Genomic DNA, 144,179 nt, shown 5'->3' with positions numbered 1-144,179 from the left:
GCTTTAGGTTCGTTGATCTCATCATACAAGGACATGTCTAGCAGAGTCTTGCGGATCGGTAACGAGACGTCTGTACTTATCTTCGAGGGGCTGCCGGACACTAGGAAAACTCCATTTTCTTTCTTTCTTTCTTTCGTGCTACTTGATTCCAATTGGTATCTGCTGATTCAAATTGGTATCTGACTATCCTTCATTCTCTCGCAGATGGCGAGAACACTCGCGACAGTAGCTAGAGGTAGAGGTGGAGGCAGAGGAGCTGGAAGAGGGGCGGCCCCAGCGGGGGTGGCGTCCCAGTGGTTGACCCCGTGCCTCCAGTGGTTCCTAACGAGGCAGCGGGAGATGCAGCCGCACCAGCCCAGCCAGCAGCAGTACCAGTTCCACCAGGAGCTGCAGCTGCTCAGGGTATACCAGACGCGATGGCACAGGTGCTGAATTGGTTGCATGGGTTAGCACAGGCCGGGGCTATACCAGCTGGTCCAGCAGGTAGGGGCGCAGGAGTAGCAGCCCCAGGTCCGGACAGAGCACAAGCTCCGGGGGTTCAGCATGCAGCAGCAGTGGCCTCTCGTTTGGAGGAACTTTCGAGTTTTAAGGCCTTTCCGAGACAGTTGCAGGGCCGGTGATGACTGGTGAAGAGCATGATCTATTTTGGAGGTTCACTAAAATGAAGCCTCCTGTATTCTATGGTACTGAGTCAGAGGACGCATATGAGTTCATCATCGACTGTCATGAGAGGCTCCATAAGATGGGGGCAATGGACAAGTACGGGGTAGAGTTTATGATCTTCTAGTTCTTAGGTGATGCCAAGCTATGATGGAGGCATATGTAGAGTGTAGGTCAGCCGGGTCTCCTCTATTGAATTGAGTTCAGTTTTACTCTGTGTTTCTGCATAAGTACGTTCCGCGTACTCTGAGGGACCGAAGGAAGGATGAGTTCGTTACTATTGATCAGGGGAACTCGGTTACTGTGTATGAACCCCGTTTCCACTTTCTGTCCCGATATGCTCTTCAGTTGCTACCCACTGAGGGGGAGAGGATACGGCGGTTCGTGAAGGGGTTGAACACTGAGCTTCAATTATCGACTCTTTAGCTTGTAGCCACTGGGGCTTCAATGCAGGAGATAGTGGAGCATGTCTGTATTGTTGAGGGTATTAAGGTGAAAGTCATTCGAAGCATGTAGAGAAGAAGGCTCGTAGGGGTGGAATTTTCAGCAACTCCTTCTTGAGGGGTCAGAGTTCGCAGGTATATTTAGGGCGTCCGGTTCGCCTCCGCGATGCGGTGTGTAGGGCCCCATCGGGGAAAATTATCGAGCTTCCGGTCGCATGGAGGCTACACGGTTTCATCGACCTTCGTTTCGGCCGGCCTACGCTGGACCGTACTTGCTTCAAATGTGGTGAGATAGGGCATATTAAGAGGTATTGCCCCAGACTTAGACAGAGTGGGCAAGGTACTCAATATCAGGCTCCCCGAGTTAGGTTTGCACCAGATCGTAGAGGTAAGGATCGCGCACCAGCGGGGTGGGGCAGCCACACGGTGAGAAGGGGTGGTGCCCAGCCTAACCGAGGCGGTCTTCGGCAGGTAGGACGGCACCGATGGCAAGTGGCGGGGCTCAGACTGGTAATGGTAATTGCGGTGGTTCACAGGCGACGGGAAGGCGCGGTCATTTGTACGCCTTTCCAGGTGAACTCGAGGCTGAGGCCTCTGATGCGGTTATTACAGGTACTATCTCAGTCTATGATCGTATGGCTTCTGTTTTGTTTGATCCGGGCTCTACTTTTTCCTATGTATCTACCTATTTTGCTGTGGGTCTGGATATGATGTGTGATACCCTTGACACCCTTATTTATGTATCTACTCCTGTTGGGGACTCTGTGGTGGTGGATAGCATTTACCCCACGTGTGCAATTAATTTTATGGGGTATAGTACTTGGGCGGATTTGATGATCTTAGACATAGTAGACTTCGATGTTATTTGGGTATGAATTAGTTGTCCCCGCATTATGCTATACTTGATTGTCATTCTAAGACCGTTACACTAGCCATGCCTGGGACACCTATACTCGAGTGGAAGGGTAACCTTAGTCCCCTCCATGAGGAGGTAATACACTTTGTTCGTGCTAGGAAGCTAGTAGAGAAGGGTTGCCTGGCTTATCTGGCATATATCCGTGACACCAGTGCATATACTCCGTCCCTTGATTCGGTTCCAGTGGTACGCGAGTTTGCGGATGTGTTCTCCGCGGACTTGCCTGGTATGCCACCAGATCGTGTCATTGACTTCAGGATCGATTTAGACCCAGGGACTCGTCCTATGGAGTTGAAAGAGCAGTTGCAAGATCTTCTAAGTAAGAGGTTTATTCGCCCGAGTGCCTCTCCGTGGGGTGCTCCCGTGTTGTTCGTTAAAAAGAAGGATGGGTCTATGTGTATGTGTATTAATTACCGTCAACTAAATAAGGTAACTGTCCGAAACAAGTATCCCATTCCCCATATTGATGACTTGTTTGATTAGTTACAGGGAGCCTCAGTGTTCTCTAAAATCGATTTAAGGTCAGGGTACCATCAGTTAAAGATTCGGGCAGAGGATGTTCCTAAAACCGCTTTTCGGACCAGGTATGGGCACTATGAGTTCTTGGTTATGCCTTTTGGGCTTATAAACGCCCTAGCTGCGTTCATGGATTTGATGAGCAGTGTGTTTAAGCCCTATTTAGACTCATTCATAATAGTGTTCATTGATGATATCCTGGTGTACTCTAGGAGTAAGGAAGAGCATGAGAAACATTTGAGAATTGCTCTTGGGGTATTGCGAGAGAAGGAGTTGTATGCTAAATTCTCCAAGTGTGAATTCTGGTTGTCTTCTGTGTTTTTCTTGGGGCATGTTATTTCGAATGAGGGTATTATGGTGGATCCTCAGAAAATTCAGGCAGTCAGGGAATGGGCTAGGCCCACATCAGTGACCGAGATCCGTAGTTTTGTGGGTCTGGCTAGCTACTATCGTCGGTTTGTGAAAGGGTTTGCCTCTATTGCTTCTCATTTGACCCGTTTGACTCAGAAAGAGGTATCGTTTCAGTGGTCCGACGAGTGTGAGGACAGCTTTCAAAAGCTCAAAACATTGTTGACTACAACACCGATTCTGGCATTGTCCGTGGAGGGCAAGGATTTTGTTATTTATTGTGATGCTTCACGTTCTGGTATAAGTGTTGTTTTGATGCAGGAAAGGAAGGTGATTGCTTATGCTTCTCGGCAAATGAAGGTGCATGAGAAGAACTATCCTACGCATGATCTAGAGTTGGCAGCGGTGGTGTTGGCGTTGAAAATCTGGAGGCACTACTTATATGGTGTCCATTGTGAGGTGTACACGTAACATCGCAGTTTGAAAGATATGTGTTCACTCAGAAGGATCTGAACTCTAGACAGCGGAGATGGATGGAGCTGCTGAAAGACTATGACATCACCATCTTGTATCACCCTGGTAAGGCAAATGTGGTAGCTGACGCATTGAGCAGGAAGTCTGGCTCGTTTGATCTCTTCTGAGCATCCATTGGCTAGAGAAGTTCAGACTCTAGCTAATAGTTTTATGAGACTGGATATTTTTAACACAGGCAAGGTGTTGGGTTGTGTTGAGGCTCGGTCGTCATTTTTAGAGTAGATTAAGGCTAAGCAGTTTGAGGATGCTAAGTTGTGTAAAATACATGATAAAGTATTGCTTGGTGAGGCCAAAGAGGCCGTGATTGATGAGGAAGGCGTGCTGCGAATCAAAGGGTGAGTGTATGTACCACGGGTGGGCGACTTGATCAAGACCATTCTGACAGAGGCTCATAGTTCGAGGTATTCTATCCATCCTGGTGCCACTAAAATGTATCGTGATTTGAGGCAACATTACTGGTGGACTGGGATGAAGCGTAATATAGTAGGGTTTGTTGCTCAGTGTCTGAATTGCTAACAGATGAAGTATGAACATCAGAAACCTGGGGGTACATTGCAGAGGTTGCCCATTTCTGAGTGGAAGTGGGAAAGAATAGCCATGGATTTCACGGTGGGTCTTCCGAAGACATTAGGGAAGTTTGACACTATCTGGGTTATTGTTGACAGGTTGACTAAGTCTGTCCACTTTATTCCGGTGAAGATAACTTATGATGCGGAGAAATTGGCTAAAGTCTATATTCGTAAGGTGCTTAGACTCCACGGGGTTCTTATCTCCATCGTGTCCGACAGGGGAACTACGTTCACATCCAGGTTTTGGGAGTGTTTGTACGAGGAGTTGGGTACAAAGTTAGATCTTAGCACAGCCTTCCACCCTTAGACTGACGGGCAGTCTGAGCGGACTATTCAGGTTCTTGAGGATATGCTTCGTGCGTGTGTGATAGACTTCGGTAGACATTGGGATCAATTCTTGCTTTGGCTGAATTTGCCTATAATAATAGCTATCACTCGAGTATTGATATGGCCCTATTTGAGGCTTTGTATGGAAGGAGGTGTAGGTCTCCGATTGGATGGTTTGATGCGTTCGAGGTGAGGCCTTAGGGTATCGATCTTCTGAGAGAGTCCCTAGAGAAGGTGAAGGTGATTCAAGCCAAACTTCTAGCAGCGCATAGTAGGCAGAAGGAGTATGCAGACTGCAAGGTCTGAGATCTTGAGTTTGAGGAAAGAGATCAAGTGTTATTGAAGGTCTCACCCATGAAGGGTGTGATGAGGTTTCGGAAGAAGGTCAAGCTTAGCCCGAGGTACATTTGTCCGTTTGAGATTGTCAAACGTGTGGGAGAAGTGGCTTATAAGTTGGCTTTACCTCAGGGTCTATCAGGTGTTCATCTAGTGTTCCATGTGTCAATATTGAAGAGGTACCATGACGATAGTTCCTATATAATCCGTTGGGATTCGGTTTTGTCAAATGAGAATTTGTCGTATGAGGAAGATCCTGTTGCTATCTTAGACAGGGATGTTCGCAAGTTGAGGTCCAAGAAAATAGCTTCTGTGAAAGTTCAGTGGAAGAATCGCCTAGTGGAAGAAGCTAATTGGGAAACAGAATCTGATATGCTTAGAAAATACCCTCGCACTTGCCGAGTCAGGTAACCCCTCCTTAGATTTCTCACCCTTGTCCGTTCGGGGATGAACCTTATTTTTATTGGTATCTATTGTAACGACTCTTCCAATCGTTATGGAAAATTAGAACTCCATTGGAAATTCTGAGGCCACGGGTGGATTCGTAGGGCGTTTTTTGTATATGTGTATGTTTGTTTTGTGTTTTTGAGGTCTTGGATAAAATGTGGGGTGATAGGGGGAAAAACTGGATAAAAATCGAGCTCACTGCCCAAAATGTACCGCTGTGGCGGTGGGAGTACCGCTGCGGCGGTGGGAGTACTGCTGTAGAGGTACTTGGATCGCTTCCAGCGGCCATCAATTTTCCTCTGTGGCCGCTGTGGCGGACAGGGTACCGCTATGGCGGCACCGCTATAGCGGTGGATAGACCGCCACAACGGTGACAGTGATTTTGTAGTGGGCCGCTATAGCGGTCTTAACATTCTACGGTACCGGCTATGAAGACAACGTGATGCCATTTGTGGCAAGATCGACGTAAAACAGTAGCCCGAATTTTATATACTCAGTTTTATTTTCTCTTTTCACAAAACACCAATACACTTCCCAACAAACACCTAGGGTGAATTTTCAAGCTAGGGCAAGATACTTTGAGAGGTAAGTTCCTTTGATTTCCATTTTATCATTCCATTCTCCTTTATTATTGTAATCCTCTTCATGGGTGTTTAATGTTGAAATTGAAATAGAAACCCTAGAATGTTAATAAACCTTCTAAACTTGATGGGTTATGGTTATTATTGCTTAGTTATCATCTAAATGCATTGGTTAGTTACTCTTGATCATAAATTGAACATTTAGAGACATAAACTAAGTGATTGGAGACCTAGGGTTCTATAAAAATGGTATCTTTACCATAAAAACTATTTGTAATGGGAATCTTTGATAGAATATAGTTATGAATTAATGATTAATGATTACTAAGGGCCTTGATAGGTTGTTTATCACCTAGAAAATCATCCACCCCTTGGAATGGGGTAAGGGAAGGGTATTCTTGCTTTGGTACTTGTGAATTGAATATTGTGACACATGGAGCCTTCTATTTCTAGACCGTGAGCGTACTGAGGCTTTGAGGAAAGGAAAGGTTGTGCGAGTGACTGCGTTGTTCCGGCTACTACAAGGGTAGGTTACGATTCTACTTGAGTTAGACTTTGGTTAGTTATTTGTATGTTTTGTGATTTCCTTAGGAGAAAGCATGTCTAGTTTTCATGCATGATATTGTGTGGTTAAACTCCTATGTGAATGCGAATTGAGTGTTTGTGTAGGCTTCGTGCCAGTATTCCTGTGTGATTGGATCTATAGTGGATGTATTGTGATGAGAAGCTAATATAACCTTCTCGATGGTATTGTGACATGAAATGATAAGTTGAGTATTGATACTGATAGGTAAGAAACACTGTTCTGTAGGAGGTATAGAAAGGCACATAGGTGACCTAGATTATGGGCTCGTGGCTCGAGGATAGTTCCAAAAACGAGAGGTACATTTATATGTCCCACGTTTGAGGTTCGTTTCGGAGCAGAGGTTTGTGCTCGGGTCCGAGGAGTATTCTGGAACTAGTGGTACATGGACACCATAGGTCCCCAGCAGGTCATGACTACTGAGCAATGACATTAGTTAGTATATGCGTATAATGAGTGTGGGTGTTGTGATAAACTTATTTCCTTTGTGGTTTCCGTTGATTGTGATTCTTAATATCTTGGTGATTTGATTGTGATTATCTTTGGTTGACTTGCTGTGGTTATTTGATATTCAGTCTGTTGACTGGCGTGTTTTATTCTATTGATTTTATGAAATATGCATGATACTAATCTTAGTCGGCCTATGATATCTACCGATACATAGTGTTTGTACTGATACTACCTTGCTGCATTCTTTTGAGTGTAGATTGTGATACAGAGACTACTACCCGCCCTCACATTTAGCTTGGAGGACACTGACAGATTTTAGGTGAGCTTCTTCCTATGCCAGGCCGCCCGAAGATCTTCCTTCTATGATGTCTTTTCGTATTCTGGACATTATGGCTATTTATTATTTAGATTGCATTTCTTAGACATATTTTAGATTAGAGTCTTGTACGATGACTTTCAGATTTTGGGGATTTTGTAATAGTTAGAACTTCCGCACGTATTTCAGTATTTTATGGCATGACTTATTTAGTTTATTTGATGCGTGAATGAGTATAATTGCTTAACTTGGTTAATATAAAATCAGACTTGAATGAATAGATATCTTGTGTGTTGGTTTGCCCACTAGGGTTTAGTTGGGTGCCAGTCATGGCGGGTTGGGTCGTGACAGAGAAGATGGCCAAAGCTTACAATGTTTGGGAAATAGCTTGGGAAGGCCTAGAAGACCAAGAGATGACCTTCTCTCAAAGTGGCTAGATGTTAAAGAGGGGCAGTTTTGCAAACTGTGGGCGTTGGATGCAAATCTTAGCCAAGAATGCAATTCTAGGCCAAGGGTTCAAATTGGAGGCCACATTTGCAAGTTTATGACCATTGGATGAATGAAGACCCATGTTTGGGCCTTTGGTGTAAAACCCTAGACTATAAATAGAAGACTTGTCTTGTTTTCATCCCTAGCTTGAATATTGAAGAACTTGAGTGTAATAGTTTGTTAGGTTATTAATCATAATATAGTTTGTTTGGTTGCGTAATTCTAAGTGTGATTCTTAGTTGCAAAGTGAATTGTTTATTTCCATTGGAATCATATTGAGTTGCTCATTTGTGATCTTCCAAAATTGGGTAACTTCTTGAATTCCAAATTGCTAAATTTCATTGATTGAAATCCCATTAGGAGGGCTTAGGTTTCAAATACCTAAGTTTGCCTATAGATTTCTTATCAATCAGGTCTAGTATTTACCCATCTACCTTTCTTCTATTCCTAATCTTCCTCATCCCTATGTTCCATTTTCTTATTCTTTAAGTTTTTAGAGTTTCATAGGTTGAATCTTATCAACTTCGTTGAACCATTGGCGCTGATACCACTTGTTGGGGTCGAAATAATCAAGGCGTCATGTGGAAGTTAACAATTGGAAACCTTGACGACGCTAAATCAGACAACAAAGAAAACTATTAAAAAAGACTTTATAATATGATATGGTTTGGCCAATTGACACACATATGATAAAACTAATATAAAAACTATTCTAAAGCTATTCGGAGAATAAGTCCCCCTTTGTAAAACTCTCTAAAGGACTACATTGTGGATATTTTTCTGTGTTTTTGTTGTATGAGAGGGAGTCTTCAATATATAGAAGTCCAAAACCTTTTGCTCCAAGAAAAGGAATTGCCAAATATGGAAGAGAATTATATTTTCCTTTTAGGAAAAGTAAAGAAATTATGGTTATACTTTGACTTTTCTTTAAGAGAAAAGTAAAACTAAAATATGGTAAGAAAATTAGGGCAAAACCCTAACAAATCTCCCCTTTTTGGCCTGAATTTTCTTGACAAAAGTTGATCCGTCCTCTTCACATAATCTTCACCACTGTTGCTTGCTATGGTTAAAAGTAGGCATGGGTTAAAAATTTGAGCCTTGTGCATTCAAAGTAGAGCCCATGCTTTAAAAGTAAACATGGGTTGAAATTGGGCGAAGCGTTAAAAGTAAGCAAGGGTTGAAAATTTGAGCTCTTGCGTTAAAAAAGTAAACATGGGTTAATTTTTTTTTGTTTTTGTTTTTAAAGACGTGCAGCAGCATGATTATTGAAAATATGATTGAAAATTGTCTCCACATGTAGTACCCTAGATATCTTTTTTATTTTGGACAAAAAACTTCATTATCGTCGAGTTGATTGCAACTTCAATTGATCCACCTTGAACCTGTCTTCAACTTTGTTGAACCATTGACTCTAATACCACTTGTTGGGGTCGAAATAACCAGGGCGTCATGCGAAAGTTAACAATTGCAAACCTTGAATGACGCTAAATCAGACAACAAATAAAAACTATTAAAAAAGACTTTATAATATGATATGGTTTGGCCAATTGACATACATATGATAAAACTAATATAAAAACTATTCTAAAGCTATTGGGAGAATAAGTCTCCCCTTATTCTCCGAAGGACTACATTGTGGATATTTTTCTGTGTTTTTTTTTTTTTTGTATGAGAGGAAGTCTTCAATATATAGAGGTCAAAAATCTTTTGCTCCAAGAAAAGGAATAGCCAAATATGAAAGAGAATTATATTTTCCTTTCAGGAAAAGTAAAGCAATTATGATTATATTTTGACTTTTCTTCAAGAGAAAAGTAAAACTCAAAATGGTAAGAAAATCAGGGCAAAACCCTAACAAAGAGGACATTGATAGGTGTTGGTTTTTTTTTTTTTTTTTTTAAAACGATTAAATAATATACGCGGATAATGCAGTTCTTTTTTTGTACATTTCAATGGATTTTAGCCACGGTAAAGCAAACAAAGTGACTTAGCTTCAGCCATATTGCTGGATCCTGGAACGAGTAAGCCAAGATAATCCTTCCTACGCAGTCCCTCACAACACCTTCTACCTCCACACATTGCACCTCATACCATAACAGATACAATCCCTCGCAACACATGCCATGTTGCTGGATCCTATCTATCCTCTAGATTTAGAGTGTATAAATACAATTCGAATGAGTGGTCATAGAGACTTGAATCTATAAATAATAAATCTGTAATATAATGAGAACTTCATTCCCAAATTCAACTCAAACCACCGATTTGCCATCCCAATCTATTAGTACTTTCATGAAAATATTAATTGTCATACATTCACTATGTAACCATTTTTGCTGTCAAGTACAAACAATTTTGTACAACAAGCTAGAAAGTATTAATTAGATGAGTAGCTAATGTTCTTTGGAACGCAAATGTTAATACGTTCATAAACAACAAAGGTATGGAAAGAGCATGAAAGGGGTAGATTTAGTACTATTCGACAACGTTAGGAAACTATCTAGTGGTATATAGGGAAAAAAAGGCAATGGGAATCTTAAAAAGTGAAGGAATGGACAACTCAAGATTCAAGTTAGTGAGAACGACGCAACAGTGACATACATTAAGATTCCAACTTTTCACTTTGCCGACTTCTCCAATGAAACTCACTTGGCTTTTTCCCAATCCATTTTACCTAACACTTTGAGTTAAGAGTGCCAAGATAATACCATTTCAAGGAAAAAGATATATTACCCTTTTTTAACATTAAAAGTGTATGTTTTTGGAGAAAAGTAGAGTAACTTTTACTTTGTCAAAACAAAGTGGATTTATCTTATATTCACTGACGTCTGAATATATAAATAAAGTTTTATATAGTTAGTGCAACTTAAAATCTTCTCGAAGATTGTTTTCTTTATTTTTGAGTTGACTAATTTCATCGATCTTTTTTATTAACTGAGGTATCCAGGCTAACCAAGGTATTTGGGCTATTCAACAACTCTGTCCACAGCATCACCTAGCATTTTTTGCCTCCGTTGAAAATTGAACCTGAGATCTCTTATTTTAAATCCACCTTATTGATTACTAGGCCACATTCTTAGCTACACTATTTTCACCAATAATAAATGACATTATAGTGTAATTTTCTTAATACTGTGATTATATAGAAGTTAGACCCTATATGATTTAAATCCTAACCAAATGCTCCATATACTTGTGCATAATTCTAACAAGATTGTACTACCCCTTCCCTAGCTAAGCCTTCAAAGCCAACTGTCAGAACCCCTCATCTCTATATATAGTAGTTACAAGACGGTATACTAAAAGGTCCATTTTAACAAACACTCTTCCAATGATTTCTTCATCATATGCAACAGCAACAATGCATGAGGAAACACAAGTTGATCAAGAATCATCTCTTGTCTTTGATTTCCTTAAAAACAATTCAAACATTCCTCAACAATTCTTATGGCCTGATGATGAAAAGCCATGCCATCAGCCACCACCACCATTACATGTTCCTCCAATAGACTTAAATGACTATCTCTCCGGTGACCCCCTCGCCGTCTCCAACGCCACTCGCCTTGTCAATGAGGCATGTCGAAAGCATGGATTCTTCCTCGTCGTTAACCATGGCATCGATTCGAAGCTCATCAATGAAGCTCATAAGAATATGGATTTCTTCTTTGAAAAGCCTCTTGTTGAAAAGGAAAGAGCTAAGAGAAAAGTTGGTGACTCTTGTGGTTATGCTAGCAGCTTTACTAGTAGGTTCTCTTGCAATCTTCCTTGGAAAGAAACACTTTCTTTTAGATACTCTGCTGAGTTTCCCTATTCAGAACATGTAGTCCAAAGCTACATCTTGAACGTCATGGGCCAAGAGTACACTCATTTTGGGTAAGATAATTTGGTGCATTAATATTAGCCAAAATGGTCTTATATATTTGATGATATGCATATTATTCTATAGTTCTAATTTATAAATGAGCACAATTGTTAGAACATACAAATATCTCAAGAATTACCTTTTAATAGATCACTTTAAACTATGCATGTCATGTGTATGGTGCGATATGAAAACTTGCGTTAATGGTGTGCGACAAAGAGTTTTTCTAAATACAAACTTTTGAGTGTCGGGGAATAGGACAAATGGTCAAAATTATTGTTGTGTCACATTTTCATGTTGGTTTAAAGTTATACGTGACATAGTAAATATGTCACTTCCTTCAACTTTTAGTGAAATCTATTTTTGGTATAACTAGTCTTTGCTTAATACTACATGTTTGTTACTTGTAGGGATGTGTACCAAAAATACTGTGAAGAAATGAGCAAGCTTTCCCTTAGTGTCATGGAGCTTCTAGGGGAGAGCCTTGGAGTGGGAAGAGCATATTTCAGAGAATTTTTTGAAGGGAATGATTCAATAATGAGATTGAACTATTACCCTCTTTGCCAAAAGCCTGATTTGACTCTAGGGACAGGACCTCACTGTGATCCTACTTCCTTAACCATCCTTCATCAAGACGATGTTGGTGGCCTTGAAGTCTTTGTGGATGACAAATGGCACTGTGTTCCTCCAAATACTAATGCTTTTGTGGTCAACATTGGTGATACATTCATGGTAAGTCCAACTCTTTTATAACTATCAACAAATATCTCTGTCATGGAAAATAAATAAATAAGTTCTTGCTCCTTCCCAATTTATGTGATAACACTTTAACTGGGGATAAAGTTTAAGAAATAAAGTAAGACTCTTAAAATTTGTGGTCGAAAATCATCTCATTAAAGATAAATGAGAAGTTTAAAGTTAAACTATTTCTCACTATAGAATAGAATCATTCATTTTAAGAGAGACTAAAACGGAAAGTACATTACATAAATTGAGATAGAGAAAGTAAATGATTTAGCTTGAATACACTGTCAACATAAAGAACTTTTACCTATATTGGTGGTAGGTAATTCAAAAACCTTGACACAACAAGCATGAAAGTACATAAAACTTATGGTCCCAAAAGAACAACATGAGAGACAAAGGCATGGGAATGTGACTCTCCCCTTCCCCCCCCCCCCCCCAAACCAATCCCATGTCACTACAATAAAATATGCTTTTAGCGGCAATTAATTTGCGGCGATAACTTAGTATTCTTAATTATATTAGAATCAATAATTACTTGCAATATCAAACTTTAGCCCTAATAATAAATGCGCTTTAAAGGCTTTAGCGACCTTGGATCTAATGACATTAACCAATCGCTAGTAATTATTTTTGTGACAATAACTATTGCCGCTAAAAGGAAAATATATTGCCACTAAAAGCCTCTTTTGGTGTAGTGTGTGTCGACTATAGATTGGTCCTAACTCTGGGTAATATGACATCACTGTGATGTCAATTGTGTCATAATTATTTTCAAGAAGCTAATTGGAAGGTAAATTATATCTCTCAGGCAATGTCAAATGGGACATACAAGAGTTGCTTGCACAGAGCAGTTGTAAACTGTAGAAGATCAAGGAAGTCATTGGCATTTTTCCTATGTCCAAAGAAGGACAAGATAGTAAGCCCACCAGTAGAGTTGATTACTGGGAATCCACCAAGGAGGTACCCTGATTTCACATGGCCGGTTTTTCTTGAATTCACTCAGAAACATTACAGAGCTGACGAAAGAACTCTTGATGCCTTTGTGCATTGGCTTCTACACAAAACCTGCTAAAGAGATAATTACAACTACATATCAATTTAATATATGTCCTTTCATTTTTATTTCTATTTGTACTGCTAAGGTTTTGAACTTTAGCTAGAAGAGAAGAGCAATTATAGCTGTCCAAAGAGAGTCTTGTTGTAGTATACGACGTACCTATATGAGTTGAGCAGCTAGCTTATAGAGATTATGTAAGATTATCAGCTTATAATATGTGGCTTGTCATCTTTTCCTTTGTCTCTTTGGTTGAGAATGCCATATTTGGTGTCAAGACATTCAACTTTTTATGATATGAAAAGCCAGGACAATTGATCATGTGGAGTTACACACTACAACAAAATATGCTTTTAGCGGCAATTAATTTAATTATATTCTAGAATCAATTATTACCGGCAATACCAAACTTCAGCCCTAACAATAAATGCCGCTAAAGGCTTTACCGACCTTGGATCTAATGGCATTAACCAACCTATTTGGTAAATGTTTTTGTGGCAATAACTATTGCCGCTAAAAGGAAAATATATTGCCACTAAAAGCCTCTTTGGTGTAGTGATACACAGCATAGACCTACAAGTATGTGTGCTAATTGCAGTCACTTTTTTTGGTACACTAAAAAAACTAAAATTCTTAATATCTTTCGTAACTTATATGATTTAAATTCGTCGGGAGTAAAAAATTTATTTCCTTAATTGTATTATCTGTGACACCTATGACGGAGGGCGGGACGACGAAGGGTGTCAAAGAGGACAAATAGGCTGATAAGCTTATGAAGAAGATGTGCACATGATACCTCAGGTAAATTCACATCAGAATGAGAGATAAAAGTGAAGAGGTTTATACGGTAGCCCAAAGAACAATTTTTTGAGGCCTGTTGGGCCAAAACGGACAATACGTGTCATGGACTTGGATCGTGATAGTATCTTCCTAGATTAACAAGCCTTTTTCACGTTTATGTTTTTCATTAGCCGAAGGATCAGCACGTTTATTTGCCTCCCTACTATGTGTATAATACTCCCTCCGTCCCAATTTATGTGATATAGTTTGACTAGGCACGCAGTTTAAGAGATAAAGGAAGACTTTTGAATCTTGCGGTCTAAAATAAGCAAAAGATATTTGTGTGGTTATAGATCATCTCGTTAAGCGTAAAATGTAAAGTTCAAAGTTAAATTGTTGCCAAATAAGAAAATGTATCATTCATTTTTGGGACAAACTAAAAAAGAAAGTGTATTACATAAATTGGGACAGAGGGAGCAACAATATTTCCAGCTTAGTCTTGACACTGCCAAGATGCCATCAGTATTCAGTACTGCATAGTCACTATAGTCATAGTATTAGTGCCGATGTATTACCGTGAAAAATGTACAAGGCTGCTAATTGTTAAAAAAACATGGCCAAACCGTTTCCAATCAGTTTCTTTTTTCTTATCAAATTGGTTATTTTGGCGTACCCAGTGGGGTTGACGGGGAGGAATGTAAACACTCATCCTGTCCTCCAATAATTTAATTCCTTTACTATATGTTCCGAAAGATACATACTCACAAAGTCACACCTGATATTAATTCCAAAATATATTATTTTATCATGGTAAAGTGGTTATTAGAGGTGAGTACTTTACATATTAAATAACTATAATTAAGTGATAAAAATATATGTGAAGATAAATGTCAAGCCTTCATTAATTTGGAGTAAACATAATAAATTTTTCCTATCCTACAAATATTGGAAAAACAAATGCCTTTAGGGGACCATTCTTCAGTTTCTATTTGTTCATGGACATTTTATGCCTAAAGTGAAACATTTTCCATCTCTCATGATCCACTTCTTGTGTCATTGTACCACATCCAACTGCTTTGCTCCTATTCTCACTCCTTACGTCCCCTTCCAAATAAGTTTTTAAATAAAGGAAAAGATCAAAAGACAGTCAGTTTTCACATCAATATCACTGTATTCTTATTTTGGCCAAACTTGGACTACTTACAAGGACAAGTTAGTGGAAATATTATTATTGCCTGGGACAAGTGATGTCATTATATGCCTATGATGTCCATCACAGAGATGTAATTATATCTATTAGAAATAAATCAGTAATAAAGCAGATTTTGAAGCATTTGTTCTAATTACATTTCTATTTTATTTCAAGATGGCAAAGAGAAATTGTAATTAAGTGCGAGACCAGCTAGATAGTTGTGTTTTTAAATCGGCCAATATAATCAAGTAGTGGGAGGAACTTCAATATTCCAAATGTCCAACCCAATAAAATAACTTGAAGTGAAATGACTAACTAAAGCTAAGGTTTGTGGTGAAAGCATCTTCAAGGGTGCAGCATATATCCTCAAAAATGAAGTCGTTGACAAGAAAAATCGAGGAAAAAAATTGGAGATCGAGTAGGAAGATGAACAAGTTCCACTTCAATTCCATCATTTGAATTTAACTACATTCACACAACTTAAAATTTGCAAAAGGGTCAAAACTCTCAAAATTTCACATATACATTTTGAGAAATTATGCGCCAAAAACACAAAAGAAAAAAAGGAGAAAGCTTATGGTCACATACCTTAAAGCTTAAATCAACCACAAAGCTCTTACTTGCCATAGATCCTAATTAAACTCAATTGGTTCTTCCCTTCAATATCAAGCATTGTTTTAACAAAGTGCTCGAATCGCTTCATGTGACACAATATTCTCCAATTGACCAATACCATAACACATAAATATATGCTGCTTTCAAGTGTTTGATTCCTAAATGTGTATATAATATAAATCTAGGCATAGACGAGGTGATGTGGCATCTCTCTATGGCCTAAAATCATATTTATCTTTTTTCTCCGTTTTTTGCCCTTTTCTCTCATTTTTGTTATTTATTTTATTTTAAAAAACCATCTCCATAACTCACATCCATTAATCTTCATAACTTCTATTTTTAATTAATATAATATAATTAGTGGTTTTCATAACTCCCAAGCCTTTCATGTTATAACCCCAAATGACTTAATGTGCAAATTTATGAGCACTTTCTTTGTCATCTAACGTTGGAAAATGTTACTTCATGTCTTCTAACATTCTTTGTTTATTAGAAAACTCATCTCAATTGGTATCTCTTTCCATTCCCTATAATTAATTGTTATTGATAGGTATTAATATTGAGGTATTAATGTTGCACTACTTAAATTCTTGCGCTCAATAAAATCCTAGAGGCTTAGACAAAAAAAGATGTTCACAAACTATTCTATAAAGTTCCATTCTTACAAGGAGAGAAGCTTACTCTAAGAACACTGGTGGATCATTCAATCGTAGAAAACATTGCACAAGGTGGAAGGGCAGCTATCACATCAACAATATATCCAACAAAAGCAATATATGAAGACCTTAAGCTCTATTTATTCGACAATGCTACAGATGTTAGCATTACTAGCACAGTCAATATTTGGCAAATGAATTCTGCAAATATACAATCTACTTAAATTTAATTAGTTCCTCCCATATTTACAATGTATCCATTTCTTAATATTTCTTAATTTTTTATTTTCGACCATGTATTGTTATGTGGCATTCTTTTATTTTTTACTTTCCTTTTTATTTTAATTTCATCCTTTTCATTTTTCCTTTTCTTCTCCCCAACTATATATGTATTTCATGTATCTTGATTAGTGGTGATACAGAAATAATGAAGAAGAAAAAAGGATCTGAAAGGTTGCGCAACTAAGCAACTGGTGATAATCTCATGACATTACATTCCATTGGGTAATTTTAAATTATCTTAACTGGATAATTTCATTGACAAATTTTCTTGCACGAATCGAAGTCGTCATATTGTTCAGCACGGAACCCGCAAATACTATCATTCCAAGCAAAACTCACAAACCGCAATTATATATATAATTTACTGTAAATCAATTAATTTTTTAAATCTATTTATATTACTTAGTATCAAGCTAATTATTTAGACTTATTATGACATCTTCTGTGGCAGCCTAAATCTATTCTAGATGTATTCTGGTTTAATTAATCAGCTACTCATAATTTTCTGGTTAGTTAGAATGAACCTTACTTAATAATCTGGTTAAAGATGGTATCACGGATATCCACATAAATTGGTCGATTGGATTGATTATGTGATTTCTTATTGTGTACATTGAATCATGTTGGTACAAGGAAAAAAGAAAATAAAATTGTAGATTAGATGGTAGGTAATTAGTTTTTATTTAATTTTTAAAATTTAGACAAATTAATTCTTTCATTTGAGTTTCAGAGAAAATCAGTAGCAATGTTTAGAATTTTTTTACGTTTTTATTTCACAGTGAAGTTGATTCTTTTATCCCATAAATCTCTAGTGATACTAATTTGTTTCTCATAATTTATTAGTGTTTTTGTGAAGTGTGAATCTTGATATAAAAAACTACTCTGCATCTTTTTTTAGCCAAAAAACATTACTTATTTTTTAATCTTTTTTTGGCTTTTTTTTTAAAAAAAAATCTTTTAACTCGCTTTATTCTAAAAATTCCATAGATATTTATTATGTTGATACTTTTCTCTTTCCATCCTTTACATATTCCATGTTAATCAAAGGGAGGTGGAAACTCTTCACCTCCCCCATGTTAGGTTATTCTTCCCGGTTAAATGCTCATAATGATTATGCAACGTTTAGCTTCTTCTTTTTTCATCAATCATTTAAATGTTTTTAGAACTTATTAACTTTCATTGTTCATAATAATTTCCTCCCATTGATCTTCATTTTCTTTAATTTGCAGGTGGTTATAAACGTAAAGTAACATAAATAACGTGGATAAATTCAGGTAAAACTATCAGAGAGATACAGTACAAGGGAATTAATAATTCGTCGGAACTAAACAACATAGATTTTTATGGAGGATAGGTATATAAAGGGTATTATCAGTTTTCCTACTTTGTTCTCTAGAGTTATTTTCTTATTATTTTATTACGATGATAATTCAATTTTTTGCGATTACAATTAAATAAATATTGATTTATGTCATGTTGTTGAAACCGATAGATTTTTTTAACCTTAATTGGAGAGAAGCTGGTATTACAAATATAAGAGAAAGTTTTGACGTGTATATATATACTCTTAAAGCCATCTTTTCCTCGAGAAGAAGTTTAGTGGAGCATTGCATAGAAATTCAAGGGGATTTCATATTTAGTTTAATGCTCAGAAATTCAAGGGGATTGCCTATTTAGTTGAATTTAATTTAAAAAATATTGCATAAAAAATGCAAAGTAATAGGGTAATTGATTCGTGAGTGATGTATATACATATATATTATAGGGTCCTATTGTTATTGTGACGACTCACATTTTTAAGCTCTATTATGATAACTCTCTTTTGTGATTTAATCTACGTATAGAATTAAATTTTGCATGCATATACATGAAAAAGATCATCTCTTATATCTCAATTAGATTTTTTTTTATAATTTTTATGATATTCTTAAGACCGCGCGAAGCGCTGACAAATTCACTAGTTAAGAATATATAAATATAAAAGTCATTGGTTGCTCTACAACAAGACAAATTGTCATTATCCAAGTTGATCATGACACGTATTGTTCATTTTGGTCCAATAAATCTCACAAATTTTTCCCTTGGGCTATGCCATTATCGAGCCCAAAAACGCACGTACCATATGAATGTTGTGTTTGTCACACCCCAAATCTGGAGAGGCGTGGCCAGCACCCGGTGCCACACTCGGCCTGAACGAACCCCTTTGAATCTGTAACTCTGGAGGGGTAACCCTCAACTTAGGCCGACAGGGCTACCTGCAAACAGACAATACCAACAAAGTCGACAAGGCCGCACTCTGAATATATGTAATGTCACGACCCAACCGAAGGGCCATGATGGGCACCCGGCCCTAACCCACCGAGCACCACATACATACATACATCTCATATCCATACCTGAGTGGGCCATCATGCTAACTCATAAATATCATAACTGTATGGGACATAAGCCCAAAGATAGTATACATACATCATTAAGCTGATCCAAGTATACATGCCGGCAAGGCTATCAAACTATGAAACAACAAAATAAGGACCGAGAAGGTCATAGAATATCTAACTGTGCATATCTGTCTACGAGCCTCTACTGGAGTACATAACATAATAAGGACGGGACAGGACCCCGCCGTACCTATCCGTACACAAAAGGATCATACCAACTGGACTGCAACTCTGAAACAAGTGGAGTGCCTCAGTACGTTCACTGAGAAGGCAGGCTATGAGTCTAAACCGTCTCCCTATCTACCTGCGGGCATGAACGCAGCGTCCCCAAACAAAAGGATATTAGTACGAATAATGTACTGAGTATATAAGGCATGAATAGCAACATAATGAAAATATAAGGATAACATAAGATTAGAAAGATCAACATGTACCTCTGAATGCCTCTTAAGGCGGATGTCATGCATGCTTAGCTTTAAAAAAAAACATTTTCGTACATATATAATATAAATGTTAGTGCTACGGAAAGTGCAGCCCGATCCATATATCATATCATCCCGAGTTCGGGGTATCATGATAACCTGCCCACTGCAGTGGTATGCACAATAGGTGTCGTACCCGGCTGACTATAGTGCGGCTCGGTGTGAGAAAATACATACATACATACATACATATATATATATATATATATAAGCATGCATGAGAGCCCAAATAAAAGCTATGACTCTATCGGAGTGACGTGAGGTTGGTAAACCTCCGATTATTATTATGGAACTATTATCATGGACATATCTCACCTTGAAGGAACAATAATCATAAGATGAGATCAACATCAAAAATAAGATCAATAACCATAATATGAGATTAATAACCAATAATCATGAGATAAGGATCAACAGTATCATAAGAACATCAAGAACATATTGTCACGACCCAAGTTACCGATCGTGCGGGCACCTACCTTATTATCACTAGCAGGCGAACCCTTGCCCATTAATCCATTAATCATTAGCCAATTTCAACTTTTTTAATCATTTATTAACAGTCAATAGATAAGTAAATGAATGAATAAATAAAACAAGTCATAATTAATAGATAATATAAATGCGGAAGTCTTAACTATTACACCCCCAGAATTTGAAAGTCATCGTATAAGGACTCTAACCAACAATGTCTAAAGAATGAAGTGTATCTCAAATATAATAGCAAATAATGTCTAGAATAAAATTAGACATCTGGAAAGAGAGATCTTCAGGTGGCATGGGTAGAAGCTCACCCTCGGATCTGATCGAGCAAACTAGCTTCAAGCTAGAGATGTAGCCTGGATGAAACCTCTGGAACACAATCTGCACTCAAAAAGGGTGCAAAGAAAGTAGTAGTCAAGACAAACACTATGTACCGGTAAGCATCATAGGCCGACTAAGATTAGTTCACGCATATAAGTATAAAATCAACAAGAAAAATAGATAGACACTCAATACTCAAATCCAAGTCACAGAACCTCTCATAACAGAGTCACAGCCTAAGATAAAGCCTCTAAACCACAAGTCTGTCAAGTTTCAATAATCTCACCTGATAATCATAAGTCCAAGTTTCGTCCCTAGGTAGAGTCACTAATCCACAATTAAACTCAGTCAATGGTCATATTGATATCACAATAGGCATTCAACATCCATATCAAAATCAGAACCAAGCGAGCATATAATAATGCAGAATAAAATGTAAGGATGTGTAATGAAAAATATGATAATGTGCAATGCAATGCAATGCACAGGCCAATCACTCGAACTGTACACACATGCTAACTGATATCATTGCTCAGTAGTCATGACCTGCAGGGGACCCATGGTGTCCATGTACCACTCGTTTTAGATTCACTCCTCGGACTCAAGCACAAACCTCCGCTCCGGAAAGAACCTCGGACGCGGGCCATATCAATATATCCCTCATTTTCCAAACGAACCTCGGACCACGAGCTATAATCTAGGTCACATATGTGCCTTTCCATATATCTGTACGTGACGGTATTTCCTGCCCTCTTAGTATCCATGCTCAAATCATCAAGTACCATGTATCAAATAGTATCACAAGTTCAACAAGAAGATTATATTAACTTCTTCACTAATTTCACATCACAATGTATGTCTCAACGTATTCCAGTTCATTAGTATGTATGGACTATGAACAATTAGCAATATCAATGTCAAATACAAGGCATCATGCCACAAGTCTTCCAAATCATTTCCATCATGCATGAGTATATGAATGCATAAATGATTGTAAACATGGTAAATCAATGCAAACCGGTAAAGCAACAGTGAAGGTACAAGTCACAAGCCACAAGTTATATCAAGACTTGGATCAACTCAACCATGAAATGAATCATACAAACTGTCTCAACCAACATAAGAGTCTATGCCCCTCTTTACTTCCTCATATAGCAAGTACGCCTCATAACTAAGTCTTGTATCACCAAGAAAACTGCACTATTCTATATATTATCATCAACAGTAAATCATACATCAAGTGTTCATCTACGTACTATCATAAATATATAAACTACAATTCAGGTCTAAACTTAGTATCCTTTCTTTCTCTGATAATATATGTCACAATAAGAGAGAACTGAGTGCAACACGACAATTTAGGCAATAAGTCTAATCACAATAACAGGGCAACAAGCCACCATCAACAATAATCAACCTAGTAGAAATCCATCCCAAATCACCACAGTATGAATACAACTACACCTCATATTTCAATACATAACGTAATGGCGACGAGCCCACAAAATCAGAAGTCATACCAACTTAGCTAATATCCAACTAAAACACCATGCTCGAAGACCTAATCATGCTTTGTCCCGTCAATTCTACACAATACATACGTTTCGCTAATTAAAGTCTAACTAAAATAAGTTATAACCTACCTGGAATGTAGAACAGGAGCCACGAACTACTCCACACGAGTCTTCTATTTCTGAAGCACCTCATAACGGTCAAAATCTAACAATATGACGCTAAGTAAGCAACAAACCATGTATTTAAACAAGAACAACAATTTGGAGAAGAAGACGCACTTACTTCTACCCTCTTCAATGGATGAAACCATCATTTAATGGTGAATTTATCATAACTTCTATCTCTACAATCATTAAACTTCAATCCATGGGTGTCTAATCAATTTACCCTTCCAAACAAATTTTAGGACAAAATTTCAATTTTTATTAGAACTCTAAGTCTCAACATGCAATTTCAACCATAAGAAATGAAATTCACTTCCTAGAAGGTGATAATCTATACTCCTAGATGATTAATCAATAACAAAATCAACAACCCACCAATTATTTAAGGGTTTACTAATTCTAGGATTCTAGGATTTTTACCCACCATTGATGGACCTTAAAATAATCATGGAACTTGAAGAAGAAAGGAAAAGGAACAAATAAATATGGAGACTTACCCTCCAAGGTGCTTTCACCAATAAATGGAGTGAATTTTGCCTCTTTCTCTCTTGAAAACTGTCTTTAGGGTATTGGGACCAATGGTTAGGAGTTGGAGTGTAAACAAAAGAGCATTTTGCCCCCGTTGATCACTGGCAGCGGCCTCCAGACCGCTGCATTGGTACCGCTATAGTGGCCTTTTGGTCGCTGCCAGCGGCCAGCTAGAACAGTCTGTACTATAAAATGGTCATATCTCTCTCATACAGAGGCGAAACACGGAGATTCTTTTTTCTATAGCTTTGTAATTTCGATACGGATCTAATGGTTCAAACTTCACCTAAAAAAAAGGTTGGATGATCACTCTAGAACCATTTCTATCCACAGACCTCCGGCGAAAACACTGAATATGAACGCGACAAAACCTAAACCCATCTGAAACTCTTTGGAAACTAACCAAAACTTGTGGACAAGTTCAACATCATCATAATAACATGTTGGAACTTCCAAAACATTGACACGGGGTCATTCTTGTTACACCTAAAAAAATTTCATGTCGTTGCATAGTAAATAGACTAATGCAAGGTAAGAAGTATATGATGTTCTTCCGAGCAAGAAGTAGTACTTAACGGTTTCTATTAAGATTCCAAAGACGTTTGAAGCATGATAAGAAAGCTCATTAAAGAATGTTAAGCATAAGCCGTGCTTTGAAAAGGAGTTTGCAAAGCACTGAGTTAATGTGAACTTAATGATGTCTTAAAGAAGAGTTATAACGCCCCTTAGATTGTTAATGAAGTGTTAAACAAGTGTCAAGAAGGTTCCATAAGGATTGGAGATCAAACGAACGACGGAAATAATTTCAGAGAGGTGGGGTTATACGACCGCTTATACGGTCCGTATAACATTATACGGTGCGTATAACACCCAACAGGAAGATGTTTTTCATGATGGTGAACCACGGTCACTTATACGGACCGTACAATGTTATACGGACCGTATAAGTGTCCGTATAACACCCGATGGGCTGAGTTATATTCAAGTATATACATGTGATCCCACTTCATTATTTTCATTTTTCACACTTCTCCACTTCTCTCCAAGGCCCTAGAACATTCCACACATTTCATCTTCAAGAATCCAAGGGAAAACAAAGATTAATATCATCATTCCAAGGGAATGAAGTATAAAGAAGCTCTTAGGGGTTGCTAGAGTCAAGGAAACTTTATGGATTGAAGCTAGGGTTTTTCTTCAAGTGAAGTATTTCCATCCAGAGGCTATTACTACTCAATCAAAGGTAAGTTTTATGATCATTTCATGTTATTTGGACTATGGAGAGGTTGAAAGACTTGGATTATGGAAGAAAATAGAAAATGGGTTACAAACATGAGAATAGTGACATTGTTGAGTAATAGCTTAATATGAGTCATGATTCTTGACATGTTGTGATTATAATTAGGTTATAAATGATATTAAGAACATGGAAGAAACATTATATGAGGATAAATGAAATGTTGTATTATGACCATGGTTATGGATGCCCTTGAAATGGAAGTAGGAGGATCAAATAATGTATGGTTGTTGAATATTGTTGGATATGATATTAGGAATGTTATTATTGACGATTGGGAATTGTTATATGATATGGAGAAAGTAGTAGGAACAAAGGAGATGCTGCCCAATTTTCTTTAGCTTTAGTTCAAGTGTGCTTATATTATCGATTATCTACTATTAGTATGAACTCTCTTGAAGGTAGGAACGTGAATATTGGAGAGGAACGTTCAAGTGATAGAGTAGCTAAACGAAAGGTATGTAAAGCTAGTCCCTTCTTTCTAAGGCATGATTCATATGACATGATTTTCCCCTATCTCTTCATGACTTCCTTACATCCCGAAAACTACGAGTCTATATTGATAAGGAGCTTCATATGAGATAAGATAAGAGATACGTTACAAGTATGATGATGATGATGATGATGATGATGAGTCTAAGTCTAAAGATTCTAAGGCCTATGATATGATGTTTCTACAAAGCTAATGGTCCTAATTATGATTCCTTGATGTTGTTCAATGTGCTACACTCACCTTATATGCTAATTCCTTCAAGGTGAGGTAGAATGTTTATGAAACTCCATAATGGAATCGGGAGGGGCGGGTGTTCACAACCTTACGTCACCCCGATAGATTTACAGTTTGTCTTGAGTTTTATGCATGATTCATGATAAGTATATGATGATGATATTACACCGTGCCTATATGGCCGAGCAGACACCGCTAAGACGGGCAGTGTATTACACCATGTCTAGATGGCATGGGCAGACACCACTAGTGGACGACATGAGATGTTTACCCCGGACGCGGGCTAATGATTATCACACCGGACCTATATGGTCGGGCAACTTATATATGCTTACATGATATGATGATGTTTATGAAATAAGTTAGCATGCATTATTTCAGTCTTAAGTGACAGTTAGTTACAGGTTGTTCCTCACTTGATGTCTCCTTGTTTCATTGATACGTTATTATTGTTTATGCCTTACATACTCAGTACAATGTTCGTATTGACGTCCTTTTCTTTGGACGCTGTGTTCATGCCCACAGGTAGACAGGGAGACGGTGCAGATCCATAGGAGCTACCAGCAGATTTACAGAAGCACTCCATTATTTCGGAGGTGCTATTTTTAAGGTATTCTTTTGTGTACATATTTGGGCACGACGGGTTCTTGTCCCGTCCCAATGTCTAGTACTCTAGTAGAGGCTCGTAGATACATTTATGTGGGTAGTATGGTCTCATGAACCCCTTATTGTATATTTGTATATCATTTTTGTAGCCATACGGGCTATGTATAACTTTGGGGTTTATATATATAAGTATGTTCAGGTTGAGTACGATAAGTAGTAGGATGAGCGGTGCACGGTAGTCAGCTCTGGGTACCCGTTATGGCCCCCTAGTCGGGTCGTGAAAATTCTAACCCGACGTTGACCGTGGTCAACTCTAACTCGCTAACTTAACTAGCTTCTCCCTCAATGACTCAATTTATACTCAAGCATTGCGGAAACCAACCCAATGACTTCATTAAGTCATAGATCATACTAACGGGACTTGGGGAAGGGTCAACGGGTCAAAACACTATAACGACTAAACGGGTCATTATACATATGCTTCTAATACTTCTAAGATAAGAGTCATTAAGGACATACTTTGTGTAAGCTTGAAGCAATGGAATCATGCCTTAAGAAAGAAAGGGACAGCCTTAACATACCTTGTCGTCTCCTTAACTACTTAGCGCTTATCCTTTTGAACTTGCAAATCTACATTCCAGATAATTATTACCGAGGTCAAGCCATTGAAACTCTCATAAAATCAAACTACACTAATAAATGAGCCAACGAAAATCGGACAGCATTTCCCCTATATTATCTACTTCCTCCAAATTCCAAAACAACTCTCAAACATCAATAACAATATCAACAATAACATAATCAAGATACTACATGACAAGTATGTACAAATTGGTCCAAAACTTCCTTCGAAAATCAATCCATAAGCCAACAACATCAACATATCCAACTACGACCTTTATCATTTTAAACCATTAAAATCCTCCAAAAGCAACTTAATTCAACATATACAACAATCACATATAATCAACATTCTTATTACTTCAATATGGTATTTTTTTGGGTAAATAAACAAATTTTATTAACCAAAATTGAGAATTACAAAGCCAAATAGGTATAGACCACCTATTTCAAGAGTTTGAAAGACTACAGTGACCTATGACCACATAGTGTCATGGCTGCTACTACATCTACACACTAGGTGTCCATCTATCACTAATACAATCTACACAATTCAAGCAAAAAGCAAAGAAACTATGAGGGAGCAGCTGGCCGTTACATCAGGGCATGGTGTTGAGTGTCAACAGTGGCTAATGCCACTTCTTGAGTGTCCTTCCTGGGATATGAATATGAACTGCAAACTCTATCCAATTGAAACAGTCCCTTCTGGAATCGAATGCCATTCCTCTCTCTCCATATGATAGCAACACACATAGCAAACATAGAGCTTATAATTGCCCCACTGCCAGATTTCTTCTTGGCGTAGTTGCATACCCATTGCACTTCATCTTGCCATTCCCCGATAGCTCTGTGGAAACCCAACCAACTTAGCAGCCTTTGCCAAAAATTACTTGTAATAGGACACCTAAAGAACAGGTGATCAGCTGTTTCCATTGCAGAATCGCAGAAGGCACAAGTTGGTGGGACATGGATGCCAAACTTGAGGAGTCGCTCCACTGTTGCTAGCCTTCTCAAGATTGCCAACCAAAGAGTAAACTTATGTCTGGGGTGTATGTTCGAGTGTAAAGCAATGCTCTTCCATGGCACTTTCTGTAGTTGAGGAATCAGTGATAGATACATACTTTTGATGGAGAACTTTCCCCCCTTTATTACAGATGCTAGCTTAATACCAAAGTCCCCTTGTAGACTAGTAGATTGTAATACATACTCTCTTGCGTCAATAATTTTCCTGACTACCCATGTAGCTGATTTTGGAATGGTGCAAGCATCCACTGATTCATACTTCAAATAATAGCAGTGAATCCATTTAATCCAAAGACAATCCTTCTTCTCAAATATGGCCCAAAGTTGCTTCACTACCGCTGCTTTATTCCATAGACATAAGTTGATTACATTTTGACCCCCTGCTGCTTTGGGGTGACAGGTGTTGTCCCATGAAACTAGAGCTTTCTTAGATAAAGCAGCAGTTCCCGTCCATAAAAAGGTTCTGCACACGGCGTCAATCATTTTCATAACTTTCTTTGGCAGGACAAAAATCTGAGCCCAATAGGTTTGCATACCAAAGATCACTGCTTTTATCAACTGCAGCCTGCCAGCATAAAAGAGCAATTTAGATAACCAGCACTTAATTCTATCCGTAATCTTCTCCCCCAGTAGAAGGCATTGACTTATAGTAAGTTTCTTAGATGATAAGGGAACGCCCAAGTATTTAAAGAGGAGTGTTCCTTCAGTGAAGCCCAAGGTGCTAAGTATCTCCTGCTTCAGGTCAACTTGTACTCCAGACATATAGATGGAGCTTTTATCAGCATTGGCCTAGAGTCCAGAGGCAGCTGAGAATCTGGAAAATGCTTCTTGGAGTAACTTGATAGCAGGAAGATCAGCGTTGGAGAACATCAATAAATCATTTGCAAAGCAAATGTGGACCACCCCTAGTCGTTTGCACCGAGGATGGTATTTGAATAGTGGATTTGAAGCAAGTAAACTGAACTCCCTTTATAAGTATTCCATGGCAATCACAAAGAGGCAAGGTGACATGGGGTCACCTTGTCGAAGTCCTCTTTTCCCCTTGAAAGGCTTTGTTAGTCCACCATTTATAACCAGTGCATAAGAGACTGAAGAAATACATTACATAATCCACTTAATAAACTTATGTGGAAATCCAAGTTCAGCCAGCATATGATGTAAAAAGCTCCATTCAATGGAGTCATAAGCCTTCCTCAAATCAACTTTCATAACACATCTAGGAGATAGTCCCTTCCTAGTGTACCATTTGAATAGTTCATGACTAAACAAAATATTATCAACAATGCTCCTACCTTCAATGAATGCAGATTGAGAGGGGCTAATGATGGTACCAATGACAGACTTGATCCTATTAGTAAGGACTTTAGTAACAATTTTATAAAATATAGTGCAACAGGCTATAGGCCTGTAGTCCTTTACTTGGGTGGGATTTGGAATTTTAGGCACTAGGGTGATGGCAGTGCCGCTGAAGGCTTTTAACATTTTTTCAGAGTGAAAGAATTCCTTGGTAGCTTTCAGAATGTCCTCTTTAACCACCTCCCAATTCCTGGAAAAGAACTCTATAGGATAGCCATCTACACCAGGAGCTTTATCATGAGGCATCTCTTTTATGGCTCTTAAGATCTCCTGGTCGCCATTCGGTATGATCAAGGCACACTTCTGTGCATAAGATAGACATGGTCCATTCCTGATGGTAACTGAATTAGGACAAGGAAGTTCTGTAGCAGCAGTACCCATTAAGTTTGTGAAGAATGAGAGGAATTCAGCTTCTATTTGAACTGGATCAGTAAGATTGTTGCAATTTGCATCACAGATAGAAGTAATGGCATTTCGACTTGCTCTAACCTTACACTGAGCATGAAAGCACCCTGTATTTGCATCCCCACACGTAATCCAATTGGCTCTGGACTTTTGCCTCAGTGCTTGTTCCTCTACATTGCTCCATTTTGAAATTTCTGCAAGCAAACTTTTCTCTTGCTCTACCAACAGCTGATCAAGTGGGCAGTTAATGAGAGTCCCTTGGGTTATATCAAGGTTCTGTCTAGCGGTCTGCAGTCTCTTCTCATACGAGGCCAAATAAGCATTCAGCCCTTTTAAGCTCCCCTTCAAGCATTGTAACTTCCTCCACAATTTAAACATATTTGTACCATCATGGTCTTGGGCCCACACATTAGATAAGATAGCTGCAAAATCAGGGTGGTTCATGACAGTGGTAAACAGTTTGAAAGGTTTAGGATGAATATTAATTTGGGGTCTAAACTGGATAAGAATGGGAAAGTGGTCGACACAAATGTTCGAGAATTCGGCCCTCCACATGCCCATATGATTGGAGCCATTGAAGATTTCCAAAAACCCAGTCAATTTTTGAATATACTCTACTATTGTCCTGCTGCTTATTACAAAAGGTGAAATGCCATCCGGTTGATTTCAGTGGGGTTAGTTGCAATGCATCAATGCAATCCCGAAATTCCTGTGTCTCAGAGAGAGTAACTGGGGACCCAAGTCTGTCCTCAGACGAAAGAACATTATTGAAATCACCACTAATAAACCAGGGCCCTTGAATTGAGGAACCAATTTGAACTAAATCCCTCCATAGTATTTGTCTCTCCGGAGCATCATTTTTTGCATAAACTACAGTGAAATAGGTACTAACGCCAGCAGTAGTGTTCTCAACCTTGCAATGTATACACTGCTCGGTGATCACAAGAATATGCACTTGCACATGAGGTCTCCATAATAGCCATATTCTCCCGTTATAGGCCATTGGATAGTTGCAGCAGTGGTTCCACCCTTGTGCAAGTTTCCTCAGAATATTTTGTGACTTATGTTGTTTTATTCTTGTTTCAAGACAACCAATAACATCCACTTTATACTTCTGCAGGAAGAGTCTTACCTCTTTCTGCTTCCAGGGCTGATTCAGCCCTCTAATGTTCCAAGTTGTAGCAATCATGGGGGATGAAGGGCAATCCTCGGATTACCAGCTGTGGAGCAGCTGGGAAGAGGCAACTGCAGCACGTCAAATGTATTAGTAGTCACAACATTGGCCATGGGCATTTCATTCAACGCTTCCATCTGGGCAATTTTAACATGTTCACCAGGTCCTTCTACGGTGGCACCAGTTGAATTATTAGCAGCTAATTCAGTAGACTCTACAGCTTTCACTTGGACCGGCACCGGTCACTAGGTTCTCCTCGCGGTGGCACCGATTGGATCGGCCAGCAGAGCAGGTCGTGTGAACTAGGGCCACCTGTATCATCTTTAGTTTCAGGTAGCACATTAGGGTGTTCTTTAGCTAGCCAGTGCCATCTTGGATTCTTCCGTTTCCTATTTCTATTTCTTTTCCTCCTTTTTGGAACATCTTGAAAATCAGCCTTTGAATCATTCCAGCAATCATTCACCATATGTCCAAACCTCATACAATTCGAGCAGAACTTAGGCCTCCAATCATAGTCCACTGGTTGGTGTAGATTGCTTGAGGGAGTAGTAATCTCTATAGAATCCACTAAGGGTTGGGATACATCAGTTTCGACCAAGATTTGAGCATAAGAGAATTTTTCCATAGTTGCAGTGAACGTATCAGAATACATTGGCCTTCCTATGGCACTAGCAATTTTCCCATGGGCCTCACAAGACCAGAAATCAACCGGGAGTCCTGGGAAGATTACCTAAAGGGGGATTGTGGTGATGCAATCTGGGTCGAACAAAAAGCCTCTCTCCCATTGCTGTAGTACGAATGGCTTATTATGCAAGGTATATGGTCCCGCATCCCTTACTCTATCACACTCTTCAACAGTAGCAAAGCGGAATATGAAATAACCCTTGTCATGGACTAGTATTTTGGGCTTCTCAACGAAATCCCAAGCAATCGCGATCTAACTTTCAATTGCTTTGAGATACGGAGTGTCCCCTATTACGTAACCTATGAGAGCAGTTTTCAAAAGGTCATCCTGGGGTTTAAGTACATCCTTAACTATGCTCACCGATTTCTTACCATTCTTAGTGGTAGGAGGGACGCATGCCAGAGCTTTACCCTTTTGCGCTAATAGATTTGCCCTAAAATCTAGCTTTTCTATTGGTGTTGGCTGGGCAGAAGTCGCCGCCTCTGAGAATTGAAGTCGACGGGTAGCCGGAGATTTCCTGGTTGAAGGGCCACCATATTGCTCCAAATGAAATGAATCATGTGAATCTGAATCTGAGAACCTTTCCTCCTCTTCCTCGGCGATGGATTGGAATTTCGCCGGTAAGAAGCTTCCAAAGGTTAGCGAAGGAAGCTTATAGGATTTACCGTTCTCCGGTGTGACCAATTTTGCCGCTGTCGCAGTAGATTTACCTGTGGGATTCCGAGATTTAGCCATGTTTTCTGGGTCGGGTGCACGTTAGCAGGCCTTTGCTAAGCGTGTGCCGAGAGAAAAGTCATTACCGGGTCCAACTCTTTTAACAACTTGTTTTCAATATGGTATTTTATACAAGACTTGTTTCACCTTTTGTCCAATTTGACATATTACACGATAATCTAGCGAATATACTTTGGATTAACTCAATTCCATAGTTATAGAGGAAGGATCTTACCTTATTAACTTCCAATTGATCCTTGATAGCTTCAAACCTAAGATCCCGCCATCTTTCACCTTGCTTCGCAATAATCACATTATTACGATGTTGTCACGAGCTTCTCGAGCCTAGATTACATAATCTCCTTATGATTTCTTGATTTTAATAATATGGAATGTTGGGAGAGTTATCCCTGAAGTTTCTAGACCTTTTTGGGTGTAATATTGAGGTAAAAATGAGTAGGGATTGGTACTTATAGGGTAGAAGGTCGGTTTCCCCCGACTTAACTGGACGTGCACATCGACAAACCGTCAATATGTCGACGGTTAATCAATGCGCAACCATCAAATTGCCAGAAAAATTGTACAATTTTGTTCAGGCCATATTTTCCACTGTACGCCTCAGATATGCGATCTGTCAGTTGCATTGAAAAGAAGACTGTCTGAAATTCAATTGAAATAGGTTATGCATTCCATAACTCCTCGTATTCTAGGAGATATACCTCTCTAAAGTTGACCGAAAATTTCTTTCCAAAATTCTGCCAAAATTTTCTAAATTTTTGACAAACTTATTTTCTTCGATTTTCTTGATCCCGGAATCTTTAGAGACTTGCTTAGCACTTGTTAAGAGTATTCCTTAACCTTATAAGAGTTCTATGACCTCTCCGAGCTTACGTTAGTTTACTCACAACGCAAACGACGCGAAAGTTTTTGAGGTGTAACATATAAAGACTGGCTATCTCATCTGAACGGGACACATACACACACAATATATATATATATATATATATATATATATATATATATATATATATACACACACACACACACTAAGCAAGCCGATGAGGCTACTATGCACATACACAACCAACAGTAGCAAAATAGACATATACAAGGCCAGTAAGGCTACAACACTGACATATTATATACATGACTTGTCTACTAGCCTCTATGGAAAGCATAATTATATCATGGTCAGGATAGGGCCCCGGCCTACCTATCAAGGCTATAAACACAAAAGAAGGACTCCACATAGACCTGGCAACTCCGAACAAAGGGAACTCACCAATTAGCTGATATCAGGTCCTGTCTACTGGGGAGGTCTGTCAGTCTGTCTATCAGTACCTGTAGGTATGAATGTAGTGCCCTCGACAAAAGAGACGTCAGTACGAAATAATGTACAGAGTATGTAAGGCAATAGAATAACTAAAACTGAAACTGAAGTGAAAACATAATGATCTGGAGGCCAAGGAATGCCCTGAAATACCTTACTTGATCCGACTTATATCAAATACAATACAATAATATCATAGATCTCACTGACCAAGTGGCCAGGCAACTGTCAAATCTCACTGACCAAAAGGCCAGGCAATAATATCTCACTGACCTGTCGGCCTGGCAATAGTGTCTCACTGACTTGTAGGCGTGCAATAATGTCTCACTGATCAAGTGGCCATGCTAAAGAAAATATATGTATATTATGCTAGATATCAATTATATACTGAACGTCATAAAGGTGTCAACATGTAGCTTTCTAACTCTTCTAATACCAAGACAATAAAGAGCGGATAGGAATCCCTCGGAAGGTATAACATGACACTCTGAAAGGTGTACGCTTCTAGAACAAGATCTATTCGATATTTCTCTTTATGAAGTTCGTCACACTTCTAATATACATAGGATCATGCCGAGTCATTACATACCTCAAGTCGTCAATATAATCCAAAAAAAAACTCGTCATAACACTTATGCTAATCCGACAACAAAGGAATATATATGAACTTAGATGACGCTAGTATATCGGGTATATCAAGCGATAAATAAAATGGGCAGCATTTCCCCAATTCCTTAATCATTACAACATATCCAGCAGCCAACAACAACAATGTTACACCCCGTACTTTTGTACGTTAAGCATCTTCATGAGTTGGTGGTTATAGATTTGGAGAGCAGAATTATCTTTGAGGTTTTATCAGGTTAGACATGTTCATCTTGAGTATATGAAGGTTTAAGTTCATGTTTGGTATGTGTTGGAAGGATTAGAGGATAATCGAATCGAAGAGAATACGTTTCGTCGAAGTTTGAGTTTGGGAAAAGAAATATGGACCATATATCAAAATACAGATCGTACCTTGAAATACGGTTCGTAGTTCTCTTGGCAGAGAGGGTGAAAATCTTTTTGGGAAATACTATCCATAAATACGGACTGTATATATATATATATATATATATATATATATATATATATATATATATATATATATATATATATATATATATATATATATATATATATATATATATCGTATTTTGGACCTTATGTATATACGACCAGTATTTTCTGGTAGTATTTTTAAGTCGGTTTCAGTTCTTTTTTTCATATTTCGTATACTCCTCATTTTTTACCTCATTTCTTCACTTACTCTGACCTCTAATCTTCTAGAAAACTCTCTCCAACATACCTAATCAACCCCTAAGTAAAATCAAGGATCAAAATAGAAGATCTAGTGCTAAAGGTTTCCAAAGTATTGATTAAAGCTTGTTTCTCCTTCCTGTAAAAGCTTTGGAGGATACTCCAAGGTGATGTAATCCTGGAATTGAAATGTTCTTGAGCTCTTAAGGTAAGATTTCATCTTATTTCCATGTTTATGAGTTTATAGGATGGTTACGCTAGGTTTGAAGGGAAATAAGTTGGAGGGAAGGTTCAAATATGAACTTGAGATTATGTTGAGATGTAATCTAACTTGAGTCATGTTGTTAATGTGTTTTCGAACTAGAATCTTGTTTTAAAGATAGTAGTTGGTGTATTCGAGATACTGTTTATTACCTCTATCTTAGATCCTCGTAACAAACTTGAGTATGCTGGCAACACACTTGAGGATATGTTTGGAGACAAAAAGGTGAGTAAAATAAAAGATAAAGTGGTGACTTACATGAAATCTATATTTGAAGAGTATGTAGCAATATTTTCTAATGTATCTCGACGTACATCTTCTCTCTCTGATTCATCGAGTCAGATATCGGATACATCTAGCTCTAACACTAGCACAAAATCAACAAAAGTGAGAAATAGGATCCAAATGAAGAGGAACAAACAAGATGGTACAGGTTTGGGTGGTAAGTCAGAGTTGAAAAAGTATCTTAGTGAAGAACTAGAGCCGAATGATAATGATGATGAGGATAATTTTGATATCTTGCCATGGTGGAAAGCTCATTCTCCTAGATATAAAATTCTTTCTGAGATGGCTCGTGATGTGTTGCAATTCCAATTTCTAGTGTGACATCGGAATGTGCATTTAGCACCGGGGACCGTATTCTTGATTCATTTAGGAGTTCTTTGACTCTAAAATTGGTGCAAGCTATTATTTGTCTTCAAGATTGGCGTCGAAATGAGCCTTATCCCATAAATGTTGAAGAAGATTTTAATGGTCTTATGAAACTTGAACTTGGTATGTTTTTCAGTTTTTATATGTTGTTTTTATATTTTTTTACGTAGCTTAATTGTTGACACATCTTAAATTCTTTTTAGATATGGCTGATAGCTCAAAAGATTCCCTCGTTCTTGATTTCTAATCGCAAGTTGCCTTAGCCTCAGGTATCTATTCTGTTATATGTAAACCTCTAGTTTGGTGCTATTTTGAAATGACTTGTTTCAATCCTGTTATGTAAACCTCTGGTTTGGTACTATTCTAAAATCTGATGAATGAAATATGTAGTTCATTTTGTTTCAATTAAAGGTCTTTGCTCATATTATGATTGGAGTATATATGTTTTGTTTTGTTGTATATTTCTATGGGTGAGGGATTTCATGAATGTTTCTTTTTTTTTTTTTTGCATAAACTTTCATTTGTTCACATCTTGATTAGTATTTGTTGCCTTGCATGCTGTTATTAAGAGAATTATTTAGATCTACATTTACGAGTACCAAAAAGAACTAGTTAGCCTTACTCTTCGTTGTGGTAAAATGATATTATATGAAGAAGTTATACCAGAAAGGGTGTTTCTCTCATGAAATGGAACCCCATTATTCTACAGTGCCTAATATTAGATGTAATTTTAATTTAACAATGACTAAAAGTTCTCATTTCTTAGTAGTAACATTGTAGAAACTCTACAGATCCTCTATGCCTTTCCGAAATTGAACTGAGAATTTTTTTTTTGTAAATCAAAATTTGGTTGTGCTCATAGATACTACTATTAGTTCATGCTAGGTACTGGTATGGTTTGTTTGGCTTTCCCCTGCTCTTCTTTCATTTGGTTTCTTACAAATGTATTCTGCATTTGCAGAATGGAATATGCAACCAAGCATGCCGTTATGGTGAAAGTCATGGGCAGTCAGAGAAGGTGATGTTCTTACACTGTTGGAGTCTGAGAGAGAGGCCAGGAGATTGCGTTGAGCGCATAATTATGAATACCATATTTTAATGCCTCGAATACTTGATACTGGCTGGGATTTATTCCCTATTTAATAGTCTTCAGTTTTGCTTGCTTAGACTCGAAAGTTTGGACATGTCAATTTTGAGGCGTTAACCATGATTCGTGTAATTTTGGTGCACTTCTAATTTCGTGTCGGCTATAATGCAGTTTTTTTCATTACATGTTAGTTGTCTGGATCAATCTTTGATTTGTTTGTGGGGTGGACTTCATTGCATCTCTTCTAACAAACAAAGATGTTTCGAATTTCATTCACTTATAAAATATCAAGCTTCAATGAACTTATTGCGGGAATTTCATGATGTTTATGATTTTTGGAGGTCTAATTTGATTTTCTTACCTTCATACCTGATATTTTTTTGTCTAGAAGTATGTTGAGAGAGAACATACTGATTCTAATCTATATCACGGGGGCTTGATGCCAAAGAATACTTGACACAGTGGACTTCAATTTCAATATGGTATTACCGAATACCATACCGAACCGAAGTTTGGTTTACAGATTACCAAATTACTGAACCAAAATTTGAAAGTTCGGTATTTGGTACATATTTCAATTACTAATTATCGAATTACTGAACCCGAACTTTGAAAATACTGAACCAAATACCAAACGCCCACCCCTACGCATTACCACCTGGTCAGCTGGTCATATGATAATGATTATGCCCACAGAGGCTGATATAATGATGATTATGCCCACAAAGGTCGATATGATACGATGTGATGCCCACAGAGGCTTGACAGACATTATATGCGCATATATATGTATGATTAGGCATTATATACGCATAGATATAGTACTTATGCATATCATTAGCCTTCAGAGGTAGTTCAGATGTACAGGTTGCATTCCTTTTATCCTACATACTTTCATGTCTTCTTTATGTTACTTTCATGCCTTACATACTCAGTATTTTGTTCGTACTGACGCCCCTTTTGCCTGGGGGACGCTGCGTTTGAAGCTCGCAGGTTCAGGTAGACAGGTTGACAATCCGCCTCCATAGGCTGTTATTTAGCTGATATTAGAGCACTCCCCTTATCTTAGTTGTTGTTGTGTTTTGGTATGCTATATTTGTTGTACATACAGGTATGGCGGGGCCCTGTCCCGACCTTGTTACGTCATGTACTCTATTAGAGGCTTGTAGACAGTTATGGTATTGTTAGACGTTGTATGACCCCCTCGGCCTATATTTTTGTTGTATAGTTATTTATGATGGCCTTGTCGGCTTGTACAACTTTGCCAAGCATAGTTACATACGTATTTCCTTTGGGCTCACTCCTTTCTAGTATATTTCTCTTATGATCTAGCGGGTTTCCATCTGACGACCCAAGTGGTCCACCCTTGTTTATGATTATGATATGATAGCATGATTAGTGGTGCTCGCCAGGTAGGGCCCGGGTGCCCATCATGGCCCTCCGGTTTAGGTCGTGACAAACAACAATAACCTCATATAAGTCTCTTTAAACTCACCTCAACAACATTTAAGGATATACATCAAAACAACCCAATATACGCTTCATATATGATACTTTATACACTTCTTTCTTCCAAATATCCCAAATATATCAACATCAACACAACCATAACATCAACTACTATCCATACATGAAGTAATTAGCTCAATAACACAACAAAACATGGCCAAAACAGATTACAACTTAATATGAACTCAAATTCATATTCGAACCTTTTCCCACAACTTTCATCCTTCAACACTTAGTATAAACATCTAACAAACTCATAGACATGGAAATAAGGTGAAATATTACCTCAAGAACACTTCAATTGCAATATTACTTCACTATGAAGTATCCCACAAGCTAGAACAAGAAGGAGAAATAAGCTTCAACAACAATTCAGAAACTTTTGGCACTTAATTCTCTCTTAAATCCTTTATTTCACTAGGGGGTTGATTAATTATGTTGAAAAGGGTTTATAGAGGTATTAAGGATATGTGGGAATGGTGGAAATGAAATAAAATAAGAAGGATACGAAATATAAACAAAAAGGGGTTGCCATCGCCAATGATATACTGTCCAATATACGGACCGTAAATCAATATACGGTCCGTATATTCGGATCATAAATCACTAACGAAACCACTCCCACTGTTAATACGACGGGGGTTCTATCACGCCCCAAACCATGGTCTAGGCGTAAAACGACACTCGATACCTGACTGCATATGACCGAGCAAACCACATGACTTGCTGACTCAACATGGGCATGGACTGATGCGAAATAAACTATGAGCATGCATAATTTAAGTAAATAATGGGACTATAAATCATAAGTGTGAAAATATGATAATATCATAGTGCGGAATAGTCTGAATAAACTTAATAATAATGAGCCAAAATGGCTAGACGACTCTGAATATCTGACATAACATAACTGACTAGTTTATGAAACCTCTGACATGAATCTGACTACTAAACTGTTTACCGGGACAAGGCCGCCATCATACCTTAACTACATGACAAAAATAAACATAAGTAAAGCTAAAACCCCAAAAAGAATGGGGCTCACTAAAAGCTGATACATGTTGAGTCCTAACCTATTGATCCGTTGTCCATAAATGCGTCGTGAAAACGCAGCCCCCAGAAAATAAAGGGACGTCGCACACGCAATTGTACTAGTATATAAAGCAACTGAATGAAATAAACATGGCACATGAAATAATAGAACTGAAACTGAAACTGTATACTAAACATGAACACGAGCATCATCTGAAATGAGTAAATATATAATGTGAGTGAAACATTTCGTATGCATATATATATATATATATATATATATATATATATATATATATATATATATATATATATATATATATTGTGGGAGAGCCGTAGTATTACCGACAATATGGAATCACCACGTCGGTACGTGGAGTCTGGTACCTGGCCCGACCAGCAGAGCAGCCCCACACCTTGCCAAGGTATGAGACATAAGCATGACATGAAAATGGATCCAATTCAACTGTCTGAAGGTGTCATCCTAATCTGGGCGGAGCGACCTTTCCCTACATTGGCATACGTAGTTTCAGGCTATCTGAGCCTTCTCAGTAAACCTATGCTACTCCTAAAAAATGAACATGAATATAGTTGGCATCTGGGCCAATGGTCTGCATAACATGGCCTGTAATCATGACTTGTAAACTTGATTCATAAACATGGCTTGTAAACATGACTCGTGAGTATAGTATAGCATGGATATAAGTGCATAGTATAACTTGTATGAAAACATGGATGCATGTAGTATTTCATGAAAATATACATAAAAGTTCATATCTTGCATTTAAGAACCCATGGAATGCAAAGTATGAGTTTTTCATGGATTATGGACAGATTCTCAATAACCATAATGGAATATCAAGAACACAATAACGAATTATTAATACAAATATGGCATATCATGGTACATATACTTAGGGTTATCATAAACATGTATAGAACCCTAGTTTTGGGTGAACTTCGTATAATCATGGAAGAAACGTGGCGTGGGGAAGAACAATGATGTTCCCTACGTAGATAGAAACCCTACATACCTGTAAACGCTCCAAAACTTGTAATAGCATTCCAAAAGCTTAAACTTTGAACCTTGCGATGGGTTTTCTTGAAAACCCTGGGTTAGGAATGATGAATCCTTGTTAGATTACATGAATACATGTTAGAATCGACTTGGAATGGCTTACTTTGATGTTTTGGATTGGTGGGAGAAGAAAACCTTCGTGCTAAGGCTTGGGAATTGTGAAAACTAATTTTCTAGAATGAAGTGTCGTATATATACTGTTTGCTATCAGGAAGGATTGACGGTGTCGACAGTCCGTGGAGTGCTTTGACGATCCGAGTCTGATTTTTGACGATGTATCATTGACGGTCCGTTGATTCCACCGTACTGTCAGTAGTCTGAGAAAGTCCAGAGAGTTTGCAAAATGAGGTTCCTAGGAATGGTACATTTTGACGGGTCATCGATCAGTCGACGGTCCGTCCCTCTGGCCGTCGAATGCAACTTGTAGAACTGAGCCTGGTTTTTCGCCTTAAACTCCCCCTCTTTGCTTCCGGAATCCCTGAGTCATAGACGCGGCTTAGTTTAAAGGTACGAGGTGTTACAGTTTCATCCAATATACGGTCCGTATATCCCACCATAAATCCTAACTTTCGTCGAGACGTATTCTCGTCGATTCATTTAACCTTTAATCCTTCCAACACATACTAAACATGAACTTAAACCCTCGTATACTTAAGATAGACATGTCTAAACTCATAAAACCTCAAAGATAATCTCGCTATCCAAATCTAAGACGACCAACTCACAAAGAAACTCAACGTACGAAAGTGCGAGGTGTAAGGGTGTTATGCCTTATAGAACTCATCACTTTCCTCTGCCTTTTTGATGTGGGATTCACTTAAGGTATTATGTGCACTTTTTCTTCAAAAGCTTGTTTGCCTAAGCCTATCAGTCCTTCTCTACTTCCTGTCCTTCATCTTGACCATCATGTATACCCCCGACAAGCTCAATGTTCTCGCTGAGGTTGCCCCACCATGGTACTAGTGAGCGTCCGACTCTGATGTCATATTTGTCAGGCCAAACCCATCGACAGACACCTGTGGTCGTCCACTTCTTTCACTTGAGCACCTAAAGTCACCCTTGTTCCATTTAGACAACGAGCGGGTCATTCCTATTCCACTTAGACACTTTTTGCATCGTTATCGGAACAAAACCAACACCAAAAGGGCGCCACCTCATTGCACATCCAACCAACCCCAAAAGCCCCAATTTTTAATGGTCAAAACTCCACGAATTTACAAATTAGTAAATTTACAATTAAAATGAGTTGGCACAATTTAATTGAGTTGGCACAATTTAAATGAGGCACAATTTAATTGGCCACTTAATCCACATGAGACGACTAGTGTTGATTTTGCTCCGATAACGGTGCAAAAAAAGTGTCTAAGTGGAATAGGAATGACCCACCTGAAGTGTCTAAATGGAACAAGGGTGACTTTAGATGCTCAAGTGAAAGAAGTGGACGACCACAGGTGTTTGTCGATGGGTTTGGCCTAATTGTCAATGATTCTAAGCACATAACACATATGCTTTTGGGCTTGTGTTTGGTTCAGATTAGTTAGAAACTCAGACAAGTTCGAAAATATCAAACTATTTTTTTAATTAAAAAGAAACATTATATTGAATGGGAAGGTATCCTGAAGACAAAATGCATCTTCCTTTATTTAGATTTTTGTACCTTGATAATATAATGATTCAGCATATACCTCTTTTTGATGTAGACCAATATGTCCTCTTTTGATGCCTGACTAAATACTTTTTTTATCCAACTTTTATCTTAATGGACTTGGGAAAATACATTAACCCCCCCCCCCCAGTTTGACATATATCCGCATTAATTATGACGATTTTTACCTTTGCGGGCGACCTATTACCCCTAGTCTTAATTTTTCGGTATTTTAGTGATCTTTTAGCGCTGATTTTTAGTGACCCCCAATTTTTTAACTTACGTGTTGTACACACGCAATTTAAATTTTACAAATCAACATTATTTTTTAACTCCCTTTTCATTTCACCCCATTAAACATAAACAAAATTCATTTCCACTCCCCTCTCTCTCTCTCATGATTTTCATTCGCATTTGCTTTATTTGTTTACCTTGATAATTTTCAGCCTATCTTCCACCACATTACATTAATTCGCGTAATACTTAGTGATTTCTAGGGTCATTTTTGCATTCTCAAGTTTGGTGAAGTTTGTTTTGCTGAAGAAGGCTATCATTCATGATTTTGCAGGTTTAGATTTTTTCATTTTGTGTATTTTGTAGTGTATTTATCTACTGATATAGTTTGCTTGTTAGGGTTTTGACACATTTAATTATTTGCTTGCATTCTAAGGTTTTGAATCGGGTGTTTGTTAATGTAGGGTTTTTTTAGTAGAATGAGGTAAATGAACGTCAGTAACTTTTAAATCTTTTCTGATTTTGTTAAAAATCATATGTTTCCCTTTGATGTTGCTTGTTGGTGAGAAGTTTTGTTGCTTTGTAATTTAAGGGTTTTGTTAGGTATTGTTGCTTTTGCTTTTAGGACATGGCTGATTTTATGTTACGTTGAGATGGTTTTATGGTGGGGTATTTGATTTAAGTAGTGGTGTGCCAACATATAGATATACGGTGGTAATTGTACTAATATTCTTAGATGTTGATGTTGATAGGTTGTATATTTTGAGCTTAGGGACTACATAAAGGAATTAGGATATAGTCCAAGTTGTGGTTTTAAGGTGAAGCCCCCTAATAGTGACATTCTTGTAGATGTATTATATATAACAAGGATATTTTTGACCTTTCCCTAAGTTTGAAAGATGGGACATTGTGGAGATTTATGCATACACATGGTAGATGAACCAGATGTGCCCCCATTGCCTTTGGAATATATTGTTCCCAACAACCAAACAAAAAGTGATGCTTTTAATGAAGTTGGTGAGGGTATCTAATGTGAACCAAATGTTTATAAAAGCAACCCTAATGAGAACCAGGAATAAATGAAAATACACCCTGAAAATTGATTTTACTACTTCAATTTGCCTCAATTTCCCTTTAATTCTTCAACCCTATTGTAAACAAGTCGCTGAAAATTCCCAAACAAAGCGAACTTGAAGATGGTCAAAATACAAAGCCTAAGTAGTGACCATGTTGACTCTCGATGTGATGTCGATGTTGAATCAAATGTTGAATCGATGTAGAATCGGACACGTGGCATTTGATGGTCCGGATAGTAAGATGATAGGACGATGTACTTGAGGAAGTTAGAACATTCGGGGATAAAGGAAATCATTTATAAGAGAAGGACTAGAAGAGAGAAAAAGGGGCAACCTAACATTGATGATGTTCCTTTAGGTGAAGTTGAACAAGACATAGGATTTGATGAAACAGAACCTAATGAAAGAGGTTTGGAAGGGAGGGTAGGTGGTGATGAACCTTTTTACTTTACGATGCGTATGGTTGTATAAGTCAATGAGGATGATGCGAGGAGGGGTAACATTGAAACCTAGAAGGGAAAGTATAATACATAAGGTTTGACCCTACATGTAAGAAGGTAGTAGAAAAAGCGAACGTTGGTATGATTTTTCAGAATGTTAATGAGTTTTCGATGGATCTTTGTGACTAGATATTCACCCAAGATATTCGATTAGATAAGTTTGTCAATGAGCCTTGAGGTGAGGGTCACATATAGGGATGGTTGTCCTTGGTTAATTTATGCTAAAGCGGACAATTCAACCAAGAATTTTCAAATCAAAACATACTATCCTAAACATAGATGTGTTCGTACAACAAAGAACTATGTGTGCAAACAAGAAGTACCTGCCACATCAATTACAAAGATAGTATTAAGTAGAACAACCAAACATCAAAATTTGCAAACTAATAAATATATATAGGAAGGAACTTTGTAATATTATCTAATATCTTTTGTTACGAGAGAGCTAGATCTAACATTTTACTAGGAGATCATGGGTGATCAAGAAAAAGAGTTTGGAAGAATACTTGATAAAACATCAGATGAAGTGTTGAAAACAAATCCTGTGAAGTACTTGTGTGGTCAAGAAAGTGTCTACTACGAATTTGTTGAAGATGGTAGGCCTTGCTTCTTAGGTTTCTACATACGTTTTTGATGCCTTAAAAAGGTCATTTTTGAGTGGTTGTAGACATAGATGCATTGGGTTAGATGGAAATCTGTTCTTAAAGGATTGTAGCAAAGTGGTCAACCTGCTAGTATGTTGTGGCTAAGGATAACGACTAGATGTTGCCAATTGATATGGTGTAGTTGGCTATTTAGTATGAGAACAAAACCACATGGACTTGGTTTTTGAAAATATTGATTGAAGACTTGAACTTAGGTGAGAATATCAAGAATATTTCATTTCGTATATGCAGAAGGTACTAATTCTTCGAGTTGATTTTATATTGTTTATGTTGTACACTTTCTTTGATTTTATATCCAGAAGGTTTAAATTATTTTTCGTGGGCTTCTCGCCATTATAAAAAGCTCCTACCATTAAGTGGAGCAAAGGCAATGTCTTTAGACACGTCCTGCAAATCGGTCAAAAGATTGGGGAGCCTTGAAAAGGAGGTGTATTTTGAAAATGTGCTAGAAGCACGTTTGAGGCTCATTTTTTGAGGAGAAATTGGACAAATTAAATTTGCTTGGTGGTAGAAGATGGTGTGAGGATTTACTACTAAAACACACTTTTTGTAAGGTATACTTTAATATCGAAACTCTTGTGACATCATTGACAATAATATGGTCGAGAGCTTTAATGCTTGGATCTTGCTGCGTTTTTTGAAACATAGAGACCATCATAACCATGCTAGAAGAGATTAGGATGAAGGTAATGAATAGGATAAGCGTGATGAGGTCTTTTGCAAACACTTGGGTCACAAAAATATCTCCAATGGCATTAAGGACATTAGAACAAAACATGGGGAAGTCAATGAGCGAATATTGTGTTTAATGGTGAGCATGGGTTCTCTCTCTTGATGGTCCATATCGAAAGACACCGTTGATATTGTCAATAAGAAATGTAGTTATAGGTCATGGCAGCTCAAAGGAATACCATGTCCACATGCCATTTTCAAATTTGTTTATTGCAGCATGGCATGCCTACTAGTAGAGTGCTGAATTTTGGTGGTAAACATCAAGCAAGTCAGCATGGATACAACGAAGTCACGAGGAGACCTTGGTCATAAGGCACGGCAAGGGATGAGGTACTAAAAGGCAAACCATGCTACTCGAAGCAAGCATGCTTGATGAGATTAGAAGGGACAAACTCAACAAGGCCACTGCAAGACCTTAGGAAAGAGGCCATGGAAGATGACCATTATTTAGATTACTAGAATTAAGTTATTTTTGGATATTAAACACTTTGTATGATTATATCGGCTAAGTTTGGAAGACTTGAATTGAAAAGATTTACAATGACTTAATGTTTCTCTTAACGAGAAGTGTTAGAATGACTTATTAATCATACTTGTTTGTGTCCATTGTTTGTGTCTAACCATTTGAGTCGTGATTTACATGTGTGTACATTGAGCACTAAAGTTAAATTGAAATCAACTGTAGATCATTGCCAGTGTGTGTGTACATATAAATGTGGGCGGTTTTGTGGCGGCTGATGAATTCAGGTACATTAACCGAAATGAATTGATACCGCATTGGACGATTCAATTCAATGTAATTGAATTCATGTACATTTGCATCGGTAGTTGGGAAGGCTAGATGAGAATTGTAACCATTCAATATCACCGACTATAAATAGCTCTTTATTAAGCGTCCATTTCAACTCATCCCTACACCATTCCTTCTCATTCAAACAACGAATTTCATAGCAAAATGCCTCTAGTGAAGATTAACTCGATTTACTTCGAGAAGAAACTATCCAAATCATACGTTGACAACGATGACTTTGTAAGTGTTATTTTGCAAAAACTTATTTCAATTGATGTGTTTACTTATTCATAATGCCTCATGTAAAGGGGATCCTACCTTCTAACATACAAGATTTTCTTCCAAACACAACTACACAATTAATTGTTTTCTACGAGCAACGTGAATACAATATGATGTATAAGGTTGTACGCATGCACACACCAAGGTGGAAGGATTAAATTGATGCAAACCTTCAGGGAGGGACACGTCTTATGCTTTAATGGTTGTGAACATAATGAGAAAGTAACCTTCTTTGTTAATATCAAGAGGGAAGTTATCAAAATAGATTAGATTTCTTATTATGTAAAGTTTATGAATTATCATCAATGAAATCTATATCTATGAACTTTATCTTTATCTATGGTTTTTCTTCTCAAGTTGAATGAAGACAACTTTTAATTGAACATCCATGACAAGAAACTTCTTCAACTTACATACATAAAGTGAATAACAATCACTTAAACATCCTTCAACATACAAACATGTAATCCTACTATGGCAATCGACATTGGTAATGCTTGTTCAAAAACACCCAATAAACGAATAACAACAAAGAACAACACCAAAGAAACACAAAACAAAAACTTGATAATAGTAATGCATCTATTTCTTCTCTTGTTCAAGCTTCATCACTTTCATCTCTTCTTCAAGCTTTGACACTTTCATCTCTTCTTCAATTTAACACTTTCATCTCTTCATTTGTAGTGATATTCTCATTACCGATGGCCATTTCACTATTGTCATTACCAATATCTCCATCAATGCAGAAGACTCTCCTTCTTCCATTTCATTTGTCAAACCAACTTCTTCCGCCATTTTCTTCAAAAACAATTCAATTTGCTCTTCCAGATTTCTTCTAAGGATTATTTTTGCTCTTCCATTTTCTTCATCAATTTGTGAATAACAAACTTAGAAGAATCAATAAGATCATCCCTCCATTCCAAAGAACTTACATGTCTTAGCCTATAAAATAAATTCAACTTTTTTTGTTTACCAAGCACATTGTAATGTTAAAAATGCATTATAACAGAAAAAAAATATTTATAATGTACCCCATAGAATGGGGCATGTCCAAAATCTTCTTCCGGATTACATAGACTAAATCAGCATTTTTGATAATACTGGTTATCTTGGAATCGTATTCTACGCTTCATCAATTTGGATCGTCATTTACAAAGTATAAAGATTGTTCAACTCCGATTTGAACTCTTTCATTAAGAACCCTAGAAAAAAAAATTAAGCGAAAGATATAACATATAAATAAAAGATGAGAATAATAATGAGTTTGGAGAAAATATTACTTACCACTAGAATGCATGGCACAGATTTCAAAAAAAAAAAATCTTCAAGCTTTGGCAAAAATGGAGTCAAGATTAGAAAATGAAGAAGAAGGAAGAGAAAATAAAGGGAGAGGGGGGTGGGGCGGGTTTTGTCAACTTATTTTATACGGATGGCAAAAATAAAGTTTAATGCCCCCTTTCTTTTGCTTGTCTTTGTAGTCACGTATAAACATGAACAGATCGCTAAAAGGTCACTAAAATATTTAAAAACAAGTATGTTGGGGGGTACTAGGTCGCTCGTAAAGGTTGGGTGCGTCATAATTAATCTTGCTATATGTTGGGGGGGCTTTAATGTATTTTCCCTAATGGACTTCTACTCGCGGAAAGGATGTATAGCTTGGGGCATTTAATTATTGGTGACTCTTTACTTTTTTATTTCAGGAGAGGTGACACAAGTCTTAATTATTAAGTGGAGGTGATAATTTTCTATTAGTGATTAAGGGGTTTTGAAGTTGCCCAAAAGTTTCTATTTTGACACTTTGACCCTCAACTTTATTTTTAACACTTTGCACTCAAGTTTTATTTTTAACACTTTGACTTAAAATGATCCCGCCCCGACCCCATGCCCCCCACTCCCCTCCCATTCACCCCCCACCCCACCCCCCGCTAATTTTTTTATTTTCTTTATTTTTTTCACCCCTCCTCCTCCCAACCCCTAACCCCCCACCCTCCACCCCTCCCAAAAAAATAATTAATTTTTTTTTTGATTTTTTTTCCCCCCCCCCCCCTCTCTTCCTCCTTTTCACAACCCTCTCCCCCCACCCTCCAAAAAAATTTAAAAATTTTGATTTTCTTTATTTATTTTTTCACCCCCTCCTCCTACCCCCACCCCCACCACCCACCACCCCCCAAAAAAAAATTTTAAAATAAGTTTTGATTTTCTCTACCAGCCCTCCACCTCCTCCCCCCCCCCCCTACCAAAAAAAAAAAATTTACAATGTTTTGATTTTTTATTTTTATTTTTTCACCAGCCCCCGCTCCTCCTCCCACCCCTAAAAAAAAATTTAAAAAAATTAATTTTTTTACACCCCTCGTAGTCCTCCTCCTCGCACCCCTCACCAACAACCCCCCGCCCCTAAAAAATTAAAAAGTTTTGATTTTTTTTCTTGCAACCTCTACTCCTCTTCCCCAATTTTTTTTTTTTTTTTTCACGAGCCCCCCCCCCCCCCCCCCCCCAATAAAAAAATTGCTTTTTTAAAAAAAGTTTTGAAAAAATTTTCTTTTTGTTTTTTTGCACCCCACCACCTACCCTTCCAAAAAAAAGTTTTGTTTTTGTTTTTGTTTTTTGCACCACCCCTTCCCCCACTCAAAAAGAATATTGAAAAGAAGTTTTGATTATTTTTTTTTGGAGTTTAGAAAAAGTTTGGATAAAATTCAGGTTGTTGTTATAGTGTGTTTGTAGTGAAATAGATGGTTTTTTTTGTTATTGTCCTAGTATGGTTCAGGGTTTAGGAAAAGATATCCAACAGATGTTTTTTTGTTCTTGTCCTGATATTTATCTGGTTCTGTTTATAGAAGATATCCAAGTGATTTATAGTTGTTGCAACAAATTCTACACTTGTGGCAACAAGTAGACAATTTGTTCCAACAACTACAAATCTGTTGGACAAAGCTTCAGTTATTTGGTTCTATTTGTAGAAAATATCCAACAAATTTGTAGTTTTTGTCCAAGCCGAAATGCTCCATAGTTGTTAATTGCACTGTGTTATAATGATAGTTATTTGTTGAAACTTTATGACATTTTAATGTTATTCTTTTTTAGAATGGTAATTTATGTTTTAGTCTTGGAACTTTGTTTATATGATATGTTGATCGTGTTCAAATCACAAATGTGTGTATTGTTGTTAATAAATTGTTGATGCAGGTTTCAACAAGTAATGAATTTGTTGCAATACTTTGTAACTTGTTGGGTTTATCCAACAAGTAATGTATATATGTTTTGCAACAACTAGTAACTTGTGTTTTATGGCGCCTAAAAGATTTTTAGCAAATAATAATCTGTTGCAACAATTGATAGCCTTGTGAAAGTTAATCTAAGTTACATGTTCAGGTTTTTCCAACAAGTGGAGTGACTTGTCAGAGAAAGTATGAAACTTATTGTGGCTTATCCAACAAGAGTAAGGACTTGTTCAATATATAACTATGTCATTTTTATGGATGATTATAGTTAATAGGATGCTACGGTTCAAACAGATACTACACTTGTACCGCGGACAAAGATATTACGATTGTTGCGTGGATGCTACTTGATTCACCCATATTTAGTGACCAACAAAGAGAATCAATGACATTTAATGATAAACAAAGGAAATCAATAATAAGTTGTGATCAATATATAATACTTAATCAATTTGATGGTAATTTGAGTCAGGAATATGCACTAAATCCAATGATTATTAGAGTGAATTAATGTGAACGACTTGATTTATCCATATTTAGTGATAAGCAAATGAAATCAATGATATGTAGTGATCAATATATAATACTTAATCAATTTGATAGTATTTTGAGTCAGGAAAGATGATCTACTAAGTCAGTATGCACTAAATCGAGTGATTATTATAGTGAATTGATGCGAACTTCTTGATTCACTCATATTTAGTAATAAACAAAGGAAATCAACTATATTTAGTGATCAATGTCTAATACTTAATCAATTTGATGTATTTAGAGTCAGGAAAGATGATCTACTAAGTCAGTATGCACTAAATCGAGTGATCATTAGAGTGAATTGATGTGAACTACTTGATTCGCCCATATTTAGTGATAAACAAATGAAATCAACGATATTTAGTGATCAATAGATAATACTTAATCAATTTGATAGTATTTTGAGTCAGAAAAGATAATCTACTAAGTCAGTATGCACTAAATCGAGTGATTATTAGAGTGAATTGATGTGAACTACTTGATTCACCCATATTTAGTGTTAAACAAATGAAATCAACGATATTTAATGATGAATATATATATATATATATATATATATATATATATATATATATATATATATACTAACATCCTTAATGGATTAGATGGGCAATTCTAAGTGTATTCTTAGAACAGATACTACGCTGTTTTTAACAGATACTGCAGCTTGCGCTGCAATAGATATCCTACGCTTGTTACGCAATACTATATATACTTGCTGCAACAGATACTACAATTGTTCCAACAAATACTACAGTTGTTCCAACAGATACTACACTTGCTGCAACAGATACTACTTGATTCACCCATATTTGGTGATCAATAAAGGGAATCAGCCATATTTAGTGATAAACAATAGAAATCAACCATATTTAGTGATAAACAATGGAAATCAACTATCTTTATTGATCAATATATATACTTAAGCAATCTGATGGTGTTTTGGGTCTGGATAGATGATCAACTAAGTCCAATACGCACTAAACGTAGTGATCATTGGAGTAAGTTAATGTGAACTACTTGATTCACCCATCTTTAGTGATAAACAATGGAAATCAATCATATTTATTGATCAATATATATACTTAAGCAATTTGATGGTGTTTTAGGTCAGGATAGATGATCAACTAAGTCCAATACACACTAAACGGAGTGATCATTAGAGTGAATTGATGTGAACTACTTGATTCACCCATATTTAGTGATAAGCAATGGAAATTAACCATATTTAGTGATCAATATATATACTTAAGCAATTTGATGGTGTTTTAGGTCATGATAGATGATATAAGTCCAAAACGCACTAAATATATATATATATATATATCACCCATATTTAGTGATAAAAGGAAATATATTTAGTGATATGGAAATCAATCATATTTAGTGATCAATATATATATCTACTAAAATCATTAGTAATTTGTTGCAACTTCTTCCACAACTGTATGATCTGTTGCAACAGATTAGTAACTTGTTTAAATAGATTAGTTATTTATTGGAACGGATTAGTAACTTGTTGAACATGATTAGTAATTTGTTGCAACTTCTTCCATTAACTGTACTATACATTCGGTTGCAACAGATTTGTAATTTGTTTAAATAGATTAGTTACTTATTGGAACGGATTAGTAACTTGTTGAAACAAATTAGTAATTTGTTGCAACTTCTTCAACAACTGTATGATCTGTTGCAATCATTCAGGCAACTTGTCTAAACAGATTAGTAACTTGTTTAAATAGATTAGTTACTTGTTGGAACGGATTAGTAACTTGTTGCAACTTCTTCAACAACTGTATGATCTGTTGCAATCATTTAGGCAACTTGTCTAAACAGATTAGTAACTTGTTTAAACAGATAGTTACTTGTTGGAACGGATTAGTAACTTGTTGTAACTTCTTCAACAACTGTATGATCTGTTGCAATCATTTAGGCAACTTGTCTAAACAGATTAGTGACTTGTTTAAACTGATCAATATGTTGAAAGAGATTAGTAACTTGTTGCAACTTCTTCAATAAGTGTATGATCTGTTGCAACAATTAACTCATCTATTGCGACATATTTTTTTAGTTTTTACAATAATTTAAGCAATTGTTTGATTTTTTCCAACAAGGTGAGTAATTTGTTGCAACAACTAAGCAACTAAGCAATTCTACTGTATGCATCTATTTCAACAATTAGTAAGCAAAATAAATAAGTTCATAAGTAGAAATTGTTCAACAGCCACCTTGGCTCCAAATACCACAACTAATCAAAATAAATAAGTTCATAAACATCATTCACAAATAACATAAAGGACAAAACAAACAAACAAACAAAAAAATTGTTCAATAGCCTCCAAATACCACAACTTAAGTAATAATTTGTTCAGCAACTACCTTATGAGGTGTAGCAAATTTCCTTGATCTACTTGATCTCCTTCATTTCCATCATCAGTTTCTTCATCTTCTAGTTCTTCTTCACTTTCTTCATTTGTATATACTGCTTCTTGGCTCTATTCTTCATCTTTTTCTGAGGATTGATTGTCAGTTTAGCTGCCAATTTGACTATATTTTTCCTCAACATTTGCTGAATCATAAATAAATTGTCTACTTGTTGCAACAAGTGTAGAACTTGTTGCAACAATTACAAATCTGTAGGATATCCTCTACAAACAGAACCAAATAATTGAAGCTATGTCCAACAGATTTGTGGTTGTTGCAACAGATTATCTACTTGTTACAACAAGTGTAGAACTTGTTGCAACAACTAAAAATCTATTGGATATCTTCTACAAACAAAACCAAATAACTGAAGCTATGTCCAACAGATTTGTAATTATTGCAACAGATTGTCTACTTGTAACAACAAGTGTAGAACTTGTTGCAACAACTAAAAATTTGTTGGATATCTTCTACAAACAGAAGCAAATAACTGAAGCTATGTCCAACAAATTTATAGTTGTTGCAACAGATTGTTTATTTGTTACAACAAGTGTAGAACTTGTTGCAACAACTAAAAATCTGTTGGATATCTTCTACAAATAGAAGCAAATAACTGAAGCTATGTCCAATAGATTAGTGGGTCGTTGCAACAGATTGTCTACTTGTTGCAAAAAGTGTAGAATTTATTGCAACAACTACAAATCTGTTGGTTATCTTCAACAAATAGAACCAGATAAATACCAGGACAAGAACAAAAAAAACTATTTGTTGGATATATTTTTCTAAACCCTGAACCATACCAGGACAACAACAGACAAACCATCTATTTCACTACAAACACATAACAACATCAACCTGGATTTTATCCAAACTTTTCCTAAACCCAAAAAAAAAAAAAAAATCAAAACTTCCTTTGAAGATTTTTTTTGGAGTGGGGGCGGGGGTTGCAAAAAACCAAAAATAAAAACTTTTCAAAGCTTTTTAAAAAAAAAAATTTGGGTGGGTGTGGGAAGTAAGAAACCAAAAAAAAATTCAAAACTTCTTTTCAAGAAAAATCATTTTGTTGGGGGGGGGGGGGGGGGGGGGTGGTGAAAAAAAATAAAAAATTTCAAAACTTTTTTTTTCAAAACAATTTTTTTTCTGGAATGGTGGGGGGTGCAAAAAAACAAAAAGAAACACTTTTCAAAATTAAAAAAAAAAATATATATATTGGGGCGGGGAAGAGGAGTGGGGCTAGTAAAAAAAATCAAAATTAAAAAAAAAAATTATTTAAAAAAATGGGGGGAGGGGGGGGGGGGGAGGAGGAGGGGATGAAAAAACAAATAAAGAAAATTAAAACTTTTTTTTAAAAAAAAAATTGGGGGGGGGGGGGGGGGGGGGGGGGGGGGCGGCTAGTGAAAAAGAAAATAAAATAAATTGAAAAAAATTGTTGGTGGGGGCGGGGGTGAGGAGGGGGGGGTGGTGAAAAAACAAATAAAAAATTTAAAACTTAAAAAAAAATGGGGGGAGAGGGTGGGAGGAGGAGAAGGGGCGGCGAGGTGAAAAAAAAATTAAAAAAAATTGGGGGGGGGAGGGGGGGAGGAGGAGGGGGTGGCTAGTGAAAAAGTAAATAAAAAATTCAAAACTCTTTTAAAAAAAAAAAAAAATCGGGGGGCGTGGGGGGGAGGGAGAGGGGAGGGCGGGAGGAAGAGAAGTGGGTTGGTGGGTTTTTTGGATTAAGTTGGGGTCTTTTTATATTTTGTAAAAGATTAAGAAGTTTGAAAAAATACATTTTGGACCCCAATTTTCTTAATCCCAAATTTAATTGGGTTTTGCTTTCAAGTGGTCCTCATGAGTCACCTATACTAATTTCACAACTAAAAGGTCTCCTATAGCTAATTCTTCCATATAACTTCTCTTTTTTGGTAACTATACTACTATAAAACGCCAAATTCCGACTAAGTTTTTGTTGGAAATTCGCTTCTCGGAAACGTCAATTTCCGACGAAAATATCTGTCGCATTCTTTTAGTAATATTAGTATTTCATATATGAGGAAATGAATTCTCTTGTCTTTTTACAAATTGAATAGAAGATATGGTCTTTTAAGATCTGTTGTGTAAAAATAAAAACTTCTTATGTGTAAAAATTGGGAATTGTTCTTTGGATGGTCACCCAAGTTTAGGGAATTTCCTACAAAAGTTACTTTTGTTTCATTTAGGACAATAAGGTCACTCAAGTATCGCTATTTTCCTCAAAAAGTACTTAAGCACCGCAAAAGCCTCCTTCTCTCCTAGTTGGCATGCCATGTCACTAAAGCCCCATCTTTTTATTTTAATAATAGACATATTTAACTCATCAAACTCATTAATCAATTTCATATTTTATACCCAATTAAATATCACATGGTTAAAAAGCGGCAAAAGAATCAAACCACACTTTTTATTGAACCACTTTTTCAAATCTAAATTCTTTTTAATCTCGATACAATTATATGATCTTTCAATTTAAATTAAAGTTCAAGTAATTTAATATTTCTATTCAAATTCAAGTTTTTTAAATAGCATATTTTTTTCCACATTAAACGACATATTCTTTCCACATTAAAATATAATTACATAGATAACACAAAAATTACATTCGTATTGGTTTAACTTTTAAAAAATCTAATTAAATCGTATATTTTAAAAACAAAGTTAGTGTAAATTTTTTCTCTTTATTTTAGCTATCTATTCTTATATATGTAGTGTGCAATTTTTGGCATTTTCATTTTCATTTTCATACCATCGAGGTCTTTTTATTTCTCATGCAAAAGGTATAGAATTTTCATTACTATAATACTTATTTTAAAATATTATATTATAACTCTTATTTTTTATTTTAAAATATTATATTATTAGTCTCATATGAAATATAATATATGCTTAATTTATTTTATTTTATGATATAGATATTCCAACTTGTCATATTAATCATGTTAATACCTAACAATATATTAAACTAAAGCTCTAAACCATTTTTTTATATTTAAATTTTAATACTTATCTATAGATTTAAAAAAAATCTCTCTTTTAATTCTAATTCATTTAGATTATATGCTAGTTTGTTCCTTTGCCGCTTTTTAACCGGGTCATATTTGATTATGAATTTGATTAAATAAGTTTAATGAGTTAAATAAGTCTATTATTAAAAAATATGGGGCTCTAATGACGTGGCATGCCAACTAGGAGAGAAGGAGGCTTTGAGTTGTTTAATATTTTTTGAGGAAAATACTAATATTTGAATGACTTTATTGTCCTAAATGAAACAAAAGTGACTTTTGTAGGAAATTCTCTAAACTTGGGTGACCATCCAAGGAATTAACTCGTAAAAATGGAGATCTCTTGCAAAAAGACATAAAACTAAAAACATGTTTGTAAAGGACTTTTTTTTTTTTTCAAATTACATAAGGGGTAGGGGAAGGGCAACTGGGGAAGGAGATTACAACGTGAGACTCGAACCCTCACCAACAAGGTGAGAGTTCAGGTAGCCAACCAATCAGAGGCGAAGCCAGGATTCCAAGTTTATGGGTTCGGGGTTCTAATTTTTTAAAGTTAATGGGTTTTTAATTAATAATTTGTACATATTTGACAAAAAATTTAATACAAATATATGGTTCAGACAAAAGCTACTGGATTCGGCTGAACCCACGACCGAAGGGCTAGCTCCGCCCCTGCAATCAACTGAGCTACTAGATCCCTTCATTTATTTGTAAAGGACTTCAAAACCAATTCTCTGTTTATTTTTGGTTTATCGCTTCAATAAACTTCGATTATGACCAATGCTCCATAGCTAAATAGGTGTAACAAATAAACATTAAAATTCTTTGTTAATACTTTCTTTGTCACATTTTATGTCTCACTTTTCTTTTTAATCTATCTCAATTTTTTTTTTTTTAAACTATTCCATTTTATCCTTAATGCCAAGACTTTTTTGGGAACCTACTTGATACAAAAATTTATTCTTTTGTAAGAGAGATAACGTGAAAAGACATGTGAAACATCACCACCACTAATTTAAAAGGATAATATTGATATTTGTAATGGATACACTTGTCATTATTAACATTTTTATTTTACAATGGAACAAAATGAGTAACCTAAAAGGCTAAAACTTACAAAGCCAATAAGACATGTTATGACTTATGTGCATGTGTTGAGAAAAAACGAGTGCCATTAAAAATGGTCGAACTGTTCGCAAATCGCAATACATTTTATTTTATCATATAAGTGGTGCCACAACAAGTACAACCCCAATAAGGTGTTGCCCTCAAAGCAGAATATGCAGAGTGCTTTCCAGTAGAAATTGTCATTAAACAAAATCACCTTTTAGATAAAAAAATAATAATGTTTGAAGTGAAAAATAATTCCAGAGAACAAAAAAACAAAAAAAAAAAACAAAACTACAAATGCTTGCTTTAATTCCACTGTTCTACACGTGACGGAAAAACACGTTGCATTTTGAAATTATTTTCGTTTATCTTTTTAACCGACCAAAATTATTCTTGCCAATTAGTTTGTACATTTTATTTGGGGGTTCAAAATTTAATCATCTTCCCACTTATTTATTATTGTCTCCCTTGAATGAAAATTGTCAATAGTTTGGAAGTAGAATGAGCAAACAAAATCACAAACAATTAAAAAGCTTTTCTAATTATTATTTTTAGAAAAACGCCTAGGGTGCTCTTTGATTGAATTGAGTTGTCATGTCTGATCGTACCATAGACTTATTGTCACGCTATAGGAATATATCTGTTACTTGTGAACTTTTTTTAGTAAGTGAAAACTAGACACATTTTGGAAAAATGTATACATATACATACTACAAGATGTATAAGCTAAATATAAATAGAATTTGAACATCATTTACCTTCTGAAATGTGTTTTGGCATAATACATAAATGAGCCTTCAAATTTGGCTCATTAAAAGACGCCTCCAACTTTGGATGTGTACAATTAGACACCTCAACTTGTATAAAGTTGAACATATAAACACAAATGCTGATGTGGCACTGACATAACACATAAATTTTGGAGGCGTCTAGATCATTATTTTATAAGTTGGAGTGTTCAACTGACAAAGTGGAGACAAGTTGAGGTGCCTACTTGTGCACACCCAAAAAGTTGGTGGACATACTTGATAGCTGAGGCCAAGCTTGAGGGTCTGTTTATGTATTATGTCATGTTTTTTTTAATGGACAATTGAATGACGCCCATTGACTTAAAGGCAAATCAACAACTAATTAAGCTTAAGAGATCAGAACAATTAAAATTAGTTATGCGGGCGCATAAGAAATTAGCCCACAAATATTAGTCTACTTCTGTAAATAGTGTCACCCCTAATCAGATGTACTATATGGAATTTTCAGCCATACTTAAATCGCTTTCACCAAGTAAGAACGGTGGGATGGATGAGATTCCTTCATTCTTAATCAAAGGTTCGAATTCGAGCCCTGCAAATGAGAAATTATTTATAAGTGCTTCTCTTTAATTGGGCCCCTATATATGCGGCAAGAATTTGGATTAGTCGTAGGTTCAGGATATCATATGGTTATCTGAAAAAAGACTAAAATTTATTGATTTTGGATACTGCATCTGATAACTACACATTCCAAATCACATGCAACTTCTTATGATATCCAAGAAGTTTGCTTTGAATTTTATGTTGCTGAAAAACTTACGTCACTATTTGGTACGACTTATCATGATTAAATCAATGGAACTTGATCAATTAATTGGTTAATTCTTCATAATCAATTATATGTGTATGACTATCTAGCATATAACTTTGTATAATTTTTATTTTGACTTTGTTCTAATTACTTTTTAGGCAAGTGTAGTTATTGACAACAAGAATGCGCGCATCAAATGCGCGTACCTGACAGTGAATATAGCGATAAAGCTCAATGACCTGGATTTAGAGAAAAAACATTACTAAGATATGCTCAATAACAAGTCATTAAAAAAAAATGAATGAGCTATGAAATTCATTGCTAACCTATCCTTAAATAGGCTATAACTAACTCTCTTTTTTTTTTTTTTTTTATAATTCATCGCTTATCAATCGTTAAATGGCGCCGATTCCTATTCTGTAGCAATAGAAGTTGTCCATTACTTTTAAAAAAAAACAAAACAAAACAAAAACAACAACAAACTGTAGTTAGCTTAGTATGTTGGTTTAGCTATTTTGCTTTGGTCTTTGAAAACGTACCGACAGCCTAGGGGAATTCGGTTAAAAAACAGTAAAAGTCTACAGTTTCATCAAATTTAAAGTTGCTAAAGGAGGGGCAACATTAGGTAAAAAGTCGGATCAAGTATTGGAGCAATTCACAAGAAAAGCTTGACATGCCAAAAAGTGAAACATTTGTCCCCACTTTTGTTTGTGTTTCTGTTGGCTAACCAAAGAAAACTGAAACAAATAAATCTTATGACAAGGACCATCGAGGACAAAATAAGGGCTGAAGATTTAGTGAATAAATTCACAATACCAACAACAGAGGAGCTAGGCTAAAGAAAGTTTCTAGATAATTATGGCAACCTCGTACGAAAATGACGTATTTTTTTTAATATTAATAAATAGTCGGACATATGCAATAATTCAGAAAAACAGACAAGTAAAACTGCACATAACCTTAAACTAATAACGGCACTTTTCATGAAGTATTTGAGTTTTGACATGGTATAAAACAAAGATGAAGATGCTTGTTTGTAACTTTCATCAAAAGACTAGACTAAAGTCAGACACAATGACACATACAGAATTACGGATTAGAAAATAGATAAGGCATCTGATAGTTTGATGCTTTAATTTGTTTGGTGCAGGGGCGGATCAATAGCACAACATATACGTTCGGCCGAACTCAATAGTTTTGACTCATATTCTATATATGTGTTAAAGAAACTCATTAAATATGTACAAACATATGTCATCTATCCAAGTTAGAATTCGAGGAAATAGAAATAACAGAAAATGGAGAGGAGTCAAATCCATAAAAATTAAGTATAAAAGAATTTTTTAAAGAAAATATAAATATGTGTACCTACTACTTATTACTCTTCGATTTGAGGATGTTTAATATGCGGTAAAACTTAATAGAGTAGAGAATAATACAGCAATGTCAAAATAACTACTAAGCGTTACTTATACTAACACTTGTCTATTTCTTTTAATCCCAAAAATATTTGGAGACAAAACTATGGTAGTGATTGATGTTTACTACCATCTAATTAGGTAATGATTAACAACAAGTCCCAAGAAAACGGTTTTCCTATGTTGAAAATGTGAAATTGACTTTTTTTTTATTTATCCTTTGAAATATATAACTATTTTAAGTCTTAACAAAGATATTAAACTTTCCGCCTTGCACAAATGAATTACAAATATAAAGATAATAAATGTAAATGCAAGTATATATTTCTTTTAATCATCATCTTAATCATGGTTAAGAACCTTGTTTTTAGTCAATTTAATCTACATCATTCATTTCAAAAGAAAAAAGAGATGTGTCACCCATATAAGTAAGACACTGGAAAAATGAAGACAATCGGAAATGAATATGAACCAAATCCGTGTAACACATAGTTTGATTCACCCTGGTAGAAGTGTTACTTTGTATTAATTCTACAAATAAAATATTACATTTTTACACAATCTTTCCTTTCTACTTTTTCGTAATTATAGCGTTCACTAGTCACTTTCCGACCTTAAGTTTGAAAAATAGCCATTATTATGGTGTTTTAAATTTTTAGGATTGAAAGTGGCTATTTGTGAATTTTATCCTACTTTCTGCTGAAGTTCCAATCTTTAGAAACTTTATTAAAATAAAAAGATATCGTGTTTTTTTTTTCCCAAAAAGAATAAAAAGGGGAAAAGCTAAAGGTAACAAATACTCCATATTAAAACAGGCATGACCTGAAACTTTTGCTTTTTGATTTCTTTTATTATAATGTGTCTACCATCTTCCAGCTCACCTTTTAGATTGTTCCTCTGTTTCTAGTTACTAGTTACAATAGTTTAAAGCTTTAGTTTTTCTGCCCAAAAATAATCTATTTATTGTCATTACGATTCAACCTCAGACCACAAACAAATATAGTAATTAGCAGACTTTCAAGAGTCATTATCAATCCACGTACCTAATGCTGTTTGTTCCCTTGTGTCAAGTGGAACAATTCATAATCTATTGCCAAACTTAGCTATAACACAGTTGACACTAGACTTCGTACTTATTTATAAATCTTAATAAACAGATTAGGGAGCATAATTAAGGATACTGGATATGCAACAGATCTTTAAGTTAATCTTACCTATATTAGATGTTATATAGTAAACTGAATTATATAGTATACATGGTTATACATATAATATACATGATATATATATATATATATATATATATATATATATTTTTTTTTTTTTTTTTTTTTTTTTTTTTTTTACATCCGCCAACTATTTATCAGGGTTGAGTGGACGGCTATTTAGGTTAATTCCTCTACAATACAACATGTTACCAAAAAAGACATCCCTAGGAAAAGAATAGAAAGAAAATAAAAAGGTCATAAGCAAAAAGAGAAAAAGGGGAGAGAAAAGAAGAATAACCCTTTCCTTGTTTTGGTAAAGGGAGGAATATGCCACTCACCCTTGTTAAAATATGTTTCCTTCCAAATTATTAATGTTGCATGAGGTACTACATGTTTTCCGTTTTTTATTTTTCCCTTTCTAATGTGTTCTGCCCTGGATTAGTACCATCCGTTTAAGCTTAACCAATGATACTTGGACCTTGTGGTGAGGTGATGAATTGCAACACAAAACCCCTCATATATGTCAGCCAACTTTTAAATGGCAGTAGGACTAAAAGAAATTGTGTAAAATCTGTCACTTCACCTGTGGCACTAGGAAGATGCACATGCAACGAAAATCAACTGAAAATTCTCTTTTCAAATTACAAGTAGAAACCACGCGCTGAAAATGGAACCCAAACGCTGAAATCAAACACTGAAAGTGAAATTCTAACACAAGTTAACGTCTGACACCGAATACCTGCAAATATATTACTAAGTATTATTTATTCACATGGAACGTCGATAAAGGATGTCAGTCATGAAAATTCTGAACATTAACTAGAATAATCATGCATCTGCTGACCCTAAAAGGCAGACTTGCCAGATGAATTTGGCATAATTAAACAGATAGCTAGATACGTTCTAGGAAATATCATTTGCCTAAATGACAGGAATGCGACAACTACCTCATGCAAATATGTGAGAGGGTTATGGCAAATATGGGAGCTGAACTTGTTAAATCATGCATGTTTTGAAATAAAGAAATTGGCAAACATGACAATCATTCATGGACTCTAACTTTGCTTATTCCAAGGCCCAGAAAAAAGCTCCTCATTTATCAATTTAAGATACGACACTCATTTGCACGTCTACAAGTACATGGCATAAAACAAATAGCTTCCTTTCTGCAGAGTTGTGGTGGAGAATCAGATAGCTTCTTCTCTGGTTATAGCACAGTGGTTTTGCATTTGTAATGGAAAATGCTTTCCAACTCTGACAATCCTGCACCACTAGCTTCCGGTAACATGTTGGTTAAGGAAATTGTTCTCAAACAGGACAAAAGGCAGACTTGCATTCCACTTTGGCAGAGAGTATCCAGGATGAGATGCTGATAAATATCAAGGCTAATCAGAATATGATATTGATTTCAAGGTTGAAAATAATATCTTTTAGTCATCCAAAACTGGAGATAACAAAGGTTTGTTCAAGAACAAAGCTTCCAGATTCCCACAAATGAGTTCATATAGATCTCTAAAAGAATCCTCGGTATAATAAGCAATATGCCGTGACAACACAACATTGTCCAATGAAAAGAGCTCTTCAGGAACATTAGGTTCATTTTCGAAAACATCCAAGCCAGCACCTGCAATCTCTCCCTGCTCTAAACATTGTACCAACTCCATCTCATTGACTATGGCTCCCCGAGCAATATTAATGATTACTCCTTCTTTTCCGAGTGTCAGTAGAACCTCCTTATTGATCAAGTGGCGGGTTTCGTCTGCCAATGCACAACAAATGATAAGGACATCACATTTGGTCGCTAGTTCATGAACGTCAGGATAGAAAGGGTAAGAAACAGGCTTTTTCTTCCTCGACATGTATGATATAAAACAGCCAAACGCTTCAAGCCTTTTTGCAACTTTTAGGCCTATGCTTCCCAGCCCAACAATTCCAACTTTCCTGCCTCCCACCTGCCATCATCAACCACCATCAGGACTACACTTTTTGTAATGCAAAATCCACACAAAAAAATTTGCTAGGCCTGAAATCTTAAGCATAATGAGAAGTGAATGAAACCAGATGATGAAGGATTAAATAATGGCCCACTGATACTAGCCTACTGAAACAAATGTGGTTCAAACTTAAAGTCCAGTCAAGGGGAATGAACTAACCCAAATTCCTCGATTACTGGCACTGCCCAGCCACCCAAGCCCAGCATAACATCTTTATTGACAGCCTCATTCACAAGCATATATTGACGCTACTCTTTTGCTACATTTGGATTTTATCCAGACAGTTAGAGCTTGAGTACTAGAGTCTACCCCAAGAACCCAGCATTGTTCCCGTTGCAGCTTAGGTCCACTCATGAAAGCAATCACATAACTGAGGCTTGAAAACAAACCAGGGAAAATTGATGCATGTCACCTTTCAATCCTGTTGGGTTTTTAAAAGATGGGGCAGCAAAAAAGGGTTAAAAGTATTGATTGAAATTGTCTTTCTATGATTTTTTTAAGCATAGGAGGGCTTTAAATAGCCAACTTGATAACAGAAAATCTGCATAAAATCTGCAAAACAATTTTAAAAAGCCTAATAAAACTCAACAACCTAATCTCTTTCTAAAATTTTAAATTCAAATAAAGTAGACTCATCCTATAACTAATCAGTAATTTTCTTGTTAGAATAATAGGTAGTAATTTTCTTGTTAGAATAATAGGTAGTAATTTTCTTGTTAGAATAATAGGTAGATTAGTTAGCATCAATGAACATTAAAAGAGGACAACTATAGTTTCAGAAATCATAATGGTATTTTCTTTTTCTTGGATTTCTTAGGAAGCATTCTGCTGACAGCTTTCTAATGAAAAACAATTAAAATCAGAAACCATCTTACACCTCACAGATGTATCTGTGCTGCTCCGCTTTCCAAAATGGGCACCCAAATTTTGGACTTCGAATAATTAAATAATCCAATTTGTTAATTTGATTATCTTCCTCAAAAAAAAAAATTATTAATTTGATTATTAATAACATTTTAAAGAAATGTTTCTGACTTCTGAGAAGGATACTGACTCATAAAAATCTCGAAAGTCAAAACTTTCGCCTGCACCTTTTGCCGTGCAATAGTCCCCTCGGTGTCTAAACTTTCCCCACTTCAAATGCCGAGTTCCTGCTGTGATGCTAAATAATTCATTTACGGATTGCAGAGGAAAGGAATATATGTGGTTATCATGAGGGACATCAGTTGCACTCGTTTAAATGTAGTAGTTAGCCCCACACAGTAACCACTTCTTATATTTGCAAGGAGTGCGTGTGAATATCCTTTTGAGCTAACTAAGCCATCATATGACAGAGTACACAGATTGAGGAGGTCACGTACTACCTAAAATGGGGAAACAGGTGCTTCTCTATGAACCTTAGGCCCCTTGCTACGTTGTTCGTTACTTTTTGCCTTTCATTTGACAAAGATTAGAAGAGGGGTTGCAAGGAAGTATAAGAGAGAAAAATCCTTGAGCAGCCTAAATGAGAAAAAAGCTTTTGATTGGACAGTAGGAGTAGGCAGATAAAAGAAGCTAAATACATTTTGCTATCTGATTTGAATCAAATATGAGCAGGTTTAGTTGCACAAAGAAAGCTGTAAAGCAATTTGCTCCTTCCATCTCCGGAGATAATATCATATGTAGTCTTTATACCTCTAACCGGAAAAAGTGTTTTTTAGGAAATAAGATCTTCTTTCCTACTTCGGGGAAGTAGATATGCAAAACCTAATACATTTTTAATGTACCTACTTGGTCTTTTCAGTCATTGAGAGAACTTGTTATGAAGGATGATTTTCCGAACCATGAATTTAAACAGGTTCTTTTTTATGGACATAAAAGCAAAACAACAATGTATGCATCAACATGCAATGAATTCACTTGCTTTCTTATTTTTCCCTAAGCTTCGAGGTAACAAAAATGGATAGCACGCAACAAATTCACTTGCTTTCTAGCTTTTCCCTAAGCTTAGAGGTAACCCTAATTTACTCGTGGGTCTTTAAAATTGGAATAGGAATGAAAACCCTACTTGCTAGTGCTACCTAATATAAAATATGCGGGTTGCTAAGGTAGCTACACTTCCTGAAATCACATCGCAATTCATTTGTCAAATACTCCCTCCGTTGCAAAAATAGTTGTCATATTTCGCTTCTCGAGAGTTGTTTTGGCTAATCTTTGGAGCAGAATTGGATTAGATACAAAAAATACTATAAATTGTACTTCTTCTCATATCTATATCATTAAAAAGTACACTTTAAAATGTTAGTCAAAGTTCATGCAGTTTGACTCTCCAGAAACAAAACATAGAAGTAATTTGGGATGGACGAAGTACTTGATCTCCACACAGAGGATTTCAGATTTAATATACATTAGACTTCTAGATTTAACCATGAGTTCAACATCTATCACAAAATATGAAGATAAAATGACATACCATACATTACAAAGTCAGCTAGATTAGTATATCAATCAATCAACTATGCCTTGCCTCAGTGACTATGCAAGCTCAGATGAGATCAATTACCATAGAGAGACGGAATAAGCTTAGGCCTCCTTTGTTTTCATTAAGATTAAGATGTCTGAATCTAAATGCACATCTGAATGATTAAGATGTTGTCTCCAGATCTGAACACTGAATGATTAAGACTGTTTGTTTTTCAACATCTGAATGTGCAGAACATATATATTTAAACATAATAAATATACAATTCAAATAAAAAGGTAACTAAATAAAAATTTAATAAAATAAAAATATTATTTGACAAAAAAATGAAACATTTATGTTCGCTAGTGATGGTGGAGATGCTTTGTAGTGGTAGTGGGTGGGGTAAGTGTGTGGTGGTGGGTTAGGTGGGGTAGGGCTGGTGGGTGATGGTGTGGTGGGTCTGGGGTAACGTGGTGGTGAGGGGGGTGGTTGGGGGTAAGGTAGGTGGGTGGTGGGGGGATTAGGGTGGTGTTGGTGGTGAGTGTGTTTGGAGGGGGGGGTGTGGTGGTGATGGTGGGGTGAGTCGTGGTGGTGTGTTGGTGAGGAGGGTGGTTGGGGGTAAGATAGGTGGGTGGTGATGGTGGGTGGGTTGTTGGGGTGGGAGTTTAGGTGGTAATGGTGGGTGGGTTGTTGGGGTGGGGGTAGGTAGGTGGCGTTGGGGGTTCGGGTGGTGTTGCTAGTGAGTGGAGGTGTTGGGGTGGAGTCGGTGGTAAAAATTATTCATAAAAAAGTACCTCTTAATGATATTCAGACTTTGTTCAAGATTTTAATGATTAAGACCTATTCAGACCAAATAAGTTGTTAGATCTTAATGTAAACAAATGCACTTAATGGTATAAGATCTGAACCATTCAGATTCAGACCTCCATTAAGTGCAAACAAATGAGGCCTTAATACATAGACAACCCCTTAAACCTGCCAGCAAATTCATTTAAACACTCGAACTTCATTCCAATTGAGCACCTGAACATATAATAAAGTGTTCCTATCTGACACTTTCAGTTCAAATTCTAAACACACTTTTGCGTGTGTTCTCAAGCATCCATTCCAAAGATAGTTAAACACATACAATATATCACCTCCTTTAATTATATGCAATTGTCTCAATAAGCCGTACAACCTCGGGCCTATTTTAATTGAGGCTGATGTGTATACTTAAAGGAGATCACAAATTTTATGTGGTTAACTTAACAACCTTACACTTGAGAACACACACAAAAGTTTTTTCAAATTTTGAACTGAAAGTGTTTAATAGGAACACTTTATTATGTGTCTAGGTGCTCAATTGGAACAAGAAGTAGGACCCGTTTGGCCATGATAATTATTCACTTTTTTCCCGATTTTTTTTTTCACTTTATTTGAAAATCAGTGTTTGGATAACACCTAAAATCCCGTTTTCACTTTTTTCACTTTCGGTACTTTCAAACAAACAAATATTCTTTGAAAAAACTATAACCCAATGGCATTTGCTACCAATTTTAAGGGGCTATCTAAGTATTAAGCGGACGGAATATCCTTATACGGAATATGCTTACTTCTTTCTATCTATACGGAAAATAAATTCATGTGTAAAAATCTACTAAAAATGTTGTTAACAAATAGTAGATATGAACTATACCTTTGAACCGAGGGGGAAGTCTCCCTGAAGAGGCCAAAGTCCATTCTTAACAAACCGATGAGCACTAGAAACTTTTCTAAGAACATCAATCAACAATCCAACAGCAAAATCAGCAACATCCTCTGAGAAAACAGTAGCAGCACTAGCAACAGAGATACCTAAACGGCGACACTCAACGAGGTCAATATGGTCAATGCCAGTGCTGGTTGTAAAAATAAGGCGGAGTGACGGGAATTGACGGAGCAAGGAGGACGAAATGCGGATATCTTTAGGAGAACAAATCATGGCTTGTACAGATTGAGCATGTGTTGAAATGAATTGGTTTAATGGGAGTGAAGATTCCCATGGCTTTAGGAGCTTGAATTTTTGTGATAACTGGGAGTTGTAGAATTGGAAAACTGCTGGTCGGCCCAGGACTATTACCACTGGTAACATAGCTTTTGGTTCTGCCATTGATTGAGTTTGAGTTGGTGATTTTGGAAGATTTTTGGCACCTATATGTCTGTTTATTATCTAAAATAAAAAAAGACAGATTAGATTAATTATGAAATGATTTCTTGATTTTGTGTTTTTGTTTGATTTTTTTTTTTTTTTCTGGTCACATGAATATTAGGTGTAGATGAATCTGTCATTTTAGGGTGTGTTAGGTATGGAGAAAATATTTTTCAGAAAGTATTTTCTTATTTTTGGTTGATTTAATTTTTGAACATTTTCTTTAGGAAAATAAGTTTCTTATAAACTAAAAAAATGACTTCTCTATTCAAAATAGGGAAAATAAATTCTACAAATATCAATCCATAATGATTGTTTTCTTGTTACCCTCTAACAGATTCCACCCTTACACTTCGAACGCCCTAGCCCCGCTTCTCACAGTGTTTTCGTAGATTATGGACAAATATTTTTTGAATTATATTTTCTGTTTACTATCAAACAGAAGAAAATAAGTAAACAAACCACTTATTTTTCATAAAAACTTAAAACATTTTCCTTAATACCAAACACACACCATTAATGGACACTCATCTTTTCTTTTCCTTTTTCTTTTTTTCCTTTGCTTAAAGAATTCATCAAAACTTAATGGTAAAAATTACTTGTACTCGGCATTTACATTAATGATGTGTTTTGGTGCGGAAGGAAATATTTTTCAGAAAATATAATCTAATTTTATTGTGTATGGTTAGTCAAAAAATTTTAAAAAATATTTTATCTAAAAAAACAAGTTTCTTAGAAATAAACATGACTCCCGAGTGAAAACAGGAAAAACAAGTTTCATGAGTGGTAACCCATCCCTCCCCGAATGATTCTTGTTTAGCTAAACATTAGCATCTTCTGTGGAAGCCATTCACCAATTGGACGGGATGAGACATCTTGCTCATGCAAAAGCAAATACCTGAAAGGGGTATGGCAAAGATGGGATTGAACTGATTAAGTACTCATGCATTCAGTGACAGAAAGAAATTTGCAAACATAACAGAAGTCTTTCATGGACTCTTAACTTAGCTTCCACAAGCGTCAAGGAAAAGCTCTTTGTTTTTCAATTTAAGATACAAAAAGAATTTGCATGCGCACATGTAATGGGGCATAAAACAAATGGCTACATTTCTGCAGAGTTAATTTTCTTTAAAAAAAATAGTAAACATTTAATAAAAGGGTATAAGATCTATAGAACAATTTTTGATGTAATTTAAAGTGTATTTATAGATATTTGAGATAATTTGCATGAAGAATCCAAATTATTATTCTTTTATCTATTCTCATAAAAAAATATTTGTATGTTTATGCTCTCTTTTCTTCCTACTTTTAAATTATTTATTCTCACGAAAACAAGTGTTGTAATACATCAAATTGCACTCTTTTTCATTATTTTTTTTCTCAGGTTGTTAGGCATAGCTACAAGCAAATCGAAATAGTAAATTTTTGTTGTATTATCCGGTTATCAAACTCTAGAATTAGGTTCTATTGTTCTAACTTGCTATTGATCTCTTTCAGTTTCTTTTCTTTTTAATTTGAATTTTTTTATTTTTTGCATTTTAATATATGTGACACACTTTCGTTATTAGTCCATCCCGAAAATAACAATTAACAATTTTGCATTTAAAAGGCTAGAAAAAATACACATCAAATAATATATATGCACAACTTTTATCAAAAAAAAAACTTTAGGGCCTCATATTGAAATTTGGCTTTACGCCACCAATCAAGTTGAGCCGCCCCTACAGTTATACAGAGGTTATCCAGAACAAGAAGTTGATAGATATGGAAGATCAGGATATAAGTTGAAAAGAGTATCTCAGTCATCCAAAACTGGAGTAAGCAAAGGTTTGTTCAAGAAAAAAGCTTCCAAATTCCCCGACATGAGTTCATATAAATCTTGAAAAGAATCCTCGGTTAAAAAAGCGACATGCGGTGACAATACAACATTATCCAATGAAAGGAGCTCTTCAGGAACATTAGGTTCATTCTTAAAAACATCCAAGCCAGCACCTGCAATCTCTCCTTGCACCAAACATTGCACCAACTCCATCTCATTGATTATGGCTCCTCGTGCAATATTAATGACTATTCCTTGTTTACCGAGTGCCAGTAGAACCTCCTTATTGATCAGATGACGAGTTTGGTCTGTCAATGCACAACAAATGACAAGGACATCACATTTGGTTGCTAGTTCATGAACATCGGGATAGAAAGGGAAGGGAACAGGCTTTTTCTTCCTCGACTGGTATGATATAACGCAGCCAAATGGTTCAAGCCTTTTTGCAACTTCTAGGCCTATGCTTCCCAGCCCAACAATTCCAACCTTCCTGCCTCCCACCTGCAATCATCAATCACCATCAGGGATATGCAATTAGTAATACAAAAGCTATCTACACAAGAAAATTTACTAGACGGAAATCTAAAGGATAATGAACAATCAAGGATAAAACGACGGGTCACTAGTACTAGCCTATCGCAACAAGTATTATTCCAAACTCAACCGATTGAAGACAGGTCCAAGGGGCATGAGATAAATCCCATAATTCCTCCATTAATGCCCAGCCACTCAATCCCAGCATAAAAATCTATGTAAACAGCTTACGCAATATCATGTAGAAATATCACTCTTTTCCTAACATTTGTATTTTGCCCTGACAGTTACCAGCTTGACTCAAGCTGCTTGAGTATCAGACCTCACGAACACGACCTTGTTTTCTTGCCGGTTAGTCCAGTACTGACAGCACCCCAAACCTAAAGCTTGGCTCTGAAACAGGGACAGTCCATGTATGTCACCTTAAATTCTCCATTCTATGGAACTCTATTCAGGATGAGGAAAATTCTAACTTCTAAGCACATTAGACCTGACAGCCTGAGATAACGTTAGAACCCAATTTTAGGAGCTTACACATACCCTAAATAGGCAACGAATGGACCTTAGGCAAATTTCGAGGTTGTTCTTTACTGTTGGCTTTCATGTGAGACAGCTTCATAGCTGAGGTGTTGCAAGGAAGGATGCCAGAAAACAGCTGAGAGGCCTAAATTAGAAAAAGCTGCTCTTCACAGAGTAGGAGCAGGAGAGGGATAGGAGAAACTAAGTATATTTTGCTAATCCATTTGACCAAATATTAGAGGTTCAGTTGCATACAGAGAGCCATAAATCTCCAAAAAAATCTCATATTTTGAGTCATTATACCTAAAACAAGTATTTCTTCTGCATTAGCATTGAACAAAGTCTCACACTAGGAAAGAATAAACTAACAACATTCTAAGGTCAGGGGAGGAGCTAGAGCTTCGCCCGCGGGTTCGGCAGAACCCTCTAGCTTTGATCAAGCCATGTATTTGTGTTTAAAAATCTACTTAATAGTTATAAATAATTTATCAAGAACCCATTAAGCTACATTTTCTAAAATTCAGAACTCATAAACACAAAATCTCCGCCTTTACCTAAGATACCTCTATACTTAACTACTTGCTTTTACTGAAAGAAGAACTAGTTTAACCAAACTGGATGATTTTCCAAACCACATATGTATCTGAGACTACCAAGGCAACTATGCGCTCAACAGCAAGTGACAGTACTCCCTCGATCCATCCATCCATGAGTTCAACAAAAATTACAGTCCGTACACAAAAATTTAAGATACCAATGGAGGAAAAAGAAAAAAAACTATAGCACCACAGAGAGAGATAAGTGACAGTACTCCCTCCATCCAGTTTTACTTGTCCAATGTACTAAAAATAGATGTCCACTTTTACTTGTCCAGAAAGATAATTTACCTATCATACCTATTTTACCTTTAATATTAATTATTGGGTTCGAAACTTCAAGAGTTATTAGTAGCTGCAAAGCTCTTAATGTATGTTTGATATGATTTATAATAATCAGGGATAATATAGTAAAATTATCATTTTATTTACGGAAGAGGATCCGATTTGCCCCTCAATGAAAATTTTACTTAACACGACGGAGAGAGCTACGATACAGTACTTTGGAAGCGAGTGGGTAGTCCCGATGAAGAGGCCAAAGTCCATTCCTAACAAACCGATCAGCAGCAGATACCTTTCTCAAAACATCAATCAACAATCCAACAGCAAAATCAGCAACATCCTCTGAGAAAATAGTACCAGCATTAGCAACTGAGATTCCTAAACGGCGACACTCATCGAGGTCCATATGGTTAAGGCCAGCGCTGGTAGTAACAATTACGCGAAGAGAAGGGAATTGGCTGAGCAACGACGGAGTAACACGTGTCCCGCCGGAACAGAGCATAGCCTGTACAGATTGAGCATGTGTAGTGATGAATTGGTTTAATGGAAGTGAAGATTCCCATGGTTTTAGGAGTTTGAATTTTGAGGAAAATTGTTCGCCGTAGAGTTTTAGAAATGATGGATTGCCCAGGACAATTACCGCCGGTAGATCGTTTTTGGATTCTGCCATTGATGACTTTGATAGAAACTCACTGAACAGCTAGTTTGGATGGTTACCCCACTTATTAGTATTACTTCAATTTTATTCTATAGTCTTATTAAATTCACGTTATGTAACAAAAAGAACTCATTTTATTGTGTGGCAATATAACGACAAAAACTATACAAATTATTTTAAAAATATATATATAAACTATCTATCCAAATATACTGAAACAATACATGACAACTGTCCAAACCAGGTGGGTGGAAGATGCTTTTTGTTTTTGGGCACATGTTATTGGGTTCCTCCACCAATATAAGTTTGATGGCACTAAATTATTTTAACTTACCATCATTATTTGATTAAAAAATGAGATGAAAATATAAATAATTGATTATAGTTAACTGACAAAATGTATAGAAGTGGGCTATGAATTTTGTTGTTGAAATCAGAAATGATTTTGGTATCTTCTCGTATCGAGAGATGGCCGGTTCATATTATAAGCAAATTAAAAACTAGTTAGGCAAAATGACTAAAATATTCATACTTAATACTGATTATAATAAAATACATACAATATTATAGAGGAAAATGAATACAAATAAAGTAGTAAAGGAATGAATCGTCTTTCTCAAAAGAAAGGGAAAAAAACCTTAAAAATGTAAAAAGGAAATACAAATAAAGGAACAATTTAGACTTCCGCCAAACAAAATACCAGTTGCTGAAGTAATTAAAAATTAGGAGATATATATTAACAAATAATCAACAACAACATTCCCGTATAGTCCCTGGAATCTAAAGAGGGTAGAATCTACGCAGACTTTACCCATTGAGAGATAGAGAGGTTGTTTACGAATATTAACAAATAATCATATATTAGTTATAAGTTTATAACAATGTTATTGTATACGGTAAAAACCAGATGTATGCAAGACCGGTAAGACCGGGGACCGGAGATAAGAAGAGACAAATATGAGTACCGAGTCTTCCTTCTGACCGGGTGGAATTGCACCAAATTGCGGCGATATGAGAAAAGTGAAACAAATGCTTAGTCCCGGTATCTCCCGACCAAACTCGCATCACAATCTAGTTTCTCCATGGCCGAGTTGATCGTGGTCGATAGTCCGGTTTCAGCATGATCGAGTTGATCGTGGCCGTTAGTCCGGTTAATCGCCGATTACAAAATCGTCACATGTCAACATCGTTCTGTCACATTGTACCGACAACCGTACGGGTGTCAGACCATACGGCCCAACCTTATCCTTTTAGGGTTTTCTTTATTCTAAAAGGGTTTTATGTTACATGTAAGGCTCATAAGGCAAAACTATAAATAGGGGGCATTTCCCTACTTTTAAGGATTGGCTTTTTGAGATCTATAACATTATAATAGAAAATATATACATTCAAGCTTTCTCTCTCTCTCTCTCTCTCTCATTTTCTGGTCCGAACTAGTGGAGTTGTGTTTATTCATCCAATATCATTTTAGCTTAGTCATCAATATTTACGTATTTATTCAAGTTATTAACGCATATATTCATATATACTTACCATCGCACACGGATCCATATAAATATATTCCACATAAACCAAAAATAGATTAAAGTTTGTCCACATATCCTATACCTCACTTACAAATTCAATTGGTTACCTAAATTCGGGGTAAACAGTTTGGCGCCTACCGTGGGGCTAGGATAATAGTGGTCTTTTAATCTCGGCTTCTATCTCTTACCCGTTAAGATTAAAAAATCTTTTGTTCATCTCTGTGAAAACGGACCAAATGGCAAGTAGTGGACAATCTGGTCACGTCAACAACAACGAGATTGTGGCCGAAAATGAGAATAGTGGGCTACGGGGCTTACCAGCAGATCCCATCGACCCAAATTCTGTTGATTCAAGGGAGGGCCTCAACCGGCAGAACGCCATGAACCAGGAGAATGCCGCCCAGCCGGCCACTGATCCCTTAAATACTCACAATTCAATTACTTTGTCGCTAGCGCAAGGCCGGAAAGTACCGGATACCCCGGATGGGATTAACTTACATTTAATTTTTGAAATGTTGCAGGAACAGAGAGCTGCTATTGCCGAACAAGGAGTCGCAATAGCCCAGTTGCAAAGCAAAAATGATGAAACGGCCCCGGAGAGGATGAAAGGTGTTGCCGAACCCAGAAGGGATGAAATACGGATGGTCGAGAGTAATGGGTCCGGAGCTGGTTCATCCACCGAAGGTCTGAGAATGCTCGAAACATTGGCGAAGCTTGTAGACTCAACTGAGAAGAGGGTGGAAACATATAACTCTCGGGTGGATCAGATCCCAGGGACTCCGCCTATTCTGAAAGGACCGGATTCGAAGAGGTACATTCAAAGGCCTTTTCCTCCGAGTGCGGCTCCGAAATTGATCCCGAAGAGGTTCAAAATGTCGGATATCCAGAAATATGACGGCACAACGGACCCGCAGGAACACGTGACTTCATACACCTGTGCCATAAAAGGCAATGACGTCGAAGAGGATGAAATTGAATCCGTGTTGTTGAAAAAGTTTGGGAAAACTTTGTCGAAGGGAGCATTGACTTAGTACGATCATCTGCCCGAGCATTTGATCACTTCTTTCGAAATGCTTGCGGATGCTTCTCCTGGAGTGTTAACACATCGTACACTTCTGGCCCCGGATGTACGCATACCCGTGGAAGCTCCATACCTTAGATAAAAAAAAAAAAAATTGAAGTCCAGATCAAGCTATTTGGAGTAACTTACTATTAAAAAAATATATATTATTCCAATTTTAGCAGAACAAATATGCACTGGCTAGATAAAGCCAACTTCTATTCGCCTTATTTAGAAACCACTGATAGTGGTCCACATTAATACCTATAAGGTATAGACAAAATAATTGTCCACCCACTTAGACTTAGGTCCCATATAATAAAGCATTATCATGACATTTTAAGTATCTTTTTTTTGGGCTACTGAGGCATCAATTAAGTTTCACTTTTCTGGCTATATAAATATCACATTAAAGGTACAATGAAAAATAATTAGTTATTCAGATCTTTTATATAACAATCCACAAAAATAATAGTAACATAACAATAAATTTCTTCAAAAGTGCTACTAAACAAATCAGACCTTTTATATAATAATGCTTCTAACAATCATATCTTAAGTCCAAATTAAAATAACACAAATAAGACAAATATATATCTTATACGTATTAAAATAACACAAATAAAAAATAACAATTAAGATATATAAGACAAACAGATATCCTACATTTACTATAAATATACAATATTAGATGAGTTAGAAAAAATACTTTAATTTAGATAGCAATAAAAGATAAAGATGAAGAAGTTGCTCCAAAAATTAGACTGTAACGCAAGGTTTAAAAAGAAAATAAATGGAGGAGAAGGAAAAGGAAAAGGAGAAGGAGACGGAGGCGAAGATGAAATTCTGTAACTTCAAAAGGATGGAGGAAGAGGCGGAGGAGAATGGAGAAAAATTAGGGCAACAATGCACAATGAGTCGTGGACAGTACCACGTTTTACAAATATATGTTGTAAAACATGGACTGATCCACGTTATACAAAATTATTTGTATAACGTGGATCAGTCCACGTTATACCTTTCATTAATTTTTTTTTTTTGGGTTGTGATGTCTGACAATGAAGAAAAATTTTGGGGTATAACGTTGTTATATCCCGCATTTTGTACGTCGGAATATCTTTAAGTTGGTTGCGAGGAGTTAAAGACAAGGTCATTTTTCCGACTTTGTTTTAAGACATAAGTTGCCTATGAATTTTGTTGGATGGAAATATTAAGGAATTTGGGGTTAAAAGTGAATTATGAAAAGTTAGACATTTTATGAAATATGGGACCAAAAGGAATTATGGGAAGTTGGACATTCCATGAAAACTTGGGGCCAAAAGTTAATTGTATAAAGTTGGCCAATTCATGAAAATATGAAGCCATGTGGCCGGCCATGTGGTTATGTGGGCCATGGCCACATGGTTGGCTATTATGTGGAATAAAAGATGACAAAGTCATCTTATTTCATCACTTCACCTCTAGAAATTTCAAGAAAAAAATTGGAGAGCCAACATAAGGGGGTGTTCGGCCATAGCAAGAGGAAAGGGAAGATAAAAAATCTTCATCCTAAAAATAAATTCTTCTAGTTTTCCTACCAATTGAAGGGTGCTCTTTAACGTGAGATAGTTGTTAGAACAAGCAAAGCTCTTATTCTTGCAAGAACAAGGCTAGCCGAGTGAAAGAAGTTGGGAGAAGAAGGTATGCTTTAATCTTCTCTTTTATATGTTATGCATGGTTTATGTATGTTGTGAAGTATGGAAATGAATGAAAATCATGAAAATAGAGATGTTGAAGTGTAGCCGTGTGGGTGTGTTTGGCCGTGTGCATGTAGAGGTGTTGGGGTGATGAATTAATTGCATTCAACATGTTTGGGGGTTGTTGTAATGTGTAGAAAACGAATGAAACTCATGAGGTTATATATGTTGATGTTGAGCCGTGTAGGGGCTGTTTGGTATGCAAGAAATGAATTTAATGTTATCTAGTATTTTGGTTGTCGTCGTTATGAATTCGATGATGTAAAATGAAGGCTAATAATCCAAGTTGAAGATCAAAACCGTGTGGGCTGAATTGAGAGTTAATGTGACCTTAATGTAATTTCTTGAAATTGTGAGGATAATGTTGTTAATGTGTGGATTGTCGATGTAGTTTATGAATTTGGAAGGAAGAAACGTGTCGATGTCGTCCCTATGGAAATTGGAAAGTTTCGGTGATGTAGTAAGTTGGTTTGGCCATTTGGAATGTTGTGCGAATTATTTAAAGTGTGTTTGAATGTTGTTAGAATGGTTGTTGGTATTGTTGTTGATGAATTAGCCGAGTTGAATTCTCGGGTGGATGTATTTACAGGGGAGGTGCTGCCCAATTTTCTGTAGAATTGAGAAATAATTTGGAATTGAATTCCTAAACGTTTATAGCTAATGGTTGATACTTATTGGCGTTGTGTAGACCTTGGGGAGCCGAGGCCTGAGTTTGGATTAGCTTAAGGAGCGGCCAAGGTATGTAAAGCTCAACCTTTCCTTCTTTGGCATGTCTTAGTTGAAAGTAAGTTATGACACGAATCTCGAGGTAATTCTATTCTGGTGATCCGAGCGTGTTTATGATCCTTATTTGTTTCTTGATATTCATATTCTTAATGTGGTCAAATTATGGTCTTTACGCTTTTCGCATGAATGGAATTCAAAGATTGCATAAAAGTTTGTTTTCAAAAAGAGTTTGTGTCCTAAACGATTCCGAAACTACGAACGTCCGTAACTTTCGCAGAAAGGCTCGGATCGCTTCGATTTGTTCGTAGAAAGTTCTAAGGTGAATAAAGTTTGTAACTTTCCGAGGCGGACTCAGATTGGTTTAGCATACGGCTATGATCCCTATGGTTTGTTAATACGTTTATGATATATGCTACGTTTCCGAATAACGTCCGAAAGATATTTGATTTAACTATGGTCCGCTTTTCAAATGACATTCCGGTTAGACCACTTCATTGAGTCTGTGATTATGATTTTATATGGTTTCTCACTACTCTGCTCGTGCAAGCTCAGTATGTCTTTCACCGAGTCCCGGGCCGCGTACGCATTCGTGCACATTCTACTGCATTGTCCACCGAGTCCCTCACTAGAGGGCCGGGTACGCTATATATGTATATATGATGATATGATGATGTGATGAGGTGGAGATGGCGGCCAGGATGGCATACCGAGTCCCTTGCTAGCGGGGCCGGGACACGCTATTCACCAAGTCCCTCACTAGAGGGCCGGGTACGGTATGTATATATATGTATATCTGCATGCATACATGATTATGATATGATTTTACTCACCGAGTCCCTCACTAGAGGGCCGGGTACGATATATATGTACGATGATATAATGATATGATTATGATATGATTTTATCTACCGAGTCCCTCACTAGAGGGCCGGGACACGCTATATGTATACATGGTGATTATATGATTTTGATATGCATGATAAACGTTTTCGAAGACAAGTTTTATGATTTTCTGTACTCAGTACTTCGGTATGATCCCGCTTATTGTATTTCATGGCTTACATACTCGGTACATATTCCGTACTGACCCCCTTTCTTCGGGGTTGCGTTTCATGCCGCGTTGTGTACACCCGCACGAGTTGAAGATATTAGCGAGATGATGTTCTAGCGGAGATTGGCGAGCTCCATTTTCTCCGGAGGCCGCCGAGTCCGAGCACTATGATATGGATTCATGTTCCATGTTAGAGACTTTGCGGCATTACGTGTATGTAGTATGTCGGTTTTTGTAAGCGGCTCCATAAGTTCGATGTATTGTGATGTATTATTTTACGGGTTTTATATGATCACAGGTTTTATTTGATTCGAAAAAGATGAAAAACAAGTTTGTTTTCTGAAAATCCTCCATTATGTATTTATGCTACGCTATGAGGGCCCAATATGATTATGAGTGTCACGAGAGTCAGCGGGTTCACTCGGCCCTAGGTAAGGGTCGGCTGCCCATCACACCCTATCGGATTAAGGGTGTGACAAACGTGGAGGAGTCCATGTTATACCCGTTTTGGTATATTTCTGAAAGACTACCCCCTTTTGGTTTATACCGTGTATTTTTATACCTTTTAGGCTCCGGACTCCTAGCGACTTGACGGCGTTGCAACCCACGTTATACCCGTTTTGGTATATTTCTGAAAGGCTACCCCCTTTTGATTTATACCGTGTATTTTTATACCCTTTAGGCTCCGGACTCCCAGCGACTTGACGGCGTTTCAACTCCTACTTAGCCCAATTTTGCAACCTGTCTATAAAGTGAAACAATAAGTCATCATTGGTAAGATTAGGAATTTGAAGCATAAGGGTGGTGAACTCCTTGACATAGTCTCGTATACTCCCTATTTGTTTCAGCTCCCTAAGTTTGCGCCTTGCCTCATACAAGACATTACTTGGGAAGAATCGTCATTTGAACTCGTTCTTGAACTGATCCCATGTGCTAATTGTGCATAGACCTCTCTCAGCATCGGCGACCTTTCTTCTCCACCATAGCATGACAGTCTCTGATAGGTACAACACAACGGTGTTGATCTTGGCCTCATCATCTCTTACTTTACCATGCTTGAAATAGTTCTGCAAGTGCCAAAGAAAGTTATCCCACTTCCTGTGCATCACGAACCCCTTTGAACACTGGTGGCTTGGGAGCCTCGATCTTAGCCTCCCTCATTACAACAACATTGCTGGGTGCCTCACGCCAGCGTCGACCTGCTCTTCGAGTGCCACTATCTTTTCTTTCATGGCATCGATAGTACTTAACGCCTCCATGAGTCTTTAACTTTATGGGATGTCCTCGAAGGAACAAAAGAACAATTGCATTTGACTCCCACAATTTTTACCCTTAAAACAATTTAATGACTCCACTAAATTTTATTCTTACGGGCATGTGTCTTATAATTACGTGCAAATGTTACAATACCTGTAATTTAGAAATCTTAAAGGTCTTAATATTATTGTATATCTAAGATTATATATTTTAAAAATCTTTACTTTTAAAAAAACTCATATACAGTCAAATAAAATGAAGAAGAGATTCAAAAATTCCCTTATGGTATTTCATAGGTGTAACTTGGACAACGGAAAAAATACCCGATATTTTAACTAGAGGAGCGACCGTTTAATTCACTAAAATCCCTTCAGCATCACACATTTTTCAGGTCCGAAGAAATCCAGTATCCAACTATTAACTCTTGCCAAAATTATATTATCGGAAACGTATACCCATCACTTTTCACCTGTTAGAAAAACCGTCTTTAATACATTAAGAAAAGATAGTTCGGCGTGAATCATTGTGTGTGATTTCGGTGATATGTCATCATTGGTTATCACAGTCATAGGATACTCATAAAATGCACTAACCAATAATAATCAAAACAGAAAACAGAACCAATAATTTCAATGGATCAATCTGAAGAACAAATTAACCTCCCAGAGCTCTTAGTAATTAACCCACCCCCAGTATTCATAGTCCACCAACACCAATTCTCAACAAAATTCAAACTCCTCAAAGCATACGAATCTCCACTCTCCACAGACCTCTTCCTACAAACACACGCACAGTCCACTAAAGCCATCATCTGTTACGGAAAAAGCCCAATCACTAGCAACATACTTCATCTTCTTCCTTCACTTCGACTCGTTGTTACAGCTAGTGCTGGATTCAACCACATAGATCTACTTGAGTGTAAACAACGAGGTATCGCTGTTGTTAATACAGGTGATGTATTATCTGAGGATACTGCTGATACTGCTGTTGGATTGTTGATTGATGTGCTGAGGAAAATTAGCGCTGGTGATCGGTTTGTTCGTTCTGGAAATTGGGTTAATAAAGTTCAGTACCCTTTGGGTTCTCGGGTATGTATGTATACCTTTGATCTTATCTTTGCCTTTCTCCCTAGATATATTCATTTCACCATAACTAAATTAACAACTTTGTTTGGTCCAATTTTACAACTATGTATCAGGTATTTGGCATCGTTTTAAAGTAACTTTTTAACAATTACTTCCTCTGTCCCAATTTATTTATTTGACTTAGTACGAAGTTTAAGAAAGAATTTAAAATTTATCGTCTAAAATAAGCCATCAATATTTGCGTGACTGTAATTTATTTTATTAGGGGTCAAATGACTGTTTTAAAGTTACATTATTACTAATCATAGAAATGTGCCATTTTTTTTAAAATGGACTTAAAAAAAAAAGTATCACATAAATTGGGACGGAAAAAGTAATAATAACCTTTTTAGTTACTGCCTTACTGGAACATGTTTTTTTTATAAATATTAAGAATTTTAGGCTTTTTAACCATTACTTTAATTTTCTTCTCGTACTATTAATAATAACTAAATCTAGATGTCCAATTAAGACTGTCAAATAAAATAGCACAAAGCGTAGCAAGTAGTTAACTCTTTCATTTATACTTGGTCGCACGTTACTTTAAAATAAACATGAAAACTAGCAAATTTAGACACTAAAAAGAGAAGGACTGTGAAAAGCTAAAATATTTTAAATGTGAGCTCAAAGAGAGAAGAATATTAGAACTCTTAATAGGGCACCACTTTTCGTCACTTAAGGTTCAAATATTTGGTTATTCTGTCTTCATATAATATTATTTGAGAAGTTGATCTACTAAATTAGTAAAATTACGGCACTGTTTTGTTTGGGAGAATATTGTTACCATACACCAATTGATTACCGATGTTAACTGGATTTTTTTTGGCATTTGCTCGTTCAACAGTTGGGAGGTAGGCATGTTGGAATAGTTGGTTTAGGCAACATTGGTTTAAAAGTTGCAACAAGGTTAGAGGCATTTGGCTGCAAAATTTCATACAACTCAAGGCAAAAGAAAACAGTTCCTTACAACTTCTACCAAAACGTTTGTGAACTTGCACTTGACTGTAACATCCTCGTCATATGTTGTACATTGACTGTCCAAACTCATCACGTGATTGACAAGGATGTCCTAAAAGCATTGGGAAAGGATGGCATTCTCATCAACATTGCTCGTGGACCTATCGTTGACGAGAAAGAACTGGTGAAATTCTTGGTTGAAGGTGAGATTGCAGGAGCTGGTTTGGATGTGTTTGAGAACGAACCAAAAGTTCCTCAAGAATTGATTTCATTGGATAATGTTGTTCTTACACCACATAAAGCTGCCTTTACAGAGGAAGCATTTAGCGATGCTTCCCAAATTGTTCTGGCTAACTTAGAAGCCTTTTTCTCAAATAAACCCTTAATTTCTCCAGTCATCGATGTATGACCCAATTGGGCAGCCACATTTACCTACTACTTTCCTGAAAATGCTATATAATTAATGCGACCACCCAATTCAAAATGTTATATACTATTTGAGCTGAATTTGGGGGGATCAAAATGAGCTGAATTAATAAATGAGGCATTGTCCAATCCTGCTCAATCAGACATCTAAGAATGTTGCCTTATGTAATAGTAATAGGTCTGACCAGGAAATTAGCTTTCACACGCATTGGAGATTGAGTATGCAATTCTTTTCTCCTTATTTGCAACTGATCCTGGTCAATTGTTTTTTGCACTCTATATATACTTGATTTCAAGGAAAGAAAACTAAGATGCGTGATTGTATCAATTATTTCAATTTCGATGCTTTTGTGATGGCCTTACTGATCTCTTCTGCTCATTGTCATTGCTGGAATCTTTTTTCTGCTGCAACAGTTTATGGTCTTCTTGATATCGTTTGGCTATGCATTCAAGCAACAATTTATAGTACTATTTTACTTTGTAACCTTAGAGCCTAGTTAGTCCTAGCCTTGTCAGGAATCAAAATGAATCAGAAACAAGAATATATTGAATAGAAAGAAAAAGACAGTAGTAGTATGAAAGAATAATAAAGTCTTGTTACCAAAAATCCCAAAAACATTAAAAAAACAGAGAGATGAAAAAGCTATACTAAAACTTAAAACTAGGTGGGCTAATCCTATAGTACTCTAGACCATCTCCTCTTCGGGCTCCCCTTGTGGCTTCGAATTTGCAGCTGCATCATCATCAACGTACCTTTTGCAGTACCTATGCTCTCTCCAGACTCAGGACATCTCTTCAATGTGTATATTTTTGGTCTCGGGCGCATAGATGTAGACAAACAGAGTCATTATAAACACAAAGGCATTGAAGAAGATGAACAGACCGAACTTCATCCAACAGAGCACCTTAAAGAAAATCTGAGCCACTCCAAACGTGAAAAACATGTTCATGGAGATGGTAACGCACTGAGCTGCAGATCGAACTTCGAGTGGAGAAATCTCACTTGGAACCAACCATCCTAATGGACCCCATGAAAATGCAAAGGCAGCCACGAAAACACAGATTCAGAGGACCACAAGTATTGCATACGACTGAGGCAAAACTGTTGTGACCCTTGTTGTTCCAAATTTCCACCCAACAAAAATTGCCACTGCTGCCTGGAATAAACACATTAGGATGCCACCACAGGGGAGCAGTACCCTCCTACCGTACCTGTCTGTACAATAGACTGAAATAAAAGTTGCACACACAATTGACAGCGCCAGTGATGACAGCGGACATAAGGGACGCATTGCTCTAAAAGCCTAGCGTTTGGAAAAGCACCGGAGCGTAGAACATGACCACGTTAATTCCCGTGAGCTGCTGGAAGGATGGAATCACAGTAGATAAAATTAACTGGGGTCTATACTTTCGGACCATCAGAAGGTTTTTCCATGGCTTTTCTACCTTAGAAATAATTTAACTTTACAAGACGATTTACAGCCACAAATATATCTAAGGCTTGTTTTAAACCACAAATTTAAAAAATCTTCCTTTCTTTCTTAATCTCCGCGCCAAGTCAAATGGTGTCACATAAATTGAGGTGAAGGGAGTATTAATTTGACACTATAAGAAATCTCTCTAAGATCTGATGAGTTAACTGCATTTCTACATTAGAAAAACTTCTCAATCAAACAATTGACAATATATGGCGATTATATCTTCTATTAATTGAAGATAGAAAAACCTTTTTGCTAGATCCTCTGTGTTTTATGTATATGGTTTTGGATATGCTGATTTTGTATAGGGGGATAACACCTTTCACTTCTACATGTGAAAAGTTGATTCCTCAAGATTGTTTGTACTCGAAGCTCACATTGAAGCATCAAAAAAGGACCAGTTGTGTTAGATGTTTCATGTATCATGTCGTGTATGAGGATAAATTATTAATATGTTTGTGTAGAATAAAAGATATTGGAAATCAGTGAGGTCAACCATTAGAAAGCTTCTTCAACTTTGCACATTAATATCCAAAATGAAATACATGAACAATGGGACCCCTGTTGCCTTACTCCTCATATATATAGTACAAACCTAACTCTATAAAAGAAGTTCAAGAAGAAAAAAAGATCTCAGTACGTACAAGAAGTTATAGATACGGAACGCTACACGTGTCGGGTGAATGATATTTGCTCTAATCTGTTCACACATCTTCGTCTGCGGGAAATATGTGGACATTGAACAAGAGATTGGATCTATTAATCTGTTCGAATACACAAACATCACCTGCTTTTATATTATTGTCCAGCACAAACTCCTTCCAACCTGAACTCAATTTAGCATATTCTTTTGCGCGGAAGCATTTCAAGGCCCATGATCTCTTGCTTGGAAACCGCACTGCCCTTTTTGATCTCTTGCTTGGAACTTGAAGCACCAGATCACTACGTTTGGTGGAAAAGAATTCCCAGCCAATCACCCGGGGTATGGTCTGTAAATAGATGTTCAGACCAAAAGATTTATCATTTAAATGGTGATTCTTGGTCGCTCTATTAGGAGTTAGAACACAAAAATTTGAGAGTCCAATAGATCTTCAATCTTACCAATGATTTGCCAGAAACATATGATGGTTGCATAACACGAATGAAGAATGGATGTTCAGATGTAAAAGCTTTTGCTCTTTGATAGGCTGCACTAATGTATTGAGAACATTGATCGGAAACCTCTGTCGCTTCTCCAGCTATCTCATGCAATGAAACTGCTGGAAATATGGTCACATTCATCGAGAAGGGCTCAATCACTTCAAAGACACAGGCATCTCCAGTTTTTAACTTATTGTCAAGCACGAATGCCTTCCAACTAATTTTAGCATTTTTCGCTCCCAAAGTGCACTTGACCGACCAAGATCCCTTGCCTGTAACACTAAGCACTAAATTGCGACGGTTCAGGAAATGCCTCTTAGCAAATTTCTTCGGTATGGACTGGAAAAGGGGGATACAATCAGTAACTTGAGTTTAAAGTTGTGCATATGCATATGGATTGAATTAAAACCAACAAAGATTTTAGAGTATCGGTTTAAAAAAGTTTGGTAGCTTACTAGGCTGAATGAGTGGGAGACATAAAGTGAACGCATAAAAGATATGATGAATGGATTGTTAGATTTAAAAGCTTTTGCTCTTTGATAGTTTACAGCTATCTCTTCACCCCCTTCTACCTCGCTCTTAATGGGAACAATCTCGGATTGCTGCTTTGGTGACCCTTCTTCCTCGATTACGTTAGTTTGAGTATCAACTGAAACATCATCTTCTTCAACACCATCTTGTCTTTTTCTTTTGCTGGCTTGTCCTAATGAACAATGGCCTATGTTTTCAACAGAATGTTCAACCACATCTAGGACTTTTGCTTTTCCTCTGTGGCTTTCTGGATCAACCTCTAGGATCTTTGCTCTTTGATTGTTTACAGATAACTTTTCATGCTCCTCTGCCTCGTTTGTACTGGGAACAATCTCGAACTGTTGCTTGTGCTTCCCTTGTGAGTCTTCTTCCTCAATTATGTTAGTTTGAGTGTCAACCGAAACATCATCCTCTTCAACTCCATCTTGTCTTTTTCTTTTGCTGGTCTGTCCTAATGAACATTGCCCCATGTTTTCAACAGAACGCTCAACCACATCTGGAACTTTCTCTTTTCCCCAGTGTCTTTCTGGATAAACCTCTAGGATCTTGGCTCTTTGATAGTTTACAGCTATCTCTTCACGTCCCTCTGCCTCGTTCTTATGAGGAACAATCTCGGCTTGTTTCTTATGAGACTCACCTTCCTCGATTACGTTAGTTTGAATGTCAACTAAAACGTCATCCTTCTCATCCCCATCTTGTGTTTTTCTTTTGCTGGCCTGTCCAAATGAACAATGGCCTATGTTTTCAGCAGAATGCTCAACCACATCTGGGACTTTCGCTATTCCTCTGTGGCTTTCTGGATCAACCTCTAGGATCTTTGCTCTTTGATAGCTTACAGCTAAATCTTCATGCCCATCTGCCTCGTTCTTACTCGGAACAATCTGGGACTGTTGCTTGTGCTCCCCTTGAGACACTTCTTCCTTGATTACGTTAGTTTGAATGTCTACTGAAACATCATCCTCTTCATCCCCATCTTGTGTTTTTCTTTTGCTGGTTTGTCCTAATGAACAATGGCCTATGTTTTCAACAGAATGCTCAACCACATCTGGAACATTTGTTTTTCCTTTGTGGCTTTCTGGATCAACCTCCAGGATCTCGATAGAATCATCCGAGTCAATCTCTGTTGTTGGATATTCAATTTCTGTTGCGCTCAAATCAAAGATGGTGACATTAAAATGGGAAAGGCCATTGTAACCAAACATCAAAAAGTGCCCACAGTCTATGGAGTAATAATCACTGAAATCTCGCCATCCCTTGGCTAGCCAAATTTGACCTTCAGAATGAACCACTTCCACTTCCCATACCTTGCCAGTGGGTACCTCAAGATATGCAAGGTTTTGCAGGTTCTTGCAGTATCTGCTGGCAAAGTCTTCCGGAATCCTCTGCATGCAAAGGAAACCTTAACCCAGTTTGATCCATCTAGGAATCAAGACAGTGGTAGATCTAATTAATTAACAGCAAATGCATCATGCATGTGCACATTGCTTTGAGAAAATACAGGACTATTGTGGGATCAAATCAGATAAGGTTACCTTCATAGTTACGTTCTTTCAGGTTTAGTTGTTATGGTAGAATATCTTGATGAGGCAGAAGAAAAATACCGCTGAGCTTGTTTCTGTAAACGCTAGTGTAAATCATGCATTACAGATTACGGAAAGTCTAGTTTGGGAGTGGCAGACTATAAACTCCCAGTCATTAGGATATGACAACTGCCACAAACACCAGCTTCCATTGAAGCTGCAGTGCTAGGCCTTTTTTATAAGTTGTTTCGTGACTGGTGCTGATCAAATCACAGTTGGTGGATGCTGCTATTAAGAAGTTGAGGGAAATTAGCACGTCAAACTTGCATATTTGCATATGTGAAGGGGAACGGTACACAATGTGTTGGCAACTTGCCACTGTTGACCGATGCTTGCAACAAGTGCCTTTTGACAATAGCTGTTGTCTATTGCAGCTTAAGTTCAAAGTGTCCTAGTTTTTGGAGACTCTTCACAATTTCCATTAGATCCCGGTGGGAATCCGTGGGATTAGTTCACAATTTCTGCATTATCACCGGGGTAGCTTGATGTGGAGGGATCTGATGCAAGAAGAAATTGCTACAAGCAGCTATAAGAATTCGGTTATCCACTTGCCAGCAACTCTCTTACAAGTATCACATCAAGTTGTTTCGCTCATTTCAGCAAAGTTAGTTATGGCTTAGGTTATATGTAGAGACGGAATGGAACTACCCTTACCAAAAAGGTGGTGGTTAGTTGAATACCATTCATCAAAAAATTATCTCCTTCCGTCCCAATTTATGTTGTGGTGTTTGATAGCATAGAGTTTAAGAAAAACTGAAGACTTTTGAAACTTGTGATCTAAAACTTGCCAGAGGCATTTATGTGGCTAGAAATCATTTCATTAAGGGTAAAATGATAATTTGAAGTTAGATTTTTTCTAAATACATAAAGGTATCGTTCCTTTTGGACATCCTAAAAAGGAAATTTTCCCACATAAAAGGATAGAGGAGTATTGCTATATACTCCCTCCGTCCATTTTTACTTGTCAAGTATACTAAAAATAGATGTCAACTTTTAATTGTCCAGTTTGAAAAACTAAGAGATAGTTTATCATTTCATACCTATTTTACCTTTATTAGAATTAGTGGGTTGGGAACTCCAAAGATTTGTTAGAGGCTGCATAACTTTTAAAGTATATTTGATTAATTTCAATTATTTAGATGATTATAGAGTAATAAATAGGTGTGACACAGTAAAAATTGACATTTTATTTATTGATCGGTGTGCCAAGTCAAACATGAATGAGTAAAAATGGACTGAAGGCAAAGTACAGGTAAAAATATTCTTCTTAAGCATATGTATTAAATCTTGAATACACTTAGCAAAATTCCTGGCTTCACGATTAGTTAATGGTGCATTTTAGCTTGTTTACTACAGTTAGATCTATAAATAAATTCTTTTCAACAACTTTTGGGGAAACAAAATAGCAGCAGCCATAGTAAAATTATTTAGTCTTCTCAATGTTTCTACCCTCATACATGGTCTTACTTCACATTTTGCTTTGGTTTAGTGATCTAGAATGGAACTTCAAATCAAGATTTCCGAAAAATATAGCAGCGCATAAAAGAAATTAAAGAAGAGGAAGAAATTAAAAGTACTTACTAAACAGCATTGTGGAGAAAATATTATTTTGTAGAATTTGGGTTGCAGAATGTTAGTGGAAGAAAAATTGGATGAGCCCTTGTTTGGCATGACTCCTCTTTCCCAATTGTGCAGAATTTTGTACGTGATAGCAGCATTTGTACCTTTCTTTGTTTTAGGTAATTTCTTTATATTTGTTGGGGCGCAGTTACTCGATACTTGTTGACTGATGGAAGGTTGCATGCATCCAATATAATTAATAATGATGTGTACAAATTGATCCGGACATTATTATGTATAAAAAAAAGGCTAAAAGTAAATTATTAGGGTCAAACTTGCTAACGAATTGTCCAAAATTAAGTAGGCGTTTGGTCATGAAAATAAAATATTTTTCACTTTATTTGGAATTATGAAATTGGAGTTGAAGATAGAGTTGCGCTTGATTATAGTTTTTTTTTAAAAGAATATTTAGTTATTTGAATGTATTGAATCTGAAAGTGGAAAAAAGTGAAAGCAAAGTTTTAAATATTTTCCAAATTCCAAATACAACTTCAAATTGTATTTGGAATTTTCATGATCAAACACTGATTTTCAAATAAAATGAAAAAATATAACGAAAAAAGTGAAAAATTATCATGGCCAAATGTTTGGTCTAATATTTTTTGAGTGTTAGACAAAAAAGTTTCATTTTTGCTTTATCAGTAACAGCTCTAACATGATGATAATTACATATTGTAAATTATATTAATCAACTTGATCAGTAAAGTTGAATCCTTTTTTCCGTAAAATGAACGCGTGAAATGAGAGCTCTGTTAATGATAAGAATAAATATGAAACAATTTACGAAAGTTAGATAGAAAATAAAATAAAAAAATTCATCCAACATGTTTATTTTCTTATTTTAATAAAGAAAATAAAAGTATTCTCTATAATAGCTTACAGCGATTCAAGTTTCTCACTGTCACTTAAGTCAAGCACGTGAAATCTTTTTTTTTGTTTGTTATATAAATTTTTGAATCTTCTTGAAATAAAAAAATGATCCAATGTAGCAGAAAAAGTGATTCAAAAGTGTTAGACGTGAAACTTTTACATTATTTTGAATCGTCTGGTCAGAGCGACTGGCTCCACCACTTCATACGGGTCAATGGTACGTATATCTTGATGCCTTGATTTTCTTACTAGAACCAGCGTTGTAATGATTATTCGTAGAAGAAGGAACGTGATAAGGTGTCTTAACTCATAATTATGTCAAAGTTGGTTGATGAACATGCTCAACTCTTCACAAGAACTCAAGGATTACAAAATAAGAGAGACCATAAGTAAGAAACCACATAAACATTGTTAATTTCTTCCCTTTCAAAACATTGAGTTTGATGTACTAAACAAGTGAAACCGTCTTTACACACCCTTTAGCATCATGAAAGATAATGACATTGAACAAGAGTTTGGATCTACTAACGCCACTCAAAGACACAAACATCGCCTACTTTAGGTTATTGTCTAGCACAAACTCCTTCTAACCGGAACTCACCGTAGGTTATTGCGCACACTTCCAGAGCCTTCACCGTATTCTTCTGCAGAAATGCAAGCCAACATGACCACATTAAAACGATCAACAAAAAAAAAAAAAAAAAAAAATCTATAATGAATTCTACAAATTAAAGGTATGAACTTTCAGTATACATACAAACTTTAGAGTAAGCCATTCAATGATTACCTATGATTTTTGAAGTGAAATCATATGAATCTGCTTTCTTTTGCTTTTCAAGATTCAGTTCTTGCTGTGAACTATTTCTGGTTGAGAACATTGAACTGAATTTTCGGTTTTGATAATCTTGTTCTTACTAGCAGAAACCTCTGGCACTTCCCCATCTATCTTTTGACTTGGCATGCTCCCAGCTTCACGAAATATAGTGACATCTATAAAAAGCGGAGTGCCCCTAATCACTTCAAGTACACAAACATCACCTAATTTTAACTTATTTTCCAGCACGAATGCCTTCCAACCATCGAGAATTTCAGCTCTATATGTTCTCAGATGGCATTTGACAGACCAAGATCCCCTGCCTGGAACACGAAGCACTAAATTGTTGTAGTTCTCCCGCAAATATTTCCTAGCAAATGTGAACCGTATCCTCTGCCAAAACAGATGAACATAGTAGATTGAGTATAAGGGCATGGATTGAATAAGGATTAGATTGTTGGAAAGTCTATCAAGTTTATTGCCTACCAAATTGTAGGACCTGGAGATGTACGATGGTTGCATTAAACGTATAATGAATGGATTCTTAGATTTAAAAGCTTTTGCTCTTTGATATGCTATACTCCTTTCTTTGTCCATTACTATCTTGTTCTTGTCATTAACAATCTTGTCCTGTTGCTTGTGCATCCTGCAACTTTCTCCGCTTTCTTCAAATAGAAATTCAAAATCAATGTATTACAACTTAATTGTGAAGTAAATAGATGACAGGCTCTCAATTCTGTTCATATCAAAGCCAGTAAGCAAATTTCTTACTCATGGTCAATCTTGTGAAAGAAGACAAAGCTACATCTTGTTGCAACTTTTCCACCTTGATAGTTCTATCAATTGAAACATCAGTCTCTGCCTCCCCTTCGAGTCTTTTTCTTTTGCTACCCTGACAATTGCCGAGCCTCTCAACAGAATGCTCAATCCCAGTGCCTTCACCATGTTCTTCTGAAAAATTCAGGCCAATATAACCTTAGTGAAAACGACAAGTTAAATAGTAAACTAGATGCTAAAAAATTATGTTTATGAATTTGTCTTAATCACCTTTAATTTTTGAATTGGAACCATATGAAACTCCTCTCAGCTTTTTTAATTTTTTGGTCTGAACTACTTTGGGTTGAACAGAATTATCTGTTCCGATAATCTTGTTTTTACTAGCAGAAACCCCTGGCACTTCTCCAGCTATCTTTTGCATTGGTGTGCTCCCAGCTGCTGGAAATATGGTGACATCAATCAAGAGTGGAGTGCCCTTGATCACTTCAAAGATACAAACATCACCAATTTTTAACTCATTGTCCGCCGCGAATTCTCTCCAACCAGAATGGATTTTAGCATTAAATGATCCAAGAGTACATTTGACAGACCAAGTTCCCCTGCCAGGAACATGAAGCACTAAATCTCCCGAATTCTCCAGGAAATACTTCCTAGCAAATGTCGACGGTACAGACTGCCATAGGAGATGGCTCAGTAAATCAGTTTTAACGTTTTGCAGGATGGGATGAAGAAAGAGTAGAGCATTGGAAATTCCATAAAATATATATCTTGTAGTTTACCAGATCAGTTCGAAGGAAGACATATGACGGCCGCATAAAAATTCTAATCAACGGATTCTTAGATTTAAAAGCTTTTGCTCTTTGATAAGCTATACTCCTTTCCTTGTCCATTACTGTATTGTTCTTATCATTAAAAATCTTGGATTGTTGCTTGTGCATCCAACAAAGTTCTCCGCTTTCTTCAAAGAGAAATTCAAAATCATTGTGTTAATAACAAATGAATTTTAGTCATATACACACACAATGTAAAGATTGCTATAATATCATTGTAGTTTAACCTGTGAATCGTGATAGAATGTCAGTTATCATATTCTTACTTTGGCCCTTTTTGGTGAAAGAAGGTGAAGCTTCATCCTCTTGTCTTTTTCTTTTGCTGGCATGTCCTAACGAAGCATGGCCTATGTTTTTAACAGAATGCTCAACCATATCTGAAACTTTTGCTTTCACTTTGTAGCTTCTTGTCATTCCCTCTAGAATCTCAATCGAATCATCCGACTCACTGGTGCGTGTACCATGGGCAGCACCAGAGGCGGAGCCAGGATTCCAAGTTTGTGGGTTTGTGGGTTCGGGGTTCTAATTTTTTAAAGTTAATGGGTTCTTAATTAATAATTTGTACATATTTGACAAAAAATTTAATACAAATATATGGTTCGGACAAAAATTTTGGATTGGTAACGCATGACAGAAGGGCTAGCTCATACAATCAACTGAGCTACTAGATCCCTACATTTATTTGTAAAGGACTTCAAAACCAATTCTCTGTTTATTTTTGGTTTATCGCTTCAATAAACTTCGATTATGACCAATGCTCCATAGCTAAATAGGTGTAACAAATAAACATTAAAATTCTTTGTTAATACTTTCTTTGTCACATTTTATGTCTCACTTTTCTTTTTAATCTATTTCAATTTTTTTTTTAAACTATTCCATTTTATCCTTAATGCCAAGACTTTTTTGGGAACCTACTTGATACAAAAATTTATTCTTTTGTAAGAGAGATAACGTGAAAAGACATGTGAAACTTCACCACCACTAATTTAAAAGGATAATATTGATATTTGTAATGGATACACTTGTCATTATTAACATTTTTATTTTACAATGGAACAAAATGAGTAACTTAAAGCACTGTGAGGATATCCAATTTCTGTTGATTCAAATTAAATTAGTGACGTTAAATGGGAATGACCTATAATATGGTTAAGGCTTATCATAAAATTTATTTTATATCACTTTAATTTTATTTAACGTGAAATAGTAGGTTAGTTACCAATTTTACCAAGTTACTACTATTTAATGCTCATCATAAAGGTTTGCTTACAATTACCAAACAATATTTGCTTACATAGAACTTAAACTCTTAGTAAGTTATCATGTAATAAGATGACTGATTCTAACTTCAGCTCATAGCAAATAAGAGCAGATAAAATACTTACTTTGGCCCTTTCTTGAGAAAGAAGGTGAAGCTACATCCCCTGGCAACTCCTCAACCTCCATTCTTTTGAAGTGCATATCAACAGAAACATTGTTCTCTTCATCGCCTTCTCGTCCTTTTCTTTTGCTGGACCCTCCTGATGAACAATGGGCTATGACCTCGACAGAATCCTCAACCGCAACCGGAATTTTCTCTTTCCGTCTGTGGCTTCTTGGGATACCCTCTAAGATTACTAAAGAATCATCGGACTCGGTGGTGCGTGTATCATGGGCAGAGCGGCGTGGATAGCCAATTTCTGACGCACTCAAATCAAATAAGTGACATTAAAATGGAAATGACCTGTAATATAATTAATGCTTATCATAGATTTATTACAATATCACTTTAGTTTAGTTTAAAACTAATAGTAGGTTAGTTACTATTTTTACCAAGTTAATGCTCTTATCTAAAGATTTGCTTAAACTTACCTAATAAAGAGTCTCTGCATAGAATTTACACTCTTACGAAACTAGTAGCATTTAACAAGACGACTAATATTCTCAGTTCAGTTCATAGCCAGTACCACAGATAGATCACTCACTTTGGCTCTTTTTCGTGGACGAAGGTGAAGCTACTCCCTCTTGCAACATATCAACTGAAACACGTTTTCTTTTGTTGGCCTTTCCTAATAAACAATGGCCTACGTTTTCAACAGAATTTTCAACCATATCTGAACTTTTCGTTTTCGCTTTGTGGCTTCTTGGGATACCCTCTGGGATCTCTACAGAATCATCTGACTCAGTAGTGTGTGTACCATGGGGAGCACCGCAAGGATATTCAATTTCTGATGCACTCATATCAAATATGGTGACGTTAAAATGGGAATGGCCATTGTATCCGAACATCAAAAAGTGGCCACATTTTACTGAATAATAGTCAATGAAATCTTGCCATCCTTTTGTTAGCCAACTTTGGCCTTCAGACTTAACAACTTCAACCTTCCATACTTCTCCACTAGGAACCTCAAGACGTGCGGGGCTTTGCATGTTGTTGTAATATCTACTGGCAAAATCTTGTGGAATTCTCTGCAATTCAGAGGCGGATTCAAGATTTATTTTTATCAGTTCAAGATTTATAGTTCTTTGAGAATATTGGTTCAGAACATAATAATCTTAGTAAATTTTTAAGATTTACACACTCAAACACACACACACACATATACACCACTATCATCGGTTCAACGTATCACATACACACACATACAACTACTACTACTACCACTATGCCTCAACCCCAACCAACACACACATACGTAATAAAAAATTCAAACCCGTTATCACAAATGCTGAGGAAGCAAAATAAAAGGGGTAAAAAGAAGAGGGAGAAATGAAAGTAAGTAGTACTTACTAGACGACTGCATTCATGTGGAGAAAGTATTATCTTGTAGAATTTGGGTTGAGAAATAGCAGTGAGATGGTTAGTTGCCATGTTTGATCTCTATTCCAGTTGATCAGAATGGTTTATGATATTGCAGCAGCCATAGTAGTTTAATTCATCGTTTCTTCAATGGTTAATAAACTAAGAAGGTGAAAAAGCGTTAGGTAAATAAACACATTATTATGCTCATTAATGAGATTGATTAATGGCAAAAATTTATTCAGACTCTATATTTTTATGATTAAGCATATAAGCTGAGGTGAAAAGTAAAATAAATAACTATTCTCTTTATTTCAAAATAAAAGAATTTTTGAGGCGTGGGCACACCCCTCAAGACAATTAATTAAAGACATAAATTTAAAGGAAATTTGTCAATACATTTTGCTTCTTTCCAAGTTTTTCTTAAAACAAGAAATAATCAATCACGTGGATGTCCAAGGGATCGAGCTGGGAAATAAATCTATAAGTGGCTTTTGGCTTTTCTAATTTCCTTACATGCAGTCGACCCGTCTAACTATAACGTTCATTTTCATGTATATACAACTTATATGTATAATGTATTACTATTCGATCGTTTGTATTTCGTGCATATTGTTTATTTTATTTTTTCAAGTTAACAAATTAGGCTAATTCCTATATAGTACTTGACTTTTTAGTGTAAAAAGTTACTCCGTTTTAGTTGTACAGTATGTACTTATATTTTCTTTAAGAAATATTAATTAGACTACACGTATTTCAATGAATTTGAAAAATGACTACTTAATGATAATGATAATATTGAAAAAAAGAACTAATTCTCTTTTGCTTTACTTAATTAGATAGGTAAGAGGAAAAATCTGTTTTTATTATGAGTAGATTGAAGTTTCATGCATTGAGCTGGGGTGGCCTATGGATAATTTATTGCCTTGCTTTACGAAAACAGATTTTTCGGACACTTCGTATCACGAGTGTGGAGTAATCTTAAATGAACCCACTAAGTAGGCGTTTGGCCAAAAAAAAAAAAAAAATCACTTAATTTGAAATTTTGAAGTTGGAGTTGAAGCTAGAGTTGCGTCAGCTATAGTTTTTCACAAAGAATATTTGGTTTGTTTGAATGTACCGAAAATGAAAAAAGTAAAAAGAAAAATGAAAACATGATTTTATGTGTTTTTTAAATTCCAAATACAACTTCAAGTTGTATTTGGAATTTTCATGGCCAAAGATGATTTTCAAATAAAGTGAAAAGAAATTCGAGAAGATTTACACACACACACACACACACATATATATATATATATATATATATATATATATATATATATATATATAAACAATTAGTATTGATTAAAAAGTGTAAAGGTTAATTAGTAAAACAACAATTTTTTATTTATGATTTCTCAAAATGAGAGTAAAGGGGAAATGTGACCGCTAATATAAAATGAAGGAGTATTTTCTAAAACTATCCTTCCTTCTAATTGGTCTTTCAAATCCCAATGTTGACTATTTCTACTTTTATGAAAAGTTTGGAAAAAGCAAACGGATAATTTATCAAATGATCTTTTTATTAGAGTAATTAATTAATTTTCTTAAAGATTGTATCACACCTCAAAAATTCATTAATGTTTACTGGATGAAGTACTAAATTACTTTTCTTTAAAAATGCATGAATACCAAGAAGAATCATTACTATATCTTTGAAATAGTGCAGTGTGCCTAGCCGAAATACTGTCGCTATAAGTCTAAATTGAATTACACATTCTCCTCCTTCATTTGAAGCTTAAACACTTCACATTAGTACTCTCACTCATGGGCTGTATATGTAGCTAATTGGAAACAGATTTTTAAGCATATTATTTATATAAACAGTGAAATTTTGTTATTTTACACTACATCTTCCTCATTTTATTTGTCTTACCACATTCAATGTAGATAATAGTTTTAGGATAAGTTGATTCTAGGATAAAACAACAAAAGATAAAGCTGCCCTTCTCCAAAATCCTCTTGAAGTCGATGTTAAAATTGGAAAGAAAATTTTTATATAACCAGCTCGAGACACATTGTTTATTATATATATACCTCGGTATATTCCTTTTTAATCCAATAAATCAAACATATATTTAAAGAGCATACGTATCAAATCTTAGTACTTATTATTTAATTCCCGTATTATAATCTCAACTTAACTTATTTTCGGACCAAACAATCCATTTTAGCTTATATACACATTGATAATTTAAAGAAACTTTTATACTATCATGTCACCCAAAAATAGTATGGAAACTTTCAAAAAAATAAAACTGAAATTTCTTATCTTAAAATAAGAAAATACAATAAACAAATGGGATTGAAAACGGTGAGAGAATTTTACATTATCGATGCATAAAAGTTAAATACTTCAATTATCTCTTTCCCAGATTATGTTCTTTTATTATCAAACACCATAAATTATAAGAAGCAATTAGGAAAGAATTATGGTGTTAACACCAACAAATTCATTTAAATTATTGTTATTGGAATATATTACAATCTGAATGTAGATACAAATAATGCCAAACAAGAATTGAGATCAAACAACAATCAACTCACTTTAGTTGGTTCTACTTTTTAGGTAACTTATGACTTTTGCTATACACGTGCAACATCATTAATTATGTTCATTAATCCCCCACGCAAACTTGCCAACCCAGACTGCCAATCAAAGAAACTTGTCACTGTTTTATATATGATCACACTTCTATTTTTCATGCAGTGAGAACAATTTGACCAAGACGTACATCGATTTGAATATGGGATCTGCTCATTATTCTATTTTTTTGGGCATATAATAAAAGATATATTTTAGTTGATTCATTTTCAGCTTAGCTTCATATTTTACTCTATACTACTCGAAATTGAGAAAATTTGCCCACTATATATTAGCCTTTAGTTTTGTTCTTATTCCATCGCTAGGAAAAAGTCTTGTGTTTGCCTTCAGCCAGTAACGAACCTTTAGTCTGAGGGATATTGCAGTCAAGAGTTGAGGGCAGATGTATACTTTTTTGCTCGAAAAAACTTGAATACGTGGAGTTCATTCATTTCACTGTGGAGCTCTAACTCTTGATATAACAAAGGCAAATACAAGACGATTTTCTAATAACAAGGGTATAGATGCATCAAAAAGTGAAATAGAAGGGTGAACAATTTGAGTTAGAAGCTTGAATGGTCACTCAACTTTGGATAATTGACCACCATATAAGTCACTCAACTTTCATTTGTCTTCCAAAAGTCACTCAACTTTGAGTTATAAGCTTGTATGGTCACTCAACTTTGGGTAATTGGCCACCATAGTTGCTCAACTTTGTTTTGTATTTCAAAAGTCACTTAATTTTGTCTAGTTAGCTGCAATGTTCATTTTAGCTGTAAATATAATTTCTAGTACCTATTTAATGACGTGGCAACTATAAAATTTTACAAAAAAATGTTTAGGATCAAATTCATCATAATTAGCGCATATAACACTAAATTTTAGAATATTATTCATCGTGAATACATAAAAATAATGAACATATAAATACATACTTATACAAGATGTCTCAAGTAATTTGTAACCCATAAATAATAAAAGAATTTATTCTAAGAATATATATTTAAAATTCTATAAAATTAAGCAACTGAGTTAAATTTGGTTTTAACCGCACAATTACAGTTGCATATTTTAGATGCTAGGGTTTATTTTCGATTTATTGGCTCAGCTGTTTAATTTAAAAGAAATTTTTATTCTTAGAATAAAATCTTTTGTTATTTATGCCTTACAATATTACTTGAGACATCTCGAATAAGTATATATTTATATGCATAAACTATGTATTAATGATGAATAATATTCTAAAATTTAGCATTATATGCTCTAATTAATTAGTTTACTTATCTGTTACACTCCCTCCATTCCATAATAAGTGGTTTTTTAAGCTCATGCACACCCCTTAAGAAATTGCTCACTCCTAAAAATGTAAGAGTGTTTTTACTAACTTACCCCTATTCAAGATTTACTACTTTCTAAAAAAATAAAAAGTAGTTAATGAATCTTGACTATTTAAATAAGGGTAATCTTGGAGGAATATAATCTGCCCAAAATCTTTTTGAAATTCTAAAGCACCACTTATTTTGGAAAAAATTAAAATGCCTAAAACACTACTTATTATGGAATGGAGGGAGTAGTTTTTTTTAATATTGTGTTTACGTTACTTTTTCAATCTAAATTTTATATGTTCATTAATTTTATGTATTAGTGATGAATAATACTTAGTATTATATGCACTAATTATAATGAATTGGATCCTAAATAAATTTACATATTAATTTTAATTTTTAAAAAAATATTTTTTACCAAAAATTTATAGCTGCCACGTCATTAAATAGGTATCAGAAATTATATTTTCGGGTAAAATGACCATTGAAGATAACTAGTCAAAGTTGAGCTACTTTTGAAAGACAAATCAAAATTGAGTGACTATGATGACCAATTATCCAAGTTGAATCACCATTCAAGCTTCTAACCCAAAGTTGAGTGACTTTTGGAAGACAAAATAAAGTTAAGTGACTATGGTGGCAAATTACCAAAATGAGCATTGAAGCTTCGAACTCTGAACAATTTCAATCAGTACATAAGCAAATTGAACCTTGTCTACTGATATATATTCTAACCATATTACTTGTTTCATGAAGAAAAGGAGTAAGAGAAATATACTTACAAATATATGACAGTAACAGTGAGCCATCAACATCTTGGATCCTCTTCTTCTCATTTCTCAAAATGCAAGTAGATCCCAACAAGCATCCCTCATTCTGTAAACTTTTATTTAAAGAAGGTTTTATGGATAAAATAGTAAGTTAATTTCTCTGTATACTTTTTTTTTTTTTTTTCATTTTGGTTCTTAAGGTCTAAATCTTCTGCCAACTGAGTTTTGCTAAACTTGCAATTTTGATTTTTAAGCTAATGCCACCTGCATTCATCAAAGAACACAAGAAAATGTTAGCCAAGACATGTTTACTAAAAACAAATGCAGCTGAAGGAATGTTGTGGGAAGCAAATATAGTGAAGGAAAAGTCCTATTTCTTCTTATGTGGAAAAGAGTGGCCACAATTTGTGATGCATCATAAACTGGTGTTAGGGGACATATTGCTCTTTTTTCTCATTGATAAGTCAATGTTCCAAGTCCTGGTCTACACCCAAAAAAGTCATATAAATGATTGTAGGGGGCAAATATTAGAGGAACTCAGCAGTTCTTCAGAAGAGCAACAAGACAATGGATTTGGACCTTCAAGAAGATCTAAAAGAATTAAAACAGAGCCAAAAGAATTCCCAGATGATGTTTATCTTTTTATGATATTGGTTACTACATTGTTCTGTACATTTGCTATTTTGTTGTCTCTTTTCTTTCCTACATCCCTGCATCGGTTACATTCCTTTTGAGCCGAGGGTCTATAAACAGCCTCTCTGCCCCGCAAAGATAGAGGTAAGGTTTGCGTATAATACATCCTACCTTCCCCAAACTCCACTTGTGGAATTACACTGGGTATGTTGTTGTTGTATATCTTTTTATGCATTTTGGGTTATTTCATTGTTTTCAATTAATCAGCTATAGATGCATGAGTACAGCATGCAGAATTAATATAATACGAGTATAGAGTTTATTGTCAAAACACACACACTATCAAATTTTTGCGAGTTTTACACCCCAACTATTTGTTGTTCCATTTTCCGACTTGTACTATCACCATCTATTTCCTTTCCTACCTGAACTTTCACCATTTATGTATTAAAACACACCTAGTTGAATAGCGAGTTTTACACCCCAACTATTTGTTGTTCCATTTTCCGACTTGTACTATCACCATCTATTTCCTTTCCTACCTGAACTTTCACCATTTATGTATTAAAACACACCTAGTTGAATAGCTAGTAATAGTTCAGGTAGGAAAAAGGAACAATTGTTAGTTGGCCTAGCCAGTTTCAAGATGTGCTTTCGTACATAGATGGTGATAGTTCGGTACGAAAAAGGAATAACTGATAATTGGGGTGTGACCCTCATGAAAAAGTGATCGTTTTGTTATGTCTTTGACCATTATCTCTAAAATAAATAAACACAATGAAAACAAATGATTTTACATATAGGTCATGAAAATCCTACCGCCGCCACTGAATTTACACGAGGGTATAACATGTAAGCGTGAGATCCTTAATTTTGCCTTTAAAAGTGTACTCCATTTAGTATGAGTTGAAGTTTTTAACTACTTATACACTGATAGTATCAAAGGAATTTTTCACTATTACATTACTAAGAAAATATTTTCAGGTAATCATTCATAATATATAATATGAGATTAGTAATCTGAAAGCAGAGTGTGTTACGTACATTAATTATACACCAGGTTAAAATTAACTTATAGTGTAAAATTCTTTACATTGTTAGTTATCTAAATTAGATGCCCTGATCAGTACTGAACATTATGAGAGAAAGACAGGTGTTGTAAAGAACGAGGAAGCAGAGAGTGAAAGTGAAGAAAATGGTCCAAAGAAGATCAGATTCAATGTGGTGAATTTAAGCAATAAAGATCCATACTACAAAGTCGTTATAAGAAAATCACACTCAACTTATATGGTAAGGTTGACTAATCCTGTTTTTTTTCTTTGATTAAATTCCCCGTTATGTTGATTTTTACGTGTTCACTATTTGATCAATATGTTCAGACTATACCAATTAGCTTCGCCAGACGGACTAGTATATTTAACATGAAGAGAATGACACTGGTTAATGAAAAGGGGAAGGAGTGGCGGGTGGATATAGTACATGATCATGGCGGTGGTGTTCGCATAAGAGAAGGATGGGCTGCATTTCGAAAAGATAACAATATATCCTATGGTGAAACTTACATCTTCAAGTTGATTCGGGGAAATGATGGTAGAAAAGTGTTACAAGTTCAAAAAATTCCCAGACCCCATTCGTTGTGATAGCTTTGTTACTGGTCTGAGTAACACAGAATGCTGCAGAGGTCTGCCTAAAGGTGAAGCGCTCTTTTTGCAATATGTACATGTATTATACTTGGTTTCTTTTGGTCTCGTTTTGGTGTATGTAAAAAGAACATCGCAATCTTTTGGCTATTTGTGGAGTAACTGCTAGCCCGGGGCAATGTTGGTCGAATTGTTGTATGATATGATCATCTTTGGACCTTTGGTATCTTGCGTGTCAATTATGTTGAATATCACGTTTTGATTTTGTGTCTGGTCTTGAAAGAATTACCGCAACTTTTTATTTAGTCTTTGATCTTGAAAGTATGGAAAATTCATCTACAATAGAAAGCTACCCATACAAGATAAATCAACACGAATCAAACTTGTTTTGAAGAAACCTCATAAGGAAAATTATTTTTTACTTGAAAGATGCAAGATCGATATGCTCAAAGCTTGGTAACTTTTTTCTGGTAGCAAGAACTGTTGCAGGAACCAAAGCACAACAACACAATAGCCCCGAAGGGTTGTAATCCTGTTTAATGGTTAAGCCCGGCAATTGAACTTGAAGATTCTAGCAAACTTTATTGCAGTGCATGCTATCTCCATTCCCAATTTGCACCCTGAATGCTGGAATAATTTATAGTACTGAAATTTCATGCTCATCAATGATGGATTTAGACCCAAAATTGTGTTTAGACCGGCTATCCACATGTGTTAATACCTGTCACAGGTTGATTTTGCCCTGAAACTTCATTCTAGAGCCAACTGCGCGTCCCAAAATGGCATGGAAAGAATTACAGGGATGCCACACTCGGCGCTAACATCATCTAGTTGCTCACCGTTTGTAATCTCCAATAGAGACAAACCCATAGTTTTGCATTTGTGATCAGGTACAAATTTCTCATGGCAAAGAAAACAGAGTCCGTGGCCATAAGATTCTTCCTCTCAGTTTCCCATGTTCCTGTTTCCAAAGGTTGGCTCGTGGCTAGGTGGAAGCGCTATCGAGAATTTTGATTTACAGATGAAGTAGTATAGCTTTGTTCATTTTTAATATTTGGTATGACTTATACCCTAATTTATTTTCAAGTTCAAGAACTAAACTGTATTAGTGTAAGCTGTTTTTGGCTTGTGAATCCAAACATCAGATTTAAGTCCTTTTAATCCACTCAAGAACACGCCTAAGAGACAGTGATCTGGCCAATTTGCGACTTTAGATGAACACTTCGCAATTTGTGGCCAAATGTTTGTCAGAGATGTGGAACTCTGCAGGACCATAAGTTTCATGCAACACTTTAACAAACTCTTCTCAGATCAAGAGCGTCTCTCTCTCAAGTTCGATATTTACCAGGACACTCTTATGCATCTATATAATTCAATCAACCACACAACTATGTCCCAATCAATAAATAGTTGAATTGGTCATTTGTACCCTTTATATCATTCTTCTATATTAGGATGCAATTCATCACAATGCCAACTAACTCATTTCTTAAGGCAAACTAAGGATTTAATTCCACTTGTTGTTCCGGTTCCACCACCTGCATATGGAACAGGAAAACAGGAAGCTAGACCAGCTCCGACAGAGAGCAACGATAGTATAACCAACAAATTAGACAATTAATAAGAGACTGATTAGATGGTAATCCAAATATAACTAGTTAGAAGGACAAATGCCTTGCTGAGTTATCATTAAGCAGCATTCAAATAAAAAGAACATAAAACTACTGTGCTGGAAAAGTAGCTGCTCTGAGTTCATCTTTAACCCCCAAAAGTAGAAACAAAAAGTTGCAAGTATTACACGAGCTTCCTCACCTATTTCCAAAATCCAGTAAGAACTTCTTCATCAACCCCGGACAATGACCTGTCAGATCCTAGGCAAATTCAGCAGCCATTCGCTTGTTATAAGCATGTATGATCTTTACACACCCGACCATCCTTTTTCATGCCTCGTCTATGCAAGGAGCTTTCTCAGCATCTGAGAACTGTCTCCACTTTTCTCCAGCAGCTATACCAACAGTGAAAACTTATTTGTTGTTAGGATGCTCCTTCATGTACTGCTTCCTAAACTCCTCATAGAAACCAAGGTAAGCACTTATGGGCTTAGGATCCTTTGGTTGCTTCCGTCCTCTCTTGACAATTGCCGGCCTCTTAGGTTTGTCAGAATTCTTGACATGATCTTTTAGTCCTGGAGCTGTCTTCTCCACGCCGAGCATGTTATCAACTTTGGAATCAGATTTATCTCCTCCTCTCATGATGAAACCTTTAGGTGTTGAGAAAATGAACGAGCGAAATAAAAGAAAGAGATATGTCCTAGCTTTGTTATGGTGAGTGTACATTGACTGAAAGGGAAGTAATGAGAAGGGACTCAAAGTGGATCTCATACTTACACAGTCATGAATCATGATGATATACATACAAGTCTCTAACTAAACCAATCCAGAGGCTATTACAGATGCAAACTTAATACAAAGTGTTAGGACTTAATTATTAATGAAATCTTTTACTTTAAAAAACGTATTAGGACTTAATCCCAATTTGTCAGTATGCTTCATTTGTTTTCATTGAGGTCTGTCATTGCCATCAATAGATAAACTGAAAAAATTAAAATATACAAAATGTTTAAAGTGGATTGAAGTTATCTGACTCTGCGTAGCGTGGGTTTTCTCCATATCTGGAGCCACTGGATGGATCAGCGCTTTCTTCCTGATCAATCATGTCCCTCATTACACCAGTGACTGTAGCATTCACCTCTGCTTTCCTATGCATCAAATCCACACTAAAATGGCTACCTGAAATATCTCCAGCTACAGAGTCACCAAACAAGAAAGCAATACCATTAACTTTTTGACTATCAAGCATTTTGAGAGTTTCATAAGCTATGTTTACCTAATTCCCAGATGATATCAGATAAAGTTTTCTGCATTTTGGAGAGTGCATAAACCCCTGATTAGTGAGAAAAGTTCATATATATTTAATGCAACAGCAAGATATTGCTTAGAGAGTTAATATCCACTTCTTTCAGAATATTTACTACTGCAGCATGAATTTCTTCTTTGCTGGGGTCTGCCTTTCTACTTCTCCCTTTTCATATTCCAGTAAAATTTTGATCAGTAGAAAGAATGAGATTAATAAGGATTCAGTGTTGTTCTATGAGAATTAACTCGTACATTCATCCCTGGAATCCTAAATATTAGCTGCATATTTGGAGGTGGATATTGAGTTGTCAGGAGAGGTAGTGGGAAAACAACTCTTATTAGTGCCTTGGTAGAGCTAAGTCTAGGAATGATCATAATAGCTAGATATCCTAAATATTTAGACAATCATCTTTCAACCTTCGATCTTCTTTATCGATCATTTCACACTTTCTAATGGGACTGTCAGATAACTCGGGGAAATCAGTTTTCTTTTCGAGTAGTCTTGCACCCAGAATATCAATGAATGAGGTGATATGCAATTCAACCGTGATGTAGTGAACAAACGATCTCACAGACTTTCTGGTTCAACAGAGATAAGTTTTGCTTATGTCAAAACATGAAACAAGGCAAATCTCAAAGGTACCGCCAGTTCAATCTTTTTGGAGACGGAAATGGATGTGTTGCATGGTCCAATTCTTTATCATTAAACTTAAAAGTCTATTTTTGCGAGTTAGTTAAATGGGGAGAAAAGTTCAACACCAGTACTGTAATTATCTCGTAAAGACTATTTACATTGTAGTATGTCACGATTCTCATGCATCTATAGATAATAACTTAAGACAATCAAATTTACCAACTGTATAAAGAGATGATGTTACCTGATTGCAAATAGCATGGACTTTCCCCATCACAGGCTGGGTCAATCCTTTCTTCCTTAGCATCTTGATGGTTGGATGTCTTCCTTCTTCTGAGCTGAGTTCCTCAAAAACTTGACGCCCAAGAAGGCTTCCACAAATCCTTGTTGTAGGGCAGAACTTGGAACACTTTTACCAATAAGTAAGAAGACTAAGAGATCACCAAGCTCCAGTTTGTTATACGCGACAAACTGTGGCCAGTCTCCTTCACAGATGAAGTAATTAGACCCCTCCTTTACTATCTTTACTGTCCAAGACATCCCTTCATCTGTTTTCATTATGCAAATCTTCGCCAACATCTTCTTGTGCTCTCTGATAAAATTAAAGAGGGCGGAATTTTCTAACAAAACAAAGTCTTAAGTTTAGAAAAACTAAATTTAGACTTCAAAACCAAAAGGCAAAAGTGAAGAAGAATAACGAGAAACTAAAAAACTTACTATTTTATCCATAAAACCCTCTTCCGATAAAAGCTTATACAATGATGGGTGCTTGTTGGTATCCAGGAGCATGTTGAGAATAGAAATGGCAATCAGAAACGGGGGGAAGAAACTAAAACGCTTGTTACTCAAGATCGCCAAGAGAATGCCACTCCCAAAATTCTTGAATTTGCATCATTACTTTTTCACCAACTACTGCAAAGCACAAAAGAAGAACTGATTAGTCATACAAATATTGGCAAGAGAATGCCCTTTGCGGGAAAAATCTTTGTATTCAAATAGTACAAAAAGGAATTTTTTTGGTTATATAATTAGTTGAATCCCCTTAACAAAAGAGAGATCCTATTTAGTGGCCAAAGCCCGAAGGGATTCAAACATTGTCTTGATGGAATTCTATTAATCACCAAATTAGCTTAGTACACCACAGTTAGTCCAACTCAGGCTACTGTCTCAAAGAAATTAAGAAAAACTTTACAAAAACTATGGAAAACTAGAGTAGTATAGAAGCTCGAGTATCTTCAATAATTACATTTTACACCGTCAAAACCAAAAGAAGAATTCCCAGACTGTGCCAGGGGTAGTAATTTTAGCTAGCGTTTGGACATAGATTTGGTTGAAACTTGAAAAAAAGAGCTGTTGAAGTTGTGAATATGTGTTTGGACATGCATTTGACTTGAAAGAAAGTTGAAGTTTTGCAAATTGCAAGTGGAAGAAAAGTCTTTCACCCAAAAACTGGCCCAAACTAATTTTTGGAACTTGAAATTTCTCTTCAAAATATTTCAAAAACTGGTCAAATTCCATGAACAAACAATGTTTTCAATTTTTTGAAAAAAAATCTATGTCCAGACCTCTCTCTTTACTGATGAAGCTTTTGTCGTAGCCAGCTATTCTTTTTGTATATCTAAGATGATTCAGAGGCTAAGAAGCCAATAATAATCAGACGATTCATCGTAACTGTTGCAAATACACATACATATGTTTCCACGCTACAACACCCATGAAATTAAATCATACGCTGCTATAAAATTTTACAATGAAAGATGCGTACTGAAGCAAGCTACAACGCAAGGACAAGAAACAAAAATGTAAAGAAACAGAAACAATATGACAGAAATTAAAGACAGCATTGCATGGAACTCACTCACCTATAAAAGCTCAAGACCATGGAAAGAAGAGTAGAACCTTCAGGAAAAACCAAATGAAAGAAGGAAGTATAGTAAGTTAAGGAAATATATACACCGGGGACAAAGATGAAAGAGAGAGAAGATGGGACAATTCTTGACAAAGATTAAGTCACGTAGCCCTTAGACTTTTGCTTTATATCGAGAGCACAAGGCTATGAATATTTTCTTTACCAATGTTGCCTTTGTAATCTGTACGATGACCACTCATGACAGTGGAACACTAACTGTTCTGCGATCTATCACCTCCAACTATATTGACTTTTCTCTCGTCTGTTCCTTTTCTCTTTTTTAAGCTTCTTATTTCTTATCCGCCATTTCATAATGCAAAGTTTAACTTCGAAGTTATAAAGCGCTTTGTTAGCAAAATGATTTTATGTATTTATTTTTAAAGCTGGAATCAGAGATTTTTAGTTAAGATTAATAGTCTGTTTCATCAAGCTTCGAAAATCAACTTATTTTAAAAAATATTTTTTTTAAAAGAACTTTTCAAAAAAGTACTTTTAACGAAAAATGGTTTGTATTTGACCAATAATTTAAAAAACACTTTTAAAAAGCAATTGATGTTTAATCAAGCTTTTAAAATGTATTTCTAAGTGTATTTTTTTTAAAATACTTTTCAAAAAATTAATTATGGGTAAAAGTTATTTTTTTAGCTTCTAAAAAACTGCTACTGCTATTCCCCAAAAGCGCTTATTTTCTCTCAAAAACTTAATCAAATATCTCACTTTTTTTCAAATAAGCACTTATTGAAAAATTAAGTATTTTTGAGAGAAAACTAGCTTGACCAAACATGCTATAACTACAGTACCACCTCGCACCATAAACCTCAGGGTATTGCTTTCTTCTGTACTCAACTCTTTCCAGTCATACTCCTGTTGGACCATAAAATTTTTTTCGTGTTTTTTTTTTAAAAAAATATATATTATTTGGAAACATTAGATTAATTTTGTTTATAAATTATTTTGAAGATGAGTTTCATGTTAAAATCAGTTTTTCAAGTGAAATCTTTTTCCCGTCATAAATTCAATTATTTTCATGTCAAATGCAAGTCCAAATGTAACTATAATAGACCAAGAAATACATGCCTTAGCAATATGCAAAATAAATAGATTACATACCATGAAATTCCAGGAGATTGTTCTTTACAAAATAACACCTAGATGCTAGATAAAGATAACAACGCCTAGATACACTTTAGTGAAAGCCAAAACGAGAAGGGATACAAAAAAGGCACTTCATAACGAATTTACATCCGGAGGGGCATTCCTATAATTATTGGTCATTTTTCTTGAACAAAAGGCCAATCAGCTAGGAACATAGGGTTCGAAGAGATTCACACAAGGGTTCGGGTCATGCTGCATTATTTCAGCAGCTCGTTCAAATTCTTCCCTCAGTACTCTTATGCTGAATTTGTCCACCACCCGACCAAGATCATGAGAAACTTCAAATGGATCCTCTATGCATATCAGATGCCTGTCATTCCCAATCCTCCTAGTCCAGTCTTTGGCTCGCTTGCTGCACATCATCACACAGGAAGAAATTAGTAAGCAACACAAAACAGAACCCCGCTATGAGAAATGCTTGAAAAGTTTTTTAAAAAAAAAAAACTATAATCAACAAGAACAAAATCAGTCGTATGCTACAAAGCATCACCTCACTGTGCTTCCTGTACGAACAGATATAACATCATTTGCATAATCATGACAATACGCCCAGTAGTTGAAGAATGCCCACACCAACCGAGCAAGACTTTCCCCATTGTGAGATCCAAAACCATAAAGCCTTTCCACTTTATCAAAGTAAGCACATTCAATGTTGTCAACATTAACAGAGTAGGTTGCTTCCATTCCCTGATAAGAGAACAGGGAAATCAATGTGAAAATCCTGACCTTTAGTTTTTTTATTTTATTTTGGTTTTCTTAGGACTACAGCAGTAGAAAAGTATTACCAAATACATCAAAGGTAAGTTCAGTGTCCCAGCCAGTTTGCAAGGCCGAGAAATAGCCCATATAGAGGGTAAATATTCCAAAGCAATGTTATGACACATCAAGAAACTGATTTTAGTGATAACTACTTGATTAACCAATGTTCGTAATGAACTATACTTGATTTTTAGACGGGAAAGAAAGACAAGAAAGCAAGTTTCATGCTTCGTATGGTAAATGTGAAGCATATTGGCGAACTTCATTCTTCTCGTTGTGCACAAATCATTTATATTCTTTCTTAATCATACTTTTTAAACCAATCTTTTAAAATACAGTACAGAGAGAGACCAAATCGGAAGATTCGTGTCTTTTATGTGAGATCAAATTAACTAGTACAGAATCAAATGGAAGTCCACAGCTAATGAGCTCCAAGTGCATCCATGCTGGATAATCATACAGTGAAGATTGAAGAGAAGGGAAATAGAAAATGCAGCTATGCAATTCCCAGACAGCTAGTTCCTTAAAATCTCTACATGAAACTCAATTCCCAAAATATCCCGTCTACTCTAACAAAGGGAGGAAAACAACAAAGGGCAATTGGTGGCAAGAACCTAAGGTGAAAACAATTCTAAGTAGAAAAATGATATGATGAACCGTTCTTTAATTGAACGAAAACAACTAGACTGTGTCTTTCACACTCCATAGCTCTAGCTCTAAGATAAGGATTTGGTTACTACCCGAAGATGTACTCGTCAACAGCCACGCCAAAGTCTTAACGTGAATTAAATACAACTATAATTCACGATTTCCCAAACTAGCATCTGATTAAGAGGAAAGATATTACAGATCCCAAAGAAGATGAATTTCAAGCTTGCTTTCCACATAGAGCAAGAGAGACTTGACAATTGGAACACCCCCCCCCCCCCCACCACCACCAAAAAAAAAAAAAAAAAAAAACCCAAAAGCAAAATAACTACACTGTAGGTATGATGCACTTTTTACAGTTTTTCTTCCACAATCTAAAATCACCACGACAGTTTGGTTCCTCAAGAAAAACTGTACATGCTTAACTGAAGGAGCACGTGACAGAAAGAAAGTGCATGTGACTAGAATAGACCAAGCAAAAGTAATTTGAGCTCAATCAAGCAACTAATAATTCACAGTCACTGACTAGAGGAATAGATTAATCAAAAAAAGCCGGTCCATGCTCAACCAAACAACAGATATTTCCACATCCTTGCAGTAATGCTGTAACAATCAAACAGTTCAGATAGTGTGCACACATTACAAGTTTCACATAAAATGCATACATCATAACATCAGGAGCTAAAGAAAACACACCTGTAGGCATGGAAGGATGGCAGGTCTTCGCTGTTGTAAAAAGTGAATGCACATTAACACATACCTGGAAGCAGAAATAAAAGTTAGTCCGATGAATAAGATTTTTTTGATAAGGTAAATATGAATAAGAAATTGAGAGGGAAAAAGGAAATAGCAGGAAAATGTAGGCTTACGCATAACTAGATAATGTCCCCTGGTAAGTTACATTCACCCCTCTCAACTTAGCCCAGTGTTTAACAATAAATGCCAACTGCCTTAATCGTACATCTATTTGTGCATAATCTCGAAGCAGCTTTGTGTTAACAACAGCCAAAACGTTATTCACACATATATCGCAAGATATCCCGGTTTCTGGATCCATAAGCTTGACTATAGGCACCCTAGCACGCGTTAGCGCCTGCATGGAAACTTGAGTCAGAGACCATACTGAAACAGAAATCAAATCAGAAGGAAGCACCAACGGAAAAGCCACAAAACTTAACGACCTTATAAGAAATCAGAAGCATAGAAGATTCTAGATCCACTCTGGATTGACCATGGCAAGTGGACTTAGTCCAGCCCACTAAGGGGAGGCCAGGGACCGCCAGCCCACTACGGGGAGGCCAGGGACCGCAAAATGTGAAATCCATGTTTTTAAATTGAAGGATCAAACCACCCAAGCTGCTAGATCTCAGAAAAATACAACAAATGAAAAAGAAAACAGAACCAACAAACAAGCATAAAATTATGCCAAAGTTTCATTCTTGCACACCCCCCCCCCCCCCCCCATTTTTTTTTTTTTTTTCTAATTTACCCTTTTTAATGAGACTACAAAGATAAAAAAATTAATTTTAGACTCAACAAAAAGAAAAACAAACAAACCGCTAGTTTTATTTTAAAGGAATCAAGAGAGTTTAATTCAAGTGAAGATCACACACACAGAGAGTTCTGCCCAATTTCCTCTTCTTTTCTTGCAATATGGAACATTAACGAAATTAGTATATGTGTAGCTAAGCTTTTCTGAATACCTGCACATTCTGGAGATTGTCTGACTGCAACATGTCAGCCAACTTCAACAATACCTCTGCTTTGTCAATATTTGCATCCTCAATTGCAAGGCAAATATCAATATCGCTTTTCGAGAAGCCAAAAGAATTGGCACATGATCCATAAACATGGAGCCGAGCATCAGGCCATTCCTTGTGAACAATTCTATCCAGCAGTGCTAGTAACTGTTCCTGTTTTGTCTTTTCTTCCTCTGGAGGTATTAAGGACTCATATATTGCTACGAGAGCACCATTCATCCTATTAATGTCACTCCGACATGCAATCCGTTTTTTCAACATCCTCATCCTCTGGCCAAGTATAAATTCTCCTCTCTTGTCTGATCGGTAGTCCTGATGAAAGCAGCACAGAAGTGAGTCAGTAACAGTATGTTCGGTATCGAGAAGGATAGGAGAAAGGATAGAGAGATTAACAGGTTTATTTTTGCCCTCATGAGATATTAGTGATTTACTTCCAATTGTTTGGGGCAGTTGGAAGATAAGTAAAATTGTTATACTTCCTTCTAAGCATCCAATTTTAAATAGATTGAAAGATCTGACATGAAGGGAATCCTTCAGCTCCTTTTTTGCTTTTAATACAAACAAGGAAAATGAGTCAGATGACACATAATCCTCACTTTTCTCCCGCTCCTCTTCACCCCAACCATACATTGCTTAGCTCTTTGGTACTTGTACCAGAGACGCCAATAAAACAAAACATGCTAGAGAATTAGAACACAGTTGCATGGTTTTTTAGAGAATATGCCAAGACACATCCAGACAGCCCAATCTACAGATAAGGGAATGGACTAAGATCACGAATTTGTCGTCAACTTGCGTGTTTGTCTTTCAATCAAGTAGATGCTCTTAGAACACAATTAATGAATCACAAAGAGGGAAAGTTTTGACTTGTAAAAAGGGAAGTAATTATGATGTTCAATCCGCTTGGAAACAAAGTAGAGGGTGAAAAGGAAAACATCATTTTTATATAATTGGTCCATTTCTAGCCTTTGACTACACATTGGTCAGAATTGTCCTCAATAAAGCACATGTTCTTATAACTGAAAATACCGTTCAATGTTACCCACAAAGTAAAAGCATGCACAATTCAAACCGACGTGCTTCATTTCAGATTTAAGCTCCACACAACTGGTGTACCAATCATCCTGAAACTCTAATGTAAGTAAAGTTGGTTCGACACATTGATCCATGTTGTTAGGGAAATATCATCCAAAATCAATCTGAATTTCCAAGCAAGATTAATTTTCTCACAAGGTAACTTTGATCCAAATTAGTGAAACAATGACAGCTGTTCTCACTAAAACCCGAACAGATCCCGCTTGAGCGGCATGAAGAAATATTGATCTTCCATTCGCGTCAATACAATAAGATAGATGCCTGGATCGCTCCGTGGCTTTATACACCCCCAAAATAGAATGAATATGCGCTACCAGAAAATAAAGAGGTTGTTTAGTAGCATTTAACATACACCTTTAAATGGAGAAAATGACAAAAGGGTCCCTTATATTTGGAAGTAGGTTCAAAATAGTCCCTAAAGTATGTTCTGAACAGTTTTGGTCCTTTAAGTTATCTTTTGGTCTCCGTCAAATATTTAAAAACCTCTATCAGTTAGATTTGACGAAAACTGTGGGAAAAAAAAATTAATCAAAACACTAGGAAAGTCCCATCAAATCCTAGAAACTGCAACACAAAAAACTATACTAGAAACCAAAAAATAGACCAACCGTATGCACTCTCTCTGTTTATAGCATACTTTAAGGGCTATTTGAACCATTCTCAAACATAAGGACCATTTTTGTCATTTTTTCTTTTAAATTCAATGAGTTAAAAATTCAGTTAGTCAGTGCATACGGTTGCTCACAGTCAAGGGTTTATCAGTCTCACATATATGTGCTGTCAAAGCCAGATAACAAGTTGATTAGTTTCTTTCAGACCAAAAAAATGTCGTTTAGTTGATATAATTCCAGTCATTGCCTGAGAAGGAAATCAATAAGCTGTATTATGAGCAAAAGCAGTGATATCACCAAATAGTTAGATATTATAGCATAAAAGAAAAAAGGTTAAACAAACACGTTTCTTTTACGAAGTACAAACACTGTTAAAGTAACTTTAAATCTTATTTTGCTGATGAAACCACGCATTAAAGCTAAAAACTACTACCAACGCGTGCGTATACAACCATTTTGTATTAAAAATTCAATTTCTTTAAACCACTATAAGTCGCAAGAAAAAAGAAAAAAAAAGATCTAGGAAGCACGTTCATCAGGCCAAACCAAACACATAAAATCTGAATATTTGTCGGTAGTGAATACCTTATCACGAGAGGCATGATGCTTCTTTTTGTCGCTTCTTTCATCCGATTCATCCTCGAGTCCAAGAGAACTGATAAGATGTTCTCCCAATTCATCCAATTCACTTTGGCCTCGAGCAGAACTCCTACCTAGCTTCTTCCTTTCTTCACTACTCTCAGCATCCTCAACATGTAATTCCGACATAGAATCCTCAACATTAGACGCCAAAACAGAGTGAAGTTTACTTCCTGCTGGTGGTCCGGGTGATTCCAGCTGACGAAAAACCCCTCGATCATCTGAACCAATAGCATAATTCTTACCATTCCTGGAAAGATGGTTACTTTCCCTTTCATACTTATGATTCGACCCAATACCCCTATGGTTCAACTCAACAAAACAACTCTTCTCTTTATCCACATTACGCTCATAACCCCTACTCCTGGAATTGCTGGAGAAACCTGGCGGTGCCACATCCCCTCTTCTTACACTCCCACTGGTACTATTCTGTTGCTCAAAACCCCTTAAATTCCCCACAAAATCATGTTGTTTTCGACCCGAACCAATAGCATTCTCAACCTTACCACCATTCAACATCCTTACATCCCCTAATCTTGATTCTTGGTTTTTCTGTGCAAAGTTACCAACTTTACCGGCTAAATCATCACTGAAACGATTATATCTAGGTAAAGATCCAAAAATCAGATTTTGCTCAAGCTCATGAGTTGAATTACTTGGCTTACCAACATTGGCACCCAAATTACCCATGCTTTGCCCTACTGATCCAAATCCAAGTGGGCCACCAGCATGTTGAAATTGACTGAACCCACTCGGACCAGGTGGAGATGAGAAATTAGGGTTAGGGTTAGGGTTTTGGGGAAAACCTTGAAGGTGGTAGAAATTATGAGGTACAAAAAGAGGAGGAGAATGGTGGAATGTGGGGAAGGGTACAGTGGGACCTACTGCAGCAACTGCTGGATCATGTGGAAGCTGATGTGGCGGCGGCGCCGGTGGTTGCGGCTGCTGACGTGGCGGATGATTTTTAAGCAATTGAAGAAGGAATTCACCGCCGTCTGATGACGTTGACTGTGATGGTGCGCCGTCGCCTCCTCCGCCGTTCATCGTTTACACACTCACTAAGTTACTTACTACAAGTCTGAACAAATATAGACACTTTTTTTTTTTCGATCTAAGAAATACTTTACTTACTACTTACTATAAATCTTTACCCATTCCGTCTGTTGATTGGATTTCTCGAAAAAGAACAAAATAAAAGATAGTAAGTAGTATCAGTTTTTAATATTGATATATATACCTACTTCATCCTATAAATATCTGGAAACTAAAAAGTGTTCTCTATTTTGTACTAGGACTAGGATGTTTGAGGAGTAGTTATAGACCTGGAGTTGTAGTAGTATGGTATTACTAGTAAAAAAAAAGTTGTACCCAAAAAAAGCACTTTATTGTTGATATTTTTAAAACTTGTACAAGAAGGCTTGTCCAAGAAGCACTTTTTTCTTTCAATCTGTGATACCTATAAAAAGGTTGGAATGAAAAAAATTACTACTACTACAATAGTGTTTCAATCCTAAGTAAATTTGGATCGGCTATTTGTATTTTTGCCTTACATATGCGCTATATATTTTTTAAATTTAAAAATGATAACCGAAATTACTTCATTATTTTATACACCAAGATACACATTGACATGGAATATACCTGGTAATGTTCAACAAATGTGTGATATTCAACTTGATTAAGGTATTTATAGCCCTTTTTACTTTTCTTTTTTCAAAAAGTATTGTTGATATTTTAAAGGTCAAATACATAGACAGTTCCTTAAACTTGACACTATTTTCCACTTAGACACCTTAACTAAGGTTTGTTTCTATTGAACACTTATCTACATATAAAGTGTGCCATTAAACACAAACTGCTGAACTGGCATAGCAACTGTAATACACCTTTTTTGAGTGTGTGAAAAGCCAAGAGAATTATTTCGTGGTGACGGTGCGATTCCCATTCCATTATTATTACTTTCCTTACTTCAATTTCGATTTTTTTAATCTAGGATTACATTTATTGAACTTTTAAAAAGAATCTTATCTTCTAGATAGAGTAGAATTATAATCATGGGAAATGCAAGAATTTGTTTTTGGTGAACGACTTGTTTAGCAAATGAGTTAAGTTTTCGATATCAATACACCTTCTTGCCAGGTATTCAAGTTTCAAAGGATATTCTTTGACTACTAAACTTCAGAGAAAATAACAAAATAGTTCTTGAAAGAATTGAAAATAAATTTTATGTGTTCTTAAATTAAGATGTAGGTAATAATCAGAAGAGATAGATCCATTCATGTAGCAGTGGATGAGAATTGATTAAATGTTTTAACATAAAATAAAATAATTATGTATAAGATATAGTATCCACTTACTAATTAATTGACTCTAAAGTTAGGGGTTTGAGCCTCCGTTATAGACGAGCTAATCAACATAATACAAGGTGAGGTTTCATGGTATATTACTTGTTAATGATATTCTGTTAATCCACAAAACTAGCAATGTGTCAACTAAAAACTTGAGTCATATATGAAAAAGAACCTTATAAATAAAGATTTTACGATAAGTAAAAGTAAGACTAAATACATGTACGGTAAGTTTAGTAATCATGGAAAAAGCAAAGTTGAGGTAAGACTAAACGGGATTATGATGTCAAAATGAAAATAATTTAGATATTTAAGCTCATTTTTCAAGAAAAATAAAATGACAGTTAAAGATGTTTCTTATTATAAGATTAAAACTGAATGGTTGAAGTGGAGAAGTGATGTCGAGGTAATTTTATGTGATAGATGTAGTGGGGGAACTAGGACTTTTATTAAGGGGTGAAAATATGAAAAAGTAAATGTACGCAGAAATTAAAGGGATTCAACACATAGTATATATACATAAAAAAAACACATAGAAATTCTTTTTGCGTATCTACACAGTGTAATTTTCCAGCAAAGGAGCGTCAATTGACACCCCTTGGTTGCATGTGGCTCCCCCACTGGATAGATGAATGCTTGTGAAAAGTAAATTCTATATAATAGATATAAGACTGACAATACTATATGTAGCGAATGTTGAGCCGCTAAAGTCCAACATATATACAAGAAGATAAGTGTTGTAAAGATGTGAATGCCATGGATATATGTGCGGTAATACATTGATATTAATTAGATTGAAACTGACTACATTGGCCAGAAGACGCAAGTAGCATGAGTTGTGGATAAAACGAGAGAAGGTCACTTGACATGGTTTGATGTCCTGCGTCGACATATACATGTTGCACCGGTCCATAGGTAAGAAACTATGGTGAATGAAGGTTTTAAAGGGAATGAGATATGCCTAAAATCACATGAAAGGAAGTTGTCAAGAAAGACCGACAAATCTTTGGAACCAATACAGATTTAGTTAAAGACATTAGACGGTGAAAGAAAAAGATTCATATCAGTGATATCTACAAGTTTGGATTAGGTTTAGACTTGTTACAGAACTTATAATATTATTAATACTATTATAAATTTTAAATGGTTTTTCACTTTTATATTTTAAATGATGATGACATGAGCTGAACTTAAATGAAGTAGTAAATATTTATATAGACGATCCTAACTTGTTTGGGATTGAGACGTTGTTTTTGTAAGAGTTTGGATTTGCCTCCAACCGTGCATTTGTAACAAATATGAAGCCAGCACATTTTCTGACTTTTACCATGAAAGGATAATTGTTTCTTAGAAACAAAGAATGCAATTCAACATGAAGCCTGATGAAACTTGCAACTTGACGAAAGCTATTCACATGCAAATCTCTATCCAACCATGATTAATTATTTCCAATTGCATCACGACCCGAAATTGGATCTAGTTCAAATTTGAGATAGTTGTTAATCTCGAAAAATGACATATTTGTTTTTATTAGACATAGTAGCAGAAATAAATCTACGACCTAGAAAACATGCTATGCAATAAATAATATCTCAACACCACTGGTGAAAAATCATTCAAACAAACTCATCTTTAATAGAAAAATTATACTACTCCATAAAGAAGTGAAAAACATTACTAACTTTAAACAAATTTTAACTTGTCACAGTACTTCATCACATGGCTGATTTGCCCATATTACCATCACAAGTAGATTTGACAAAATCCTTTATATCATCATACAAATCTTGAGCACTTTTTGGATTAAATATCTCCACAGCATGATGTCCAGTTTCAAGAAATTGAGAGGTCACGTGCACACCATGTGACTCAACCATCTTAGCAAATCTCTTCTGCCTATCAACCAGTGGGTCCCCTGCATACCCTCTGATCAAACACCTTGGCAACCGTCTGATCTTCTCTTTCAACCCCGTCTCACTAATCAACGGATTACAATACTCGTGGTCGCGATCCGCACCGCTAGGCAATACGAGCGACCACATCAGATCATTCGCATGCAAAGGCACAATCTTGTCATTAACAAACTTGCGCTCAGATTCCGTTCTCTCGACCCCACCAAAGTAGGCTTGATTAATTATCAGCCCTACGATCTTGATCGGATCGAGATCGAGATCGAGCGCACGTAGACCTGCATTTAGGGTTGATAAAAATTACTCAATAAAAACATGATTCATTCAATGATCCGGTCATTTTGACCGTCCAGATATGAGCTGATATGTATTGCCTCAAAAAAGTGTCCGACAAGTTTAAAACCACGAGATTCAAGCGACATTTTAATACATTAAACACATCTTTAATAGAACCACTAGATTTTAAAAAAAAAAAATCTTAAACTTTGTGCTCAGTTAAACTAAGACACTCAAATTAAAGACGAAGGGAGTAATGAAATCTTAAAAAATATTTTTTTATTTAATATATTATATATAATCATAATATAAAATTTTATTAGGTAATTAAAGAGATTATAAGAAAACAAACAAGTAAATTGAAACTTGTTAATATCAGTCAGACAGATTGAGTTAGATTGAGTTAGGATCCATTGTCTGACCATTTTAGTCCAAACAATTTTACTCGCTCACTCAACTTATCTTGATCTGCTCAAATTTAGCCAGATCATTTGACACTCATACCTGCATTGTACACAATATTTCCTCCTGCACTACTACCCATCAAGAAAACTTTAGAGAAATCAGCAAATTCTTTCAACCACGGATCACCACCATTAATAGCTTGATCTTTAGCCCATTTGATGGCATCCATGGCATCGTCATAGGCTGCAGGAAGGCGGTGTTCGGGGGCGAGCCGATACTCGACAGAAGCAATTAATGCAGGAAACTGAGCTGCCATGGCATTACAAGATTCATGAAAAATGATAGAAGTCACACTATAGAGCACAAAACCACCACCATGGAAGTATATGATCAACGGTAATTTAGCGTTAGGTGGTGGGGAAACAGGCCGATAAAGACGTATGGAGGTGTTGGTGGTGGGGTTAAGAGGTATGTCTTTGGAGAGTGAAATTAGTTGTTGTGGTGAATTTGGATTATTTTCTGGTGTTGAAGGTACATTAGGAATTGGGGTTGTTCTAGTGAGTGAGCCATCTGGATTTTGAGTAATATTGAGGAACTTGTAAGCATCTTCCATGGTGGTTTCTGCTATGTTCTTTTGCTCTGCCATGGTAGTATATAAGATAAGAACTGAGATGGATGGTTGTTGTTTTTCTTTCTTTCAGTTATAAAGGAAAAGTGAAGGGGTAATTAAGATGAGTGGTTGAGTTAGGTATATGAATTTATTTATCCAGTCTCCACTAGCTAACTAAATTTTCCATCTAGAGTAATAGAATTAATTGAAAACATTAAAAGGGAAGTAAATGATTGGAAATATGAGAGATGGTAATGTTGAAAAAGAACATGCATGTAAGCACAAACAAGAGACAATATTTACTCATAGTACTAAAAGCAGAGATAGAGTTTTGGATTAAAAAATCGATACGAGTCACGCTATGGAAGATGCTATATTTAGAGTAGATTTTTACTATCCATGTGCAAATTATAATCAATGACGTCCTATTTCAAAGACCTCTTAAATCTCTCAACAACTTTTGTCGTAGTTCAGAATATTGAAGGACAAAGACATTGTGGAATTAAGAGGGTGAAAGGATCAATGAACACTCAAAGGATGAAGTCATGCAAACTCAGGATCTGATTGAAATCAACTTCTATTTTCAGTATCTTTACCCGATATATAGGGAAGGTATTTGTAGAAGTCGTAATATATCGATCTGTACCTTTTCATGACTAGGTGTGTATACAAAAATGGATATAGTTGATGAATAGATGTCTTCTGAAAAGACGGACGCGTTCAACAATAGACACATTAAATTTGAATCACTCAAAATAAACAAAAAAGAATGTTCTTAATTTTATTATTTTGATTGAAATGTGCAATTATAAAGTATATTAATTTGGCACACTCAAAATTCAGTATCACTTAAAAGTCCATTGCAGTTTTGTGTCAATAGTAAGTAATTAGTACACCTGTTCGCGCTTTACGCAGTTAAATTTACGAATAACTTTTTATTTTTAATATCTAAAAAGCCATCAAAATAGGTCAAATTTCTTGCACATATTTAAAAAATATTATATGGTTTTTCTATTATACGGGTGATATTCTAACATATATTTTCCTTTCATCAGGGAGTTTAATTTTAGTGCATCGATACTTTCTCTCTTGTTTCATCATGTAACATTGGATTGAGATGAACTTAAATATAGTTTCATAAATACTAGAAATTTATATAGTTAATCGCAATTTGTTTGTAATTGAGGCAGAAAAATTGTTGTTGTTACTTTGTTTTTTTTTTTTTTTTTCTAATCAAGTAAATTAGCAGTAGTTGTTGCTTAAATCTAAAAATAAGTTAAAGAAAAAACAAAAATAAAAAAGCATGAAAATGTAGGATTCTTTAAGCAAACGCTGCCAGCCAACTGCCCCAAGATACTTAGTGTCGTTTGGCCATGAAATTTTTTCACTTTTTTCTGGAAGACATTTTCACTTTACTTAGAAATCAACATTTGGCCATGGAAATTCAAAATGAAATTTGGAAAAGCAATGAAAAAGCTTGTTTTCACTTTCAATCATCAAACAATACACATATTAACTTTCTGTTAAAACTATAACCAAACACAACTCCATCTTAACTTCAACTCCAAAATACCAAATAAAGTGAAATATATTTGATTTTCATGGCCAAACGCCTACTTAGAATAAAAATCTCATACCTTGTTCTATACATTTTGCTTATTAATTTTTTTTATTCTACTTTTTTTTTTTTTGGTCAAACTGAGAAAGCTTCCATTCAACCAAGTATAAACTTTACAAAACCAGCTAACTCCTTTTTTACTACTGAGATTAGCTCACAAGTATGCCTTTCTGTACATGATCTCCTACTCTATACTATGACATTGACTTTCAGACCTTACTGAGAAAATTTAAAGCAACGAAAACATTACAAAGGAATTCCTACACTGAGTAAAACTGAAAGCTAAGTAAGGAATCCTTGTAGTCTTCTCAGGTGACTCCGCCATTTCAGCTGCTGCTGGCTAGCAATATGAACTAGCATTGCAATTTCCCTCAACATTGTGGTTGTTGATATAGCCTTTTGCTTGAACCTCCTGTTGTTCCTTTCAATCCACACACATTATACACAGATGCTGCAAACATAAATCCCAGAATTCCAGCTCTTGGTCTGTTGTTCCTAATTTGGTTCTGCATCCATCCCATCTGAGCATTCCAATCCCCTGGTTGCCTCTGTATATTCATCCATTTCAACAAAGCACACCACACATACTTGGAGTAATGCCATTCAAAGAACAGGTGCTCAAAAGTTTCCTCAAGGCTAGAGTTACAAAACACACAGTCTTTGTGTACTTGTATACCCCACTTTGCCAATCTGTCCACAATTGCTAGTCTTTGGTGTAGTGCAATCCACATAACGAACTGATGCCTAGACAATGCCCCTTTTACCAGAACCAAGTTTCTCCATGAAGCTCTAGGAAACTGAGGCTGCAATATCCCATATGCAGTCTTGATACTATAAGTGCCATCCTTCACCATAGGCTCTAAGCTTTGCACCACATCCACCTGATTTTGCATCCATTTTCTTGCCTCAAAGATCTTTCTAACTATCCAACAGGGTTGTTTTGGTACTGACATAGTAGAAAGATCTTGCCTCTGAATATAGAAAGTGTAAACCCACATGCCATAATTTGTCTTGCTTCACAGTTAATGCCCATAACAACTTTCCTATAGCAGGCTTATTCCATGTAAGTAGATCAAGTACTTGTAATCCTCCAGCTGATCTTGGTCTGCAGATCATCTCCCAAACCACTAGTGACTTCTTAGAAAATTCATTGCTTCCTGTCCACAGAAAGGTTCTGCAAACAGTAGTGACCATGGCAATGATCTTCTTTGGTAGGAAGAAGATATGTGCCTAGTAAGTTTGCATCTCAAATAGAACACTCTTGACAAGCTGGAGTCTGCCACTATATGATAGGAATTTTGTTGACCAACACTTTACTCTTGCAATCATCTTTTCTACCAATGGCAAATATTGACTTACTGTTAGCTTCCTTGTAGATAGTGGTACACCCAAGTATTTGAAGGGCAATTCATAAGCTGTTAGATGCAACTCCTCCAGTATTTGGGACTTGAACTGATCAGTTACCCCAGCAATGTACAAGTTTCTCTTCTCTATATTGGCCTGTTGTCCTGACACTTCAGAGAAGTGCTGAAAGCTTGAAATAGTAAATGAATGGATGTAACATCTACCCTGCAACACATTAGAAGGTCATTAGCGAAACAAATGTGGAACAAATTCATTTTTGCACATCTTGGTGGTGTTTGAACTGAGGATTACTTCTTAGCTATTGGAAGGATCTGTGCAAGTACTCCATGGCTAGAACAAAGAGATAAGGGGACATAGGATCCCCTTGTCTCAGGCCCTTTTTGGCTGGAAAAGCAAGTGTCAATCCACCATTTATAGTAGAGAATAGGAAACTGTTGTGACACATTCCATAATCCAATCCACCATTACACTAGAAAACTAAATTCAAGTAGTAACATCTTCAGAAATGGCCACTCCACTGAGTCATGTGCCTTCCTAATGTCAACTTTGATGATACATCTAGCTGAGACTCCCTTTTGAGTATACCCTTTCACTAGTTTATGAGCTATCAAGACATTATCCAGGATATTCCTTCCTTCAATGAAGTCAGATTGTGATAGACTCATAATATTATCCACCACCTCTTTGAGCTTTGCAATTAGAATCTTGGAAATAATCTTATACACAGTTCAACAACAAGCTATGGGCCTGTACTCTTTAACATAAGTAGGAGAGGTGACCATAGGCACTAGGGTCACTGTTGTTGTATTCACACTCTTAAGTAACTTTCGAGTATGAAAGAATTGTAGTACAGCACTTGTAACCTCCTCCCCTATTATATCCTAGTGTTGTTTAAAGAACTCAGCAGGAAAACCATCAACATCTGGGGCTTTGTCAACTGGTAAGGCCTGTACTGCTTTCTAGACGTCTTCACTAGTTACTAGCTTCAATAATTATTGTTGTTGCTTTATAGTTAAGCAGTTTCCTGCTCTAATCAATTCAATATTCAAGGTAGGTGGTTGTGGTTCTTCTTCCCCCAGTAACTTGTGAAAGAAGTTGACAAATTCCTGTTGTATTTGTGTGGGATCAGTCAGTATAAATGGAAGAGACTTTGTTCCTGACCTGTCTAGCCTTCAAATGAGCAAAGAAGTACTTGGAGTTTTTATCTCCATGTTGTATCCAAGTTGCCCTAGACTTTTGCTTTAGCACTTTTTCATTTACTTCCTCCCATTTCTCAATTTGTTCCAAGGCCCCTCTTTCATCATCTATCAGTTGTTGATTAAATAGGTCTTGTGCCATAGCATCTTCGATTGCCTCAACCTCTTGTTTATGCAAAGGAGCTTCTTCTCCACTGAATTGTACTCCTTTTGTATTGATTTAGCTTTGTGCTCTATGGATTGCAGCTTCTTCCAAACACTAAACATAGCTTTATTATGCTTTATCGATATTATCTGGCAAATTAGCATTAACCACATCATTATTTGGCAATTTTAATCTGTGTGTCCTTGTACCATTAAACAAATTCAATTGTTATTTTAAATAACAAATTTAGGGTTAAACAATTTGGCGTCCATCGTGGGAACAAGGCAACTGCAGTATTGTTTTGACTTATTTTTAATTCTATGTTAATTTTCTTCATCTGTTTTGCAAGATAAGTCGATACCATGTCAGCGTCAGGAGTTGAAAGAAAAGCTTTGAATGTGAATCTAGAGGATGACACTACAAACTCGAATGATGGCTTGCCACCTCTAAACTAGGTAAATCTGCGAGTGCCCCCCGCCTTCACCGGAGTACCCTAGACAGAAGATCATTCCCCGGATGATGACCCAAAGAGGACTCCTGTCCACACCGAGGGTCAGTCCCAACGTAATGAAAAGGCGCATGTCACATTATGATGATGCTCTTACGAGGACTGTTGAAATTTTAAGGTGTGAATGGAAAATGAGAAAAGGTACCTTTTGGAAGTGCACCCAAAAGACACCTTTTGGAAGTGCACCCAAAAGACACCTTTTGGATTGCACCTACCTATCTCACCCTTTAATTGCTTGTAAATTTAGAGGCCTGGCCTCAGATTTTAGACATAGAAATTTGAATTCTTTCTTCCTTTAAACTGTCCTCTGCATTAGTTTCAAAACAAAATTAGAGTAGAGTCGTGTGATTTGTTGCCGAATTTGCGTTCGACGAAGTTGGTGGGGTTTGAGATACCGCTACGTCATCAACAGGTATATCCGTTTTTATCATGGGAGGAAGTAATCCATAACCTCAAGTACAGTCAGGGAATTAAATTCCTTAAGGATAGACAGTGAATTATATGGACTCGGATATTTTCAGTTTTATGCATTTTACGTTTTTCAAGATTAATTCATGTTTATGGTTTACTGGTTTTGAACACAAAATTACTAACAAGGATGACAATAGTGATGAGGAGAATGACAAGTAACATTAATTGGTGATGAGGGGAATGACAAGTAACAATAATTGACTGGCTCACTTTGACCTGCCTAAATTCCCCAACCTGCCTATTTGACATCGTACGTGCATTGTACACAATATTTCCTCCGGCACTACTACCCATCAAGAAAACTTCAGAGAAATCAGCCCATTTGATGGCATCCATGGCGTCGTCATAGGCGGCAGGAAGGCGGTGTTCGGGGGCAAGCCGATACTCAACAGAAGCAATTAATGTAGGGAACTGAGCTGACACGGCATTACAAGATTCATGAAAAATAATAGAAGTCACACTGAAGGTGGTGGTGCTGGGGTTAAGAGGTATGTCTTTGGAGAGTGAAATTAGTTGATGTGGTGAATTTGGATCAATTTCTTGTTTTGAAGGTACATAACGACTTGGGGGTTTTCTAGTGAGTGAGCCATCTGAATTTTGAGGAATGTTGAGGAACTTGTAAGCAACTTGCACGGTGGTTTCTGCTATAAGAACTGAGATTGTTCTTTTTCTTTCTTTAGTTATAAGGGAAAAGAGGTAATTAAGATGAATAGTTGAGTTAGGTGTATGTATTCATTTCTCCCCTAACTAAATTTTCATCTAGAGTGATAGAATTAATTGAAAACATTTAAAGGTACAATTGTTGGAAACATTAGAGACGGTAACGCTAAAGAAGAATGTATGATCACATACAAGATAATAGTGAATATTACACTAAAAGAAGACATAATTCTTGATAGAAATAATCAGTTCAAGCTACACTATAAAAAAGTGTTGTCTTCAGAGTAAATTTTCGTTGAAGTGCAAATAGTAAAGTGATATTTTATTTTCAAAACACATCGAATGTAATCACTACACTATTAAACGTGTTGTCTTCCGAGTAAATTTTCGGTTGAAGTGCAAATAGTAAAAGTGATGTTTTACTCTCAAAACACAACGAATGTAATCACTGAAAGATCTTCTGATATGCAAGCAAATATATATATCGAGAACTCTTAAAAGTCTTAATTACTCTTAAAAGTCTTAATTTTGGAAGAGAGTGAAAGGATGAAGTTAGGAAAAATCAGAATTTGATTGAAATCAACTTATATTTTCTTGAGCCGACAGGGAATGTACATGTATTTATAAATAGTGAAATATATACATTTGGACCTTTTCGTGAATAGGTGTGTATATAAAAATGGATACTCTGCGAATTGCCCTTCTTTTGGGGTGGTCTTTAAATTTTGCCCCTCATATTTGCGGTCTTTAAATTTTGCCCTTCATATTTGTGGTCTTTAAGTTTTGCCCTTAGCTTGGATACCGAGGTTTTGGGTTCGAACCCCCGCTCAAGCATAAAATAAAGAAATAATTTCGCAAGCGGGGGGAGGAGTGTCCCCGCCCTCCGCATAACTTCCTTAAGGAAAAACTAAAGTTATGCGGAGGGGCATAACTTTTCCTCAAGACATAGTTTAGTTATGCCTTATGGAGCAAAACTTTTCCTTAGGAACTATGCCTTATACGTGTACAGGCATTTTTAATTAAGGCATAACCAAAAGTATGCCTTAACTAAAAGTGTGCCTTGAAAAGTTTAAAAAAAAAAAAAAAATGTCTCAAGGCAAAGTCCGCCCTCCGCATAACTTCCTTAAGGAAAACTAAAGTTATGCGGAGGGGCATAACTTTTCCTCAAGGCATAATTTAGTTTTGCCTTATGGGGCAAAACTTTTCCTTAAGGAATTATGCCTTATAGATGCGTACTTTTAATTAAGGTATAACCAAAAGTTTGCCTTAACTAAAAGTGTACCTTGAAAAGTTTAAAAAAAAAAAAAAAAAAAAATGTCTCAAGGCAAAGTCTGCCTCCGCATAACTTCCTTAAGGAAAAAACTAAAGTTATGCGAGGGGCATAACTTTTCCTCAAGGCATAATTTAGTTTTGCCTTATGGGGCAAAACTTTTCCTTAAGGAATTATGCCTTATGGGCGTACTTTTAATTAAGGTATAACCAAAAGTATGCCTTAACTAAAAGTGTGCCTTGAAAAGTTAAAAAAAAAAAAAAAATGTCTCAAGGCAAAGTCTCCGCCCCCACCGCATAACTTCCTTAAGGAAAAACTAAAGTTATCTTGGGAGGGCATAACTTTTCCTCAAGGCATAATTTAGTTTTGCCTTATGGGGCAAAATTTTTCCTTAAGGAACTATACCTTATGGGTCATACTTTTAATTAAGGCATAACCAAAAGTATGCCTTAACTAAAAGTGTGCCTTGAAAAGTTAAAAAAAAAAAGTCTCAAGGCAAAGTCCGCCTCCGCATAACTTTGGTTTTTAAGCTAAGGATTATCTTTGGATCCGCATACACTCTCCCAACCCCCGTCTTGCGAAATTATTTTTTTATTTTATGCTCGAGCGGGGGTTCGAACCCGTAACCTCGTGTATCCAAGCGAAGGGCAAAACTTAAAGAACACAAATATGAGGGGCAAAATTTAAAGACCACCCCAAAAGAAGGGCAATCCGTGCAAAAATATGCTCTCTCCATTCATGTTTACTTGCCCATATTTGACTTGGCACACCCTTTAAAAGTAATAATGGTAATTTTACTACATACCCCTAAGTATTATAAGTCATCTAAATATTGGAAAATAAATAGCACTTAACAATAAGAGTAATATAAATACAAAATAGTAATTTATCTCTTAATTTATTAAATTGGACAAGTAAAAGTAGTCATATGTTTTTAATACAGTGAAAAGTAGAAGTGGAAGGAGGAGTACATCTTTTTGGTTAATGAATTTCTACTCCTACTATTATAAAAGGGGAAAATAACATGGGGTAACCATTTAATACTCTTTATTACAAAATATATAGGTAGTTTTTCTTATTTACAAAACTTAAAGATTAATTACAAAACTTGACAGTGTATGAATATTGTATGAATACTGTATGAAGTCAAGTATATTGAGTTCGGAAAATTTTATTTTTTCTCTGCAAAGTGTATGATTAATGTATGAATACAGTACGTATATTCATACAACTTTCATACACGATTCACACATATTTTTCATGCTCACCGAAAAATATTCAAATCTGGCTGTGTTTGTCAATATGAAATTTATACATTATTTCGCCTTACGGGTTTTTGGGGCTCAAAAGAGAGGGAAAAACGAGGGCTAATAAAAATTTCACTATAGTTGCTAATTCTAATCAAAGAGACGATGGCAGAGGCAGCAGCAAATTCAAAATTAACAAGCCCTATTCACCAGACCTCAGTGATAATACGTTGGAATGGGTTTTTTTGGAATTGGGTGTTGGAACTCAGTGATTATTCATTATTGGAATTGGGTGTTGGAACTCTGTGATTATTGGTTATTGGAATTCGGTGTTGGAACTCAGTGAACTCGGGCAAAAGTTCTGTGCTTGGAATTGGGTGTTGGAATGAGTTTTTTTTGGTAGAATGTGTATTTGTATAGGTGTTATAATGTTATGTTTTATAAATATAAAACTATCGTTACGTTTCGTAAATATTTCTCCTTAATATGTATATATACGTACTTTATTACCCTTATAAAAGAGCGGGTATGCAAATGGGATGGTCGACATGCTATTTCTTCATCCTGCAGTAAAGAGTTCGGGGCCCAAAATCTCAATCAGCCGCAATTTTCAAGAGATAGGTACAAAACTTGGGCCCCACACAAATTGAAGAGTTTTAGAAAATGTGGGCCTCAACTTTGCACACTCTCAACTGCATTGCCAGAGTATATGTATTTTCCTTAGTTTTCGTCTGGCTATTTAATTTATATCAATGAACAAGTTTAGTTGTGTAAAGCATAATACAGAAAACAAAAAGTATACTATTTATAGTTAACAAGTTTAATAGTGAGTAAAATGAATTTTTATAATGACCTTTGTATGGATAGTTGCTAAAAATGGTTCTCTTTAGAGTAATTCATTTGGGTATAAACTAAAAATATCGACAAAGTTGTAATTTTTGAAATGATGGTACATCCATTTTTTTTTTTGGTTTGATTTTAAAATTTTCAAATAACTTTAAATATTTTGTATAATTTTTCAGCAAAATTTTTATTTTAACCGTTAATTTTACCTCTAATAGCTAATGTTCATTAGACCTTAATCCCATTTTTCAAAAGAAATATATGAAAAGATATGAATCACATTAATTTATGTAAGAAAATAACTATGAAATTTTACCTAGACTTTTTTAATATCTCTTATAAATTTAGTCACCTAAGTAAAGCTTATAGAATGATAGCCACTAATTAAAAGTGTAGTAAAGAGTTATAAGTCGGCAAAGAATGAAAAATTCTTTTTCTAATTGGAGGGGGGAGGAAATACGAAAAATATCATTAGATTTCTTTAAAATAGAAAAAACAAATAGAGTTACCGTTAATAAGGCTATTTTAAAATGTATTTCCTTCAAGTCATCATATTATAATAGACAAATTAACCTTTTACGGTCCAAGTCATCAATTTTAGTTAAATTAATGTTAATGAATAATGACATTGAGCTGTTCCAAAATATATTAATTACTTTTATTGATTATTTTATTTGTCTCAATTTATGTGATATTATTCGGTTGTACTCGAATTTGAGAAATGAAAACTTTTTAGCTTGTTATTTAAAGGAAGTCATAAATATTCGTGTGAAAATTTCTAAAAGATCACAACTACATCTTTTTATTTCCCCACAAAATTAAATAATTTTATTTTGTAACTTAAAAGTTACAAGACTTTCACATTCGCGACACAAAAGTCGCAATTCCAAAAATATGGGAATAGTATAGCAAAAGCGGAATAAGATCAATAATTTGGCGTAAGAAAGTGCAAAAATATTTAAAAAAAACAAGCATTGAAAACAATTACGCAATATGAATAATAACACTAAATAGTTGTTGGGCTAGTATCTTATAAAAAGACGGCACACGTTGAACATGCAATAGGCACATTAAAATTTTAAATCACTCAAAATAAACAAAAGAGGAGATTCTTGATTTTACCATTTTAATAAAAATGTGCAATTAAAGAGTATAAAAATTACACACAATTCAGATCACTTAAAAGTCCATTGTAGTTAACTCGTCACATGATAATCTATAATGGTCGATTAACAAATGATAGTATATATCTCAAATTATGTTAAATTATACCAATAGACTATACAACAACAACATCAACATACTCAGTGAAATCCCATAAAGTGGGGTTCCTATAGACTATAGTGAAAAATATATTTATAGTTTTAGTATATATACCTTACATTCTTGAAAAATATACTCCAATTAAGTAATTAAGTTTTATGTAAAGATGTGTAAGATTATTTTTTACAATTAACAAGATCACATTAGTGTACATGCATGTTTTATTTATGGTGAATGACTTTTCTCATGAACGTAACATTTGGATCATCTTGCGCTCACCTCAATTTATTTCATGGGATAAATACTATCTTTCACTAGCAATCTCCCCAAGATGTCTAGCGTGTGAATGAGCTCGACCAAATTAAAACATGTAAAATTTTGCAAATTAAAACATGTAAAATTTTGTTAAAAATGGATAAAACTTAAAATTAATTTAGGGCCTTTCTCTCTCATTAAACGCTCGCAGACAATGTAGTCTACTTTGTTTTTTGATTCTTAACTGCCCGCCCAACAAAATTTAATAAATTTCAATCACCTTTCCAACTTTGTTTTATAAATTAAAGTTTGGCAAATTTCGTACTAGTTGGGTAACATAACATTAAGGGTCTGGTTGGAAAGCCACCTGGTAATAGGAATTGGTGTTTAGGGTAGTAATTACGCAACCTAGTAGGGTAATTACAATGATCTGATTATTTGTCATAACTTAATTACCGTGTAATTATAAGCGTACTGTTTAGTTGCACAAATATAATTACACAGTTAATTTAATTTTAAAAAAATAATTAAAATAATTTAAAAATAATATTTGAAAAATATGTGTCTTTATAAATGATATTAAATCAGGTATTTAACAATAAATTGTTTCTTGAAAATATATTAGTTAATAATCATATATTTGTAACTAATATTGTAAAAAATAATTGATATAAGTTAATGATATTATAATTTTAATTAATTATAAAAAATAAAAGTAGAATTTTTGTGAGAACACCATGGATTGGATGTTGACAAAAAAAAATATTTATAAATATAATTGCCTAACATTATTCAAATGTATGACAAAAAAATATATCAACTGTAAGTGAAAAATAATCAGCATGCAATATGAAATAACAAGTCAATAGTACCAAAGCAAATAAATTAAAATCGTAAATATAACCTAAATTCAAAATCGAAAAAAAGAAAAAGATTAACATAATACTCTTATAGTCTTATGTCAAATTCCAACATTACGTAAGTAAGTTCCAACATAACTTAAGTAAATATAATTCAAAAGAAAGAGAAAATATAAGTCTATAACCTTATTCACAACGATATTCTACTTTAATAGCATCGCTCATTATATGTCAAGTTTGTTAATGACTCATTCTTTCTAATATTAAAAGCCATAGTTTCAAAAATTAGAATAATAACACAGTTATGCTAAATGAATAAAATAAAATAAAATACGAGCAATTGTATGGAATCACAAGAAGTAAAAGTTGGTAATGAGAAGAAAGGAAATGAAAGATAAATAATATAAATAGGAAAATCTACTTCAAACATAAAAATAATTAACAAGTAAAAAAGAAATAAAATAAAATAAAAAAGAAAAGAAATAAAAATAAAAAACAAAAAAGAAAGAAACTAAAATGTAACCTTATAATTACAGGGTGTAATTACACCCAATTCTCAACACCCCTTGAGAATTGGAGAGTGTAATTACACCCAATTCCCACCTAACCAAGTAATTACTTGGTCAAACAAACAAGTCACACTGTGCAATTACATCCAACTCCATTTACCTGGGTGGCTTTCTCAAACAGGCCCTAAGTGTAATCACAATCGGAAAAAAGAAATTGAAACCAATAAAAGTTCAATGACTTCGAATAGATACAAATAAACAAACGAAAGAAAAGAAAACTGACCTGAGCCAAGGAAGTAGCGAATTTTAGAGAACAAGGATTGAATTTCAGGGATTGGCAGAGTAATTAAGTTGGGATTTACTCTATTCTAATTACTGATAATCTTCTGTGTATTTTTTGTTTATTTAACTTTTGATTTTAAAATATGAGTTACTTATGTACAATTTAGTTCTGGAAAATATCTAACTGACCAATCAATAGAAATGGACATGGGACATATATGCAATTTATTACCGAAACTGTGCTAAACACACTGAAAAACAAAAGACGCGTTAAATGATCCTAAATGAAAAGAGGTTCGTATAAACCCAATTGTTACCCCTATAAGAAGAGGCCTATTAGATAATTTTGGTATCAAATTGTTAATTGGTGGAGATACTTAATCTTTCCTTCGCATGTGGGAAAAAGAATTAGATCACTTTAAGTATCTTTCGTTCGCATGTGGGAAAAAGAATTAGATCACTTTTACCTATTATAACAACTAACTTGCCTTACTTTAAAAAAAATATATGAATCTTATTCTTACAGAGGCTTACCTGCAAAATTATATAATGCCCGTGACCTGAAAAGAACAAGACAACTTCTTGTTCTGGTTTTTCTATAAAACAGCAATCCGTTTATTTTTCTCGTTCTATCCTTTATTTCAAAGGAACCAAAGTAAAAATTGAAATTTTTTGACGGAGAGAAACTGATATGAGAATTTATTGTTCGGACCTTTGTAGGGTAAGAAAATTGAGCCTTGACCTCCTGTTTTTTTTGATTGGATGTCCCCAAAGGGACTAGCCGTGACCTGTTTTTAATTGGTTAAACCTTTGAATATTGAAATTTAAAATAGTCTTTTTCTAGTAAGAATTGACGTGACACAAGGAAACTATCTAGTTTTTAATTATGGTCTAACAATCAACGAAGGAAAAAAGATCTGGCGAGATTAGAGTTTCAACAATAAAAAGCATTACATTTCTGTCTTTTAAGCTAGTGAAAAGGTAGTAGATATTCAGCTAATTAATTGAAATGCATACAAGATGGTCTGAACACACAAAAGAAAAATGTAGTTACACACAAGTCATGCCAAGACTATAGTCTCAAATAAGAAATGACCACTTGCAGTTTCATAGCGTGAAGCAAAGAAATCTACTACCAAAAAACTGAAAAGAAAAAAAAAATACCTCTGCAATCCCTAACACCTGGCATTGCTCGACAGCTTGGTTTCTGAGACCACTAAGATTTGAACGTGAGGCAATTCAAATGGTGACCAATTGACTCATTACCAAATTAGATAGGATCGACTATACAAATATTTTTATATCTATTTTCGCTTACCTCAGAAAGACCACAAATAAGGCAGCTATATATCAGAAAAATCCAATGCACGTAAATATCTAGATGACACAAAATATGAATCGACAGGGTTATATATGATGTGGGGCACCCTGCAGAAGATGAAATGAAAATCATGATGATTTGCAAAGACAACCAACGTGTCTGGTCTGGATGTATCACAAAGCATTGTGGGTCAGAGGTTTATTTAGGGACATGTTATGTAAGCAAAAGGTAGGAACTTCAACACCAGTTCATGTGTTAGAACTAAATTTGAGTTGCTCCTCTTGACAACAAGACAACTTTCAGTGACACTCTACAAAGACAGTAACACAAATATCTTATCCAATTTGTCCATTAGTTGATGAACATACAAACATTAAGTGATGAAAACTAAAAAACAGATATAACTAACATCACAAAGTGACATCTGTGCTTCAAGTTTATCTTATGTCAACTTCAAGAGCTATGAAGGACTAACTAATTCAATCTAAATCGAACCAAAGTTACTTGACAAACAAAAAAGATCTATGGGTTCACAAAAGAATTGTGCACAAAGGTGATATAGGTACCTGAGATATTATACTCGTGATGATACGCTGGCTATTAGAGCATGTCCAACATAAATGATCTCCATGACTCCATCATTTAAAGGAACTAACTCACATCCACAATTGAGATGCTTATGTACTTTCTTCATTAAACATACAAAGAGCCATAAATAAGACAATGTAGGTTGAAAGAATAACCAAATTTCCGAGAACTGACAACATTACTGTTTAACTTTCACTAACTATTTCCAGTAACCGTCAGCTGGCATTACTCCCCCATTAATGCGAAAAAATGTGAAAACATTTTGGTGTCTATATCATTTTTGATTTCTCAAACTTGGATGACCTCTATGCCAAACAGCTATACTATATAGGTATTCATATATAATCAGCTGTAAACACATAATAAAACAGCAGTCATATACTTTATCAACTATTGTATCAACAAACAGACACTTCTCTTGTTAACCTCTCGTCCTTGTTGCTTTCGTTTTCTCAAGAAATCCAATATGATCTTGTTGCTTTTCTCTATTATGTCTTTCCCCCAAGCATATCATCTATTTTGCAGTATGAACAGAGTTACAACTTACAAACTACATGTTTATACTAGTACATTATATAGGGCCACAGAGATTACTTAGATAATACAGTATTAGTGTGTACAAGACAAAAATGCAACTTCCGTGTATTCCTTTGTAATTACCCCAGGGACAAAGTTGGGAAAAAGGGGGTTTCATCTGTAATGAAATAAATGAGTGAATTATAAAACAAGCTCATCCTACTTTTTTAAGCCAATAGACAACAAACAGTCAAATATCTTATCTGGGACCCAAAAAAAGTAATTAGTGAAAGCAATAAAGCAAGCTCCTTAAATAGTTCAAGGGCACTGAATTTTATAATTACTTGTGGACACGCCTTTTAGAAAGTGGAAGCAAAGAGTCATATCAGATTTAACCTGGGATTCCTTCAAATCAGCAAAAGCCAAGGAGAACTAGTGTGTTCATCAATAATAGCTCATCAGAATTTAAAAAGTGCAGAAACCATAGAGATGATTATGCAAAATAAAAAGCTGATAAGAAATAATGACATTTTGCTTCCATTTTGCTTTTCTTCTAACAGTTTCTACACAATAATACATGAAGATTACATTGAACAGTGCAAATTAAGCTACTGTTGATTAAACGGTTCGAACACTCTATGAACTCACCGGGCTTTTTTCCGGGACTTGAAAGGGAAGTTGGATGGCGGTGAAGGGGAAAACTCAAATGGCAAATGGGGTGGCTCAGAGTCACCACAAAGCATCCCAACGATCTCTTTCATCGTGGGGCGCTTGTTAGGCGATCTTTGTAAACATAGTAGTGCAATTGTGATACAAAGTAATGCTTGTTCTCTATCCAGTAACTGAATATTGGGATCAACAAGATCCAAAAGCTTGCCTGAATGAGCAAGCTGCCTAGCCCATGAAACCAGATTAGCCCTCTCAAATTCTGACATAGGAGAAGCTGTAACTTGGAGTGGCCTTCTCCCCGAGACTAAAACCAATAACAGAACACCAAAACTGTACACGTCGCATTTCTCGGATAGTTGTCCTCCACCGCCATATTCTGGAGCGATGTAACATACGGTTCCTCTCATGCTAGGAGTACTACTCACACCTCCACTCTTGGGAATATCTCCACTGGCGAAATCTTGACTATTTCGTCTTCCAATCCGAAATTCGCCACTGAAATTATCAAGCCACCAGTCAATACTACTCCTACTTCCCCTACTTTTCCTCCTTTTTCTTTCGGGCACTAACTCTTCATCCCTTTGCCACCACATTTCTCCTCCCCCTTTGAGATCCCTTTTCTTCTTTTTCTTGGCTAACTCCTCACAAAACTCTTCCTTCCACCATTCTCTTGGCTTCCTATTATTCTTCTTTTCTTTCCTAATTCTCTCCTCATCCAAAGATGCCCACCATTCAAGCTTCTTTCTTTGCTTCTGTTGCCCCCCTCCTTTGGCAATATCTTCGGCTGCACTTGAGGTCGCGATCCAATCCTTCTTAGGCCTCTCTTTTCTGATCTCACTACCAATCCATTCCATCACATAGTCCTTAATCCTCCCGGAATCCGATCCACCATTCACATTTTCCTGTTTCCACCACCAATCTCTGCCTGATTGACTACTTCCCCTCCCAATCCCTTTCAATATTCCACTATCCACACTAACCCCATCCAAGAAACCCTCAGAAACACTAGTCTTTTCCATCCCCTCTGATGGAACTCCCACCTCAGGTGAACAACTCTCTGCCAACTGATCAGCATTTATCACAACCTCCTCTGTCACCACACTCTCATTTCCTTCAAGAATCGACCCGTTTTCCTCCACATTCTCAAAAACTTCTCCTTTTGCCACCTTCTCAACTCCTTCCTCACCTTCAATGAAAGATTCAACAACTTGATCATCTTTAGTCAAAGACTGTGCTAAGCCAAAGTCAGCTATTTTCGCATCGAAATTGTAATCCAACAATATATTAGAAGGCTTGATATCTCCATGTACAATAGGAGGATCACAAGAGTAATGAAGATACTCAACACCCTTTGCAATGGAACTAATAACATCAAATCTCTTTCTCCATTGCATTAACTCAGGACACTTTCGATCTAACAAAGCATCTTGAAGGCTCCCATTATGCATATACTCATATACAAGAACTAATCTTCTCCTACTCCTCCGATGATGACTATGTTCATCAGAGGAGTACCCGAGGATAGGCACTACGTGCTGACAAGACGTAGTGTCTATCCTCGAGGCGTGAGCGAGTTCATTATGGAACTCTCTCTCGCCCTGGAGGGAGCCTGAAGCGTCCATTAGCTTCACGGCTACCTCCTGTCCTGAAGGAAGGACACCTTTGTAAACAGAACCAAATCCACCTTGGCCAAGACGATTAGCAGTATTAAATGAGCTTGTGGCTTTGCGTAGGAGGGAGTAGGAGTACTTGTGGGGTGGTGGAGGTGACTTTAGATCTGTAGGGACTGTTCTGTTACGCGAGAATTTGCGATAAATGATGGCAACAACTATGAAGAATGTTAAGGCAAAGGCAGCAGCTATGAAGGGTGGGATGAGAGGGGAGTGGGTATGGTGATGTGGTGGGGGTGGGGGTGGGAGGTAGGTGGTGGGGAAGATAGGGAGGGGGGTTAGAGGAGGTGGAAATGGGTTTTCTGGAGGCATTTTTGTTGAATAAAGGTGTGATCTTAATAGAGTTAAACATGCATATTTGCAGAGAGAACAGGCAAGAAAACAAGAATGGTTACTGGTGGGAGTGTGGTGTTTAGTGTGAACAGAGTGTGCAGTGAGGGGTAATGTTGGAAGAGTATTAAGGATGAATGTTAGAGATATTTGTGAGGGATGAAACAGGAAAAGTGACTAGTGGGGTTGTGGAATCTAATGTGTGAATCTGTTGAGGAAGAAAGGGGTAATCTTGAAAGTGTTTAGAGATGCATATTTGCATAAAGATTTGTTATAAATGGACGAATGTGCAAGAAGAAGAAGAAGAAGAAACAAGAATGGTGATAGATAAACACTATTGTGATGTTGAAACAGTTAAAGATGCAAATTTGCAGACAGATTTGTCAATGATGAAACAAGAATGGGAAGTCTAGTATGAATACTGTGACTGTGCGTTTGTTGAGGAAGAAAGGGGTGATCTTGGAAGAGTATTAAAGATGCATAGTATTAAATTTGCAGAGAGATTAATTTGTGATGGGGATGAAAGAAAATGGACTAGTGGGGAAGAAGAAGAATGGTAAGGTAAAGAAATTAGAAGGGTGATGATGGAAGAGTAGTTTTGTTAGAGATCCATATAGTTGCAGAGAGATTTGTTATATCAACGAAATTACATAAGAGAAAAGGACATGGAAGGAAGAAACAAGAAATGAGGGACTATTGTGTTTGTTTATGGGAGTGTAGCGTGAATACTGTGTGACTGTGTGCAAGAAAAGGGGTGAATGTTGATGTGGAGAGGGATCTGTAAGGGAAATGGACTAGTGGAAGAAGGAACAAACAAAGAGAAGACTATGCAGTGTAGACTGTAGAGTAATGTGAGCAGTGTGTGACTGTGTGTAGTCTTTATCTCCTCATAGAGCGCTCTGTTATTACTAGAACTAGAATACTATGCTACTACTGGGTAAAACAGAAACCAGATCTGTTTTACTTTTGCTGAGTCAAAATCGAAAGTCACGGGGCCGTGACGTAGCTCGGATGGTTACTCAATCTTTTTTTTTTTATCTCTCTCTTTTCTTTAAATAAAAATAGAACTTTAGATATTTTAGAGAACTACTAGAAGTGCTTGTTTTCTGAAAAATGATTATTTTGGAGAGAAATATAATTAATTCTATTTTTGATATTTCCCATAATAACCTGGAAAAATTAAAATTGGACAACCAAACTGGGATCGATGGAAAAAGTAATAATTACTCGCTTATTCTATTTTATGTGTCATCATTTAATTAGGTACAAAATTGAAAAATCAATTCGATACATTTACTGAACTTTGAATTTCTTTATTTTTTAAACTCTGAAAATTTAGTTTCCTAAATCATGTGAAATATCATTAATTAAAATATATATATATATATATATATATATATATATATATATATATATATATATATATATATATATATATATATATGAATTACGAAACATGTTGAGAGATTCCAACAATAAGTTTTATAAATTCGGAGAAAACAAACATTGGTGTTTCTAAAACATATTGGACTGTTTTTTTTTTTTTTTTTTTTAAAGAAAAGGCAATATATCAAAAATACACCTTACCAAAAATAGATTCGAAATTACGTGAACTCATGGAACTTTCAAGTATAAAATCCACAAAAAGCACTTTAGATTATATATATACACTCCCTCTGTCTCAATTTAGAGGAAAAAGTCACCGCTAAATTGATTAACTAACAACTCTAGACAATATTGACTGTAATTTCCAATTATATGCATGTCCTAAAGTCTTCTTTGGCCTCTTGAAAAAAAATACTCCAAACAAAACTTTATTTTGCAATGACAGCTTATTAATGAAGATGATACACTACCCATAATTAAACATGACCCTCAACCTAAAAACAAGAAGAGATGCGGACAAATTAAAATGGTCCAAACAGCCAGGGAACATCTTGTCGTTTCTCTTTTTCTTTCTTCCTTTTTATTTTATTGTTTTTGGTTTATTAGAACTTAGAACAAGCACTCAAATAAAGTGAAGTATTAAAATTTAAAACGTTAGTACAAGCATTCATTCATCCATATTAGTTAAGGTGGCCAAAATATTACAATTATTAGTAGAAACAAGGAAAATACTTTATATTTTATTGGCTTTCACAACATTTCGAACTCATAAGATCATAGCACTAAAAACAAACAGGACTTGTGTTGTACATTCTTATTTTTGCTAGTGGGGTTGCAATCCATTTTGCACTCCGGAGATATGCCTAATTTTCAGACTCTGTAGTTGATGCATCAATGACCTGCTGCAATTATATAAAATAGTACAAAATTCAAGTTACAATGTATTAAATGAACAACTTCATTTTTTTATTTTTTTCATTTTTTAACTTTACAAAAACAAATACATACTATATATATTCATTATTTTCTTCTAAAGCATTAATTAGAAGGCAAACCAATAAATAGAGAGTCAATTTCTTTATGGATTATCTTCTTCCCACCCCACGTAAAAGAACCCAAAGAAATTAATTAGAAAAAAGAAAAGGGAAAGCAAACATGAGGAGCCACTGTATAAGCAAAGTATAACATCATTTATTCCTTCCAATATATTAAAATAAAAATTAAAGTGCACTATCAAATTATTAAATTCCGGAGATTATCAATCTAAACTTTTTAGTTTTCTCTTTTGTTTGTTTAATTAATGCTTTTTTTAGGCAGTGAAGAACAAAGGGAAAAGGGTAGCAGAGTTTACCAAAGCATGAAAAGCAGGTTGACCGAGGTCATGTTTTCATTCTTAGCTTACACGCTTAGTTACTGTATCTACTTTTTAAAAAAGGTCAAAACAGATGAATTTAGAGTTATTTTTTATTTAGACATATTATCTTGCGATTTGACCTTTGAAGTAGAGTAATATTTTACATTGCCTAAAATATGCTAATTAAAATATGTATTATGACATGACATTAGATAGAAAGATATGAAAGTCGTTGATTAGGATAGAAGGTAGTTGGACGTTGTCTCGCTTTCCTGCGGCCCGAATAGGCTTGGCTATTTGAGGATCCAGGATTTTCAATCAGGGGGTTCAGAAAAGACAACAAAAACTAAATGTAAAAAATAATGTTGTCCCTAGAAATCGACCCTAGAACACCTTGAGACAAGTTTGAATACCCTGGACCTTGAGGTAACCTTTTGCTTTTGTTCAGGGTATTCAACAGTTAATATATGTGCATAAACACAGAAAATCTACCCTATATATAATGTAATTTTTTACCAAGACTCACCACACTCTAAATCCGCCCCTGCTTGACGAGTAGTTAGTATTAGCATTATTCTTATAGTTTCTCGTCCTTCGATCTCTGTTACTACATGTTGTTTCTTGCGCTTCGGTTATTGCATTACTTTGCTCTGAATGCTAAGCTACGTTATCCCTATTATTTGTTATGTCTTATTTACTTATGTATTTTCTTTTTCGAACTACCTTGTTTTGCGTTACTTGAATCAAGAGTCTTCAAGAAATTGTCTCTCTATCTCCACAAGGTAGGATAAGGTCTGCATACATTCTACTCTAGGATCTCACACGTGAGAATACACCGTTCGTATCTTGTTGTTGTTGACGAACGCCATATAACATATTTTCTTTTGCGATTACAAAAGAGTTATACAATGAGATAAAGGCAATCGATGGAGCAAATCAGGCGGAGAGGAAAACTCTTAATGAGGCGAGACTAGATGATCAACTCTTCATTTCTTTCCGGAAAAACACTTTGTTCTTTCAAATTAAGTTGGCTTTGGAATATATTATTTTCAAATTAGTTTGTATTATATAATTTACTTTATTATTTTAACTACAACTTAAAATAAAGAATTTCAAATTGAAAAACATATATGAGAGTATTTTAAGCGATATAATGATGTTTACTCATAAAAGTTAAATTATTGTTTTCACTTCAACATATAGTCCAAACAGTTCGAGTTCACTATGATACACAAGTACATAGAACAAATCTCATCACGAGTGTGTCCTCTTATTCCTTTTCATTCCTCTACTATTCTTGAACCCACATGTACCTTAGAAAACTAAGCCATTTATCCATTAACTTTGTTTCAAAATTTGAAATAACATTATTTCAAATAAATGTTGTATATCAAGCTAGACGATTATTTTAATTTCAGGCTTGTTCAAGTATGGAAAAAAAAAAGGTTTTAGAAGTTTCTAAAAGTTTAGATTCACTAAATTTCACTTGTATTTCATATCCAAGCACAATTTCAAATTTTTGAATATTTTTTAAATTTAACTTTAAATATCTCCTTCTTCTTTTTTCAAAGAATATATTACATCAATTCATGAAGCTTAGTCACATTATACCTGAGCCAGTCCTTTGTTGTTTTCTGCAACTCTATTTGTCTTTGTGCTTGGAAGGTAGCTAAGGTTATGAATGTGGTCTTTGACTTTAAGAAGCAAGTATTGTGTACTGACACAGCTGCATGGGGCATTGGTGTTGGCCCCTTTTTCGAGGACTCAGAATCATGTGAGTCCCACTCTCCATTTTGCCTATTTTTTCACTAATTAATTCACCCAAGGTTATAAATAGCATATTATATTCTTTTTTAGTACTATAACCTGGGGTGGCACTATAGTGACGATGAGTACATGTGCATTGAATACAACTCATGCATTACGCTTAGATTTTTTGCTACTCTCCCCGTTCAAATTTTTGTCAACGTGTTTGATATGAAGTTTAAGAGACAATTTGTTAAAGGAAATACTTTTCTGTGTTCTAAAATAAGTTACAAAAATTTCTCTTTTTAAACTAACTAAGAAGGAAAATGTATTTGTTGTAGATTAGCTTAATGCATATGCAGTCTTCTAAACTTGTCTTTTTTTTCCATTTTGGCACTTCAACTAAGTATTATTCTCATTTAACCCCTGAACTTGACCTCAAGTGTGTCAATCAAACACAATTCAACTTATATAACTATATGGTGCGTTTTATTTTCTTTCGCGTGGACGTCAATCGCATCCTACCTGAAAAATTCAACCCATTAAAACCCTCACGCATTTTAATTATACACATCATTAAAATATGTGTATAACGACCTTTTTTCAAGAACCAAGCAATTCGGCCAACCAGGAATTGAAGACCAGACTTTTGAGATTGATTTTGAAGCTTGTTTGGGATTCTGGAACAACATAATAAGATCTTGTGTTGCTTAATATTTTTGGCTTCTTATTTTCCAGTTTTGGTTTCTTATTTTTTAGTTTTTAGTTTTTAGTTTTCCGTTTTAGTTTCCAATTTTGATTTTTTTATTTTCCAGTTTTGTTATTTGATTAGCTTAAGTGGTGCTTCTTCACTTGTATAACACAGTAGCACACTTCTTCCTATCTAATGTGTATAATTAAAATTGGTGCGGTATTTTATTTTATTAAATTTTCCTCGTAGGATGCGATTGACATTCACGCACAAGGTTAAAGAAAATGAAACTCACCATATATGTTACTATATAAGTTGAATTGTATTTGATAAACACACTTGAGGTCAAGTTCAGGAGTTCAATAGGATCAATACTTAATTGAGGTGTCAAAATAAAATAAAAAAGAAATAAATTTAGAGGGTTGTACATGCATTCAGCCTTGTAGATTTCATGAATAACAAGAACTCAGAATTCCATAAAAGAATATCTCCGAAACTCATTTCTAAATCATATACGTAAACAACACTAAGCACGCCTTGTCTGATGCGGACTATACACTTAAGTTTTTTCGAGACGCATAATGAGTCTTTTAATAAAAAGGTACACCGTTTTTCTACAAAATTTATAAAATCATTTACTTATTCAACCCCTTGCATAATTGGATCATCTTTCAATCTATAACTAATTTTAGTTGGATCTTTATTTGTTTATTTACAGATGTGATCTCCCATGACAGTACATCATTTTTACTAAGGTCACGATGAGATTAATGAGTTCACGAGAAAGCTGCAACCTTGCTACCAATTTTCTGACACACCTAGTACTATGCTAACAAAGAAAACAAAATAAATACAACAGCTTGACGTAATTTTATGAAAATAAATTACTAACTTAAAGATGTATACCGATAAATATAATCCAACACCATAAACGATTTCACATTGACATAATTTTCACCATTCTATCAACAACTTAATTTCCATTCTTCAAACAACATATTGTCACATTAAAACCTGAATTCTTAAAAAAAAAAAAAAAAAATTATACTTGAGTTTTCTATAGTTCACAGAACTAATCAGTACTTGCAAGAACAGTCTTGAGAGGCTTTCCACCACCATTTTCTTGAACAGAGTCTACTGGAGTAGAGGCACCACTCTTCTTTGAATTACTGGAATGCCCTCCTGTGAATGTCCTTCCCATAAATTTCCCAGCTTTGCTTAGGCCACTGCCAACAGCTCCAAAGCCACTTCCAACTATGCCTACACCGGCACCTAGCCCCGTTCCAACGAGCCCCACGCCTGCCCCAATGCCAGTTCCTACCAGACCGACACCTGAACCAACCGCATCCATTGTGCTCCCGATGACCCCTTCTGCTTTCAGCTTCTTCCTTTCTTCTAGGATCGCCTTCTCTGCTTCCAGAGCAGCTAACTGCTCTTCCTTGTTGAACTCATGATACAACACCTGCACCACAATGAATAAGCTTTAAAAGCCACCCCATGACCCAGACCGACCTATCATCCTGGTGGTTAAAAGTAATGAGACTTTTACACAATCAAAGAATGATTAGCAGCATAGCAACAATTCAGCCTGTGTGGAGCTAACCATAGTTGGTTCCAGACTCCGAAAAGGATTAGAGTTGCAGTAAATTGGAAAATAATCAAACTACGATGAATGTTGTAAAGTACTGATACATAGGATGCATGTAATCTAACCAACTAGTTCGGGATTCAGGTTTGGTTGATCGATTGATAGCGGCATAGTAACAATGGAACCTCAACAAATGAGTCTGAATCGTTTCTGTACCTTTATTGTGATAGTTCCCCTATCCTTCTTATCTTTGACTCTCATCATATCAAGTTTTGGCATTAATCTTAACTCAAATTCTTTGGCATAGTCAGCTACAAGCTCATTCAGAGGCAACTTTGCAACACCCATTCGCTCGTCTTGCCCAATGTCTTTATCAAAGACCTGCTCAAAATGATGTGAAGCTCAATTATCACACAAAAATCAACTCAAAACATCATGTACAGAATCAGTAGATATTTAAGACAGAGCAGAGCAAAGGAACAAATGTGATAGTAATTGAAATCAAACCTCGACGATGAGGGATTGGGTCTCCTTGTCTTCTGCAATTAACTCAAACGTCTGATCCCAAACAGGATTTAGGTTGTTGTCAATGGTTTTTGTCTTAACCTTGAAAAGTGGACGTATATATACTACTGCATATGGATCAGATTTTCCTATCATTTCCTGGTTCTTTAAGGCATTAGCCTTGACTACAGTTACTATGAGCTTCCCTTGTGGCCTAAGCTCCAGATCGCTGCATGAAGGGAAATACTGGTTACAAAATGATGAAAAATAAGCATGAAGAGAAGATAAAGAACTACTACTGTACATGCAGACATGTCAGTGACCTAGTGTTTACATCCCCCATCCAACAAGAGATTTGCTGAAGCGCTTAAGATAGAGCTTAAAACCAACAGCAGTAGGCAAAATGAACAAGCACAGACATTGCAACATGTGAAACAGTTTAGAGTAAAACCCAAGTAAATACTAAATAGTAAGCAATTACAGGTCCGAAATAGGTATACACTGACAGAGTCATCCACGATCATAAGGCACAGTAAGACCTTTTACCCAAGTCTCTCAAAATTCAGATATGCATATTTTACTGGACCACAAACCACAGCACTTCGGTGTTCAAGTACCAAAAACCACTTGATCTTCCCTCACATGTATCTGAACTGAAACACCTGAATTCACATTGACACAGGGAAGGAACAGCAGTATGAATTGATTTCAAGCAGGTCAATGCTAAATAGATGCACAATCTTGGTTTCGATATTTCCCAAGCGTGTTAGCAGCAAACTGAAGCAATCCAAAATCTACTTTTTCTATTGGCACATTACAAGGATTAAAAAAGATAAGAAAATAATAAGCTAAAGTGCTCGGTCACTAAAATATTTGTAGAATAGAAGATACCTAGTATCCACAGGTATGCCTCCTATCGGAACAACAATTCTATGTGGCCATTCTAGCATATCTGTCACTATTGTATTTACAGTGTCCTTCCAATGAGAAACAACAGCATTGTCAGTCAAAAAGGGAAACATTCAAAATAAGAAAGTGTTTTGCTGGAGAAGATGTTAAAACTCACATCAATCATATCTGAAAGTCCAGGAAGAGCTGTTAAACTTCCACCAACCGCCTTCAGGACATAGTCAATTCTAGGTTTTGGCTGATTGAACAAAAAAAGGAATCATTTATTCTAACCTCTATCAGGACATAAGCTTCTTCAGATCAGTAATTTAGTTTAAGGCAGAATGGTCATCGTCAAATACTGTTGAACAAACTAAAATCATGTAGCACATCAGATATAATGGGAGGAACAACACAAAGGAGAAATGAAACAAAAGAATAGAGGAAAGCAAATTAACATATTGAAATTAGGCTATACCTCAGAAAGTAATGCTACAACAACAGCCGATATGCAAGGCATTTCCTCAGTTAGTTGGAAGATAACACGAATAACAGTGAAAACTTGAAGATTTTTCAA

At 35.7% G+C, this 144,179-nt stretch overlaps 10 protein-coding genes, 2 long non-coding RNA genes and 1 pseudogene across 15 annotated transcripts in view; 3 read left to right on the top strand and 10 right to left on the bottom strand.

Moving 5' to 3' along the window:
- Window positions 1–10,761: 10,761 nt before the first annotated feature.
- On the top strand, window positions 10,762–13,338 carry LOC132062615 (gibberellin 20 oxidase 1-D-like). The gene is made up of 3 exons (XM_059455150.1): window positions 10,762–11,385; window positions 11,785–12,106; window positions 12,930–13,338. The coding sequence occupies exons 1-3, from the start codon at window positions 10,844–10,846 to the stop codon at window positions 13,191–13,193; spliced, it is 1,128 nt and encodes a 375-aa protein (XP_059311133.1). The 5' UTR covers window positions 10,762–10,843; the 3' UTR covers window positions 13,194–13,338.
- A 47,542-nt stretch (window positions 13,339–60,880) lies between these two features.
- LOC132063960 (glyoxylate/hydroxypyruvate reductase HPR3-like) lies at window positions 60,881–66,572 on the bottom strand. Its single transcript, XM_059456752.1, has 2 exons — window positions 66,013–66,572; window positions 60,881–61,849 (listed from the first exon to the last, which is right to left on the bottom strand). Exons 1-2 carry the CDS (start codon window positions 66,463–66,465, stop codon window positions 61,328–61,330), a joined length of 975 nt encoding a protein of 324 aa, XP_059312735.1. The 5' UTR covers window positions 66,466–66,572; the 3' UTR covers window positions 60,881–61,327.
- Window positions 66,573–68,284: 1,712 nt separating this feature from the next.
- On the bottom strand, window positions 68,285–71,036 carry LOC132063961 (glyoxylate/hydroxypyruvate reductase HPR3-like). Its single transcript, XM_059456753.1, has 2 exons — window positions 70,475–71,036; window positions 68,285–68,824 (listed from the first exon to the last, which is right to left on the bottom strand). The coding sequence occupies exons 1-2, from the start codon at window positions 70,922–70,924 to the stop codon at window positions 68,303–68,305; spliced, it is 972 nt and encodes a 323-aa protein (XP_059312736.1). The 5' UTR covers window positions 70,925–71,036; the 3' UTR covers window positions 68,285–68,302.
- Window positions 71,037–78,875: 7,839 nt separating this feature from the next.
- Window positions 78,876–81,125, top strand: LOC132062614 (glyoxylate/hydroxypyruvate reductase HPR3-like). Its single transcript, XM_059455149.1, has 2 exons — window positions 78,876–79,356; window positions 80,237–81,125. The coding sequence occupies exons 1-2, from the start codon at window positions 78,901–78,903 to the stop codon at window positions 80,756–80,758; spliced, it is 978 nt and encodes a 325-aa protein (XP_059311132.1). The 5' UTR covers window positions 78,876–78,900; the 3' UTR covers window positions 80,759–81,125.
- Window positions 81,126–81,461: 336 nt separating this feature from the next.
- On the bottom strand, window positions 81,462–82,679 carry LOC132062042 (sugar transport protein 12-like; annotated as a pseudogene).
- Window positions 82,379–87,258, bottom strand: LOC132063959 (B3 domain-containing protein LOC_Os12g40080-like). Of its 2 annotated transcripts, none has more exons than XM_059456750.1 (4): window positions 87,086–87,258; window positions 83,849–85,306; window positions 83,355–83,732; window positions 82,379–83,242 (listed from the first exon to the last, which is right to left on the bottom strand). In XM_059456750.1, the coding sequence occupies exons 1-4, from the start codon at window positions 87,173–87,175 to the stop codon at window positions 82,958–82,960; spliced, it is 2,211 nt and encodes a 736-aa protein (XP_059312733.1). In that variant the 5' UTR covers window positions 87,176–87,258; the 3' UTR covers window positions 82,379–82,957. The 2 variants fall into 2 exon arrangements, with proteins under 2 accessions (XP_059312733.1, XP_059312734.1); XM_059456751.1 differs by having other exon boundaries at window positions 82,382–83,242; window positions 83,849–85,343; window positions 87,086–87,222.
- Window positions 87,259–88,333: 1,075 nt separating this feature from the next.
- Window positions 88,334–93,435, bottom strand: LOC132062041 (uncharacterized). Its single transcript, XM_059454693.1, has 11 exons — window positions 93,186–93,435; window positions 92,380–92,863; window positions 91,801–92,094; window positions 91,465–91,511; window positions 90,643–90,937; window positions 90,365–90,543; window positions 89,856–90,258; window positions 89,580–89,759; window positions 89,295–89,473; window positions 88,782–89,201; window positions 88,334–88,638 (listed from the first exon to the last, which is right to left on the bottom strand). Exons 1-10 carry the CDS (start codon window positions 93,264–93,266, stop codon window positions 88,836–88,838), a joined length of 2,508 nt encoding a protein of 835 aa, XP_059310676.1. The 5' UTR covers window positions 93,267–93,435; the 3' UTR covers window positions 88,334–88,638; window positions 88,782–88,835.
- A 4,466-nt stretch (window positions 93,436–97,901) lies between these two features.
- LOC132062613 (uncharacterized) lies at window positions 97,902–100,458 on the top strand. The gene is made up of 3 exons (XR_009416218.1): window positions 97,902–98,058; window positions 98,167–99,835; window positions 99,925–100,458. It is a non-coding gene; the product is annotated as an uncharacterized LOC132062613 (long non-coding RNA).
- Window positions 100,459–101,814: 1,356 nt separating this feature from the next.
- Window positions 101,815–105,932, bottom strand: LOC132062612 (uncharacterized). The gene is made up of 5 exons (XR_009416217.1): window positions 105,597–105,932; window positions 104,452–104,646; window positions 103,979–104,354; window positions 103,072–103,102; window positions 101,815–102,974 (listed from the first exon to the last, which is right to left on the bottom strand). It is a non-coding gene; the product is annotated as an uncharacterized LOC132062612 (long non-coding RNA).
- Window positions 105,933–106,721: 789 nt separating this feature from the next.
- On the bottom strand, window positions 106,722–113,642 carry LOC132063958 (UTP:RNA uridylyltransferase 1). The gene is made up of 6 exons (XM_059456749.1): window positions 112,257–113,642; window positions 109,909–110,277; window positions 109,075–109,298; window positions 108,902–108,965; window positions 107,289–107,485; window positions 106,722–107,150 (listed from the first exon to the last, which is right to left on the bottom strand). The coding sequence occupies exons 1-6, from the start codon at window positions 113,352–113,354 to the stop codon at window positions 106,940–106,942; spliced, it is 2,163 nt and encodes a 720-aa protein (XP_059312732.1). The 5' UTR covers window positions 113,355–113,642; the 3' UTR covers window positions 106,722–106,939.
- A 2,630-nt stretch (window positions 113,643–116,272) lies between these two features.
- Window positions 116,273–117,951, bottom strand: LOC132063957 (probable carboxylesterase 8). Its single transcript, XM_059456748.1, has 2 exons — window positions 117,349–117,951; window positions 116,273–116,846 (listed from the first exon to the last, which is right to left on the bottom strand). Exons 1-2 carry the CDS (start codon window positions 117,893–117,895, stop codon window positions 116,374–116,376), a joined length of 1,020 nt encoding a protein of 339 aa, XP_059312731.1. The 5' UTR covers window positions 117,896–117,951; the 3' UTR covers window positions 116,273–116,373.
- A 15,336-nt stretch (window positions 117,952–133,287) lies between these two features.
- On the bottom strand, window positions 133,288–136,279 carry LOC132063956 (receptor-like serine/threonine-protein kinase At2g45590). The gene has a single exon (XM_059456747.1). It carries the CDS (start codon window positions 135,425–135,427, stop codon window positions 133,421–133,423), a length of 2,007 nt encoding a protein of 668 aa, XP_059312730.1. The 5' UTR covers window positions 135,428–136,279; the 3' UTR covers window positions 133,288–133,420.
- Window positions 136,280–141,537: 5,258 nt separating this feature from the next.
- Window positions 141,538–144,179, bottom strand: part of LOC132063955 (calcium-dependent lipid-binding protein-like) — a 12,074-nt gene continuing 9,432 nt past the window's right edge. For all 3 annotated transcript variants that reach the window (XM_059456743.1, XM_059456746.1, XM_059456742.1), the window contains exons 7-12: window positions 144,081–144,179; window positions 143,781–143,861; window positions 143,606–143,691; window positions 142,718–142,943; window positions 142,427–142,591; window positions 141,538–142,084 (exon numbers count right to left, since the gene is read on the bottom strand). In XM_059456743.1, coding sequence (XP_059312726.1) covers window positions 141,695–142,084; window positions 142,427–142,591; window positions 142,718–142,943; window positions 143,606–143,691; window positions 143,781–143,861; window positions 144,081–144,179 — 1,047 coding nt within the window. In that variant the 3' untranslated portion in view covers window positions 141,538–141,694. The remainder of the gene's footprint in view (window positions 142,085–142,426; window positions 142,592–142,717; window positions 142,944–143,605; window positions 143,692–143,780; window positions 143,862–144,080) is intronic.

The sequence above is a fragment of the Lycium ferocissimum genome, chromosome 7 (genome assembly GCF_029784015.1).
Source record: "Lycium ferocissimum isolate CSIRO_LF1 chromosome 7, AGI_CSIRO_Lferr_CH_V1, whole genome shotgun sequence".
NCBI lineage: Eukaryota > Viridiplantae > Streptophyta > Magnoliopsida > Solanales > Solanaceae > Lycium > Lycium ferocissimum.
This window is presented reverse-complemented; position numbering and strand designations above follow the sequence as displayed.

Coding starts and splice junctions, on each gene's coding strand:
- LOC132063959 (XM_059456750.1), bottom strand. CDS start 87,175: ATGCCAAACAAGGGCTCATCCAATTTTTCTTCCACTAACATTCTGCAA. Junction 85,307..87,085: donor TTTCTCCACAATGCTGTTTA/GTAAGTACTTTT, acceptor CTTTGCATGCAG/AGGATTCCGGAAGACTTTGC. Junction 83,733..83,848: donor TCTCCCACTCATTCAGCCTA/GTAAGCTACCAA, acceptor CCCCTTTTCCAG/TCCATACCGAAGAAATTTGC.
- LOC132063957 (XM_059456748.1), bottom strand. CDS start 117,895: ATGGCAGAGCAAAAGAACATAGCAGAAACCACCATGGAAGATGCTTAC. Junction 116,847..117,348: donor AAATATTGTGTACAATGCAG/GTATGAGTGTCA, acceptor CCCTAAATGCAG/GTCTACGTGCGCTCGATCTC.
- LOC132062614 (XM_059455149.1), top strand. CDS start 78,901: ATGGATCAATCTGAAGAACAAATTAACCTCCCAGAGCTCTTAGTAATT. Junction 79,357..80,236: donor AGTACCCTTTGGGTTCTCGG/GTATGTATGTAT, acceptor CTCGTTCAACAG/TTGGGAGGTAGGCATGTTGG.
- LOC132063958 (XM_059456749.1), bottom strand. CDS start 113,354: ATGAACGGCGGAGGAGGCGACGGCGCACCATCACAGTCAACGTCATCA. Junction 107,486..108,901: donor CCATCCTTCCATGCCTACAG/GTGTGTTTTCTT, acceptor TTCTCTTATCAG/GGAATGGAAGCAACCTACTC. Junction 107,151..107,288: donor CGTACAGGAAGCACAGTGAG/GTGATGCTTTGT, acceptor GATGATGTGCAG/CAAGCGAGCCAAAGACTGGA.
- LOC132063960 (XM_059456752.1), bottom strand. CDS start 66,465: ATGGCAGAACCAAAAGCTATGTTACCAGTGGTAATAGTCCTGGGCCGA. Junction 61,850..66,012: donor ACTTCCCCCTCGGTTCAAAG/GTATAGTTCATA, acceptor TGATGATGGCAG/GTGGGAGGCAGGAAAGTTGG.
- LOC132063961 (XM_059456753.1), bottom strand. CDS start 70,924: ATGGCAGAATCCAAAAACGATCTACCGGCGGTAATTGTCCTGGGCAAT. Junction 68,825..70,474: donor ACTACCCACTCGCTTCCAAA/GTACTGTATCGT, acceptor TGATGATTGCAG/GTGGGAGGCAGGAAGGTTGG.
- LOC132062041 (XM_059454693.1), bottom strand. CDS start 93,266: ATGGCAACTAACCATCTCACTGCTATTTCTCAACCCAAATTCTACAAG. Junction 92,095..92,379: donor GTCCACGAAAAAGAGCCAAA/GTGAGTGATCTA, acceptor TGAGTGCGTCAG/AAATTGGCTATCCACGCCGC. Junction 89,760..89,855: donor TTCCAATTCAAAAATTAAAG/GTGATTAAGACA, acceptor TGAATTTTTCAG/AAGAACATGGTGAAGGCACT.
- LOC132062615 (XM_059455150.1), top strand. CDS start 10,844: ATGATTTCTTCATCATATGCAACAGCAACAATGCATGAGGAAACACAA. Junction 11,386..11,784: donor CAAGAGTACACTCATTTTGG/GTAAGATAATTT, acceptor TGTTACTTGTAG/GGATGTGTACCAAAAATACT. Junction 12,107..12,929: donor ACATTGGTGATACATTCATG/GTAAGTCCAACT, acceptor TATATCTCTCAG/GCAATGTCAAATGGGACATA.
- LOC132063956 (XM_059456747.1), bottom strand. CDS start 135,427: ATGCCTCCAGAAAACCCATTTCCACCTCCTCTAACCCCCCTCCCTATC.